Source organism: Acartia tonsa, chromosome 2 (assembly GCF_053477335.1).
Source record: "Acartia tonsa isolate MP-2025a chromosome 2, ASM5347733v1, whole genome shotgun sequence".
Taxonomy (NCBI): domain Eukaryota; kingdom Metazoa; phylum Arthropoda; class Copepoda; order Calanoida; family Acartiidae; genus Acartia; species Acartia tonsa.
In genome coordinates this window covers 41,551,661-41,695,839 of record NC_137261.1, presented here as the reverse complement: position 1 = coordinate 41,695,839, position 144,179 = coordinate 41,551,661, and the positions used below count along the sequence as shown (strand labels likewise).

Sequence of the window (144,179 nt, the reverse complement as noted above, 5' to 3'; positions counted from 1 at the left end):
GCAGCCACAAAATTGTTGCCTACAATTGGCCAAATTGCTAGCTACCGTAAAAAATCCTTTGCTAAATTACAGTCATTTTCTTTTAATCGCACTGATAGACCTGTTGAAATTAAAGCCACAAAGAAATCTTTATCAAGTTTCCAAACAATCTTATTATATTTCTAAAGATTATACATATGAAGCAGTTATAAATGTATACATGCCTAAAATAGGAAATCATGGGACAAGTAAAAAACTTCACCCCACACAACTTTTTGTGTGGCGTCTAGTTTTATCAGTAGAGCCTATGAAATTCATATCAATACAATAGAGAGTTGTTTAAAGCACAGATACTATATAACTGGGTTATGGTATGTACCAATAGTCACTGGTCATTTAGTAAATTGAATGACTTAGACATTTCCTGATCTTATTATTCAATTAGTATTTAATCACTTTAGTAGGGAAGTTACTCTATAATTTTAATTGTCCTTCTGAAACATTTTGAGGGAAATAAGATTTTCTTGGCTCCAATAAAAGATAGACGGCTGAAACTGTCACCCTTGTTAATTTGATATTTTTCAAACGAATAAATCACTTTCGTTGATTTATTGACAATGGTTAGGAAAAGACCCAACGCCTAAAACTTGTATGACCCAATACTAGACCTCCCTGATAATTTTAAAGCGCTCAGTCATGCTGATTACAAAATCGTAATGAACATACACATCCTATTACTTAATTACATTAGATATTTGTGAATCGAAGGGAAAAAAAATTATTTTATAAAAAGAAGGCGATTTCCTTAAAAATGGTCCTACGACAAACGCAGGAGTCCCAAACGTCGGAGTGGACAAACGTCGGAGTGGACACTTAACCTAACCTAATCTTTATAGAAATACTTCATAAAATCAATATTTTAACACTCCTGCGTTTGTCCACTCATACGTTTGGGACTCCTGCGTTTGTCCTGGAACCCTCAAAATACCTAGAGCATAGCCTACTGTCCCCAACCATATTGAAAAAAAGGTAGAGGTAGATTTTCGTGTGACCGGTTAGTTCCTAATGTTTCCATATATACTCAATTAATATGACTTTTATGAGCTTCACTGTTTAACACAGCTATTTATTTCAAGTATAGAAATGTCGTGAAGATATTTTTAATTAATTACATTATCATTTATATTAGAAAGCGTTGATTTAATCATTTATATAAATCTAATGTGTAGGTAGAAAAGGCAGAAATAGGAATGTTAGCAATTTAGAAGATACTTTTTATATTTATTACGGGATGACAAACTTTAGTAAACCATCATAAGGTGCAAAGCTACTCTTTAATTCACTTTGTCTGTCCATTACAAAGACATTTAAGTTAGTAATTTGTTATTATAGTAGAGCTCGTTTATTTCCATCATATATTTTATGATCTTTTAGTATCTTTATAAAAATACTTAACGTAGCAAAATCAGTGGATCCACGAATGTATATTGATGTTGTACATATATGCAAAAAAAAACAGAGATTTAAAGGGATAAGACAGTGACTGGTAAATTAATGTACATCCACCATGATTATGTACAAAATTACCCCTTCTGTAGATTACAATTAGTTGTTGAAACGTTTGAACACTTTACTTATTAAATCAATAAAGTTCCCTAATGTTATTAAACCAAAGAATAAAAAAAAACATTATTGTAAAACTATGGGGACTAGTGTAATAAACAGTTCAATGTCCCCTGCCTCCCTGAAAAGAAAAAAAAACACATAAACATTCATAGTTAGATGGTTGGGGAGATAAGTTGGACGTAACAATACAACCCCTGTCATTCTACAAATTGGTTTCAAACTTCAACCACTCTCACCTTCTCATTTAATCCTCTCTCCTTATATTTTCCTCTTTTATTTGTCTGTCTATCTGTCCTTCATTCTTTATATTTAACCATCTATTTCTCACTTTTCTCATTTCTCTTTATCTGTTCATTAGAGTATAACACTAGAGGGGGAAGGGGTTAAATAACTGTATATCCTAAAGACCTTGTGACTACTCTCAATTGGGTCTTTAAAAATCAACCAATAGTGTCGAGAATATTAACGCAGCCAAGTAGCAGAAAACAATTTGCTAGTAGACGAAAAAGGTTATTAACAGGGGATCTAGGTAGTTGTCTGGTTATACGCCTACACTTTTCCTTTACTTTCTCAGTCTCACTTTGGAGAAAAACTCCTTTATTTAACTTTAATTGCGTGGTATCAAAATTTGTATAATGTTATATAATGTATTTTTTATATATATCTTTATTTTAAATTCTTTTTAATTTATATCTTCTTATTAAACTATCGAGCTAATTCTTTCCATGTTCCTATATCTCATGACTATCTATCTATGTCTTTAACTGCTTAACCTTTTACCCCAAGTTTACAATCAAATTGAATTTCCATTCAAAAGGATAAGTAGATATTAGACTGGTACGTTTTTAGACTATCCCCAAATTATATGTTATCAATTTTGGTAATAGCAAAATCTGGTAAAAAAAATGATATTTTGAATTTTTTCCTTTTGAAAAAACAAAGAGAGGTAACAAATGACTGTAAATAAAACAACAATAAAGGTACTAAGAAAGAGAGGGAATGTCTGATTGAGCCAATAAGAGAATCGCATCGGTACATACATTTAATTTCATTGGTTGAAATTTTGTACACATCTTGTTACGAATGCATGTTTTTTTTCATTTCATACATAGACAAAAGTCAGCTGTAAACAGTATATTTTCTTAGTAGAAAGCTTTGCGGAATCAGAATTAATTGCCTAAAAATTTCGTTTAAATTTGAAAGCTTCGAAACGAGGTGGATTCTTTAAAAAAAAGTTAGGCTGGCTACTCGCTAGTGAGGCAAAATTATTTTTTTTTTGTGAAAAATCCTCCAAAGTCGAATAAAAAATTTACAAAAATTAAATAAAATCTTAAAAGAGTTATTAACATATGATTTTGTTTAATTTTTGGTAGATTTTTAATGTGCTTTTGGATGATTTTTAACAAAAATAATTTTGCCTCACTATCGAGTAGCGAGTCTATCATTTTTTAAGAATCCACATCAGCTTGAGTCGAAAGTAAACAATACTTTTGTCTGCTAGAAATGTTCCTTCTTAGATTTGACGAAAAAAGGGTTCAGAATATGCTTCTATTCTTATATTTCTATTAAAACAAGCTCACTAACATTATAAAATGATTCTACAAAAAAATAATCTCTAAAATAATATTAGGAAAGGTTTTATTTATTAATTTTTTTCAGGAAAATAAATATTGAACAATAAAAAAGGGTTTCATTTTGGGCCAACCTATCGAACAATTGATAGAAGAATTTTGTGGGGAAGAATATAAAAGGGGAATGTGGGAATTGTTTCTAAAATTTGCATTAAAATAGGAACACTAAGGGAACACTATAAAGTGTCAAAAACAACCCCTAGCATCTATCTAAACCCTTTCCATCATTGAAACGTCGCTTAAATTCCTCCCAAAACAATTTGGAACCAATCTAACATAATATTAGTGAAGCTTGCTTGAAAAGCAAAGCCATAAAAACCTACTTGGTGTCGTATTAACCCTTAACAATTTGGCCCCTTTCCAGACCTTTATCTATTGGGTGTGGGGGGAGGGGGTCATTCAATCCGTCCCTGTTACATCACTTCTAGTTTTTAATCTTTAATCATAATGTACATTAGATGCGAATTTTTTGCTATCCTATTCACTAGAGAATGTGTGCTTGCATTTTTTTGCCTTGGAAAGACCAAGCTAAATGTTTCACGATATCAGAGAAGCTTATTAATTGTATTAATGGTATTATCTATAATATAAAGTAGAACGATGTTTGTTTGTCTGTCTGTCTGTCTGTTTGTTTGTAGCGAAGGATCTCGTTAACCGCTGAACCGATCGGGTTCTCCTTTACAGGGTAGCTTCTCATAGGTCCCGGGAAGGTTCATAACTATTTTCTTGGGGGGTGGATCACCCCTAACCCCCCCCCCAAAAAAAAAAAAATGAAAAATCCCCCCCTCCCAATTTTTTTAAAAATTTTCTTTAAAATCTAAACACGAAAAATTAGTTTGATAAAACCTCTTGGGGTAAAGCCCCTAGAGGCTAGGGGCGAAGCCACTAGTACTGTAATATAGAGGAAGGAGCGTCGTGGAGGTTACAGCACATTTATATAAAGAAAAAATCACTCTTTTAAAAAAACGTTAATCTAATAATAATTTTTAACATAACAAAGAAAAGCTCTGTATTAATCGTAAAATAAGTTCGGTTTTGTAATAATTTTCTACTTTGTCTATTAGGTTTTAACCAGCCCCTATGGGCAATGGAAAAATTCTTTTTTATTAAGCTTTCTAGTGAAGTTTATCATTGTGTTTTATACAAAATGTAAGATTATCCATTAAAAATGTTGGTTTAAAACCTCTAAATCTGATGATTGTAAAGTTTTTAGCAACCATCCTTTTCCATTTGTTTGAACATTGTAAAAGTCAATGATGGGAATATTTAATCTAAAAAAAACTTCATGGACAATAAATGCAACAATATTTATTTAGTTGTGAAATAACTCTTTATATCTCAACTTATTGGAAAAACCCAACTTTGTCGGCTGCTATTTATTGTGAAGATTCCTAAGACCAATGAGAATCTACTCAATAAATCACTTTTTGTCTAGCAATAAATCTGAATTTCTAGGTTGTTATTATTTCTAGTTGTCCACCCTGTACTAACAAATATGTATATTCATTTGACCACCCTGATTTAGCAAATGTCTTAGAGGAACACCCTGTATTAGCAAATATTTTTAGTTGTTCACCCTGTACTAGCAATTGTTTTAGTTGTTCACCCTGTATTAGCAATCATATTTCATTTACTTATCCCTATCTGTGATATGGGGCATACAATACATTAATGTACGACCATATTATCCATGTAAAAACTAAATTTACATAAAACAGGCATATTTTAATTGATTCTTTAGCGTTTTAAGCATATTTTGATAAATTACATTTTTACAGCTAATGTTAGAATTTGCGTTTTAGAAATGGTAATGGAAATATGATTTTTTAGCTTCTTTAAAAGATAGACGACTAATCTTATGTAATATGTATTTCAAGCTTCCTATAATTTAAAAAAAATTACTCAATAACTTTTTTTGTCCGTCCATGAAATTATAAAAGAATTAAAATGCAACAATCATAAATGATAAATAAATATAAATTAAATGATTAGAAATAACAATCCTTTTTATATGGTTAGAGGATATTTGTCTCTCTGTACCTAAGGATCTCGCTAACCGCTGATCCGATATGGTTTTCCTTTACAGTATAGCTTGGGAAGGTTTATAGCTATTTGGGGGGGGGGGGGGGGGGGAATTACCCGTAGAGGCGTATCCGCAAGTTTTAAAATAAATTAGCAAATTTTGAACTCTTTTAAACTTTGTCTAGTGTTATAAATGAAATATTTGTTCCTCATGATTTTTGTAGGATGTCTCAAAGTTTTTTAAAAGACGATAAGAAATTATATGAAGCTTGGTTGACAACATTTATAAAAGCAAGCCTTGGAAAATTAAAGAAAACAACATTAAGAGAGAAATAATAAATAATAAGTCGATGTATTTTTTTAAAACTTTTAAAAATTTTGATGTCCCCTATAAAAGTTAAAAGTTGTAATGGGTAGTTCGCTCCAGGATTAATAGCTAAAGGGTTGGGACTGTTTAAAAGGGGGGACAACCCCACCCCATTCCCAATTGTGTAATGAAAAGTTGGTTAGTTTTTGTTTACTTCGAGGGAAAAGAATATTTAGTTTTTTTCTAACTATTAAGTTATTTTAAACAAAGTTATAAAAAAAGATTAACTATTAACAGTGTTGTAGCCGTATCATACGGCCGCTATAGCTTTTTGAATCATTATTTTCATTAGGTATGCAAAATCATTTTTTTCACATTTACTACTGTAAAAGCCACTAAATACCTTAACTATATAAATGTGTGTGATAAGTCCTGTAATAGCAAAACCAGAGAAATTTAGGAGAAGAATAATTACTCTTTCTAAGATTATCTATTAAATAAAACCCCTTATTATAATTGCTTTATATGCCCCTAGTATGTGTAGATTACTTAGAAGGATCGTGACTATAAGACAATGACACCACATTTCACAGGTTCAGAACTTTCGCAGTCTGCAAGGGTGCTCGTTTAAACCAACAAAAATATTATATGATTCAGGAAGGAAGAGAACAATGGGCTGTTTATTACACTAGTCTCCAAAGTTTTATAATGTTATAAATATTTCTTATTTGATGGCTTAACAACTTTGGGCCCTTTTGTTGAATTTTGATTGGTTGGTTCATTAAGTTGAGTATCCAAACTTTTCACCAACTAATTGCATTTTCCTGAAGGGGCAATTTTATGTATCATCATTTGAAATACAATCAATTTATCGGCCATTGTCTTATCCCTTTTGATCCTTGGTATACATACAGGTCAAACATTTAAAAATAAGAAAGTAAATCAATCGAAATGTGGATTATGTAAAGTATATAAAGCTAAAAAACACATTCTAAAAATCTATTAAAATGCAAAAACATTGAAAATAGAGCAACTACCTAGCAGCAAAATCAAAGGTGAGGCACGTGTCAAATTCCTTGGTTGGTTAGTTTTGCTAAATTTAGATTAAAATGATTTATAAATATCACTCTTTTATTTATATTTAATATTCTATCATAAATTCTTTTCTTGCAACTTACAAATGATTTTGCCCTATTTATTTTGTAACTTATTGAGCATTCAAATCTATTTTAGACCTTTTTTGGAATTTGATGATTCAAAGAAATCATCCAACAAGCTCTTTATATGAACTAGTGCACCAACGACAAAAAAACACATTCCTAGAGAAGCTACGCTTATAAAAGAATTTAAGTCCAAATCAATATTGCTGGTATGTAGTTGCACCTTGTAAAAGATGTAGGTAACCATTTTTAAAATGTCACGAAGCAAATACAATAATATTTGGCTGTAACAATCATAATTTACTAATAGGTAATAAGCATTAGAAGCATTGAACAATTGGAGTTATCTCTAATTTAAAAACATAAGACACCAAAAAACTGTTCCTTTAATAAAGGGACGAATGCTCATTTCTCCCAGGGTGAATCCCATAGAGTAATGGGGCGAAGCCACTAGTAATATAAAACAATAAACTTCTTTTATGGCTGAAGCTAAATATCACAAAATAACTGGACCTTTTTGGTTCTGCTATTCAGGGAAGTTATATACCATGAGATCATTTTGGCTGTTATTCTCATACGAGGCTAACGTTGAAGCAACTAGCAGGCATTAAAGTCTATATGTGACAAAACAATAATACGAAATATATTTTTTTATTATCTTAATTGTACCATTTTGCCTTTGGATGAGGTACGAGATATTCTAGCTGTAGATTAATCTAAATTACTAGTATTTGTTGTACGTAATTGTTAAGTTACACTGTGCAAATTTAAAGGAGATAGAAAAGTATAAATGCGCAGCATATCTTTCTATTCTTCCTACATCACGCTAAAGATCAGGGGCAGTCCCAAAGGATATGATACACAAGAATGAAGGTAATGATAGACAGTTGTCTTTGGATAAGAAAATTTTAAAATATTTTCAAATAAAAACAATTTTATAACAATACCGCAGAATCATAAAATATTTTGGATTAAACAGAACAATTAACTAAAATACACCGCGCAATATATATACATATAGATTAGAATGACACAGGGTACATTCATAAATATAATTTGACATATTTGCTCGCCACACAGTGTGAGCGCGCGAGCAAATTTGTTTGCGCAAAAGATGATGAATGATATACTAAAGATCACAGCGTTTTGTGACCAGTTGGTACTTTTTTTAGTTTCGTCTGTGATTGTTTAAAGGCGTTGAACGCCCCTCCCTTCTGACTGATTAAGGTCCGGGATGGAGCCCAATTGTCAAAGGTTAATATATATACTAGAATTTTCCTATCCATTTTAAATCAATACCAGAAAGTCCTGTAACCAATCTAAATAACAAGATGTTTTAGATATTTATACAAAATAAGACAGATGCTCTAAAAAAATTCATTTTTGTTAGTATATCATGAATTTGTTTTAAACAAAAATGGGTCTTTAATTTTTCTATGAAGATTATGAAATCTAGATCAACTTATTAAATATGATTTATGTTTAAAGATTCCATTGCAGTACAAACCAACGTGCATGACAGCATTGCAACCATAACGAATATATTTTTGGACACTCTGTATTCAAATATTTAAATTTATGAAAATGTAACACATTATTTTTACCCCTATCTAATCTGTTCTGTTCATTAAATATTGCACATAAATACAAATAAACACGTATAGTGCAAATTCAGAAAAGTACAGTGCAAAAAAAACAAGAATATATTTGTTAACAGTTAGATTTCAATTATTTGAAGTTACAAATTTCAAATACTTTACTTTGATGTTTTAAGTTAAATCTAAATAACTTACTTCGTTTTTGACACCTTTATGTTTAGAGTATTTCTCTTGATTTTCATTCTTTTTAAGAAACCTGTAAGATTTAACTACCCCAGTTTGAATTGACGAATTATCAAATATACCTTACCATTTTGGCTGTAAATACTTGTGCTTATTTTTACAATTGTTTAAAGTATACAAAAAGACAGTTACTAACTATTGCATAAAACTTGTACAGTATCTTTGCTACAAAAAAGGAATATATGTATGTGCATAAACACATCAAAATTGTGATGCCTGTAAAATTGAAATATTTTCCCCTAAAAACTAAAAATTTATCGCTGAATTACATCGAGATTATGACACGGGGTCAAATTGGCATACAACATCATACATCCAACAAGGACAGTAATATCATCTTTTACTTTTACTTTAATGTCAGTCTGTACCGCTTTGTGAGTAATGTGATTTTTTTAAGATAATCGGCTGGATAGTTTTTGTGTGGATTTCTTTTTAAAGGTTTTGCTATAAATTAAGCATCTACTCTTTTATTTTCTTGGTCTGTCTTTCTGAATCATTTATATTTGATACAAATCTAATAAGTCACTGAAAGAAGAGCTGCAATTATGTAATGTAAGTTCATTTAAAAATGTTCAATATATGCAAAGTTAAAAAGTTTGATAGATTTTGTGCATGAAACATTATTCATGGATATGTACATTGATTTTTAGCATAGAAGCTACTCTTAAAGTCTCATGTTTAGGTAAGTCAGACAAATGTTTTTGGTATTTTTAAAAAAGGACCTCAAAAGTTTGTACAGATTTAAGTTAAGAAGATCTATACAAATTAATTTGACATGCTTTTGACCGTTGCGAACATATTTGATATGTTAAAAATCTATATAAATCTTTTATTAATGACATTTGTAATAACAGAATAAATGGTTTAGATAAATTGTTGTTTTTTTATAAACTTAAATTGTTAGATAATATTTCTTGATTCTTAGCCCTTAGGGCAGCTATGCCCAGGGAGGAAGGGGAAATTTGGCTGTTTATTATTATATTTAGTCCCCAAGGTTTTATATATAACGTTTTCTTATTCGTTGGCTTAACAACAGATCTATAATATACAGACAACTACCTACCTTCCTTTTCCAAAGACCTCTTTCGTCTGCTTCTAAATTAGTTTCTGCTACTTAGCTGTAATATAAGCGACACCATTGGTTGATTTTCAATGACCTAATAGAAAGGGTGCACACACAAGGTAGTGTCGATGGGGAGATACAGTTATTTAACCCTTTCTCCCTCTAGTGGCTTAACACTTTGAGGACTTTTAATGAATTTTGATTGGTTGGTTTATTAAGTTTATTGTTTATTGGAGATGTACATTAATTTATAGGCCATTGTCTTATCCCTTTCGATCCCTGAGCTAAGCCACTATAAGGGACAATCCTAGCCTAATTGTCATAGGCGTCCAAGGGGGGGGGTAATGGGCCATTTGGCACCCCCAAACGATTTTGGGGGTGCCGTAGGCACCCCCAAAGTTTTGTGAACAATACCCCCCCCAAAAAAAAATTACCCCTACCTTGAGGGTGCCGTAGGCACCCCCAACGATTTTGGGGGGGGTATTTACCCCCCCCAAACCATTTTGGGGGGGTAAATACTCCCCCCAAAATAGAAAATCTTTAACAAAAAAAATTTTTGCGCGCTTCGCGCGCATTTTTAATACTAAATTTTTTATAAAATTTGAATTACCCCCCCCAAAAATTTTACCCCGGGGGTAAATTTTGGGGGGGGTAAACAAATTTTACCCCTGCCAACAGATTTCAGGGGGGGTAATTACCCCCCCCAAGCAAATTTTACCCCCGGGGTAAAAATTTTGGGGGGGGTAAAAAAAATTTGCGGCGCGCTTCGCGCGCCATTTTACCCCCCCCAAAACCAAATTACCCCCCCCTTAAAAAAATTTTACCCCCCCCAAAATAAAAAGCTTGGACGCCCCTGCTAATTGTTTTAAAACCTTAATTAGCCTAGCTGAACTATTTGATATTTTGTTTAAAGTAAGTTATCTCGTGTAGGTGGACTTTCAAATTTACCATTACATGGTATACATTAACCATGTTTAGGTATATAAAAATGCACATTGTTATGCACTGCATAGGATCTTTAATTTAGAATATAGTGTATAAAGTGTATGCTTATCTCATTCTAAACTTTGGCAAGTGTAAATTAACTTTGGTCATCCCATGTACAATCTACTTTTATTATATACTCAATAAAATTATCTAAAGTCATGGACAGTTGTTAATTGATAGAAAAATTTTAAAATGAGGTTTAATTGTAATTTATTGGCTCAGAGAGGCCAAATCCTTGGCCAACTAAGAACGATTCATGGTAGATTCGAACCTTATTTCTGCAAAAAAAAATATATATATTTTTAATGCAGCTTTAGCCGCTTGTTGGAGTTTTAGAAGAAGAGTTTCAAGACGGAGCGGTGTGCTCTTAAGAGAAGCCGAAAAAGTCTGGAAGCCTTCTGAATCATCTCTATAAATGAATTATAAGTAGAGTTGATATTGTGTTCTTCCTCTGCTTGTTAGCACTCCCCAAGGACACAAGGCCCAGCTTATAAAGGAAACATTGTTATACATTTAAACAAGATTAGGTATGTCCAATAATAAGATAATTATACTTAAATAAAGCTTCTCTGTAACAAGGATAACTTTAGTTATCAGTTAATATCTTTATTTCTTTCTTTGTATCCTTAGGACTAACCGACCTAAAAATTGGTTTTATTTTCTTTTATAAATAATTCATCAATTTTAGGATAAATTTTGAAACCTTTAGCCTATTCTATCTCAACTTAATGGTAGGAATATGGAGGAGGTAAGTTAAAGTTTATTCCCATAGGAAATGCTAATTTTCTAGTTATATACTTCTTTGTTGTTAACTTACACTGTCAAACTGTTGGCATTCTATAGAAAGACAATTTCCATATTTTGTTGACTATATGGCTTTAATAAAAAGAGGGGACATTGGACTGCAAATTATACATGTACCTAAAGTTGTTAAACATAATTTCTCAGTCACTGGCTTTAAAACTTTGGGTGCTTTAATTAAATCTCGATTGGTTGATTAAAACTAGCTTCAGAACCATCCTAAATAACCATCTATTATTGATATTTAGTTCTCAAAATCTCCATAAATTGATTTTTATCTGCTTTTAGAAAACAAACGCATTGGTTTGTACATTAAAAATATTGAAAGTCTTGCTTTATTGCTCTCCCCGGATGAAATATTAAACACCATTGGTTAAACAAAGAGTGAAAAATTATAACATCCCAATTCGAAGGCACAAAATTATGGAGGTGAATAGCCTAAAAATTAGATCAACTATTTGGAAGAACAAGTTGGATTTACACGAATTTTATCGAAAATAGAAAATATTTTAACATTACTGCCAAAAATTTGTAACACAAAATTTGAAAAAATGCAACATCAAAAAATAATACAGTTTTAGTTTTGTATGATTCATTAAAACATATTTACGATAATTATAAAATGGAATAATCTATAATACAAAGTAGAATGATGTCTGTCTGTCCGTCCGTCCGTCCGTCTGAAGCTTAAGATCTCGGTAACCACTGAACCGATTGGATTCTACTCTTCAGGGTATATACCTATTGGTCCTGTGGTGGTTTTAAGCTATTTTCTCGGGGGGTTGGACACCCCAAACCCCCAAAAAAATGAAAATTTACCCCCCCCAAAAAAAAAAAAAATTTATCTAATTTTAATGTTTTTTATGTTTTTATATATTTTTATAAATTTTTATATTTTCTTATATTTTTTATACTTTTTTTATATTTTCAATTATTTTTCTTCTTTTTAAATTTCTTTTCTTCTTTCAAACTTTGTTTTATCAAATTCAAAAAAATTGTGAAAACTTGCTTCTCCTGTAGGGGCGAAGCCCCAAAAAGGCAAATGGCAAAGAAATTTTAAAAAACAATAAAAAAAGAAAAAATTTTAAGATTTTAAATAATATAAATCAATACAAATTAATATAAAAAGTTCAAAAAAGAGTTATAAAATGTTATAAAATAAAGAAAATACAGTAAACAAAATTTCTAAAATCCTCCCCTGAACCCTCAGAAAAAAGCCCCTAGAGGCTAGGGGCGAAGCCGCTAGTATCTAACAATTCATAGGTATATTCTTTTGATAACTTTCAATTATTTTTTTTAAATAGAGGGGTACTTAAACTAGCTATTAATAGAGTTGAATTTGATGTTACAGTACAAATTTACTTCATGTATTTGGTCATTAATTTTTCAGCTCATAAATGTCCAATACCTTTAGGATCTAATACAAAGTAAAAAATTAGCAGTGCATTATGAGAAGAAGAATCGCTTGATAATCCTAGTTTCCATTTTTATGAAAAGCTTAAGAGCTTTACTTTATACAATATTCAAACACTTTAATTATACAAGTTAATTGAATTTCTTTATTTACTTATCCGTTTCCTCCTGGATAAGATGGTGGCCATGAATTTTAAGAGAAGTTTAAAAGCCTTGAAACAATATTTCCAACCTCTTTTTAAAACACCCCTTTATTCAGATTTTGTAAGGAGGTGAATAAATTCTAAAAGTTTATGTGTAGGTAGGTCTGTCTGTTTAGAAAATAGACAATGATCATGTTAATCTCTCTATGGATAGAATAAGTATTTCTCTTTTATAAACTGTGTATTTTAACGGGGTTATTTTTTGGTATTATCAAATGTCTGGGAAAGTATATAAATAAAAAGTTTTGCCTAACAAATTGGTGTTATCTTACACTATATGTAAACAAGCCTTATCACAAAGTCAAAACTGAGAAAGTGAAAAGAGACAAAATGTCTGCTTTGGATATATTTTATTATTATTAGTTTTTATAATGCTTTAAAATATATTCTAAAATCTAACCAAAGAAGATACAACGTTGCCAAGCTTCAAAAAAATAATGGAAGAAAAATAATTGTCTTATTTTACTTTTCTTTCCTTTTTTTCCTGAGTTAAATGACATTCAAGATTTCCATTTTATGTTTTCTTTGCTTTACAATCTATTTCCGGTCAATGAATCCCCTGGCAATTTTCTTAGTGGGTTATTTCCTACACAAGGAGAAAGGATGGTCAATGAATTCCCTGATAATTTTTTTAGTGGGTTATTTCTTATACAGTGAAAAAGGATGGTCAATGAATTCCCTGATAATATTCTTAGTGGGTTATTTCCTATACAAGGAGAAAGGGTGGTCAATAGATTTAAATGTGATTTTCTTAGTGGGTTTTTGTGGTAACAGGGAAAAGAGACAACCCTTTTTGATTTTTTTAACAGTGAGACAATTTCAAGTTTCGATTTGATAATGATATGTTCATTTATATTATTTGATTTTTGACAGAAATTCTAGCATAGCTAAAAAAATATGTAACAAGGATGACAACATCCATAAGTAGCGAAGCACAAAAAATTGTGGATGGGAATACGTAGAAGTAGATTTAAAGTGTATTTATTAAAATTAAGAATAGATTTATTGGAGAAAATAAACAGGAAACCTTGTTTTATTTTGCATGATGACAACGGTTAAAGTAAATTACATACTAGATGCACAAAACAATGGGAAAAAATACTTTGAAATACTTTAAAATTGAACCAAAGATATGGGGAAATGTGTCAAACACATAAAAATAGCCAAAAACCTGCTAAAAGGCAGTTTGGCCGCCATTGTTTCTTTACTTAAAACGCCAGAAATTTAATTTTAATATCTTTAACTGAAAAATTTTTGAAAATTAGACCATAAACACCAAAGTTATGGGGGAAAATGTGAAAAATATAAAAACAGCCAAAAACCTGCAAAAAGGAAGTTTGACCGTCATTGTTGTTTTCTTCAAATGACAGGAAATTTATTTTGATATCTTTAACTGAAAAAATTTTGAAAATCGGACCACAAACACCCAAGTTATGAGGAAAAGAAGGTGTATCAACTTTTTTTTTATAGCTAGCCGGTTCTTTTAGTAAGTAGTAGATGTAAAATTTTTCATAGAATTCAGATATGCAATCGGTTTTTTTGTAGACCTCTTATTTTTTAAGTAATTTAAGTTTTTAAAAAAAATAATTAAGTCGGTTTTAAGGTACTAAAACGCAACAAAATAAAAGAAGAAAATGGCCAGTAAGAACAAAAATAGTAAGATCTTTAATTTGACACCTTACTTTTAAAATTCTGTTGAGTAATTATTGAAAAAATCTATTTTTTTAACCTCGGTTTAATAAAATCTTTAGACCTAAATATTTTCTCAAACAAACATAAAAAACATGGGTTCATATATACCTTTAGAATCAGAAAAATATTACGAATCCATTGTAAGCAAAATTGATAAAAACTTTAGAATTTAGAATTTGATTTGTCTATAGAATAAAAATCTCTGTCAACGCAGGAATCGTATGCGTAAGGGCCTTTCCTGCTAGTAGCCTTGATTCCTATCTTAAATTTCATGAAATGCAGAAAATGTTTTGAATGATACAACATAAACAACTTCTCTATTTCATTTTACATCTTAGCCAAATCTTTCTTAAATCAACAAAGGGGACATAGAATAAAGTATTCTGAAAAGCAAATTGCAAATTTTGGCATAATTCATTTTGTGATTTACTTTTAATTTAAAGTCATGGAAGTGATAAACATTTTGACATAAGTTTTCATTTTTTGAATCGCATAACCTTTTAACTTAATCGTAGTGTATGATAGATTTGCCTAATTAAGTATCTAAATGTTTATGAGTAGCTACTATACGTCTAAGGCCTGAAAGATGGTACGTCCGGAATTGGGATCCTTGTTACTTTAATAATTTTCTGTGCAGTTCTAATCCAGGGATCTAAAGGGATAAGATTCAAATTCATGTGTATCCACAATGATCATACACAAAATTACACCTTCTGTAGATTAAAATTAGTGGTTGAAACGTCTGAACACCCAACTTAATAAATAAACCAATCAAAATTCACTAAAGTCCCCAGAGTTATCAAATCAACGAATAAGTAAACGTTATCATAAAACTTTGGGGACTAGTGTAATAAACAGACCATTGTCCCCTCTCTCTGTGATTTTTAAAACGAGTTAGCTCAGACAAATTAACGAATTGTTTTGGAATAATAATGTCTATCCATGTAAAACTTATATTGAGTTGAATGTTAAGTAAATAGATAAATTACGTGTTATCATATTCTAAAATCTGAAAATAATCCATAAATAACATTTGTTTAATTCCCGACAACATGTTAATGAACCAAATTACGCAAGATTTTGACCAAATTTCCCCCCATTTGATTTGAATATCCCCGCCCCCATTAACAAGGACCACCCTTATTTGGTTAGGCTAAATTAGTGTTCTTCAGTTTGAGTTGAGATACAATTTTAGTAAAACAAGGATAATAACATCAAAATAAAAGCGAAGCCTGAGAAATCACAGGAGGCCAGAAAAACAAACATCATAAAATTTCAGTATAGTCTTTGCCTTACCGTCTTAATTTATAAGCTTTGCTTTTATAGATGTTGTCATCCTTGTTTAGTTTCTGAATTTATTAGTTCATCGTTAAATTTACAAAAATATTTTAGGTAAATAAAATTTGCTATTTTGTTCATGAAAAATAATAGTAATGTGTAAACACTATATAGACTTAATCTCCCTTGATTAGTGCAAAATCAATGCAACTATCATAAGTGTGTCAACAATTGCGCAAAATATATCAAATTTAAAAATTATCTAACCTGCAAATTATTACTACAGCATAAACAACATCTTCCTCTTCCACTGCCCTTTAAAAGGCACATTTTTTCTATAGTGTTTTTTTCGAAAATGAAACAAGTTGCGGATTTGAAAATATGCGAATGTGATATGCATAACCTATCATCAATTTACAATTGATGGGTTAAGGGTATTCAGAAACAAGGAAAAACATTTCATTGGTCATATGTAGCGCAGCATTAATCATATAACAATATTTAATGAATAACATATACATATTTGAATAATTTTTTTAGGACGGATGCACAAAATTTTTTTGAAAATTGGACCATAAACACTGAAGATATGGAGAAAAATATAAAAATAGCCTAAAACCTGCTAAAAAGGAAGTCTGGCCGTCATGGTTATTTTCTTTAAATGACGGGAAATTTAATTTTGATATTTATAACTGAAAAAATTTTGAAAATCGGACCATAAACACTGAAGATATGGAGAAAAATGTGAAAAATATAAAAATAGCCGAAAACCTGCTAAAAAGGCAGTCTGGCCGTCATGGTTGTTTTCATTAAACGATGGAAAATTTAATTTTGATATCTATATCTGAAAAATTTTTGAAAATTGGACCATAAACACTGAAGATATGGAGAAAAATGTGAAAAATATAAAAATAGCCTAAAACCTGCTTAAAAGCGGTCCGACCGCCATTGATGTTTTATAGTCTATTGTGCTCCTTGATGATAGGAATGTTGTCAAAAAATTTCAGCATTCTATCTTTTTAGGAGCTGAGTAAATCCCATTTCCCCCATAGCGTTACGGACTGACGGACGGACGGACAGACGGACAAAGTGAATTAAAGAGTAGCTTCGCTACTAAAAATATCTAAATATACAATTGAATTAAAATAGAACAAAATAATATCAACAAATATATGTCTAATAGTCTAAATAATTCACTTTAACTTTTAATATATTTTATTGTACAGACAACCACACATTATAGAAATGCCTCGGACTTAGTAATGAAGGGGTTGGGGAGTTTTATCGATTTTGGAACTCATTCCTATTATTGACTATTCTCATGTCTTTCGCGAAAATAATAATATGCATTGTGTACTTAAAGGTAAAGAAATCAAACATCATTATCAAGCACCAATGAAATTTTTCCGTACAAATTAAATAATCTTAAAACCTTACAAAGGAGGGCAATATCCAATGAAGAAATCGCAATTAGGCAATTATGTATGTATATATTTCATATAAAATTTCTGGAAATGATTTTTAAGTTAGAACGCTGTCAAATAGAACCTCATTGTGACAAAAATTATTGTTTAAAATCGAGAAGACGAATATACAATGACTAAATCAACTATACAGTTCTCTGTCGTATAGACTGACTGACGTACAGAAAGGTCCTTAATGTAGATAGGGAGGTATTTAGGTGACATTGGACAGTAAAGTATTTATTAAATCTTAATTGGCAGTGTCAGAATTTTTCAACTATTAATTTAGCCTAAAAACGGGGTCATTCTATTTATGCATCATCCTTGGAGATGTAAATCAAATAATAGTCCAATTCCTTATCCCTCAATAACAAGATCCCTGTAAATTCTAACCTGATGTAAGTTATCCAGGGAATTACCTTGTTGTCTAACTCTACAATGACAAGTAAAGGATTGGAAGGAATCTCAATGTATAAGTTTTCCATTCATCAGTTGCTAATTTTGAGACCGTTATTATGCGAAGCTACTCTATAATTCAATAAAATTCGTCAGGCGATAACGCTATGTTGGAAATGTCCACTATACAACTTACGGTAACGTCGGTCTGTCGGTTATGCTACAAATTACATAAAACCTTAAAGTATCAAGGTTTCGTAATTTTATAATTTGACCGTTCATCATATCGTTTTCTTTTTTTTATGACCGCTGAACAACTGCTTTATAACTTACCTTGTTAGTTTGTCCACTCAGGATTTCTGTGCTTATCTTCTTCTGAGTGTTCTTTACTTATCAAATACTTAATCTTTCCACGAGAAAAGAAAAAAACTATCGAGACCAATGCAAAATTTTCATGAAAATCTAAATGTAAATATAATTTTTCAACATTTATATTCATTATATGATGACAAACTTATAGAATGCATAATAGAATGGCGTAATAAGGAATATATCTGGGAAAAGTTGTGTGGACCTATATATGTCAAATATTGATGGAGGGCTTTGTCTCAACATGTGTAACCGTACATTGTTTGCTCCAAACAGGGATTTATAGTTTCTTCTATGGAAAATAGAAAATACGAAATTAACAAAACAGGAATTTATCATTTAATTTTGCATTTGCCCTTCTGTGATCAATATAATTATTTGATTATTGTTTCATTTTTTCTGCAGCAAATTTACATAAGATATTCTTTTAGTTGAAAATCTTTTGTAAAACAAGGATGATAACATCCATAAAAGAGAAGCTCTAAAAACAAAAGCAAGGACAAACCAACAATAGCTCTTGTAGCATGACAGAACTTAATAAGCAGAACATCAATTTGTAAGTCTAAACAAAATTGTACATAAATTTGTTGCTACATTTCGTAAATACAGGATACAGAAAAAGACATACTATCATTTTTAGGAATTGATAGAGATGCCTTTTTTCTAATTTTGTAATTGGTTGTTCTAGGTATCATTTTTTCAAAAAGCATGTTTTAGATGGACGTCAGGACTCTCTGGTAGCGACTATATAGTTTACTAGCGGCTTCGCCCCTAGCCTCTAGGGGCTTTGCCCCAAGAGGTTTGATCAAACCAATTTTTCGTATTTTAGATTTAAAAGAAAAATTAAAAAAACAATTTTTTTTGGGGGGGGGGAATTTTTTTTTTTTTTGGGGGGGGGGGTAGTTGACCCCACTATTTTAATTTTAGTTTTAAAAAGAATTTTTTTTTTTTTTTGGGGGGGGGGTATTTTTCATTTTTGTGGGGGTTGGGGGTGTCCCACCCCCCAAGAAAATAGCTTAAAACCACCACAGGACCAGTAGGTATAATCACTGAAGAGAAGAGCCCAATCGGTTCAGTGGTTACTGAGATCTTAAGCTTCAGACGGACAGACAGACGGACAGACATCAAGCTACTTTGTATTATAGATATGCTTTCTAAATAGTACATAACCAATAAAGGAATCAACATGTAAAGTTTGAATTCAATAGGAAAATTCTAACACTTCTAAATTAACGGAAGGACGGAACGACACTAATTATGGAAAATCTTCGCTAAAAAAAATATCATAATGCCTTAAAAACGGTATACCACTCAAATGGAAGAAAACTATATTTATCCCTGTTCATTTGGCACCTATTAACATGCACATGACATTAAATATAAAGAGAATTGTTGACGAGAAATCTTTTCTTTAACATTGGAAATGAGATTTTTTGAACAAGGACAGACCCACCTTAAATCTCATTATTTTCTGACTGCCATCAGCACTTTCTTTTTGTCAAATTAAGGATGCTTTCTCGTATTGTTTAGTCAATAAAAGATTGAATTATCTTCCATACAGATCCCATCATTTTGTAGTTTTATAATAAGACTGACATTGAAGAGAAAACTGTTAATATTTGTTTAATTTAGATATCCTACATATATAATATATATTACTGACCAGTACAAAATTAAGTTATGTTTTATATTTAATTTCTCTATCCATACTTCCCAGGTGTTAATGATATGTTATGCATTGTTATATATTTGTTATTCCCTGTTTCCCTGTTGTTCAAGATATGTTATATTACTGACCCATACCAAACTATGTAATTTTTAATAGTTAATTTGTCTTCCCTTGTTTCCCTGTTGTTTATGATATGTTATATTACTGACCCATACCAAACTATGTAATTTTTAATAGTTAATTTGTCTTCCCTTGTTTCCCTGGTGTTTATGATATGTTATATTACTGACCCATACCAAACTATGTAATTTTTAATAGTTAATTTGTCTTCCCTTGTTTCCCTGGTGTTTATGATATGTTATATTACTGACCCATACCAAACTATGTAATTTTTAATAGTTAATTTGTCTTCCCTTGTTTCCCTGGTGTTTATGATATGTTATATTACTGACCAATACCAAAACTGGGAAGGTTTTTATTACTTTATCCGGATTTCCTGTTAGCTGTCTCATTTTTATTATCCTTTATCTGGTATTTCTCTAACTTAAGTTCTTTCACACACACACTCTCTCTCTCTTCCTCTCTCTCTCTCTCTCTCGTCTGTCGCCTCAATCAAATTCAGTATCTATTTTCTATCCAATTCTCTTGCTCTATCTATCCATTTTATATGCTTTTCTATCTGCTCCCATGTTTGTTTGTAAAGATTTACAATGTGATAGAGAACCATATATTCTGGAGTATGCATTCAATACAGAATACAGCAAATTAATGGAAAATGGTATTTTAGTCTATACAAAATATTAAGGATTGTTAATTTATAAGGCTACTTCCTAAATAGGACCTTCTGGAATCTGAACTCCATTTTGTAGGTCAAATAAAATCTGTTTGTAAAATAACCTTTAGTTCATATGTCAATAGCATGAAAGTATTCCGTTGATTTGTGCTGTTTTAAAATATTACTCTTTGTTACATTGTATCCTAACTATACATTATGAGCGAAATAAACTCTGAATTATATTAAAAGTCAGGTCTAGCTCAAAGATAGGACCATGGACGATTCTAATTATATTTAGAATCTTGCCTTTTATTGCTAATTAATGTTGGGGGGAAAAGGGAAAAAAATTAAATCTTCCTACATTGTTTAAGAACTGCAGTTAAAAAGATTTGCCTTACTTATTTTTCAAAATAACCATGTATCTTTCAGGATTGAAAGCTTTAATTGTATATTTGAATTTTAAAAATGCCCGCACCTCTGATCATTTCTTAACAAGAACAAATTGTTATCAGTTGGGCAAAGTTGTAAAATTAAATGTGTTTCTGTATCATAAATGTTCATTAGGGTGTCTCGAATAGGTTGTATCATTTATTGCTACTTGCCTGTGTTAATATTTTCGACACTATTGGTCTTCAAAGATCAAATTGAGAGTCGGAACAAGGTCCTTGGGATGGTGACATACATTTATTTAACCCCTTCCCCCTCTAGTGTTTTTCTCTAATTTGAAAACACACATCAGCGAACATCTCAACATGTTGAAACATCGCCCTAAATTTTGTTAAAAAAATAAAAATAGAGACACCCTAATAGAACATGATATAAAATTCTAAATTGCTTATCTAACAAATCAAGTGATGAAATTTCATTGATTCAAAGACAGATAGACAAAATTTGGAGCTTGATACATTAAATTGATACTTTTGTTTTATGTTGTTTGTAATAAAAAGTACGATTTTACAACTACTATAAAAACAAGGATATATTAATCCATAACAACAGAGGAACATATACAAATAGAAAAAATGATAATATAAAAGACATAGAATTGATAAAACAAATATGACAATATCATCCATAAGAATTATTAACCTTTATCTAAAATACATTTTATATAGAAGAATCAACATAATTTTATTCCAAAATTATCTGTCTAATATAAAAGTAACATTATGTCTGTGACTCTGTCTGTTTGTACCGAAGGATCTCGCTAAATGCATAACAGATATGGCTTTCCTTTACAATGTAGCGTGTCATAGGTCCTGGGAAGGTTTCAAACTATTTTGGTGGAGGGTACTGCCAACCTCCTGAGAAAAATCGTCTCTAAAATATTTTTCTTAGATTTTCTAAGGCTAGGAACGAGATATTTTGAAACGGACAAAGTTTCCTGATTCTACTCCTCAAGGCCTTTCCTGTGATCACTATGAAGCCATAGTTCTGATGCAATGAATTTATGACCTCCATAAGGGGGGCCTCAAAATTTCAAAGTGCTTTTACCGTCTTAATTTTTGCATTACAGAAAAAATATGTTGCATTTGTCATTTTTTTTGCATAAATCAACCATATTTTGAATGTAGCCAAAATTTTAACAAAATTTTTATAATCCGGGAAACTGTAGTGACTACTGACTTTGCTTTACAAAGAAAAACAGTCTCGAGAAAGAGTAAAGACTTTTATGTAATTTATTATGAATAGGATAAAAAGTTAATCCTATATTACAGAATATTATGCTTTTCAGTTTATCAGTAATCATAATATTATTGTCTTTTAGTCTATTTATTTTCCTATTTGGTTATGTAATTCAGATTTGTTTAAACATAATTCTATTTTTAGTTCTTTCGCTTGTGCTTCTAGGGTTTTTAGGGTAATTTTAACAAGGGGAAAAATAAGTGTCAACCAACCATTTAATTTTTTTTTTTAAGTGGGACCAAAAGATGTTCTCAGGGCTTGTATAGTAGCTACATTGTTAAGAAGCATCATAGAACCATTGGTTGGCGAGATCTTACGATACAAACAAAGCACACAAAGATGACCTACCTCCTGTGTCAACTATGTAGATAAAAAGGCTAACAGAATCTAAGAAGAATTGAAATAAAAATAAGACAATAAATATATTTCTTGAAAAAGGTTAATTTACCGCCGGTGCCCTAACCCTGCGGGACTAACAAGTGCCCAATATATTCTCAACTCACCTTACCTTATATAAAAACTAAAACAATTCATCCGCTTTCCCACCTTTATTTTCAATTTATATTAAAAAATGAGGCGTGGTTTATCGGTGGTTTTAAAAAAATATTTATTCATCTTTTGCAGTATCATTATTTAAGATGTGATTGTCCTTGTTAAGATTGACAGACAGGTTAACTGTTAGTGTTTAAACTTTATTTAGCATTGCTGCCATGACTCATAATTATTTTTTACAATGCAATATTCAGAACAAATTCTTTTTTTATAACCCTTAACCTTTCAGCTTTAGCTCGAATACAAGGATATGACAATGAACGAGAAAATTATGCACAACCAATTATATTTGCTGGAAAAGTTTGTAGTTCAACCTTACCTCCAAATGTCTTTGAGCTACCGAATGGCAAAACTAGTTTGCAATCTTTTGGGACAATTTTATTTGGAATTTAAATCCATCATATTTCTTTTTTGTAGCTTTATAATCCAGAGCTTTCTAAAGAAACACGAATCAAAATCAATCTAAATGACTTTCTGAATGAAAATTTGGCCAAAGGACAGTCAACTTTTATTTTAAAGGCCCTGCAGTATTGTTACCCCATTTCTGTTACTGCTAATAATTCACATAATAAATGGGTTAAAAGAAAAAAAAATATTTCGAATCTAATTCTTCTTGGCAATATCTTTTAAAAGTTTATTTACTTTTAAATAAAAAAATAAGCTTAAGATTTGTCAAAAACTACCAATCCAATACCATAGCATTGCTTTTAATTTGCTTGGAACTTAAAGTCTATATTGTAAAATATCGTTTTCTTCGTCTTTAAGTACAAAAACTTTGGATCAACTGCAGTTCACGGTAAAATATTCCTGGTAATGAATATTTCAAAAATCTATGAATTTTAAAGGCTGCTATCTGCCAACCAGCTGAATGTACAGTTCATACCCGCACACCATTTTAAGCGGCATAAGAAGGCCTACAAATAATCTGGAATAGCCAAGATCCAATGATCCACAGGGAAAGCTTCACTGAAGAAAAAACGCGTAAAATAGGTCTTTTTCGCGCATTTCTCTGCACTGCGAGATAATTATGCATTATTGATTTATGTCTATTACAGATTATTTGTAGGCCTTCTTATTTCGCTTAAAACAGTGTGCGGGCATGATCTGTATGTTCAGCCGTTTGGCAGCTAGCAGCCTTTAAAATTAATAGATTTTTTGAAAATATTCGTTACCAGGAATATTTTACCGTGAACTGCAGTAGAACCAAAACTTTAAAATTATGTTTAAATTAGTTTAGAGTGTGTGTTCACTTGATGATAATAATACTACGGCACAAGCTGGACATTGGTATTCCACCAACCTACCATTAACCTTAATGTGAGAAAATTTTAGATTAGATTCGCTGATGTTTTTTCTTTCTGCAAACTGCATGTTGTCAAAGAAGTATGCCTAAATCCCTTAGAATTAACACATAATTTTAATCATGCCATTTGACTCATTGCATTACAGTTATTTATTTAGTCTTACAGTTTATATTTATACAAGGATGACAACATCCTTAAGTAGCAAAGTACAAAATAATATGGATGGACAAACAGACAAAGTAAGTTATAGAGCAGATATAAAGTTGTCATATAAAGAAAGAGAAATAGAGAGAATATTTGAAAAAATCCAGGTTTAAGAGAATTTATTGGACACATATATGCAATATTATTTCCTGTAAAACTTTTAATTAATATTCTTAAGATTTTTCTTCAATTTAGCATGAAAGAGTAGTCCTAATATAAATAAATAGGTGATTTGATAACAAAAATGCATTATCAAAGTATTGCCTTACACTTTATGTTACATCACGATGATAACAAAAAACTTTACTTTTTGTGTACGGTATCAAAATTACACAATTTCTTTGCTATTGTATATATAGAACTAGTTACTTTGCCCCTAGTCTTTAAGGGAACGTAGAGAATGTTGTAAATAGCCACAAACCACCCTAGACATTTATATAGCTTCAAAGAAAAGTAAAAACCAATTCGGTCTAATGAGATTAATGTTTTGGTAGATAACTAATTATGCAGCCAATTATTGACTCACTGGTGAATTTTGCTTAAACGCGCTACTGGCTTGCCAGGAATTTAGACGATTGCAGTTGAATTTTTACTTTTACCTTCAGTGTCTGCATACATTGTCAAATTTTTAGCCTGCATTTCTAGTTATCAAGTTGAATTTTGTGTTTTACAAATTTATAAAGTCTATATAGGATATCCGTTAAAGATTAAAAGTGCAAGTGAGTGTCTACTTCACATGAGTGTAAGTGTGTGTATTTGTGTGTGTATGTATGTGTGTGTGTCTCAGCATAATTCATTAGAATTTAATTCAACTTAACAAGAATAAAGTTGGACTTAGAAACCTATCGATTTTACAAACAAAAGATAACTCCATTCATGCAAACATTAAAGTTAATCCAATTTTAAGACCTTCAAATCTTGCAGGAGACCTGGGTGAATTCTTAAAAAACTTTTGCCCCACAGTTTACCTCACTAAAAATTTTGTTACTCTCCCCCAAAATAGTTATAAACCTTCCCTGGACCTCTGAGAAGCTAAACTATAAAGGAGAGCAGTAGCGAGATCCTTCGCTACAGACAGACAGATACACACACAGGGATTCTGTTACTTTTATATTTTATTATTTCGGAGCTAACAGGAGCTTTAAATATACATTACTGACTTGCTAAGTAACTTTGCGGCTGAAAAAATTCTACATATAATGATGACTTAATTTTTAGCATACTTTGTTTTGTTTATACACATTTGACTTCATTTATTTGCTTTCCATGAGTAAGCACGGAATTCACGCTAATTCCGAGAAATTCTCTATATAAAACATCTTTTTATGCTTCTCTGTAATTCGAAAGGTCTTTTTTGGGCAGGATGCAAGATTGTTTTATAGGAAGATGGTCGAATTTTTAGTGATGTTACCTGTCCTAGGACAAATGCAAGATTGACAAACTTAACCTAACCTAGCCCTTTTTAAAACCATATATAGGTTTTTAAAAAGTCTAATCCGTTGTAGTGGTGGGGCGGGGGGTCTTATTTTTAAATTTTTAGCTTAACCTAACCAAACATATATAGAAATACTTAATAAACTTAACATTTTAGTCATCCTGCGTTTGTCCACTCCAAAGTTTGATGATAACGGTTTCTTATTTGTTGTCAACAACTTTGGGGACTTGAATTTTGATTGGTTGTTCATAAAGCTGAGTTTCCAAACGATTCAACCACTAATTGTAAACAACATAAGGGTTAATTTTGTTAATAATTATTTGGGATGTACGTCAATTTATTGGTCTTTGTCTTTTGCCTCAAGATCTCTGAATTATAGCCGCCACCGACGTAAATATTGTCCAATGAATATTTCCAAAATAGCGCGGACAGACGGACATTTTGAATAATAAACCATCACAAAGCATCCCTAAAAAATTTGGATCTATTTGAGCAGCCTATAATAAATCAATGATTTAACACATATAGCACAATTTTGGTTTTCTGTTAGTGATTGTGACAGACAGACAAATTCACATTGTGGATTAGATTCACTCCAGGAACCTAGAAAATGAATGCAGACAAAGAGCGAAAGGAGCGATGCTTGCTAAAATTATATGTACATTGCACATTGATGTGATTTTGTGTCGTCCGTATTAAACCTCCCTTACACTCATATACAGAATTGGACTTATAAAGAAAGAGAAAGAAAGAGAGAGAGAAAAGGGGTGCAAAGCCTGTTTAGTACTTGGAGCGAAATTCACTAAGAGTGTCAGAATCTTTCTTACACCCCTTGCACGCTCCCTTTTTTATTCTCTTTTCTTTACCATATCTCTTTTCTATTCCCCTTCTCTAGTTATATCACTCTGTGTGTATTCTCCATTCCCCTTTTTAGGGTGTTAAAGGGGAAGATAAAGTATCTCAAGCCGAAAAAGAGGAAGAGAACTTAAAGAGACTTCTCTCAGATTTCCCTATTATCCACTTCCCTTTTCCCCTCCCTCTCTTTTGCCGTATTACTCTAAGACTAAGCAAAGTTTAGTTTTATTTGAGACGGTCGTCAGAGTGAATCCACGTTTGTGAAGTTTTTATATAAACTTTTTATATAGACTATTTTAGTGAACTTTTTTAAAACACAAGTTACGAGTTAAAAGTGATTTTTATCAGTTTAAATACAGGTAGGCTTAAGAATTTATTCCTAATAAAATTTGCCAAGAAAAGTGAAAATGTTAAGTTGCAAAAATATTGAAAGAAAAATTTTAATGTGTGAGTGAAAAATGAGACACATTTTTTTGCACTGTCATAAGAGAAATTATTTGGTCAAAGATGTACTGTAAAAAAGCTCTTTTTATATAACTAAAGCACTTTTTGCAGCCAAATGTTACATAAAAACATATCTTTTATAAAGAACATTGCAATTTGAAATGTATTTAAAAGTTACAATTCTAACATGGTCTAAAAGTACTCTAATTTTTATTTATATATAAAATTAGCTGTTTTTTAGTTTATTTATTTTAGTGTTGTTTATACACTTTTTATAGATTTTCAAGGATTTCTTTAACAATTTATCTCAATTCAATTTAAGATACAAATACTTTTTATCTCTGTAATAAAAAGTCAATTTAGTGTATAGTTCCTTTATAGATTATTTCAATTTAAGACTTAATGAAAACAAAATTGACAAAAATTGTCGCCCGAACGCCTCTTTGCTAAACTTGCCATAAATTGTAAACGTGACGACCCAAAATCCCCCCAAATGTTTATATAGGATAGGACAGGTGGATATTATTATATTATATCCTATATATAAAATGAATACGCTATTGAAATGTATGAAAGAAGGACATAAAAAAGGATTATCAACGCGTTTTAATACGTGCTTTAATACGCTGCTATTAGAGGGAGAGTTGTTTTATATTAGAATATATTAATGTTAAAAGAAATTATAAAAATATCAAAAATTGCCTTTGTCGACTGTAGGGAGAGGGGGAGTAGCGTGCCTGCGGTCAGTTTGGAATGTTAGAGGAGGGGGGATTACCCCATCTTTATAATTGGCTATAGGTTTTAATCCCCCTCTATATATTCACCCCTCCCCCAAAATATGGCTGTTATATTATAAAAGGCATGTGCATTATTCAAATTGTTTAAAATCTCAGAATTTCCATTATTATTATTAAATAGTTTTTATTGATTTTCCACTTAACCTTCCACACACACGCACACGTTCATAAGCTGGATTATAAACACTAGAAAACGGATGTTTAGTTTATTATTTGTCCTTTGAATATATGAATATTTAAAAAGAATAGGATATGGCAGAGTTTTCATGTTATTTTTGTTTTACATGTAATGGGCTTTTATATCAACTCATACCAAGTAAAAGACAAATTTTGGAAATATTTATCAGCATTGCTGCGCTACTTTGTCTTATAAATACATGTATTGTACTTGTTTAAGTTGTTATTTTTATTATTATTCTGTAAGTGTAGTAAGTTGTTGTTTGAAATTGAAGGATAGTTCATTGTATTAGGAGCATTACAGTCAGAGGGATAGGTTAATGAAGGAAAAAATAAAATATAAATTTTTTCCAAGTTTTGTGATGATAATGTTTCCAAACTTATATAGGATAGGTTGTTAAAAATGTAAACCCCTTATTAAACTTTATGACAATTTTGATTTCTAGTTGTATAATAAATTACTTAAAATCTTCGCTTTAATTTTCAATACATTGACCTATCCCTCTATCCAAGTGTAGGGAGGGTTGTTTTTGAAATAGTGAAAACAAACAAATTGATTTGAAGATATTGTATCGTGCTGTCATTGATTTAACAACATATATGAAAGGACAAACATACCCTGTTAAATTTTTTAGTTAATATATCTACCAAAAAAGTCTTTTAAAATTTGGGTTAAAATGCTTCAAAAAGTCAATGAACTCTTTTTTTGTTGCAGAAAACGATGTTTTGTAATTTTATCCTTTTGCCTTTGTTAAAAAGTCACAATTTCATCCCCTTAAAAACTTAAAATTTGTGATTTTTGAAATTTAATTTGTAAGAATAATTCGATAAACAAATTGTTTATATTCTTACTGTAAAAAACCTTAAATTCATGTTTAGAAATAAGTAAAATTTTTACAGTGTTACTTTCGCTTTACTTAATTGTACTCGCAATTTGTGATTTGCAAACAATTAAGCAAAACATGCTTCATAAGTTTAGGCTAATTCACTCGTGGTCTTTCTTGATAGGAGCATTTTAAAATGTTTATATAAGGCAGGGATTGGAAATAGCAAAACAACACACCTAAAGACTTTTTTGAAGAGTCCATAAAGTTAATATAAAAAATCAATTAGACATTTAAGAAATCTTTTTCTTTATGCACAAATTTAATTCTTAGCTTTGTCAGACTTTCCAAAGCCTAAGGGTGTATGCCAAATTAGAACATTGTACGTTAAACCGTTTGTCTATATTCTAATGTTTTACAGCGACGTATCTGCTATGAAACTAATCACGAAAATGTTCAATTCAATACTGTAGTTACCTTATCTTGTAAAATACAGTAGATTTCATACGTTTCACAGCCTAAAACTGGAATGTTATGAATGTATAGATTTAAAGAACCAGGCTAAACAGTCTCAATTATGTAATTACAATTACATGATTACCTTAATTACCCTTCCTCCAATTTGTGTTTGCATACACCACGTCTTATTTACTTTAGGGGTTGCTACAACAAAATAAACCAAATTGTGTAACAATACCAGTCCAATATTTTTTTTTAAAATAACTAAATAATTGGATATGTAAAAAATAAGTTACGAAAGTAACTAGTTCAAAAGCAAATAAGAAACATAATTTCTTGACTATTTTCGAAAATTTTATTTGCAGTCAGAAAAAAACTGGCTGATAAGGACAACAATTTTATAGCTTCTTTCTACAATAAAAAATCAAGTGTTAATCGAATTACAAATGATCAAAATCCAATGAACCATAACTAGAGTTTTTAATAAAGAATGAAGTTTTCTAATGGTTAGATTATGATCATTCTGAAATTTTGATTAAGCTTTCATTAAATGACAGCTTTAATAAGAAAAATGAAACTTAATTTTAAGAGAAATATTTTTGTTTGCAGTTATTAATAAAGAATTGCAAAATATACATAGATGCATAGGCGTAAATAAGGAGTATGTAAATAAACACCCTTCTAATATAGAAATTTGATGGTATCATTGCCTTTTCTCTTATTAACCCCGTCAAAGTTCAATCCCCTCGTTGCTAAACCCTGTGAACACCACTGAAAATAAATCAAGAATGTAGTTGCGGTTTAAGAATTTGTTATGTGAAATTAATTTTGAAATTAACCCCTTTTAATTAGAGATTGTAATCAGTTTTTATTGGTGATATTATGAGGATTTTACAATTATAAAAAGGTTTACTATCTTACCCTTACCAGGGAGGTTGGTTTCATGCAGAATTTACTATTTTTAAATTCAAGCATTAGAATTTGTTTTGTTTTTGTAATTATATATTATTTTTAATTCCAGATTTGCTATAAATCCGATTAATTTCCGCCGGATCAAAACTGGTTCTCAACCATAATGAAAAAAAACAAATATTTTGTACCTTTACATACTTTGATCACAAACAAAGAAAAAACGACTGGATTTAAACCTTTCGTGTTTGTCCGCTTTACAATGTCTCATAGCCAACATAAGTTTTTCCTATCCGTTGACAACTGTCTTTATATCAATATTAAGGAAGCTTCACATAGGACCCAGGATGACTTTAGGCTATTTAAATGTTATATCAAAGCCTTAGGATGGTTTCAGACTATTTTTATTGCTTTCCCAGCCATCTTTATGCAGAGCTCCTAGATGCGAAAAATTTAAATAATAATTAAACTTGAAACTGCGTTATTAATTCAAGGTACAAGACTGATTTATTCATGTTTTGAAAATGTATTAAATTTAGGTACGAGTAAAGTGTTGTATGGACATCTTAGTTGTAAACTAAGATTAACAACATTTTTGACCATTATTTCCTTTAATTTTATGGATTTTAATGTTGTTAAAATCATAAAATGCTGTTTTTAATTAGACAATGCCTTTTATTGTCATAAACTACACGTATTTATTTTAGATTTATTTTAAGTAACGCGACTTATAAAGCTTCATGTCCGTTCATCTGTTGAAGTCAGACTTTTTTGGCGGATTTATATTTAAAAACATAAACATCAAAAATATATTCTTAACGTTTATTACCAAAACCATTTCATTTTTTGCACATAAAATTTGTCAGAAATAAGATAAAATAGATCGATATACCTATCTTTACAGAGTAGTAACATATCCCCAGAAAAATTATTTATTTTACGTTGGTAAACCTAATGTTTGATAGATATACCTAAATATAATTGGACAGAATATCTTTTTAATTTTGAGTAATCACCATGCATTGCTGTCTTTTGATAAGCAACAGTAGGAAATATATAATAGTTCCCAGGCCCCTGCTAAGCCTGAGATACAAGGCATATAACACATTAATGCAGGGGTGTACAGCATCAAATTTTACCAACAAAAACTGTCCATAAGATACGAAGTAAGGACAATGATTCTCTCTGACTTAACGACTTAACAAAAAAACCTGACATATATACAAACAATAATGTATCTTGATAACTATGTACTTATCAAAACCAAAGTATAATTTCAAATAAGAAAAGCTTAAAGTAAAGGCACAGTATTTGTTTTCTTCTTAATGGAAATCAAACACGCCAGACGGACTTACTCAAACATAAATAAGAATATTTTTGCTTTTAACATTTATTTGATTTATATGATTACATATATGGATAAAAGATTGAGATATAAAAAGGATTTATGAATAGGAAGATTTTTGATTACCCTTACTAAATTATACACAAACAAACAAATAAATACACACACACACACACATGTGCAACACACCCTTGATTATTTGCATACATATTATTAGCACATGCATTACATCAATATATTCAACAAGAATTTGGTTCTAATACTCATAAATATATGAAAATAACATCAGAATTTGTACAATATTCTTTGCTGTAATTTACTGTAGCCTAATAGTCCTGGAAATCGCCCAAAAGAATAAAGAAGGAATATATTTATTCACATAGCATCGTTACTCATCTATGGGGATAAGTCTTGAAAATAATTTGTATCTGCTATGAAAATGATAGGTACATGAAGGGGAAGACGCTGAAAGTCACTCAATGTGACGTCATAAAAATGAGGGATTATCCATCTGTTTTTAGGGGCTTTCTTTCCCACTCCTCTTTACTTTAAAACCGAAATTGTGGCATTATGAAAAACTTTTTGGGTCACTTCTACAATAATGAAATCTACTTCGGGTAACTATTCCTCTCAATAAAATTTAATTGATCATGTTCATAAGTGTCTAAAAAATGTGCTTAGAATATGTTTCTCTGTTCTTATTTACACACAAATATACACACAAACAGACATACTTATACACATAAAGTTTTAGTGTATGTACACAGAGAGGCAAGTATGAGTCATCTTGTTTACCTACTTAATGTATTCTATGTCCGTTCTCCGTTAGCGGAGCCAGAGGAAATCCCTCCTCCCCTCCAAATACTATACACACACACAGGTTTCCCCGGCTCTGAAGGAGGATTTATGGCCTCTCGGACGAATTACCCCCGCGGAATTTATTCCTTATTCATGTTATTTTTGCAATTTGTATTACCAAAATAAGTTTTAAAAATAATGTGTTGTGTGAACCAAAAACCAAGAAAAAACCAACAATAGATAGAATAAATATTTTGTGTATCTTATAGTTTTTAAAAATTTTAGCTAACTTTGTCTGTTATACAGACGGTCATAATGCCCTGAAAAATCCTAGTTGTGGAATATCTTCGCTACTAAATAATTTGTGATAAACTGTTGGGAGTATTTCTGGCCGGCATTTATCCCTGCACCCACCCCTAAGTATATATATATTTCATATATATTATACAGCCTCAGACTTTGGGACCTGTTGGGAGGGTTTCCTCGCCAATTTGGGGCGTGGGAGGTTGTGTAATTTTTAGAGGGATGTTACTCAATCATGACTTTTTTTGTCCAGAGAAATACTAGGTGGGTCCATTTGTATTATTATTATTCCTATTTATTCATGAAACCAATTTCTCTCATTGTTGTTTGTCATCTAATCATTAAATACATTATTCAATATATACATACATTATAAATAAGCTTTATAAGAGTAAATAATCATTAAATATTGAGGAGAAAATAGTTGGTCTCTAATGTAGCTTTTATCTTAGCAAAAATACTGCTGGAAAATTGGCAATGAAAGATAGAGAATGATAGAAACACAGGAAAATACAGGGATAAAATGGATGGTGTAAAAAATAATTTTCATCTTTTTTGTCTGCATTTTCATTTCTTATGTTAAGTAGGCCCTGAAACTTCAGGAAAAGAGTCTATTTACATTATTTTAAAGATATAAGCTTAACTTTTGTGCTTATGGGCTATTTTTTTGGTTAAAGTAAAAAAGGACACCTGCCATACTCAGACTAGGGGTAGGTAATGATGAGTATACTTGTATCTTATAGCTATACTAGCGCCTGCGCCCCTAGCATCTAGGGGCTCTATATTTGAAGGGACATGACAGGGCAGATATAGCAAAACCATACCCAGAGTTTTCTAGATAATAAAATAGATTAAAACCATCCCAGGACTCATAAGAAGCTTTACAGTAAAGGAATATGGACCATTTTGGCTCAGCGGTTAGCGAGATTCACCGCTACAGACAAATAAAGCTTTCTTCTTTATATAATAGGACATGAGAAAATTATAATGCCAGGCAACCAAGATTTTGTACAAATACTCTATCCCTTCTATAATTAAAGAAGAAAAGGGGAATGTATTATTTCTATAGCCCCGTTTTACAGTAATATTGCTTTGTATTTCTGGAGGATAAGTAGAATACAAAATGTAAAGATATATATTTTGCCAATAGTAAGATAAAACAATTTTATTGTTTCTGAAGAGCGTTGTAACATTTTCTATGTATACTTTATATCCATTTAGATACATGAAATAAAAAAATTGTGCCATCTGTTATTTTTAAATAAATATGTTAAGCAAAAGTAATCTAATTATAGAGAAGATACGCTGCCAAAAAATCTGGTAAGCACACATGCATTCTTTATTACATAACTCGGGAATAAGACTTACAAATACACTGTTGTCATAAGTATACGCAAATGAAAAATCAGAAAACAGTTTTGACATTGCTTCAAGTATATGAAACTAATAATCTTCACCTTAAAAAATAAATAAATTACTAGGTACCTGCAAAAAGCTTTTTCTGAAAAGTACACACATTTTAGTTATTTTTAAAATTATATTAAGATTTAAATGTACCTATAGAAAACGGTCCTAACTTCTTTTATGATTGGAATTTTAAAACATATGATTCAATAGTTTGTGACTTCAAATATACCTAGACCTAAATATTTTAAATTTTTTTATTGTTTATTTTTATCCCTATCAGTGAAGAACACATATGCAGAAATAGAAGCAACTAATGTTGCAAAATATCTCTTTCTTAAAGAAACTTAATCCAGATTAGCTGACTCTTTATCTGGACTAAACACGGCTTCCCGGGCCATACAATATGTGGAAATAACAGTAAAATACAAGTATTGTTTTTTTTTATACGTAACTGTTATAATATGTATACAAATACAACATAAAAATCACCCTAAACTTTGAAGCATAATAATATACATATGATTCTTTAGAAGTGCAACCTTTTTAAACCGGGAAAAAACGAGGCAAAACATGTGGTTTGTTACATATGTCAACTGATTTTATGCAAAAATGGCGCGAAATAATTAGTCTATTGAAAGTTAAGGTCTATTGGCAAAATTGTTATTTTGTATTGACTGTTATTTAGTTAAAATTCAAGAATGGTTGTTTGAATCATTAGTCTTACTATCAGATTTCATGTTTATTCATATACATTCATTTTTTACTTCTTTTGTATTTTAACAGATCAAAAATTTGCATTTTTTTGCAGTGATAATGTCTTCAAACGTAGAAACATTACTTTCTCCTTAATGAACACCATGGCTTTTCATATTTTTAGAATTTATGCTCCAAATCAAAAGCAAATAAAAAAACTTTGGAAAATAACAGCAAAATTTCTTTGGTCCTCTAAAAGCAATGAAGGCAACAATTCTTATAGATACAAGGTTGCAAAAAATAGAATAGAGATGGATTTTTCTCATGGTGGGCTAAATATGTTGCTACCATCTCAACAATCATTTATTATTTGGTTTAATGCTTTTTTAAATCTACTAAAGCACGCCCATCTTTTTCCAAACTCAAATATTTCAAGACTTTTGTCTCACAAACATGTACCAACAAGTAGTATTTTTGACAACCTTGGATCTGAAATCTTTCATAAATATATTAAAAAGTTTAGAACCTTTTATCCATTAGAAAGTGGACTAATGTTTAGAAAAGCCAAAGGATTTTTAGTACTTTTAGAAAAGCATAGAGAAACCTTTCTTCATTCAAATATTACTTCATCTGTTTGGGCAAAAAATGTCAAATTTAACAATGTTGATATAATGGAACTAAACGAGCATGGACTAAACACCATTGCATCAATTCTTGATTTCATCAAAATACAGCACAAAGTTTTATATCGGCCATTGTTAAATTCTGCCATTAAAGAAAATCTTACTGAGAAACCAGTTCTATTAAAACTACAAAAAGTGGTGGAAAATGTGTGTAGTGGTTTTGAATTTAATAACTTAATTTGTTTAACTGAATCAAAACAAAAGTTTGTTTTGAAGCCTATCATAAAGCTTTTTGAAAACTCTCCCAGAATATATACCTTTCATTTTAAAAAAACAAACAAAGAATTATTGCAAGATCAATTTGTCCCCCCTTCATTTAAAACTAGAAAAATGGATAAAAAATACAATCCAGATTTTGAGGTTTTCAAAAATAGCTTTAATAAAATTCTGTCGCTACCTATTGTTTTATACTATAAAAGTTTCCTGTTTGAACAATTTAATCGTACTCTTATAAGTAGAAACAAATTGTATGAAATGAAATTATTGGATAATAATCTTTGCTTGAAATGTAACGTAAAAGCAGACACTGATCATTCAATTATGGAATGCTACTTCCCTAGTTATTTTACGCATTGTCTCGCATTATTTCTTGATGACTACTACAATGATGGTAAACCAGATTTTATTTTTTTGAAAGAAAACTTTTATCTGTTCAATATACATTTTCCTGTATATCAAAATGATGAATATATTCAAATTAGTATTTTAACACTTATAGCAAAAGACAGATCATTAAAAATAAGCAAGGATGAACAAATATTGAAATTCAATGATTTTAATTGTTTTGCTCAGACAATGTTTATTGCTCAATTTGCTTCTAAAATTCTTAATAACACTGGAATTAATAGTAACTTAACTGATAATTTTATTGATTATTTGATGCTTAGTAAAAATAATGTCCAGTTATTTCGCATTAGCTAGATAGTATAATTTACAATATTGTATTATCATAACATGATAATTATACCATATATTAAATGTGTTTAATTTGTTTCATTGAAATAAATTTTAAAACAACAACAACAGATAAACAAAAACAATCAAGTCCAATAGTAGCAAAACAAATTATTTTAAAAGGCACACTTAGCAGCAAATAAAATTACAATATAAAACATATTCTATACAGAAAAGGGATATTTTGATGGCCTATGAAATAAATGCATTTCCTAAAAGAAAGACAAATATATAAACCAACAGAAAAATCTTGCAGAATAGTCATGCTAAAGAAGATTCCAAAAGTATTTTTGCAAAATTTATTTTAAAAATAAAAAATACCTAAAAGTACAACAATTTTTTTTGGTGTTTTAATTGTAACCCATCCCAACTTACGTGGGAAGTGTAGCTAAAAGGGCACAAATGATTTTTGCAATATAATTTAATTTCTACTCTCTACACCCTTTAAAAGAAACCTATTTTCACCTCCCACTCTAAGTTGGTTGGTTCCTAAAAATAGTTTAACTCAAAATTTTCATGATTGTACTTGATATAAACTTATTGTTATTCTAATGTTTTTAAAACCACAGAAACCACCTCTTAAGGTGACAAATTTGGAAAGCATTTGTTAAAGCTTACAATTACTCAAGGATAAAGAAATAAGGATAGTATACTTAGACGAGAACATATTACTTATCGGTCATCATCTAACAAATAAATATTTTGTATTGTCCTTAAATCCTAAAAAAATGTATAAAATTATTTACGAAGCTAAAATTCAATCCAATAGAATTAAATAGTATTATGGTAAATTGTGCTAAAAGCAAAGTTTGGCTGAAAAGTTATCCTCATTTCAACTTTTCTTTGTAGCAATAACATTTTCAATATATTTATCCTTTTTGGCTGCAATTACTTAAAACATTATCTTCCAATTTTAGGAAAGCTTTGCCATGTTTGGAAAATCATTTTTTTGCTGACAAATTTTGCATTTTTGCTTTAAATGCTTTACATAGGTAACCAACAACAATTGCGAAATTGCTTTAAAGTTTTCATTGTTTTTCGTTAATTATTTCATTCATTTTAATCATTTTATTTTTTAGGTATGTCCAATTATATGCCAGTAATCAGATAACTGGAAGCTTAAACAAACATTTCTTGCTTGAATTGATTAATATAACTAAAAAGGTATTTCCGTCCATCCGGAAATCCGTAGCGCTAGGGGGGAAATGTGATTATCTCATCAGATGTTTAAGATAGACGGCTGAAAATTTCCTTTTACCTGTGCATATATAATTTACTTAACAATTCGCAATTTTGGGAGACTTCGCTACTTATTGATGATGCCATCCTTGTCAATTAAAAAAAACATCTATAGAAGTGAGAGAAACCCTATCTGATATTTAGATTTGAGAAGCCTTACTCAGATGCATAGTTAATATGTGTGAATTTTATGTAAAATGTATTCTTTAAAACAATCAGGGATTTGGAAACACAATTTTTAAAAAAACTTTTTGCTTTTTGTCGGGTTATGTATGCTTATTATCGAAATCTAAATATACATTTGATTTCCAAATATCAAGTTAGCTTTGATACTAAACCCTATATCTACCGTTTAATCTCACTCTACTTATTTCATCACGATTTTCATTGTTGTTGATATAAAAAATGAAAAAATGGAAATAAGTTTGACAGTTGCTTTTTAAAAACTGAAATGGTACTATTATGTTTCATTACTGGTTTTATTATTTCTAAAGAATCTTAATCCAAATTTGTGAGACTGTCTGAGAAAGGCTCTATTAATTTTAGATCTTTAATCTACATCAGTCTAAACTTTAAGATGTAGCAGAATTTGAAAACTACATTTCACTTATTCCAATTTTTAATCTTTCGAAATATTTTTATTCATTCCTAAAAAAGACAAGACAAGAAAACTTATATAAAAATAAAAACTTTGCTCATCCTGTTTAAAGGCACAAACATATAGAAAAATTTGATGTAATGTTATTGAAACAAATGTAGAGTTTATTATGCTAAACTTTTTGTGCCATCGCAAGTGTTGATATATGCTCAAAAGTTTGACACATTTCTAAACATGTATCACAAAGTCTAAACTTATTTTATTATTTTTAAAGTTTTTTTTTTACCTAAGAATTTATCAAGTAAACAATACACCCTTTCTTTTGATTAAAAAACATTGCAAAAAGAACCAGAAAATAATCAGTATAATGCCTTTTTTCTGCTACTTATAATGAATGTATCATTTGAGTAATGGTGCGTAATCCTCTGTCCTAGTTTGGTAAAAAAAGAAATACAGCAATATCCATATTTCAAATATTTCATTAGTTTTTTTTGTGTTTAAACCATCTTTAACTTAATATTGGGTAAATTTCTTTTATTTACGCCCCTCCCCCCTTAATTTTTTTTCTCTCCAAATGTTTAATTAGACCTTTTGGAAACACATACCCCTGTGCGAATATGGTAAAACCAAACTCCCCCTCCCTAGGAAGATATAAACAGATTATAAATACATAGTATATCTGCAAAATATCCTCAAATAAATACAGATAAAAGAGAGAAAAAGTAATTAATGCTTTTATAAATAATGGTAATGGGGTATTAGATGGGTTATAAGGTCAATAAGTTAGTAGGATTACACGCCATTAACAAAGTTCTCTAGATAGAAAAACTTCTGTTACATCAAGTTAAAAAGGATTTATTTATTATTAGTGGTATTATCTGGATTATATTGTTCTCTTGGTACCTACCAATGTTTATATTTATATTTTTATGCCAATTACCAAATTACTTTTCTTGCAAGTTACGGCGCCCCTAACATTTATCCATTCACCTTCAACCTCAACAATTTGTTTTTTATTTAGAGCAAAAAATCATAAGCAAAACATATTATTATTTTGCTTAGAAAATAATTAATGACTCCTAAGCTAGTTTTGTTTTTGGAAAAACAATTTTTTATTTTCTTTTTTTTTGCAAATTGTTTATGTATGTAGATTTGTTTTGTAAGCACAATTAAAGAAAAAAAAAAGAAAATTGTTGTATTTTATGTGTTGGGACAAGTTAAAAGCTAAAAGGTAATTGAAAAAGAACACATAAAGTTAAATATTATTCTTTAAAGTTATCAAAAAATCATACATATTTAATGATACAAAATTTGAATAAAGGGCAAAATTATCAAATAAATAATCTTAATTCTATATGGAGTTACAATCGGACAAACAACAAAGAATAGTATTACCAAACTGAGAGACATACAATTATAGAGTAGTTTTGCTTCTTAATTAATTTTTGTGTTCGTTGGATTGTTGTTTATATCAATGTAAGTCTTTGTCTGTGTGTGTTGTGTAAGTATGTAAAAGAAGAGATGAGCTAAGTAAGCACTTTTTATTTTTCTTGTCTTTAAGATGTTTTAGCAAATTTTGTTATCAAATTTTGAGACATTCTAATATAGGCTTATTTAAAAAAAAAAGCTTTATAGTTTCTATAAATGTCCGATTAAAAATTGTGTTTTCTTACAGTCAGTGCAAACTAAACAGTAGCATTACTTTTTTTAAAATATAAACTGGTGGCAAATCAGCAGACAGTTTACTTACCTGCAGCTGTAGTTTAGCAGACAGCCATATGGATACCCTGTTTTGCTAAATCGGCTGCAGAGTATTTTGACTCCAATTTGTCTTTAAAAATGTTGAACGGATGAGTCTTGCCAAAAAATGGCTTCTTAATGCGGTGGCCATATCCTGAAAAAAACTACTGCATTATGCATAACGATTGTCTTGAAAAACATGAAAAAACTACATTAAAGAGGGCATGTATTTTACATTGTGCGTTTGCCAATAAAAAATATTCTCAAAGAGGGTTAAATATTTTTTTCATTTTCTCCCAATTAGGGTTTCTATTGTGTTCAGTAACATGCATATATATTCATAAAAAAAGAAAAACACAATAATTTTGCTATAATTAAAATTAATACACTAAGGTTATTGATTTAAATCGGTTTGAACTATGAAATGATTGTGTTATGATTGACCTAAATTTTTTTAAAAATTTATTTCTTATTTCTTCTTTGTTTTTCTTAACCATCACACATTAAAAAACTTGAAAATATAAAATGATCAAATACATATACTATCTTTCTCTATCTTTGATTGTCTGTTTGGCTGTACCGCTCTGCCACCGCGATTTCTCCAACTTTCAAAATTATCCTCCTTTTACTTCTTTTTATTCTTTCTATATTAGGGAGAAAAAGGGTTTGGCGTTTTTACAGTTATCCCTTTTTTCTAACAGTTTTAATTAGAAAGCTTTTTTGCTTCTATTAAGTAAAATGACTTTTGTGTTTAAATTAATCTGCTTCCTTTTCTTCCCTCTTATTATGTTTCATTTTTTAGCTAACATTACAATTCGTTCTTTTAATTAAATTTACCCTGCATATACCCCAAATCTTTTTCCTCTTTTTTTGCATTTAGTAAAGAGCAATGTCAATCATTTAAAGTACTTTTTGACAATAAAATTGTAGGACTTTATTGTTCATATGCAAGGATAGGGCTTCTCAAAATTATTTGTAACCAGAATAAATATGTTCATATGATGCGGAGCATCAATGTTAAAAATGTGAATATTCATTGCGTTTAATTGAATGTTCATAATCATTTACTTTATAACGACCTGGCTTTACAAAGAAGCTGCGCTACTAATTATGGACTGGTATATATAATACGGATTGACTCACGGACAAGCCAAGAAATACAGCTACGTTATTTGAAAATTTCATGTATGCTAATTTTTTTGTTGCAAACAAAAACTTTATGCACACAATATTTGTTGTAAAATTCCATGCGAATTTATTTGCAAATCAATGCGAAATGTTTACAATTATTGATTATTGTTTTCTCATGTCTGTATATTTATATAAAACAGGGATAAAAGAATTATGAACAAAGAGTGATATCATAAGTTGATAAGTTTACACAATTAAAAAAGATATGTCATACGTTGACCCCGATGTAAGGTGTCTTATTATCCATTGGCCTATCCTCTTCCAAATCTATTTATAACTATACTCTAAAGAAGAGTAAAAGTTTCTATCGCCAATTTTGATCATTTTACACATCCCTTTAATCTTGAATAATACATGTTTATGTTTATCAGATGTTAACAATCTTTTATTGCATTTCAACAATTTATTCACGAGTACTGTAGATTACACTCAAGGACAGATAGAAGGATATTTTAATCCTCTTGGTTGGGTATTTATTATATTTATTATTAACTTTTAAGCCATAACAAAACTTTGTTGATGGCAGGGTAAATACTAAAATCATCATACAAGAGTTACATAATAAAATAAGATATATATATAAAATGGCTAAATATGAAACACCGTTAACCTTGGCTGTTAAAAAAAAACTTGCTACCTCCTATATGTCTAGTGGCGCAGTTGTCGTTTAGATGTTAAACTAAAATTACAGAAAATCCTTTAATTTAACATTGCGGAAATTTTCCTTTTCCCTTCACATGCTTATTGGAAGTAAACAAATAATGATTTTAAAAGATTTTCTGCCAACAATTTTTCACCAAGTATTGCCATCCGCAATCTACTTTAGCAGCTGAAAAGAATCTATATAACTGAAATTGTCGTATGTAACAAATTTTGGAGCATAGATGCTTAGGGTAAGAAAGATCGATTATAGTTTAAGACTATCACTTATATAGAGTGCTAAGTCTTGATAATATGACTAATCTGAGCTTCTAAAAAAAATTTTGAAAGAGAAATTAAAGACAGTTGGCTACCCCTGTTTGAGGCAGGCCAGTGCACTGATTATTTTGATTATTTGGTGGGAAAATGTGATAAAAAGTTGATGACCGTGCTATAACACAAATATTTAGGGGTTCGCGGTCATTTTTTTGTGGTAACACAGTCAGATATAGGTCTGGTTTATTCAGTTACTTAGCTGTGCTACTGCTGTGACTGACAGTCTTCAGAATCGGTCACAAGTGCCTGCAGCGAACTAGGTGCACGCAGCACCATTGACATGTTTTCTCAGGATAGTTTGTTAGTTACACTGGCCGCCACCAGATGGCTTTGGATAGTTTTTATTGGTTGGCATGCTTAGACTTTACTACTTTTTGTACACTTTTAGGGATTTTGTGTATAAAAATATGGAACTTTCACTTATATTTGCCAGAAACATTTAAGCTTTTAAGGGGGTTAATGAGGAAGACATTAATATTAAATTTTTTATCTCTTGAACGAAGAAGATTTTTACATTTATCTACTTCTGCCTATCTAACGCCCATAGTTGGTTTAGGTATACAAATTTTGAAGTCTGGATTGAATACCTTACCTAACCACCAAACCAAAGTTTTTTGAAATTATCATTTGTAAAAAGCTGTGTATCTGCAAACATCTTCTAAAAAATGTAAGAAATTCAAATATTGTAATTTTAATTTAATTTTTTGTTCAACTTTTTAGGTATGTAATATGCTGAAAGAAAATCTACGAAAAGGATTATTAAGTGTATATGCAGATTCAGTAAAAGCTTTTTAATATTGTACTATAAGTAATGGTTACTAATAGTACAATTGTAATCCTTAGTAAATTAAATGTAAGACAACCATCTAATCCTGAAGTTTTTAAGGAAATATCCTGGAGCCATTTTTCAGATTATTTGATATTTGTTCAAATTAACATAGACACTCACGATACATGCAATTTTAATCAAATAAAGTGTCGGATAATAGATTTGTTAGAGGATATTAGCACGAGCATCATACAAATTTTATAAATTGTTTTTTAAAAATTTAAAAATTTAAATTTGATTGATATAAAATCTTCATAATAAGGAAGTCTTATGATGATATAGAGAATATGGGGAAAAGTTACATTAATTTAATAATGTATTTAATTAACCAAAAGCATAACCCCTAAACAGATATTTTGGAATATTTTGATTTAATGAAGAGAAACCAAACTGTATTTTCGCCCCATAAAAGGCTCAGACAACAAAAACCAGAGTTATCGATGTTTGAAGCCTTTAAAAATACAAATATGGATGTTTTTCATGAATTAAAGATTAAGTTTTTAGGTTTAAAAAAAGATCAATTCGAATAATAGTATTAACAAAATGTAAAGTTGTTTTCTTGCTTAGAAATTTTAAGAACGAAGGGGAGAAAACGAATTTTGTTAAAAAAGTACCCATAAACAATTCAGGCTTAAAATTCGTCGTTTATAAAAACAAATATTTATGTTTTTTGGTGTTATGTTTTACAATAATACAATGAGTTATCAAAAGTAAGCAGGTATAAATACCTATTTTCTAATGAATAAGAAAATGAAAATTATATTTTAACCAATTTACTTATATTAAAATCCCTGTAACTTTTTTATATTCACTTGATGTGTAGTAAATGCCAATTCTAATCGATTTCTTTCTTTCTATTCTTGCTAAAAATAATAGGGTCGCCCATTTTTGGTCTTTGTCGCCGTTTTTAGAATACAATAGGAGAAAAAAAGAATTATAGGCATCAGGAAAAAAAATCAATGGCTCATAAAAGGGAAAATTTTCCCCTTTTAACATTTTATTTTATGCCGTTTTTATGGTACATTGACCTGGGTTTATCTACTGTGTATGTGTGCCATAAGGGAAATTTTAGAGCACTTAGTTAACAATTTGTAGGATAAAATAGGACGATAAAGTTCAACATTTTACTTTATGCCCTATTTTACTTGTTTTATGAAAAGGTCAAGTAAATTGGAACCGTTTAGGCGTTTAGAAAACAAGGATAACTAAGTCCAATAATTACGTTGAAATGATAGACATGATAGACTTAATGATTTGGTACGAAAAATAAACTTAACCTATTCAGAAAATGCTCTCCAAATTAAATTAGTTAAGTTCATATTTTAGCCCTCGAAAATGTGCAGAAAACAATAATGACAACATTCAAGTGTAGTGTAGCTCGATAGCATAAAGATTTTTTAAAAATTACAGACAGCCCGACAGAATATGTGACGTATGGAGTGGATTTTTGTTGGACAGCAAAATATTCTCTATATAATCTGACGTCTATCTTTATAAGCAGTTAAGATAATCAGATTTCCACTAAGAACAGACAGATGGGCTTACAAAGGGAGTTATATATTAGCTTCGCTCCCAAAAAATGGAGAGAGGGAGAAACAGAAAAGTACTTTTGCATGAAATTATAATTTTGCGCCCTGCAAAAGTTTGCAAACAAAAATTTGGATTAAAATGTAAAATATCTTCATTTTAAAGTGTAGACATTTCATGTTAAAGCTTTTGTTTGTATCGCAGCTACTTCATAACTCGCTGTGTTTTTTTCTGCAAAATTTTTTTTGCAGTAATTACATTACATAGGTAAGAATAAAGGCATTACAGGAAAAGCGTTACATGGTTAACTTAAGCTTGTATAAGCAATTCTTGATATTGGTCATAGTATCGAAGCAAATATCAGATTCCAGATTTGACAGTTGAACAAATAATCTGTAGGAGAGCTGCGACAAGATTTTCTTTTTTTGTATAAAGTTTGTTTTGTATTTTTCTACATTTTTTTCTAGATTTATTTGAAATATAAAGTACATTGATTGGAAGAAAAAAACACATTCTTGTTTATAAAAGTTAAAAATAAAAACTGGATTCAGACAAATTATATAATTATATACAAATCTCAAGTTTTCTGTCGTGTTTATATTGAATCTATTTTTGGACCTTGAAAAAGAATTAAATAAAACACATGGGGAATATATTCATTTTTTACGTTGTTAATTTTTAGAAAAGTACATTTAACTAAAAAGGTCTAGGTTGACTGAAAGACGGACAAAGTTACTCTTTAATAGCAGCCGTTTTTCAGAATATAAATGTAGTAAAAAAGCTTACTAAAATCAACTTGAATAAAGCAACAGGAATAAATTTTCTTGTGTAAATATATCCTTTTAAAAACTATTATTTGCCTTAATGCACGTAAATGTCAAAAATTTTCAACGCTTCCACCATTAATCATTATTTTTAGCATATTAGAACATTTTTTACTGCTAGATATCATGTGTATTAAAGTCCATATAAAATTAAGATATCCAAAAAGGGTACAACAAACTTTAAAGCTATAAACGCATACTATAGAAGTGTAGGTAATGCAAATTCATATGTCTCTCTTTCTGTAAAGTTACGTCAGTAAAACTTAAAATGACTAAGCTACTACTTATTGTATTGCGCTATTTTTTCGTGTAAACCATGCTTAACTAAATACCTTCTAGGGCATAAAATAATACCTATTGGTTGTCTGACCGCCAAATCACAACTTTTGGCGGATTTTTGTATGCTTTACTTTTTTATTGTTTGCGTTTGCGATTGGTAAATTTATAATTCAATAAAAGTTTTATACTCAACGATTGCAAAATAGCACATTGAAATGGTATACATTTTTTGTTTTGAACCTTAAAAGATTCCCTTGAAGCACATTTACTTGTAAAAGTTACTCAAGTGTATGTATGGCTATACTATGCTATGCTATGCCTATAGGGATCCAGTTTTTTAATGTTTCGTGATAAGTATGGACTAGAGTTTGGTCGTATTGCAAGAAATGGTCAGCAGTGTTTAGGCGTTGTCACAATTATGTAAAACTTTTTAAAATTTAGGTTCAAATTGAATTTTTTATTTAGAAACTATTTCGTTCATCTTAAGATACAATGTAAAAAAAAACATTAAGCCTTTAACCTTAAAAGGGTTGCAAACTCTTAGATTTTGGCGGTTTTCCGGCAACCCCATTGTTCTACACGAAATTTTGGACTAAATTGTCATAATATGCAGATTTGCTACTAACTCCAGGGGCATGGACACAGTTGCTTAATTCATCAAGATCTCTCTTCCATTCCCTTAAACGCAGCTTTTAGTAGCAAAGCTACTTTATAGATAGATATGTTGGACGGATATCGAAAAGTCTATAATAACATCAATTTTCTATAAATTTTCTGTTGTTAATGTGTATAACATAAATTACTGAAAATCTAAGATATTACATATCTAACAAAAATATTATAATGATATTTTTATTTATTCATTTTGCTGTGTCATCATGTATTTGTCCTTGTTTCAAAGACAATTTTTTAATAGTAAGTGCAGTTAAAATAGCAATTTTAGATGTTTGAAATTAATTAATTTGCAATATATATGGATCTGTCTGAAGCTTATACAAGTATAGTAATACAAGGCAATAATTACAGGGAATAAGGGATTACTTGGACAATATTTGTTTATTTTTTTAACCTGGAGTCATATAATGGCTTACTTAAGTCAATTAATCCAATAGGTTATGACTGATATATTTAAAACATGGATGTTCTTGTTAATGAATTATTTTCAAAGCAAATTTACCTGATATTTATATCGACAAAATGGCCAACTTTCAAAATTACCAATTTAGAATGCTAAATTTGCAATTGAAACAATGGTTATCTAATATTACTATATGTTTTTTTTCCCTGAATCTGTAAGATTGGACTAGGGAGAAAAAACGAAAAGGGAATAAAAATGCAAATACCAAAAACTGATTTTAGGGGCAGATGGAAAAAGTGAATGATCGTCTTTATGATGGCAATTTGTAAAACAAGTAGTTCCAAAATGAAAAGGTTCAACATTAATTTTTGCAATATGGAAAAATTACAAATCTAGGTTAGGGGAAAAGCCACCAGTATTTTTTTCTCTGTTTCTGAACCAATGAATTTTATACAGAGCAGGTTTAATATAATTTTAAAAATCTTATATCCCCCTAGTTGCTAGTTGCGCCGCTGCTGGTGAGTTTTAAAAACTTGAGTGAAAAGTTTTAAAAATTCAAATTGTCAGGGATCACGCATGGAACAGATATGTACAACTTTAAATTTTACTCAATTCTTTTTGTTGTTTAGTTTTTTTGTTGCCTAGGAACATATACTCAGAATATTCCTCGTCATATGAAATTTTTGAGGAGATTTTATAAATGCAATCCCCTTCTCCCCGAGTATATCCTATTTTAAACCAAATCTTCAGCCATCTTGGAGTCAACACTTTTAAGAAGACAGCTTCGCTTTCTTAGACAAATTTCTTTATATGGAATAAATTTAAATTCAAATAGAATAACACTTTCTTCTTGATTAAGAAATCTAATTTAAGTTGCTGGTTAAATTCTTTTGCAGTAGAATCAATATTATTCTTAACCGTGGGGCAGAAACCATTTCGGATATTATATTACAACTCCTCCACGAAAACGTAAATAATTATTCCTTTTTTGCAGACTGTCGATATAAATGTCTTTATTGATTGAGTAAAAATTAATTTATGTTAAAAATATAATATTTTAAAATTGTGGCCCAAACTGGACAAGGAACACGCGATACAACTATTGGGGGATTGATCTTATCAAATCTAGAAGTTTCCATATTAGGGTAGCCACATGAGCAATAGAAAAAGAGGAAGACATATCATAACAAGATTAAAGGAAAAAATAATGGGTTTTTTTTTCGAGTAAAGATTAAAGGAGATTTTTATTTTCAGACAGAAATTGTCAATAAATCCACGTCATTGTTATTAGCAATCTCAGTTAATATTGAATAACATATTTGTTCGGATTTTTAAAATACGCAACTAAACAAATTACTTACAGTAATTTTAGCTAATAAGATAATTTAGACCTCTTTGCTAAACGTATGGAAATATAATAGATTTAAAATATTTTGTCTATCCAACAGTTACTTTAGCAGAATAATAGATTCCAATTGTTCCTCTTATAAATGTTACTCCGTGGCGTAAGGTAAAGAAAGAACAGGGGGGTGTAGATTTTTTATCTGATTATGCCATAAGGTAAACTAGAGACGACAACATTGGAGCAGGGGGGAGTGGGGATTAAGGGTAAATTTTGGAGGGGAAGGCGAAGTCATTATTATTTTTCATATAGTTATTAATGACCAAAAGTCAATAACAAGGATTATTCGCAATAAAGTTACTTATCAAAGATTTAATTGATATAACACGAACAATTAAAATTTATAAAATATGCCAAAATTCGACGGGCCAAAAAAAATTTGGAAAGGCTTGCTAACAGCTTTTTAATTTTGTTATCTGAAATTAAAATTGTGATTGTGATGACTGTTCTTGTTTAAGCAGCAAATTCAAGATAAGGAAATAAAAATAGTTGTAAATGTCATTATAAATTATAGTTTCGCTATAATTAACTTTTTTTATTATCAAATAATCAATCTTTGATCATTTATGCAATCATAAAAATTAGGCTTCACACAAACGTGCAAATAATTTAGTTTTGTGCTTAGCATACAACAGATAACACGATTGACATTTTATTAAAACCAAAGCTATTTCATAAACAACCTTGTCTTCTGAACAGAAAGGAAGGGGAAATTGGACTGTTTATTTCACTAGTCCCCAAAGTTTTATAATTGTGTTTTCTTATTCGTTTGTTTAATAACTTTGAGGACTTGATTGATTGGTTGGTTCATTTAAGTGAGTGTCAAAACTTTACAACAAATAATTATTATCTACTGAAGGGTTAATTTGGTATATAATTGGGGATGTAAATAATTTTTTTGGCCATTGTCTCATCCCTTTAGATCCTTGTTTCCCGAATGACCGTACTTCTATGAGGAAAATATAATAAAGGTATGCTTCACAAATTCCCCGCGAAAATATTTCTCTTACGAATAACCATCTACATACTCTCTAACTCAAATTTTCGATTTTGATTGTTAAATATTAAACATGATAGTATCATCCTTGTTTTGCTTGAACACTCTCCAAAAAATAGGCCAAATGTCGATCGGGGGATGTTTAAGGGTAAAATTGAGGGGTGTGTGTGTTACCGCTTATAAAAAGTAATACAACGCACCTGTTTAAACAAATTATCATGATTAATAGTAATTTTGTGATATTAATCGCTTATATATCAACAAACACTAAAAGATGTTTTTTACTAAAGAATTAAATTATAGTATATAGATATTTGTCCTATAAGATGTTTTATAACTATGTTATATACCAAGCTTCGGACAATCGTAAGAACGTATTTACCTTTGATATAAGGTAGCTGCGCTACTTATAAAACCACAAACCCGCCCCCTACATGACTATGTTATACATTATATAAGAATCATAAATAATAATAATAATAATGTGATAATATCATGTTATTACAGTTAGGGAGTTGAATCCATTTTTATAGAAGCAGAAATATAATCTATGATTATGGTTTGGACCCTCTAAAACTGTAATCTACCCTTCCACTTTCCCCTCTCTTGGTGAAGATATCTTCACCAAGAGAGGCAAAAGTGGAATCTTAAATTTCAAAAATCGTATCGGCGTTGAAGATATCTTCATTAAGAGAGGGGAAAGTGGAATCTTAAATTTCAAAAATCGTATCGGCGTTGAAAAGCTTTTTTAATATCCTCAAACATGCCAACGAATACCCTAATTCAAATTTAGCTATAATTCTAAAACAAAAGCATGTACCTATTTCTTCTATTCTTAAGAACTTTGGCTCTAATATGTTGAAAAAATACAGTAATAAATTTATGTCTTTATACCCACCTCAGGGGAAAACAATGTTTAAAAAATCTAAAATTTTTCTAGAAGAGTTAGAAAAAAATCCAAAGACATTTTTGCAATCGCCCATTACTTCATCCTATTGGTCTAAAGACATTAAATTTAGCAGTAGAGAAAGTATAATCCTTGATAGATGTAATTTAAAGACTATTGCTTCTATATTAAAAAGTATAACAATTCAGCAAAAATATCTTTATATCCCTGTTATTAAAGAAAATTTGATAGAAACTTTAGACAATCACCAGGAAATTTATGCAAAACTAAAAGAGGTGGTTATAAACATTTCAAATGAGTTTGAGTTTAGTTCCTTACAATGTTTATCTTTGCACAAGAATAAAAATGCAGAAAAACCTCTTTTTTATCTTACATATGAGACACCATCAATTTTTTCGCTTTTTTTCAAACAAATGCATAAGAAAAAAATTGCTAGTATTCATCCTTCAATAGAAACTAGAAAGGTAGATAAAAAATGGTTCCCAGATATTGAAAGTTTTCAAAATAGTTTTAAGATTGTTCTTGATCTACCTATAACTTTATATTATAAAGGATTCCTTTTTGAACAATACATACGCACACTGGTAAGTTGTACAAAATTATTCAAATGGAATCTAATAGATAGTGATATTTGTACTAAATGTTATGTAAAAAATGATTCAGATCATGCAATTTTTTTCTGCAAATTTCCGAAATACTTCGCCCATTGTCTTGCTATTTTTCTAGATGAAATTTATTTCCAAGGTTGCCCTGAGTTCATTTTCCTTAAAGAAAATTTCTTTCTTTTTAACATCTATTATGAATGCTTTAAAGGTGACGATTTTGCTCAAATTTCGATGCTCATTTTAGCAGCTAAAGACAGGGCGCTAAAAATTAGTAAAGAACCTTGTCTATCAAGATGGAATGAAAACAATTATTTTTCTCAAACATTGCTTTTAGCTCAATTCTGTTCAAAATTATTAGATAAAGGTGGTATATCAACATATCTCATTGAAAAATTTATTAATTTTGTTTTGAAATATAAAGACAACACAAAATATTTTAGTATTTGATTTTTAAACTGTCTCCAAATATAACTAGATAATTTTTTTACAATATATTATAATATCGCTTGTTATTATCAATTTATGTGCTATTTTATAAACTGTATATATTAATAATCCAAGACTATGTGATTTAATTATGTATAGTTTGTTCTTAAAGGAATAAATTATTAAATAAGAAAGAAGAAGAATCTTCACCAAGAGAAGGGAAAGTAGAATCTTACATTTCAAAAATCGTATCGGCGTTGAAGATATCTTCACCAAGAGAAGGGAAAGTAGAATCTTACATTTCAAAAATCGTATCGGCGTTGAAGATATCTTCACCAAGAGAGGGGAGAGTGGAAAGGTAGATTACAGTTTTAGAGGGTCCAAACCATAATCATAGATTATATTTCTGCTTTTATAAAAATGGATTCAACTCCCTAACTGTATTAGTTGAAATTATAATCAATAATTTGAGTCTGGTAAGGGTGATAATATTACATGCGCCTCAGAATTGAGTTGCTTCCTCCCTGCCTTTAATAATATTGGAATTTCAGGTTTTTTTTTAATAAAGTAGTCAATTGCTAATCATGTAAGAAATAAACTTTAATGCAAATGTATTTAATCCTTATATAAAAGTAACAGGATCTGTGTCTGTCTGTACTATAGGATCATGTTAACCACTCTTCTTTACATGTAGCTTTTCATAGATCCTGGGAAGGTTTATAACTATTTTGGGGGAGAGTACTACCACCCCCCACCCCCCAAGAGAAATTGCCGATAGAAAATAATTATGCCCCACAAAAAAATTCCTTATGAATGTGAACGCGGTTATAAAAATGAAATTACATAGAAAGCCATGTAATAATAAGGAGGGTGAAAATTAATTTATATTATTAAAACTACGAATTTTAATGTTATTATGATAATTATAAGGCTTTTAAAAAGTAATTTTATAAAGCACACAAACAGTTTTTAAATACTAAGTTTGTCTACATAAAGTATCTAGCTCTGAACGTTAAAATAGACATGTTAGAGTCGTCCTATTGATTAAAACATTGATTGATGTCTGCTTTTAACAATGTTGTCATCCTTGTTATTTTACTTATTAAATTCATTTCGATATTAATAAATGAATATAAATCAGAAAATATTTCCCCTAGCTTGATATAAAACTTGATATATTTTCTATTACATGGTCAATATAAATTCATTTTATGCTAAGGTGTTAGAAATTTATTGATAAGCCCTTGGATAGGAATTTGTGTTATGAAAAACATTAAAAAATATATTTGTTGTATGGTTATAATACCTTAAACTGAAGGTAATTGATTATGGAGCAGAAATATGAGAAAATTGGTTGAAAAGTAAAGTCACACACAAACATTAAAATATCTGAAAATCTATCTTTGACACACAGAGCTGAGACAAGTAGTTTGTGTGTGTATGTGTGTATGGGGGTAAAAATATATGTGTTAAATCAGGAATTATTAAAATAAAACTTTTTTTATAAAACTGAAATAAAACTAATTAAAATGTATCTTACATGAAGAAAACTATCTAGTACAAAATTAAACAATGTCCTGTAGTAAATATTTCCTCCAGAAGTTCAATCCCTGAATCCCTGTAAATGTTAAGGGTGGGAGAAAGTAAAAACTTTGTTGCTTACTGTGCAAATATATATCCACATAAAGTGTGGCTCAGAAATGGCTTAATATATTTTCTAACAGTATTAGAGATCAGATTTTCAAATATTTTAACTATTGAATTTGTATAATATTATATAAATAGATGTTTTTAGATATAGGTAATCGAGGCTTAGCTTTTTTTGTAAAGGTATACAGGCTACCTAACCATTTAATTATAATCAAAATAAATACTGCTATTTTTACACCACATCTCTCTATGACCATATAAGTATCCCAAAGTATCTAGAAATTTAAAGTCAAGTACTTTGGTTGATAGTCTAATAATGTTCACCCCCTCTAACTTTATTTTGGTTGCCACACTTCCCTTTTTCCTCCTCCTAAGATACATTTTATATTATTGACATTATTGACTACACAAAACTAAAATTTTGTAAGGATCTAAAGTGATAAGACAATGGACGATAAAGTTATGTACATCCTTAATGATAATACACAAAATAACCATTTATGTTGATTATAATTAGTGGTTGAAACGTTTGGACACTAAACTTAAAGAGCCAACTAATCAAAATTCAATAAAAGTCCCCAATGTTGTTATATCAAAGAATTCGAAAACGGTATTGTAAAACTTTGGGGACTTGTGTAATAAACCGCTCATTGTCCCCTTCCTTACTAAAATTTTGACTGTATTTTTGCTCTACACCTTTCTAATTTGGACTTATGTGGATTTTTGTTTTAAAATCATCTCTATAATGGTCCATGGTTCAAATCCATTGCGATTCTAAAAATATGTCTTCTTCTAAAGTTTGAAAATAGGTAAAGTACGGTTATTAAATTCAAATAATATTTACATTAAATTACCATTAAGGACTACTTAATAAGTAATGAAGCGACAATAATTTCTAATTCATATTTGCTCTCAAACTAATTATAATAAAATTTTTAATGTATTTTATTTTATTATTTTAGGTATGTTTACTTTCGGGAATGGAAGGACGAAGAAAAAGTTATTATGTGTTTAACAAAAATATTTTAACTAAAAGTGACAAAACCGAGTTCGATACTTAAAACAGTTTTTTTATTTTGCATGTGTTAACAGATGTACCTTGTATTGTTAAGAATTTTTTTTAATCAAGAATAACAGCCTAAATATTATATGACTTAATTTTAATGTGTTCATAAAGTAAAAATAAAAGAAACTAATTAGGACTATAAAAGGCTTTTGATGATCGAACCATGTAGTAAAGTTTTTGTTACGTTTTTGTGCCATCTTTTTGTTCTCGTGTCAACGACTTCCTATCCTTTTCCAAGGGGTAGGGTTATATTTTATGAGGGAGGGGAAGTGGTAAAACTTGTTAAAAAGTGTCAAAGGTAATATCTATTAAAGGATTGGGTTGGGATACATTTCAGGCCTTGCAAATTAACACCAAAATTAATTTTAGCTTAAAAACTGTAAAAGACTTTTATTAAGCTTCTCAATTAGTTCAAAGTTCTTGTTTTAACTTTACATTTTAATAGGTGAAAATATGAAAAAATATAAATACCTATTTATTTACTTTTTTGCATACTGCGTGTATGCACCTAAACAATGGCTTGATAAGTAATGTTGACTTTCTAAATACACAAAACATGAGGTACATATTACTATTATGCTAATCTTACTCAGTAAACAAAGGAATAATCAAGGACAGGGCAAACTATAAAGCTAAATATTTGATAGAACAATACTGACAAGCATTTAAGAACAGGTGTCCTGTAGATTGATTACTTTAAAATGGGTTTAAAAGGGTTTTAATGTGATATAAGCTAAAAGCAAGGAACATATTATCTTTACTATTGTTCACTTATTATTTTTCATATTTTTCCATGTCCTATGAAAAATATAGAACTATGAATACTACCTAAGTAATGTAGAACTTTTATTTGCGCGCCATAATATCCCCCAAAATTTTTGTAAATGTTAATTTATAGAAGCTTCCTAAAGTTCAGGACATAGTACCTAGCCGAAGTCACAAATCAGAAACGTTAGGTTAGCTGTTTTTTTAATTGTGAAATTGTTTGAAAATTAAAACTTAAAATCAATGCTTACGAAGTGATCTCTATTGTTATATTTACTTAAAAGTTAGGAAAGGATTTTCACTTGAACTGTAATTTGTGCTATTGCTTAACATTGTTAAGTTAGGGATATATTTCAATATTAAAAATATGTATTGCTTAAGACAGTAAAGATTAAACATTTAAGATTTAACAAAAAGAAAAATATTAAAAATTGCAAAATTGCTAAAAATAAAACAAAAATCGTTTTAAATTAAAATTTTTCAGTTTTACTGCCAAATTTTCGCCTTTTCATTATTATATTTTAAAAACAATTTGCTTAGTAGTTTTTTCTAGTTCAGTTTAACGATCATGTACAAAATAAATTATTTATCTTAAGTTTTACTCTAATTAAGCAAAAAAAGCATCCCTAGCTGTAATTAAAACATTATAACTAGCATCTGAAAAAATGATTAATATGAACCAGGTGGAGAAAAAAGGCCTGTGCTCTATTTTAATGGGAAACTTCCGGCTAATTTTCCTGAATAGCGCGTCTCCCCTACAATTACGCCTTAAACATACATTTGTCTGTTTGTCTTCACGAAAAATACTTTATTTATTTGTTGATTTATGAGAAATGTTTCAATTTACACATTTAAACAAGTTTTAGTCATAATTTGTATCTTTAATTTGTATAAAGTTAAGGATTTATATATGTGGTTGCAGATATTTAGTATTTGAGATCTTAAAGATGAAAAAGGATTTCAAATAAAATGTCTAAAATTAAATACACAGAAAGATTACATAAATAAAATTAATGAAAATATTAACATTCTATCTTTTTCTTTACTAGATATATAAAACAATTGGAGTGTAAACAAAAGCATCATAATTATTGATTTATTTTTGAAAAGGCAGTAAAAATTACCAAAGTTTTCTTTTATACTATAATTATATACTTTATTTTATAGTTTTTGCTTTTGATAGATTATATGGTTAGATTTTAAGTGTCTCTTTTTACCCCTATTAAAATTAGTCAAACAAGGATGACAACATCCATAAAAGCGGAGCTCTAAAACGGTAGAACAAACGAACATTAACACTTGTACTTAACATTTTACTATGATTGAGAGATTATTAGCTTAATTTATTTCAGTATAATTACAAATAACATGAAATAAACTATGAATTATTATATGTTCATTTTTCACATCTATTTTAAACTTTTTTTGCAGACCCCTTACAAACAAAACACAGATGTTTGAAGGGGTGTAATTATTAAGGGTTGAAATATTAGGCAAATGAACTGAAAAAAAACTGTTTTGACCCGTAATGATTGTTAAAAGCGAAGCTTTTCTATAATTAGGGTCGGTCCGTCCGTCCGTCCGTACGTCCGTCCGTCCGTACGTCCGTAACGGATAGCTTTTTTCGTTAATTTTGGCATGTTAGAATTGTCCTATCGATTTTAAATTTTGCATGGTGATTCCTTTAGTAGATAGGTACGATTTAGAAAGCGTAGCAACTCTATAATCATCACCAAAATGTCCGTACGTCCATTTTAAACATGTTGATTTTTTTACTTTTTTAACAACAAATTTTTATGTGATCTAATCATCCGATTGATCTGATTTTTGGTATATTAATTCCTAGGACAACAAAGTATAATTTAATGAGCGAAGCAACTCTATAATCAAGTCCTAAAATGTATAAAGTATGTCCATAAACATTATCCTGAATCAAGCAGTTTTTCAACAAATTTACTTACAATTTTGCTTTGACTCTTATACATTTATATTATGATTATTCAGTTATGACACTATACATGTTTTAATGTCCGTTTGTCCTACCGTTTCAGTGCTTCGCTTTTATGGATGTTGTCATCCTTGTTTTAAATAAAAGATTAAAGTTATAAATTATAATCATTACTTCAACTAGTTTTGATTGTTTCATGGTTCATTCTTTGGATTTATAAAAATGTTCTCAATCGACATAAGCACAAAAAAAATTTATGAAAAATATTTAGCCAACTTACTTATACCTTTCCCCCTGATGATTATGTTGCAAAAGTTTTGGCAAAATTATGACTGTGTGGTTTTGTAATTAGCTTTATATCGTGCAAAAACCATTTCTCCTTTCTGCACTATAACCCACCCTTTGGCGCAATAAAATTTCTACATCCCCCCCCCCCCCTATATTTTTATGTAATTTATATTTTTTTTCCATCGCAATATTTGGTGATTTTAGTTGCAGACACATGCTGGTTTCTCACCTACTAAGTGTCAGATATGGTTACAATTTTGAGATATAAATTTATTTATTATTTTTTAAAACTTTACCATATCTTATTTTATAAAGAAGTAAGTTTTTTTTTGTCTGTGCGTTAGTTTTAGATAACCACTGAACCTATAGAGTTTTCCATTACAGGGAATTTTCACTTAGGTCCCAGTAAGGTTTAGGGGATTTTACTGCTTTTCACCACTCCTTCCAAGAACCACTGGATGCAAGGGGCTCAGCTCCAAGTGTGTACATGAGGCATCTCATAGATTTGAATAGTTCGGTGAGTAGCTGAGTGCTTCTCAATATCTCTGTAATGGATTGAGGTCTTGGAAACATCACTTTGATCACGGGTAGGTTTAAGGCTAATTTCTCGGAAGATTGTTTAGGAAAATAACTAAAAAGCTGTTTGAAAAGTGAAAAGAAAAACAAGGCTGATAATTATATAAGTTGCTTTCAAAGGGCAAATTTAAGTAATAAGATTAAAAAGAAAGACGTATAAAGATATATGTAACAAGGTAACGAGGGGAAAATCCTTTGAAAAAATTAATCTTTATTCCTTTGCCACGCTCCACGTTTTAGCCATTAGAATGGCAACGGTTGCCAAATCAAAATTAATTTAATTGCAAATTAAAATTGTGCATGACATTTCTTATTTGATATTTTAAAACTTTTTTTTCTAATTAGTTACTAAAGTCATAATTCTAAAAATCTAAAAAACTAAATTTATTGATTTTTGTCAACCCTGTGGACGTTCAAGAAAAGAATTTTTAGCAAGGGGAAGTTTTATACATCAACAAGTTATATGTTCTATACTGTATAACATTATATTGGCGTTAGGATAGAAAGTACCCGATATTGGAGATTTTATACATTTGGCTGTTTCTTTTTTTAGAAATACATTCAGGAAAAAAAATGATAACAAAAGCGAAGCCAAGCACAAACAGAAATTAACAATTAAGATGCTTTATATACACTCACAACCTCATTATTAGAGATTTCATTTTATAATTTTATAACATTATTCCTTGTAGTTCCAGAAATCTGCCTTACAAAATCAAGTTAATAGGATAATTATATCATGTAAGAAAAAAAACATAACATTTTAAAACTTTCTGGAGTTTTAAAAACGGGGAAGTTTCATTCCACTATCTAAATTACTTCATGGGGGATTTTTAGCACACTATAGAACAAATAGATTTAAAATATTTAGATAGGCCAAGATTTAGTTTTGAGAGTTAATTTACTTATGTATCAATAGTTATAGATAAACCTGTTCTTTTCAAATCATTAGCTGTTAATGCATATCTATTATATTTCGTAGTTTGATATAGAAAAAATGAGTGGTGTTTAGCCTTCTAAAAAATCTATACTCATTGAAACAAAAAAAATAGAATATATTTTCTTCGCAATTTCAAATTGTAAAGGGATCAAAATTGAATCTACTAAAAGGAACAATTTAAAATCATAAAAGCCATTTTTTTTCTTTTTCTAAAAGTTAGCCCTTTTAAAGGCCTTCTTATTTGTTTTATAATTACTTCACAAAACTTCATGTAAAAATATAAATATCGGCCTCATCAGTAAAATTAAAAATGCTGCTGTAAAATAACGGAAATTCTCTAATATTAATAGGGTTGTGTAAGGGGTTAGATTGGATCTAAATTAATACAGCATGTTATTAATATCAAAACTTGGACACGAATAGGCATTCAGCAATATCATTTTTGTGAGTTTTTCAATTCTAGTGGTTTTTGGTCCTCTAAACTAATCTCCCCTGTTTATAAGCTTTTTGAGGTGAAAAAAATTAACACATTGTTTCTAAAGTACAGAAAAAGATATTTCAAATCTTAGATTATTTATTCCCCTAGCTCTGATGAAAATTAGCTACTAGATAATAATAATATATTGCAATTTTTAGACACACATAAGCAATTTTTGATATTGATACTTGATACGAGAATAAAAAATAGCTAAAGATTATAAAGAGAAAATTATTGACAATTATATCAATTTAAAAAAAGATTGAAGACTACCAACAAAAGGAAATTAATAGTTATTTCTCGCATCGTATTATAAACGGCTTTCTGCGGATATAGAATGTAAAATTATAAGATTAAAACTAGTTTTTTTAGCCCCGAGGTACCTCGTATTCGTAGAAAGCTGTATATCATACGATGCTAGACATAGTTTTTTCGTATGGATGAGAACCGGTTCCTATCCACCGGATTCGAATGAATACGAGAAAATAAAATTATAATCGACGATGGAAAAAAAACTTAAGTTATAGAGTAGTTACTTAAATTGATTTGATTAAATGTAGAATTATATATCTTTCCATGCTTAACATGAATGCTTTATGCACTTAACAAATCATTAAAGTATTTTTTACATACATTAAAAATAATGTTAAAAGTACATGTTTTATTCAGAGAGGAAAGGGATGTTGGAAGTAAAATAACATTGGTATCCATAGTTTTATAGACTTTGGTAACCTGTATTTGGTATTGATTGACTGGTACAAAATAGAAGTGTCTATCCTTTTTAGCCAATAACCTTATTCAAAGGAGGGGGTAATTAAATTTTGTTTATCATTATTGTGGTTATATGGTTGTCGCCCATTGTCTTATCCCTAACGATTAGTGTTATTATTTCTGCTGGCTGAAAGATGTATCCAATTACTGAACAGATGTGCGTTTTTTTCACTAGAATATTTTTGTATTTTGAGTGATGCCTTCAAAATTAGATTAGAACATTCTTAAATTACTATTTTGTACTTTTTAAAGGCTTGCGTACTTTGACTTCTCTTAATAACTTTTTTCCTCTTTATTTCCACCTTCCCTTGGTTTAATCAAAAGACCATTCTCACCCCAGGTTTAGCTAAGCAAAATAAATGTCAAATTGAATTGAATTGCTGAATTCCAAGCCCCAAAAGCCTACTTATGTAGTCTATTTCTAGAAATTTTAAAGTATTTCGTCTGAATACTTTCTTTGCAAAAATTTTTGGTATGACAATACACATATGACTCTAAAAAGCCTTTTTTAGCTGGGTTGTAATTTAATACCCAAGTAAAAGTAAAATTACTAAAAGTTGGAAAAATTTTAAGTTTTATTGATAATATCTGCCAAATAAAAATTGAAGATAGGGTTTCCAGGTAATTTTAGATTAATAAAAGTAATATATGAATACCATAATTATTTAGAACGTAGTTAGATTTATTTCTAAGCCTTTGATCATAATATCCTTGAAAGCGTCGCGTTATGGGCCTCAAAACATCCTTGAAAATGTATTTTTGAATATTTTAATATGAAATATGCGAATAATACCTCCCCTTTTGTCGCTATAGTATTCCAACAATACAGCTAAACTTATCAATATCCTGTATTTACGCAATTTTGTAACAAATTTATGTACAATTTTGTTTAGACTTACAAAATAATGTTTTGATACTATAAAAGAGTTATTGTGTCTTTGTCCGCTCTTTTGATTTTAAAGCTTCGCTTTTATGGATGTTGTCATCCTTGTTCTTAAAAAAAAAACTATATACTGGGAAGAACAAAAAGAAAAATATGTCCAATTTATTTAATGAAATTTAACTTTGATTAATTTTTTTAGAAAAAAGTTTTGCAGTTTGAAAAAAATACTCCAAAGTCTAAATAAAAGTCAGTGAGCATAGATTCAAGTTTTTCATCATAAAAATTGATGAAATTTCGTGCCGTCTTGTCAGCCAAATATGTCAACAATTAGGCTTAATTTGGAATTAATTCTCTGTGTGTTGCCTTCCAAGGACATGATGCAGTTTTCCTTGAAAAAATCTACTAGAATGGATAAATAGTGATATAGCCGATGTTCTATAGACATTTCATGAAGTTATTCATGGAAATTAATGCTTTTAATCAGTGGCTTGCACAGTAAATCACCAGGGACGTGCTTAACTATGGGGGGAGGTAGGCCTTTTACAGCACACTACTGTCTTTGATAGTTTAGAAACTGTTGGTGTAATTAAATTGAATTTTTGCTTAAGCACATTTTGACACTATTCATTTTACTTTTTATTTCAGATTTTTTCTATGCTCCTTAATTCTTTGAGCAACTTGGACACTAAATTAATTCTGTGTTTAATCTTTTAAAATTATAATTAGAAACTGTATCCCTGTTAATGTGTGTGTGTATGCGTGTGTTGTCGCGTCTGTCGTCAAAAGTTACTCTGCCAAAAAATCTTTTTAAGGAGATCAATATAATGTCTACTTACTTTTTGGGATACAAGGATATATAAATGGTAGAAAGTTTTATATATAATCCAGTTAAAATGTAAATATTCAGTACATAAGATGATTTATAAAATTGAAAGAATAATTGGATGTAAATTAATCTTTAATTTACCTTTCAATATATCACTGGCTTTTTTATTGCAGACAATTGAATTCATCTAAGTTTGTTTAATTTAAATCTAACATTGATCTATAATTTATGAAAAAGATAAGTTTAAGGATTATATATTTATTATCTAAAAAATAAAAAATAAATATACAACTTACAAGATCTATTGATTAGATGTACTTATTTATCACATAATATAAAATTGTGTAATTTTACCGTAAATTTTGTTTACAAAAGCTTTAAATAATTTGTTATTGCATTAATTAATAGAAAACGCGGTATTGCTATGAAACCTAAGATGATTAAACACCCTTGAAAGTAAGAATGTTATTGCGCGCAACCTTTACAGGCAAATCTTATCAATATTAACATTCCCTATGGCAATATTGCTCATTAAATTAGGATCTCTCAAAATTTCAAAATTCTCACTGTATTTTTATTAAAGAACTCCTAAATTTAAAATTACTAATTTTGTTTATACAATAACAATATGACAGAGTGATTGATATTTCCTTTAAGGGAAGCAAAGTCTTTCTAGGTCTATGGGTGAACTAACATGCATATCTAGTTATAGAGTAGTTGTGCTGCATTATAAAAAGTATTCATATTTTTAAGGGAAAAAATCTTAATATTTTTGAGATTTCTAATTTTGAAATATCTATGATTAAAAATTTTACACTAAATTCCCCAATATTATGAAACGCCATCTCCACATGCACCCCCCCCCCCCCCCCCCCCTCCAACATGCATATAAACGCAGTATGACCCATCCTACACATGATTCATACTGCTATCTAATTAAATGTACTTTATGTTTTTCGAATCAATTTGCAAAAATACCTAGTTTAAATAGACAAAGAGAGACAATAGGCAAAAATGTTCAAATCAAAATTATCGATGTTAAGTTTAAAAAGTTATAAGACATTATAACAAAAATACACCTATAATCCAAATAATGACATTGTTTATTATATGTTTTGATTTTATAACAGCATAAAAAATCACAGGGTAAAAAAAAACTTTTAGTATTCATGATGAAAGTGTTCGAATGATGAAATAAAATGTTCTTAAATATTATCTCCGACTTTTGATCATCTTCCTGCATATATGTTAACTGCTTTAATTATAAATACTTACCACGTGTGGATGTTGTATGTTGAGACAAATTAACAAAATATTTTTTTTTAGATTTTGTTCATAAAACACATTATATGTAATTAGTATTTCATAGCTTAATTATCTTTAAGCAATTTTGTATTTTATTGTAATCCGCCAATAAACAAGTAACCATTTTTACTGGAAAATTCATACTGCTAATACCTAGTGTAATATTTTGTTATGAATGTACGCACACTTTACTTAGTGTGCGTGTGCTCTTAAGGCTCATTAATTATTGTAGCCATCCCAACCAACCTCATTGTAACCCCGCAGGGCTAATACCTAACTTGCGATAATATAGAAATGGGTCAATGGTAGACAAATTAGACACTAAAATTGGTTAATTGTAGCCTAGAAATTTTATCAATCATTCACCCTCTAAATAAGCCTACTAAATATAGTTCCTAATGAGTAATTTGTACAATATTCATTTAAATCTTGTAAGGTTATTGTAATAACCATATTAAGATTATAACCTTGTTAGGCTTGAAGCTAATCTCTGACTGACTATGATATTCCTAGATAATTTTTATTCATAATTTACTTTTTCTGTATTGCAATATACTGTTGTTTATGAAAATAATATTATTAGTTTGTTGTGTGTTGGCTACTTTTGCAGATAATTGTCTTTGTTAGAACTATTATGAGTAAATTTATTATAGGAAGGCCATATTGCAGTAACCAAATATAATAAGACAACATCTTATGCATATAAAATTTGTTAGATGTCATCCAATGTTGTTAAGTGCTATGAGGAGATGGCAACGTTGAGCATAATTATGTGTACTATGTGTTTTCAAAAAGTCTTAAAGTAAAATGTTTTATTTAATTTGTTTTAGAACTATTTGAAAGTAAAAATAAAATACTTTTAACACATGTCATCACCGAATTTGAACGATTAAAATCATTCAACACTTGTACGGTGTTCAAGAGTACACTGTACTTTCTGTACAAATACTGGAAATGATCATGTAGATATTCTAAGCATATTGTGTATAAATTACCCATTTTGATAATGCAAATTGGTATATCTAAGAATATTCATTGGCTGCAGGGAGGTACGTCCATACACTATTTTATTTGTACAGTGGCATAAATTACATATTATTCTAGAAAAAGTGAATGAAAAACCTCTCTTAATTTATACTAGTGGCTGAAGAAGCTTATAGTGTCTATAAAAAATGATGCCACACAATACTAATGACCAATAATAAGCCAATATAGAATTTTAATTGACCAATGGTAAAATGTATACTAGCCTATCATTGGTCATTTGTATTGTTGACGTCTCGTTATATTTTCTCAATATACTATAGTCTACTCCTATAGATTTGCGAGAACTTAAGCTTCAGACGGACAGATAAACATAAACTTTGTAGTATGAATAAATTTCCCCTGTTCCCGTAAATCTTAGAGAATAACATTAACCATGACCACTTACATTTGACATACTACAAATATTGTTTCAAAGGAAATTATTATTATGGTGTCACAGTAAATATAGACCCACTAGTATACTGTAATACTTCTGGGACTAATTGAAATTAGAAATGTACTTATTTACCAATAATACATTGCCAACCATTCAAGAGACGTTGCTAATCATTTGTGACAGTTGTATTCACCTAAAATTAATGCAATAGACAATTTGTCAATGTCAATGTTAACATTAATTGAATTGTCTTTAATTTGTTTCATATTAATTTGGATGCTTTAATATGATAATTAAATCAAAAGACAAGACATAATATATTTTAATATAGAATTCTAATATTAAGCATGTTAGCAATTGGTGGATTAAATAAAATCTATTGTACTAAAATTTCTGATTTCTAACCAGAAATAAAACACTTTTTTTAAATTATATTATTTTCTTCAGGTATGTTTTAGAAGATTTTTGAGAATTCATAAAAAAATCAGATATGATTATATATTTTGGACCTTTGGTAGGTATCTTATTTCTTTTAAAAAATTTAAGCAATTATTTTTCGATACCTTGTGGTTTTTGGTTTGTCTTGGGGCAAATAACATTTGAATATTTAAAGGTTTTCATACACTTTTCGGTTTTTAATCATGTTATGAAAGAAAGCATTTTAAAAATTAAACTTTTTTGAGAGGTTCATCTTAAACAACTCTTTTGCTGATATTCTATCAATATAAGTATAAAGTCAAACTAGCATCATACTAATTTTGTTAAATGGTAGAAAGTTGCATAGAGGGATGGGGGGGGGGATAAGCTGTTTTTTACACCTGTCCCCAAATTTTTATAATAACGTTTTCTTATTCGTTGGCTTAACAACTTTGAGGACTTTGAATTTTGATTGGTAGGTTTATTTAATTGAGTGTTGATTCTTTTTAACAACTAATCATAATCTACAGGTGGGGTAATTTTTTGAGGAGTACATCAATTAGTCGGCTATAGTCTTATCCCTTTAGATAAACATTGAAACTTATATGTAGTTGATGCAATGCTATCGGGTTTGACAGGGGCAGTTGTTAGAAATTGTGATGCTTGCCGTTTCAATGTTATCTTAATAAATGTCTCTAAAATGACCACACATTTCTATCTGATGACCAATATCAAATATTAATAATTAGTATATTTTTGTTGTACTTAAACAACCTTTTTCTACAGTATTATCAATCTTTTTATTTGTATAACATTATATTTAATAGTGTAATAAAGACCTTTTTTACGGATTTTAAACAATGTATTTGGACAAGCACAAAAAGTACTGAACTTTACTGTCTTCTTTTGGTAATATTGTATCTCCTAGCCTTGAATGAGAAGTGCAAATTTCAAAGAGGATTTAATCAGGAACAAAGGGTGAGATTATTTGGAAGCCTTAGTAAAACTACCCTCTAATATGATCCGTATTCGCACTATGAAAAGCGCTTTCAAATAACATACATATCAATGCTACCTTTAAAATACGAGAGTAAATTTAAATTTAAAGTGATATTAAAAGGAGCGTCAAGTCTTTTAAATTCTGCTTGACTTGAATAATAATAAAAAAAATTTGCAACAATGACCAAAAAAAACCAATTTTTATCATATTTTTTTGTCCTCTCTACCTATCCCTATATCCCATTATGAATTAAATCCATTGATATTATAAACAGTTTCATTTATTATGCTGACCAGGTTTCAACTTTGCATTCTGTTCCATAGATTATTATAGACAAAAAGTAGCTAGTTAGATTTTGTCAAAAACTCTAATTTATCAATTATAGATATTTAATATCAAACCAACCGATTTTCAATAAAACCTGAAAGTGTTAAGCATACATGCATTAGTTGGGTTCTTGGAACCCAACTGGAACCCAACTTTTTTCCTCCTTATGAAGGGCCACCCTAGTAAAAGGAGGGGCCAACCTCCTCACAAGGAGGGGCCAACCCAAAAAAGGAGGGGCCACCCCCCTAAAAAGGAGGGGCCACACCTCTAAAAAGGAGGGGCCATCCCTGAAAAAGGAGGGGCCACCCCTCTAAAATGAGGGGCGAACCTCCTAAAATGAGGGGCCAACCTCTTAAAAAGAGAAGCAATATATTTAATTTTAGTTCTTTATCCTATGATTCTTTATAAACTATCAAAATTATGTTCTCTTTTGTGGAGGGACAAACCTCTTATTTTAGTTCTTTTTCCTATGATTCTTTATAATACAATAACATTATGTTCTCTTTCATTGTGTTACCTTCCTAAAAAGGAGGGGCCACACCCTAAAAGAAAGAGGTCATCACTATAAAGGAGGGGCCAACCTCTAAAAAAGAGGAGTAACCTCTTTAATTTTAGTTCTTTATACTATGAATAAGTCTTTATTTACTTTACAGTTCCTTAATACCGTTAGGTGGCTCCAACTAGGGTTGACAATCCGGAATCCGTCTAATTTTTGGACAATTTTTAAATCCAAATCCGCAATCCGTTATTTTAAAAGCGGAATGTTAGGAGGGGGGGAAGTTTTGACACATTTACGTAAACAGTGAGTATAGGCTTTATCTTTGGACTGAGAGGATAGGTTATTAGGGTTAAAAATTAAAATCATTCTTATTTGATAAATTTTCCCAAGTTTTAAGATTTTTTGGATAGGCCTCCAGGTTTAGGAGCTGCAGGCCTTTAGGTTCAGGAGCTCCAGGCCTCCATTTGCTCTATACTGGTAAAAATCAAAACCCAAATTTTTAAATTTTTTTTATGAGTTAGAAGACATTTTATAAAACAAAATATGTATATTTTTAAATGTTATTTATATATTATAAGAAAAAAGATGCATATTTTGTTGAATAAATTGACCTCTATCTCTTAAAAACAAAAAATATTTTTTTATTTTTTCCGGTCCAGAGACAGACCACCTGGAGGCCTGCAGCTACTGAACCTGGAGGCCTATCTAAAAAATCTTATAACTTGGGAAAATTAATCACATAAGAATAAAATGGCCATTGTAGGGTCTAGAAATAGGAGAAAAGCTACTGTAAAAATATGAAAAAACTCAGCTTTAGATTCTTCCCAGCACCCTATAAAATTTGATCCCTTAATCTATTTTTAAAAAGGCCCTTGAAAATATTGCTATAATACAAAATCCGGAATTGGACCCTAGACATAACATTCGAATTTTTAAACTTTTTGCAATGTAATTTGATGGAAAACTATTGATAGTACTACAGGTGAAAATTTAATTTTTTAACTAACTTCTTTGTGGGAATGAAATAAGGGCACTTCATACAAAATGTAACAAAGTTAATTTAAGCATGTTAAAATTTTCCTTTATATTTCAAACTTTGCATGATGATTCTTATAACAGTCAGGTACAATTTATACAGCGTAGAAATCGTTAACAGAAAGTCCATACGTCTATTTAAAATATTCAGATTTTTTACCTTTTTAAAAGCAAAGCTTTTATATAATTAGGGCCAGTCCGTCCGTCCGTAACGGATAGCTTATTTTTGTTAATTTAGGCAAGTTAGAATTGTCCTATAGATTTCAAATTTTGCATGGTGATTCCTTTTGTAGTTGGGTACGCTTTAGAAAGCGTAGCAACTCTATAATCATTACTAAAATTTCCGTACGTCCATTTTAAACATATTGATTTTTTAAAACTTTTTTTAACAACAAATTTGTATGTGTTCCAATCATCAGATTGATCTGATTTTTGGTATATTGATTCCTGGGACAAATAAAGTATAATGTTATAAGCGTAGCAACTCTATAATCAAGTCCTAAATATGTAAGTATGTCCTTAACATTATCCTGTATAAAGCAGTTTTTCAACAAATTTACATACAATTTTGCTTCGACTCTTATACATTTATATTCTGATAATTCAGTTCTGACACTATATAAGTGTTAATGTCCGTTTTTCCTAGCGTTTTAGTGCTTCGCTTTTATGGATGTTGTCATCCTTGTTTAACAACATTTTTTGTATAATATAATTATTCAAATAGACATGTTAGAATTTTCATATCGATTTCAAACTTTGCATGATAATTCCTATAATAGTTGGGCACAATTTTGAAAGCATAGGAACTATATAATCATAATACATTTCTTGTATGATAAGATAAGGTATCCTATTCATATGATTTTTTGAACAATGATTCTTAGGACAACAAGGTAAAGTAGTATAAGCCAGGCAACTATATAATCAAATCCTTTTACTGTATCCTATAATTACACAATTTTGCAACAAATTTATTTACAATTTCGCTTAGACTTAAACTTCGAGTTCTTTAACTTATTGTTCGTTTGTCCTTTCTTCTGATTTGAGAGCTTCGCTTTTATGGAAGTTGTCATCCTTGTTTTTATTGTGATATTTTATTAAAAGCGGAGCTTTTCTATAATTATGGTCGGTCCGTCCGTCCGAGATAGATAGCTTTTATTCGTTAATTTAGGCATATTAGAATTGTCCTATCGATTTCAAACTTTTCATGATGGTTCCTGTAGTATTTAGGTACGATTTAGAAAGCTTAGTAACTCTATAATCAAGAATGTCCGTAGTCCATTTTAAACATGTTGATTTTTCTACTACTGATTTTTCAAGCAGTTTTTCAACAAATTTACTTACAATTTTGCTTCGACTCTTATACTTTTATATTCTTGATTATTCAGTTCAGACACTATACAAGTGTTAATGTCCGTTTGTCCTACCGTTTAGGTGCTTCGCTTTCATGGACGTTGTCATCCTTGTTATTGTAATAACTCTCTTTGAAATAGCTATAATAGCATAAAATTTGAATCAGTGCAAATTCTTGATGCCATAATAGAAACTAAGGGGGGAGTTTGTACACTTATAGAAAATGAAATTCAGGCACCCCCAAAATATTTTTCATTTTACCCTACACCGCCCTCATTTAAAATTTACCCCTACCCTGAAGGTGCCGTAGGCACCCCCAACTATGTAGGAGGGGGTTTTTACTTTTTCTTTGAAAAAATTTATATTTTTTTGTAGAAAAAATTGAACGATCTTCATAATTGGGGCATGCTGTAATTAAATCAATATCTCATAGGTTTTTGGAAGCTTGAAAATCGACCACCGACTATGCCTCGAGCGGGGCGAAGTCGGTATAAGTTTTTAGGTCCAATTTAGACTTACTTCCCAAAGTCCTAGGATAATGTTCTTTTAGGATCTTACATGTTCTTTTACATTATTAAATTACCTTTGCCAACAGATTTTAGGGGGGGGGGGGGTAATTTAACCCAAGCAAATTAAACCCCTGGGGTAAAAATTTTTTGGGGGGGTAAAAAAATTGGTGCGCGCTTCGCGCGCCATTTACCCCTCCAAAAACAACTTAACCCCCTTAAAAAATCCCCCCCCCCCAATCAAAAAGCTTGGACGCCCCTACCTTTATGGTTGGGCTTTTTTTTATACTTATCAACCTAATTATTTTTGTAAATTTTCTTATATGATTGGATCTACCTGTAAAACTTTAAAAAATTTAATTTTGGAACTTTCCTTCTAGAGGCTAGTGGGGCAAAAGACCCACCAAAACACTAAAATTATAAGTTCTGAGCTTATTTTTAAGAATACGAAGCTGATTTTTTATTGAAAACTTTTTTCACACAACTGAACTAAGTAACCATTACGGTTTTCTTTTTGAGACTTTCCTTCAAGGGGCTAGTGCTGCAAAAGACCCCACAAAACACTAAAAATATGAGTTCTGAGCTCTTTTTTAAAGATATCAAAATCATTTATTAAATGAAATCTTTTTTCACATTACTGAACAAAGTAACCATTACATATTTCATTTTGGGACTTTTCTTCTAGGGGCTAGTGAGGCAAAAGACTCCCCAAAAAAACATAAAATATGAGTTCTAAGTTTATTTTAAAATTATTAAGCTGATTTGTATAATGAGTACATGTTTCACATCAGGGAAAAGGGAATGTGATTATGACAAACAATTCTAAGTGAAAATTTCCCCTTAATCACATTCCCTTTTTTATTGCCTTTTATCCACTTAAACAAGCTTAACTCAAACGTTACTCCAACAAAATATTTAATTTTCGGCAATTTCAAATGGAATTAATTGGCTGAATAGCAGCCCCTGATTTCACTTAACTGAACTAAGTAACCATTACAGATTTCATAATGACACTTTCCTTGTAGGGGCCTGTGTGGTAAAACAATCCCCCTAAAACTAAAAATATTAGTTCTGAGCTTGATTTTAACAATATCAAGGTGGTTTTTTTAATGTGAACTATTTTACATAATTGATCTAAGTAACCATTTCAGATTTTGATTTGGCACTTTCCATTTATGAGCCAGTGGGGTACCCCCCCCCCTGCAAAAAAACCCCCTAAAAATATGAGTTCTGAGCTAATTTTTAAGGATATAACACCAGGAAAATGTTTTACCTCAGTAGTTCCTTAATATTTGGTGTCCAAATTAGTTTTCTAAGGTTTACACAAGGGATTTTACAAAGGCCCCTAGAAGGAATATGTCAAATTGAAATCTGTAATGATTACTTCGTTCAGTTTACATTACAAAAATAAGCTTGTTATCTTTAGAAAATAGGCTAAGAACTCATATTTTTAGTTTTGGGGGGAGGGTTGTTTTACCCCACAAGCCCCTAGAAGGAAAGTGCTATAATTAAATCTGTATTGGTTACTTAGTTCAGTTATGTGAAAAAGTTTTTATTAAAAAAATCAGCTTGATATCTTTGAAAATAAGATCAGAACTCATAATTTTAGTGTTTTGGGTGGTATTTTGCCCCACTAGCCCCTAGAAGGAAATAACCAAAATACAATTTTTAAATGTAGATCTAATCATATAAAAGAGTTAACAAAAAAAATTGGGTTGATAACTATAAAAACAAGCCCAAAATTTCATTTCCTATAAGTGTACAAACTCCTCCCCCCCCCCCTCCTTAATCTTAATGAAATATCAAGATTTCAATTCTTTATCGAGTATCTAAGTCCAGTTTTTCATTTGTGTCTTTGTACAAAAATCTGCCATATATCTTTAAAAGTTTAATATATTTACATTATTTTTCAACTTATATACAGGGTGGAGCAAATAAAACCGGACAATTATAAAAAAAACCATAGCACCAAATCTTCTTTACCAATCAGGACGTTTGACCCCACTACACTGCATGATAGACTCGAAATAAAGTATTACCAAACTTTACCAATAAACTGTAAACAAATATGATAAATATACAAGCAAAATAACAAGTTAATGTTGAATTTCAAATCCTTCTCGTCCCTTCTTAAGCATAAAATGAATTTGAAAATTTTGAAAATAGATTTTAATTTCCTTATAAGGATGTTGTTTTTATATGTCGTCTTTATGACAGGTAAATATTTTATAAATATATTTCTTAAATTATATATAAAAGAAAATATTATACAATAATATCAAATTAAATTAAAAGTATTTCAACTTGTTTTATTTTTTTTGGTACTAAACTCATCCCTGACTTGAATGAGAGAAAATTTTTGTTTTGAATCAGATTGCAGAAAGAACATAATAATAAAATACACAACAGTCTCTTTGTGAGTTTAAATTTATAACATTATTTTTTGTTAATGAATTAATGAAAATTATTTTGTTTAAAATTTGACTAAATGACATCTCGTATAATATACTTTACATTCCATCTTAAAAATAAATCTGTAAGGTGTATATATATGTTTAGATATCTGTAAACCACCAATTTATGACTATTGATTTTTGATCAGCTGTAGGTTTCAATACTAGATGTTTTTTTAAGTAGCGCAGCTACTCTAAATCTAGAGAATAAATCTAATTTTGCTTAGAATTTACTTTTAGGTGTTTTAAACATTGTAAATTAAGGATTTTATTTTAATAATTAATATTTTACAACAATATCTTCTAAAAACTGTGAGGAAGTTTGATAAAATTACGTTTATTTTGCAAGCTTGTTTAAAAATATTTCATTATTTTTATAATTCTGACAAAATAGATTTTCCGTTTAAATAAATAACATAGCCACAAAAAGGTTTAAGTAGTTATTGAAATATGCTATTACTATTCTTGCTAATTAAATATTCGTTAACTATGTTTAATTTGCATTTTTAAAATAGACAAGAAAAATATCCTACTTAAATGCTAATTTTATGAAGTTATCTTAAACCTTTTCCAAAAGTTTGTTTTATAAAACTTTTTTATTTTTCATTGATTTTATTAATTATATAGGTTAAAAATATCAAAAGTATTTTTCAAAGGCTATAGATAAATTTTGATTAATTTCGATTTTTGATTTTTTAAATTTTTTTTAAAATCTGCAAGAATATGCATGTCTATTCAAAGAATAGATTATATAAAAAACAAAATTAAACATATTCAGGCTATCAAAAAGAAAAAAATATTCTTTTTTACCATTAAATCGCAAATATTTAAAATCATTAGATTTTAAGCTTATTTTGCATGGAAACACAGTTTTTCAGTTATTTTTTCTCAACAATGGATCTTAAATGATTATTACTGAAAACTTTTATGAAAATGTTATTATCCAAAACTTCAAATAAAGGAAATAATTGCCGTTTGCAAAAATGTGTGCAAAAAGTTGCCAATATCTTGTTAGAAGGGACTTAATTGATTTGAATTCTTACTGCTTATGAGTTAGTGGACTATAAACTATTAGAAAAGTATCACTTTAAGGTGAAATTTTGAGGGTCAACTTTTTTTCTTTTAAAATTCGCAGTGACTATAAAAAGCTTAAGTAATGACCTTTTTGCTCTTAAAAATTAGGATGTTATATTATTTTGCATAATATTAGTTTACAGGCTTTGAATCTAAGTTAAATTGGCACTTAGCTGCCCCAAAAGGTTTTCTTTTGATATTATGATGTCTGAAGTACCCCAAAAATTGTTGTCAGTGGTTTTATGGCATAAAGCCGCCACAAATTTTTTAAAGTCAATAATATGCGCAAAGGGGAAAAAATTGTGAGTTTTCAATTGGTGCGAAGCGCCCATAAAGTTTATTTTTTTTTAATGGCGCGTAGCGCCAAAATTTTTTTTGCAACACCTAAGTTCAGACCTATAAGAGGATATATGCCTATAAGGAGGAGAGGGGCCACCTAGTGGAACTGAGGAGCAAAAAAGTACTGCATGTATGGTGTTAAGAAGACATATAAATAATTTCATTGTTTTTTAGTCGACATAATCCCATCTAATGATTTGCACGACATTAAAGAGCCCATTGTCTGATATTTACGTGAACTTATGCACAAAACTTTATCTTCTTATAAAGTCTATTTGTTTAGTTTCTATGGGCTTCTTACATAACACTTTATTTTACGTTCAATTTGTATGCAGTTTAAATGAAACCCAAATTTTAGTAATAAATTTAAAGACATGGAAGGTTATATCGACAAAATAATTATACTATTTTTTCAAAACAAATATCTTCTGCCAGACTGCCCTAGTTATAATACTTGAAAACATTGAAAGGAGGGTGGGGTGGTTAGTCGACACACCTATTTAAGTTTTAAAATACATAAAACGCTTCCCTATAATACGGAACTATGACAGGCCAGCGGTTACCGAGATCATTCAGTACAACCATAGACAGAAACACCAACACACTGTCTCTTTTAAATACTGATAAGAATTAAGATAATGTAACATATTGAAACGAAAAATTAGATGGGTTAAAGCTAAAATCGTCTAACATTTATTCCAGTCCCTACTTAAAGTGCCTTGAAGTATACATATAAGCAGCAGGTAGTACTAAGGTGTTATATCATACATTACAAAGGGATAAATAGATGAGGAAGTTAATTGAAGATAAACATTATTTTCCAAATTTTACAAAAAAAAATAAACAATTTAAAAAAATTATATATGGTAACTATAAATTTTTTACATTGTAGAAGTTAAGTTTATCTTGTATTCACCTATCACCCTATCCCTGTCTGAGAAGAACTTAAATCTCAAGGACTGAATAAGAATAACTTCTTTTACCATATATGGATATTAGGTTACTTGTTGTATAGTATCAGGGGGGGGGGGGAGTAATAACTTGTTATAGTCAATGTTATTCAGCACCTTCAGCACATTAGGAATCTATGTTATTGCCATTTTTAGTAGCGCAACTAGTGTATAATTAAATGAATAACCTTGTTCCGTATTTTTAGGGATTTGTAAAATTGTTATCATGGAAAATTTTATATTTTTGTAACAACTTTTGAGGAGTAAAAAATACTTTTTTTTAACTAAGAAAAAGAGTTTTAAAAATTGTTTAGTTAGATTAAAATACATAAAATATTGAAATTTAGATATTCAAATGTTTTTTTTTTGGAGTTACAGTTATTTTATATAGAGCATTATTTGAAATACCATAAACTACAAATATACGAAAAGAAATAATTCTATTCAAAACCCAAAAAGGCATGTTTCTCACAGGATAAGTAAAAAATGTTCAACAAGGAAATTATTGTACGTAGCGCAGCCTAACTGAAAAAAAGATAAGTAAATAAATTAGACAATAGCTCCACAGGTGGGAAATGAAAGCATACCAGACATGGGGAGTGAGTTAGGATGTACAGTACACTGTACAGAGAACGATATACTTATTAAACAAAGACAGTAAAGAATAAGAGACCTAGGTCGACAAACATTTTAGACAGACGTACAGACATGCCCAGTAAATTGTAGAGTAGCTGCGCTATATAAATTTAGGGCGGGTATTGTAATGATTTTACTGTATTTGAGAGCTGCAGGCACCAATGTTTGCCCCCATATTCCTTCTATCTTGATAAACCAATTCAGTAATGTTAGGAAACCATCATCTGAAGAAAAAAAATTCCTTCTCCAGAAACTTGTTTTTTGTGTAAGGGGTAGTTTCACGAAATGCATTTGAACTTAATTTAGTGAACCGCATATTTTTCCTAGTTAATGGGTTAAACTACATTTATATAGCATATATTTGAAATAAATTCAATTTTCTACCACGTAGTTTTTAAAATATCAAGACTTGAAAATTGTCTTTTGTGATATATGCAATTTAAACAGACGATTTTCAAGTCTTGATATTTTAAAAACTACGTGGTAGAAAATTGAAATTCTTTCAAATATATGCCATATAATATAGTTTAACCATTTAACCAGGATAAAATATGCGGTTCACTAAATTAAGTTCAAATGCATTTCGTGAAACTACCCCTTTAAATTAAATCAAATTATATCTAAAGTTAAAAGAAATGAATATTTTTTTTGCATTTATTAAAGCAAAATAGAATTTTATAAAAATTATTTTAACTTTTGGAATATAATTATAGGGTTTTTTATATTGGATTTTATAATGCTAAAATTATACATCTTTTGTTTTAATTCACACGGGTAATTTCATCATTTTAGAATAGACTATATACCTATATATTAGGCAAGCAGTTATAGAACTGCTTTTTTGAAAGATTCAAAATATCTTTAATTCTGGTACCATATAGTAAGTTTCCAAAAATGGCAACTAAATATAAAACAATTGAAGCTTTATATGTAGCACCAATATGGAATTCGGGTTATAACACAATAACTTTCCCAGAACATTTTAAAGTTTAGATTTACTGCTTGTAATCGTTCTTGATACCACATATTACCGTCAAAATATTTCATTTTCATACTATAAGAAAAAAGATTTAATATCTACTGTAGTAAAGTTTGCTTATCTATTTATCTATTAAATTAGCTTGCTATTGCTACACTGATAACGAATTTTGTAGTCTTGTAATGTAGTTTAATGGTAAGTGCAGTAAGTCTATAACAAGTTTTCTAAAGTGTGTATTATATTCAAATTTAATAGTGTCATTACATTTAAAGTGTAGCAACTCTATAGTTGGCATAAAGTGGATCAAAACCAAAGATATCATAAGCAGCGCTACCATGGGCAAGTGGCGATTATAGAAAGATTAAGAATGCTATGGCCTAAAACAGGTGCAACTTACTTACGTGCACTTTTAGGCAAAATCGTCTAAACTAAAGGTTGTTAATCTTTGCGTAATATTCAAATTTTTTTGTACGTTACGACTTCTTAAAGTTACCATGTGACCACTATCATATGGATGGCCTGAAAGATATGTTCTGAATTCTCAATTGTTAAACCATCATACCAAAAACTGGATCAGTTTTATTATCCAGCACTAAGACAGATATTAGGAAACAAAATGTTGGCTTTGAATAGACAAAAAATTGATGTTTTGTGTCGACTATTTTGCATTTAAAAAGTAGTCAAGTATAACTTATCTATGAAATGTCGTTTTAAGTGCCTATTATGCTAAAATTACTAATTAAATCCTATATTCATATTGGATAAATAACGACAAAACATCTATAAACTCTCAAATTAAATTCTGAAATAAAGTTAACTTTTTCCAACACCTTTCAATTAATAATTTGTTTTTAAGTATATTTATCCCCTTGCTGAGGTTATTTTACAGTTCATATAGTGATAGTTTAAATCTTTATATATTTTCTTATCATGTGTATTGTTTTAGAAATCAGTGCTGCACTGTAAAAATGTTACACCTTATGAGCTGAATTAGTTATATGTTTGCGTGTGTGTTCATGTATGTCTAGTAGAATGTAGGTAACCACTGGATTAATCATATACACTTTATATTTACCCAGGTTATGTTTAATGCTATTTTACGATTGGTAAGTTGAAACACCCTCTTTTCCCCCTGTAACTAGCTTAAAGAAAAACCACTTTCAATAATATTCTTTCTTTATTTCAGGTATTTTTAAAAAGCTGCTATACAGACAAACGCATTCCTTCTTGTTAAACAATGGTAGTAAAGATAAATACAAAACACCAATAACTAAATATTATTGCACTGCACCCGCGCTTCAGCATCGAACAAGCTGCCAATTTAAGACCTTTTAAATGCTTAAAAACAGATGGATTGCGATTGAATTGAAGAACAGGTTTAAATTTCGACTTACCTGTGGTTTACAGCAGCTGCCGAGCCCTGCTAATTATATTCCCAAAATATTATAGTTATTCCTTGATCAATCATAAAACTTTTTTCTATAATTGTAGAGTTTTGGTAAATAATAAATTATTTTTTGTATTTGGCTTGTTGCTATAACTTTTTGTAATTTAAGTTCAAATAAAATCATATGAATTAAGGTCTTATTAATAGCATTGATTTTGTACAAAATCCTGTTAATTTTCTTTTTTGATCATGGATGTTTTTTTTTGGTTGACATTAATAGTGACTGTAACCATATACAGCACTAACTTGATACAAAAACTACACAAATGTTTGACAGTGGTACTTGTTATTTTGCTCAAATTATAGCACCCCACTCCCATTCTAATTAACTGGGCGCAACATATTGTCCAAAATCCTTATTTGTATCATTAACATTCTAATCAATTTTATTAGTACAGCTACTCTTTTAGTTTTAATAGGGTCTATTGGTACGTTTTCCGTCTCCGTCACTGTATATATAAGTTTAATACATACACATGCTCAGACTGGTACATGCATTTGCTAAACGTAGTTCAAATTTCAATTTTTGTTATTGAAATTATATAAATTTTAATTTATTGAATACCTATGCTATAGAAATATTAGAATCTGTTCTGTATTGGACATTAATGTTCTTTTTTTAATTTAATTCTGTCAGCTTATTCTAACTGCGCTACGTTTGGACAAAATAATCATTGATGTTAAACAAACTAATTATAATACACATTAACTCAATTTGAGAACAAATAAGTAACATTTAGACATACTATACTGTCTTATGTTTGGCTAAATTAGTAAATCTAAGGTCGAGAAATAAGAGGTCATAAAGAGTTAAATGACCCATTTGTCATTTATATTTAATTTACTACCTTTAAATAATTGTAAAAATGAATAAGTATTACTACTCACAATAATTTTAAGGTGTGATATTCTACTTTAGGTAGCTTACAAATATTGGGGACAGAAAGAAATTCTATTATTTTTTTCATTTAATAAAAAATCTTTTTTTGTCCTTCCTTTGATGTATATATTTCTTGAAATAGTGTACGTGTGTTTGTGTTTTTCAAGTGTGGTGTCTTATATTGCTACATAAATGTCCCTGTTTTCAGACTTTATTTTGAGAGGGGGGGGGGCACTTGTCCAAATATCCCCCACCTCCTCATCCCTCCTTGCTAAATGTCCTGACATTCCCCCTTGTTACCTTGAACCTCCCCCCACCCCCATGCCATAGAAAGATTGATTACTGTTAATCTTATATTTCCCCCCAGAGGGATTAAGGCTTTCCCTGTAGAGCTCAGCCAATTCTACTGATAATAGTGTCTTTACATTACAACAAAATATGTATTTTATAAGGAAAATAGCTTAAAGTTTACCAAAAGGCAACTCTGAGCTTTAAATGCAGAATTACAAACATGCACACCAATATCAACTTCCTTTGTATTCTGTCTAAATACACATTAAAATATATTATGAAAGTAACGCAGCTATAGCCAATCATCTTACTATTTTTGCTATACATGTCGATAAGAGGAAATTCAACAAATACCTCGCCACTAAATCATAATTTTTTATTTCTTTTTTTTGAAAAGCAAATAAGTCCTGTCCACATTTGTTTGTTGAACTGCAAGGACACTAAAGTAAGACTGCTTGTCTTATATTTTCCTTAGATTTCTACTAGAGCAGAATAAGAGGGGATACACAACTAATCTTTCAAAGGAATTTATAAACCTTGTAGTAGAACAGGATAGACAAAGAGTTAAGTATTAAGCAGGCATAATTTGATGATTGTATAATAAAATTATAAGAATGTAAGACTTCTATCTAGTTATATTCTTGTTTTTTTTGGCATAACTTACCTTTGAACACCATGTTACTAAAATATCATGAACATTAATTTATTGATAACATCTATAAATTTAAACTTATTGTTGCTATTCATACAAAGTCAGTTTGCTTTGTTGTATACCTAAGAGTTTTGGATATAAGTGTTCTTGTATTATGGTACTTCTGTGTCTTATAGGTCTTTATATTTCACTTTTCACTGCAGGCAGAACTAAACTTATCAACAGCTACACTAGTTGTATTTTTATCATTTTTTAATGGGGTGACAGAATTTAATATCCACGATTTTGTGTGAAATGTGTCAGGGTATCCCCTAATATATTACTACTGTAGTTCAATATCCACATATTTTCAAGTTTCCAAGAAAACCAAAAAATAACTTAAGTTTTAAATAATTTGAAAATATGTTTAATTCGCCTTTCTACAATTATTTCCTAGATTGAATTTAATATTTATTTAAGAAATTTAAGAATTGATTTTTTAGATAAGGAATGAGCCAAAATGAAAACATAATATCTTTATAAGCGTTTAAGGAATTACAGGGAGTGTGTAACTTAAGATTCAAGAAACGGCTGAATTTTTGTTTAGTAAAGTTTAATTTTGGTCATAAAAGAAGGTACAGGGTAACCTCCTTTATTAAACTTTTTATATCAATATACAACTGTTATGACATATTACCATTAGAATAACATTAATAGTTAATGCTGGTCAAAATATCTACGTCAATCGGCATTTCAAATTCAGATAAAACAAGATCTTGTTAACCACTGAACCGATTGAGTTCTCCATTTTATTCATAAGAAGCTAGGGGCTGATTAACTAGGAAGCTACACAAACCATTGAAATTACAAGTGGCCTTACTAATGCTTATATAGAGGCTAAAAAGTAAATAACAACCTTAAAAAATGATTTTTTAAATGTATTGATAATCTTTATATCCCTGAAACACAATTCATATATCCCATCTCTCATCCCTTGTAAATCCTATAAAATATCCTGAAATCTGACAGTTGTACAATATCTTAGCTACCTGGGGATAGAACAATAAAAATGAAATTTGAACAAATATTTCCTCTTTTCCTTATATTCACTTACTTAAAATTCGTCATTTTTTTTATACCGAAAAATCTTTGTATTTAAAACATTAACAATTTGATGCAAGTAATTTATCTTCAAACATATATCCCTTTATTCCTGTATGCAATACTTCTATATTCTATTCTACCCTTCTGAAAACATGCCATCTTTATCTCTTAATAAGTCAGAATTGCCTTTTATACTCTTTTCAATTGATTTCAAGGCTTATTTTTGGATGTTTATTTTTTTTCTTAAATTTTATAAAATCTAGTTTATATCAAGCGTTGTCAATAATAACTTAATCACAATTTTCTTACAAGCTAGTAATAAAGGTTCGAATCCTATAATATAATTGGTTTTCATTCATTGAAAATCTTCTAAATGTGCGTGCGCGCATATGAAATAAATGAATATGCACTGCTGTACATATGTGTGTATATATTTAAGGCGCTTACAAAAACATTGTTCAAATTTTTGGGATCACGTATATATACAAAGACAGATGGATGGATGGATGTATATTTCTTAGATAGCTACCTTTAATTTCTAAAGTTTGTACACACAGATGAAAGTACTCTGTGGTTTATTGTCTATTAAGGCAGTATCAATGATGATTTTTAAAATTATTTTTGATTGTTATCTTTGAGCCATATATTTTTAAGTTTATCATAATGTTATTATCTGGTTGATGCACTGCTAAAACGATAACATATGAATATTGAAAGTTGACCACTTTTTAAAAAAATCTTGAAAACGACTTGTATCTTTAAAAATGTCGTCGACACGATGATTTAGGTTTGTCTTATAAAGGATGTTCTAATTCAGCAGATTGTACAAAAATTAAAAATAAATATCGTCGATAATTTCTTGATAGATTAAAATATTTATATTTTGATGAAATGATACATTGTTATTTATCTTAGAACATCTTAACACATGTTACAACATTTTAATTAGAATAATAAGAACATGCGATATTTCAAAACTAAAGCATTTTTGTATTTCATAAAAAAAATCTTTGTCTAAATGTTTCCTTTCAATCTTATTTAAACTAAATAAAGAACCGTTTATCAATAGATATAATAATGTATACTATATAGCCAATGCAAAAAAGTTTTCCATGAAAAAAAATGCAATAACAGAAATTGAACTACTGAAAAAAAAGTGTCAGAAATGATTTTTTATGACAATTTTTTTAATTGTTTATTAATTTTAAATTTAGTTTTTGTAAAAATAGGTTATTCAGCACGTCGTACAAACGGCCAAATTGTCTAAGTAGTCATGGCTGACAATATTGATATGCCTTTAAATGTCATTTTATAAATGTTCATAGCTGGCATATTATCGATGCGATGTGGCGTCATTTATGCTTCAAATACGCTGAAAATTGGCATTATCATTTTTGGTTTATCAAAATTTTGAGTTTATTATCCAGCTTATTTTGTTGAGAACTCAGTTCCCAATCCATTTAGGTTGTGAAACTAGAATTTATAGAATGTAAAAAGGTTTTCCATGTTCAATGTTGATTCATTGACAGTTAGTGGTAAAGGATTTATTGATGCAAACTAACCTGTGCAAAAAAAATCTGCAAGAAATTGTTTTGCAAAAAAATTGGACGGGGTTATTTCAAGAATTGTTTCACAAAAGTTAGAGTTAAATCTTTCAAAAAAAAAAGTTTTATTAATACTTCTTTTTAATGCTACTTTGAAGACATAAAAATGTTATTTTGAATACGACGTAAAGATGAAATGAAAACTACGAATACTTTTATTAAAGGACATATAATCAACAAGCGGTTTCGTCTCTAAAGGCATCTAGAGGCACTTTAGGGCTTTAGGAAGGTGAGGGGGGTGGGGGTTGGTGTATGATTTCGACAACCGATTTTTGTATTTTAGAATTTCAAAAAAAGTATAACATAAACACTTTATCTAATATTTTTGACATCAAATCACAAGCTTTAATTAATCTATTTAAATCACTAAAAATTGTATTACTATCTAATTCTCTAACTTTTAGTAAACTATTCGTTGGTAAAAGAAGGGGGATAAAAAATGTGTAGGGGTGACAGAGAAAAATAAAAAAAGAATGAGATATTTAAGATGCATTGTTGTGTTGAAAAGTAACCCTTTCCAGGGATAAGAGACATGTATTGAAAGTTTACAGTTTTATTTTACAGGTAAGTTAGGATGGCTAAAGACCTATAAATATAATTCCCATCATCATTGCATTACAAGACGTCCAAAGTAGACATACATTTAAAAAATCTACCAAAAGGCATCCTTTATCCCTGCGTATTAACGTGAAATATATCTGTAGTGACAAACTGAATGCAAATTGTTCCTAATTGCTTTCTTACGTTGAAAGCTGGCAAATTAAAAATGCCAGGGCTTGGCAGATGCTTATTTTTGGGTTTTCGGATGTCGGAGATTTGGGGGCAAGTGACTTGGCAGCGGATTAAAAAAATTATGCCTCAAAATTAAAATTTTTGATGTTTACTACCTCGTGAGCTTCAGTGCATATTTGTTTGCAGTTGCAGCTGCCGAGCCAAGAAAAATACAATTATTATTTTTTTAAAACAATTACTTTGATATTTTGATGATAGCTGGAAGGAGGTTAAAGCAATATGTTAAATTAAAGTATTTAGAATAATTAGTTAACACATGCAATGTTAAATAGTTGCTGCTTTGTAAGGCACGTGACTTAAAATGTCTATGCATTGTGTTTTCCCAATTGTGAAAGACTTACACAAATAAAGCAAAGCTAAAACGTTATCAACATTAATTTGCTTGTTATCAAATAGAACAATTAGATCCATAATGAGCACAGCATTTATAAATAGTCATTTCTAAATCTTTGATAACATGAAATGTCGAATTTAAATTCCATTTGAACGTTAACGCACGGACGTATATTATCTATCATAGAACAGTTGCGCTCAAAAAAAAGTGAATTTATTGACCAAGCGACGCAAATCTATTTATTTGCCAGTGTTTGCATGACGCAATTTTCGCGTCTACGCGACGCTTGACCTTGTGTTTGACGCATAGAAAAATATATAAATGGTGCCTATTCTCGCCAGAATTGGTTTAATTATTCGGAGAATGTACCATGGCATTAATAAAAGTATTCTTAATAGACATACAGTTTATTTTTATTTTTTTTTCTTAAATTCAATGTCCCAAAGGTTCTATAAAAAGGACTGAGTTCTAAAGGTGTACTTTTAAAACTCAAATATTAAAATTGAAAAACTCCTTTAAAAGTAAAAGGTCTGCTAAAATTAGAAGTTTTTCTATAATTTGTATTAGCATTCATAAAAACGACAAATACTGTTATAAAATAGAAATCTATACTAGCACGTCTATTAGTTTAACCAACAACATAAAGCCCTCAGGTGAAAAGGGTTCCTTAATTTTAATATCGCTTGAATAGTCGTTTGTGTGTATGTGTACTTATGTCCAGGAAGGAAGGGGGCATTGGGCTGTTATTACACTAGTCCCCAAAGTTATATAATAACGTTTTCTTATTCGTTGGCTTAACAACTTTGGGGAATTTAATTGAATTTTCGGTTGAAAAATTAAGTTGAGGTAATTTTGTTTATCTTCATTGGGAATGACATGAATTTATCGGACATTGTCTTATCCCTTTAGATCCCTGACTTATGTCGGCTTGTATAAATCATACCAATATGCTTTGGAATTTATTTAAATGCTGTAAATATAGTATCTCACCTCTAGATTTTAGGGGTTTTTGCCTTTATAATGACCCTTCTACACAACTCATAGGTAGCATTAAACCTTGAAAAATACCTTTGCTTGCAAAAATCATAGAATTTATTAAAATAGTAAACAAAACGATAAAATATTTTATAGACGATACTATGCAGACTTATATTTTTAAGTTGCTATTAAAGCTAAAAATTGAGATTAATAGAATTTTTAACAAGGATATTAACATTTATAACACCAAATCTAAAATTAGGATTTGAACACTCATATCATAACATCATATTTTTGCTTTTTTGTGATGTATTGACAAAATCATTTTAAGAATTATTAGCGAATATTTTGTTTTTTAAAAAGTCAAATGATGTCCATACAAGAAAAATGCACCTTTGACAGACGGACATGATTTTATGAAAAGCCTCTCCTGTAAAATGCATTGTAAATTGCAGCCGGAAAAAGCCTCCAATTATCTAATCGTCCCTAAATTGATAATAAACTCCCCGCATTTATAGAGTAGCACAGTATTTCTTCAATTAGGATATTTTCAGTTTAATTCAGCTCAATTAGAAGTTCCTCATTAATTAAAACATTGCGTGAAGTTTTCTTCAAAAAAAGGTAAATATAATCTAGAGAGAGTGTAATTTAGGCTTTAGCCATTTCCAGAAAGTATAAACGTGCATTTTAAATATGTTGATTTTTAAAGCTTTTTTGACAATAATCTATTCTTTAATTTTAGTTTGGAATGGTGATTCCTAAAATGAGTGGGAACAAGGTTATTATAGAAACTTCTCTATAATAAAGAATATGAAAAAAATAATGGTATGTTAGCTTTATGTAATTTTTAGAGATGTCTAGATAGAACTTTTACACAAACTACTATATGATATTCTAGTACTTGTTAATTTTCGTTTGTTTTGTTGAGCTTTGCTTTCATAAAAAATTGTTATCCTTGTTTTTCTCCTAAATTGATGCATAAAAATAATCTATCATGTTTATATCAGTTGACACTTGTGAAGGTTATAATAACATTTTTATAACTAGGGTAATAATATTAAGTAAACTGTTAGATGATAACTTTTTGTCCTATTTAAAAAACCTAACTGTACTTAAATATTAAGGATGTTTTGGTTAAATGCTTCATACAAAGTCATAGTTAAAATACTGTTGGTCTTTTGTTGCTATTTGAAGTTTAAAAGGAATCAAAGTTAAAAACATTTAAATGGCTGCTGCTAGCTTTAAGGTATTTGATTTAAGAATCATAGATTATATTTTGTCTTATACTGTTTTGAATGTTTTTTTTCCAATATCTAAAATAAAAACAGCATAATGGTATAACTCAAGAAAAAGGATATTTTATTTAATATACAGCCCCAATTAAAATGTCACAAAACAATCATAATTTAAGGTTAGTTTTTTTTACTTTTTGTGACTTTAAAGTGTGTAAAAACGCTCCTTATTGTAAAAAGACTTGTTGTTATTAAATTGTTATTTAACTCTTCCTCATTAACTAGACAAAGAAATAATTTCCTTTCCCTTTCTTGGATGGAATAAACTATTCTGAATTTTTTTTGGTACAGACGAAAATCAAAGTAAATATTTTAGAAAACTTTTGGTGAAGATATCTATGTCCAAAAGCAGTAGAATAAGGAAGTTTGAGATTAACAAGGATAACATAGAATATTTTCTTTATATTTTGTAAGTTTATATACTCGCCACTGCGCTACAAAAGGAACATTATCTGATATAATTCTATTCTTTTTATATTATATTTATCCCTATTCGTGGCAACTGCTAAAATGACAATGTACATCACTTAAATACTGTGTGGTTTCTACAACAATACCAGCTAAATTGAATAGCAGAGGCTATTTTAAACAGAGTTTAATTAGGGTAGACCAATCATCAACTTAAGAATTTTTTTTAATTATTCATAAGCTTTTCTGATTTTCTGTTTTTATTTCAATTACTAATTCTGTTACACAATTTGAAATTATCAATAAGTCTATTATATTGTCTTTCATATTGTCTATTGTCTTTCTTTTATATTTCCCCTCTTACATAAAATATAAATAAGTATACCCTTCTCCTTTTAACACTTTTTTTCATACAAGGTCAATTAAGTAAGGTTTAGTTTTAATTCATAATTTGTTTCTGCTCGTATATTGTTTATCCCAAAATCTCATAATTTAAGCATTTAAAAAAATGAATTACTTTATAGATCACTAGCGGCTACGCCCCCTAGAAGCCTCTAGGGGCACTTAAGGTAGGAGAGGGAAAAGTCGACCTCATCCCATTATAAATTTGAGTTTCAAAAGAGTAAAAAAGATATTTTTTGGGGAGGAAGGGGGTGAAGACACCCTCCCCAAAAATAGTTTAAAACCTTCCTAGGACCTATAAGAAGCTTTACTGTATAAGAGAACATTATCTGTTCAGTGGTTAGCGAGATCCTTTGGGACAGACAAAAAACGCTTACTACTTTATATATTAGGATTTATTTATTCACGTTTATTTTGAAGTAAATAATGAGAAAAACCTAACTTTTTAAATAAAAAGCTCTGACTTTACGGTTATTAAAGGCAAAACATATTTTGCTACATGATAGCTAAACCTTGTTTTAAAACCTTGTATTATTGCATATGTTTCATACCTATTGTAAAGATGTCAGGACAAGGGTTTCCCAGGGATAAAGACGTAAGTAAATAATTAGGAAATTATTATTTTATCCTGCTAAAGGTTTACTTTAAAATCATTTCTGCCAAATTTCTATTTTACTTTCTCGCTGACTCAAACACTTGCGGCAGAAGTTATCTTGTGCTACTCATAGACAATCTTTATAGCTTGTTTTATCAAAACGAAAAATTTTTAGATTATATTTTATTAAACACTTTTTTCTCTATTGGCATATCCCTTTATTTCTAGAAGTTTTGGTTGTGGTATATTATTCAATATGTTCTATTGAATAACCTAACCATGACCCTATAATTCTGTATACTATATGAATTTAACCTATTTTTGGTGGAGGGGGGCCACGGGGTGGCTGGATCGTTATCAACCTATTTATTATTATTTAGCTTATATTAACGATCGTATTTTTTTATCGAATTAAATTAATAAATTTTTGGTAATTATTGCTAAAAAAAATCTTCAAAAAAGATATTTAAAATCCTAAAAATGAAGTAACAAATTTTAAGGAAGTTTGACAGATAGATTTTAGCCCGAAATTTGTTATATATGCATATCTGCATATTTAGGAAAGGTATATGCATTATGAAAACAATTTGGTAGATTTGATAGAATCCGTAGTGGAGTGCATTTAATACCTTACAATGAGAGAATGTGTTTATTAAACTTTGGGGACCAATATAGATTACAGCCCAATGTCTCCTTACTTCATGGATTTTGGTATATCTTGAATTTTTAACCTAATATCCATAGAGTATCACATCCCATTACAGACGGATGATGCACTAAATTCTCTTGATGTTCACTTAAATATTAAAGGAGAATCCCGCACCTACGTGGTATTGAGAATGTTCTATGAAATTGGCACATTTTTGGATGTAAAAAAAAATAAAAAAGATAATGTGGTTCAGTGATGAATAAGTTACAAAATTATCATGACAGTTTTGTTATAGCAACCAATTTTCATAAAATATATTCCTTTCCCTGAACCTATTGGCCTAGAATTCAGAATATTCATGCGAAGAGATATTTCATCAAATTTAAATATTTCAATTAAAAAATCATCAAATTTTCATATGTGTCATTTTGCGGTTCTTTTTTTAATGAAATTATTTTTTTAAGGACAAATTTCTATCGACTGGATGAATGATTTTTTATTCATTTGAATTATTATTAGTTTTAATGATAGTATATTTCTTTATATTACATTTTTTCTTTTGTTTTTTTAATAATTTCGCAAAACAATTTTTTTTTTGCAAACAGATAAACAAATAAGTCACGACCAACAGACAGAAACTTAATAACTGAAGATAAGCTGTGCTTTTAAAATGAATTTTGAATGTTATTTTTGCAATGGTGGTTAGATTAAGCGTGACAATTTAATTAGGGCACAATGATTACCATCTGATTAAATTTAGTTTCTAAAGTCTAACATAACAGAATATTTTAAACTTGAATAAGCATGATATATGCTGTGATTATAATTGCAAAATAATCTTAGAAATCGTCTCATGTTCGACATGTAATAAGAAATTTAATTGATGGTTCTAATTATAATTATTTGATTCTAGGTATGTTTCATTCAGTAATTGATTGATTGGTGCAAACTTGTCTGGGGAAGCAAAAAAACTTAATCCTAATGATAGAAGCAGAGCTCCTATAGAAGTCATAATTGAGTACCCTTCTTTCTCCCCCTCTCCTTGATGCGGCTGTAGATTGTTGAAATAAAGACGACATGGTTTGGGATATTTTGCCAAAAAAAATTGTTGGGTATCTCGACAGACAAGTCCCGATATTTCAAATGTTATTATTCCGAATTGTGTATCGCCCATTGTTTTAAAGAAAATGTTTTTTTTTCTTCAAGTGGTCTAACCCTAGTAATATTTTACTCTTTACCTCGTAAAAAACGGAACAAGGTTCATAAAAAGTAAAGCCAGAAAGGATTAGATCTCCTTAAGCACAATTTTACAGCTAATTTCATATTCCATAAAGAAATAAGAACAACATTTTTACAATTGTGTAATACATGACTTTATGGTATATCTGTAAATTGCCAGCATATGTTTATTTCTTCTTTGTAGCGAAGCTACTTTTTAATAAGGGTATGTCCAAATTTTCCTTATTTTTGGACCAACTAACATTTGCTCAACAATAATGCCAACAATAAATAAGCATTCAATAGCAACATTTCATAGATTTTATTTTCATTATTTCATAGTTTTCACCTCATTATCTGAAAATGTTACAAATTTAACGAAAATGTAATTTCTGTTCATGTGGCTATTTACAATACCTGTCAGAATTAAAATTACCTTTAATTGCAAAAAAACAACATTTATGCAAAATTATTGACTTTTCTGTAATAATTTTTTGTTAGACTTCCAAGTTCAATATATTAAGTAAGAAGGGCAAAAACGAGAATTAATAATTTGATATTTATTAGATGAGAGCTAATCTATTTTATCATTATACAATCTTTATAATTTAAAGTCATATGCGCGATTCAAATTGTTATATTTCTAAAAAATTCTTTATACTCCATCATGTAGTTTTTACAAAATGAATATTGATAATATTTATTATTGGTGTATTTTTAAAAAGAATTATATACTTATTATAAATTCATTTCTATTTTTTTTTAAAGGCAACTTTCATAATCAGTAAAAATCATTTTCTGGTTTTTAGATTGTAATTAATGTAGAATAAAATAATGGAAAAAATGTGCCAAGAGCCAAAAGCTCTGCACTGTCTAGCCCTAGCATAACTCATGCCACAAAAGTAATTTTCATGGCTAAATGTGAAGCTATTAAAGTTTGGCATTAAATTCAATTTATAAGTCGGACGCTTTTAGGTTCTTATTTGGGTACCTCCTTTCAACAATAATCTTATATGTATAATAAAGAACTGTTATAACTTTTAATTGATTGAATAAAAATGTTTTAGTTTTGTTCAATGTCCAAAAAGATGTAATCAACACCTAAAAGCACGAAAAAATGTTTTAAAAATGTAATCAAATTCCCATCACTCGCCCAAGAAATTCTTTATCGCATCATAAAGATTATGAAAGTATATAATTTTATCTAGATACATTTTACAGGATTGATATGAATTAATAATAACCTATAAAACACACTCCCACCCCCCCCCTTCCCCTAGCTCAATCTTATTTTAGCATCTAGATTTGAATTTAGATCTCATAAAAGTGTATATTATGAAATTTAAGGCAGACTGAAATTCAAGGGATCGGGGTTAAAAAAATTATTGATAGTTTAGTTTTACGTGCTAATTTCACGTGGCATTATTGAATTATTCTTGACTTAAAAAATTATGTAAACAACGACTAATTAAAAAAATGACATTATTTTGTTGATATAATAATAGCACTACAGTCTATTATGGATCCCTTATCTCTGATTATATCGCAGGCAGGGGGTTGAAACTGCGCCGATTAAGCTGTTTAAAGCCATTTAGCTTGATATAGGGACCTAGAAATTGCTTTAGAATAGGGAAGCAGAAAAAAAAGTTATATTTTTATTCGTAGGGTAAAAATGGGGCAATCTTTGTTTTGCTGGAATATGAAACTTTATACATATAAAATGTAATAATATCCTAGATATATTATAAATATTTTTTGTAATTATATATTTTGATTTTGATAAAAATCATCGAAATGCTTTTTAGTAAATCTAACAAAATAATAAATAAAAGCATATACAATAAGAATTGAATTTAAGACACTTTGAAAAATACATGATGAAAAAAGATGATCAAACTAGCAATCTGTTTTTTATATAATGTATAACAACGATTAAAGAAAAATACGTAATCGCCCATCGACTAAAATACCCCATTCTACCACATAAAAGCGAGGGTTGAAATTTTTCAAAGTAGGCAGCGAGCAGCAGTTTATATTATATCATAGCACACAACGAGAGAAATAATCCAGGGAAAGGGATACGTATTCTAAGCATAATAGAGACTTTCTAAAAATTAATTTGGTGTAAAAATGATCATTGGATGGAGAGATAACAATTGTAGATAACTCAATCTACACCCAAATCTTTCCTTAAATATTTGCAAGCTCTTTTTGATTTTTTAAAGCATGGGGTGAATTTGATAGTATTAAATCTTTTTTATTGAATTATTTGTAAAAGTAAATTTATCTTTGACTGCACTGAAAATTCTTTTCCATGACATTTTTCCCCTATCCTGGGGAAAATAAGGGAAACACCCTCCATTTTGTCCTGAGGCGTGCTTTGAGGGATTAAAGGGAGGAAAAATAAATAGGAATTTAAATTTTAAAGGGTCCATCATGATATCTTTATTAAAGATTAGAAAGGAAAGGGGTTGGATACAGCTTTTTAATCTGTGTAATTTATAACTAGAAAGTTTAGATAGATAGATAAATAAACAGATAGAAAACGAGAGATATCAAGATAGATAGAAAAGTAAAGAAAAGTGTAATTTTAAAAAGTTGTACTGAAAGAAAAAAAACAAGAGTTAGGACAGAGAAGTAAAAGTAGATAGTTAGATACTTTTAAATGATATGGGTAGAAAGTAAATTTCCCCCCCTAAAATTCCCTATTTGCTAATTTTTAAATTTCTAGAGCAGGGATATATTTAGCTAAACAGGTGTTTGCCCAAGGAAAGGGATTAGCACTTGAAGAAAAAATAACAAAGACAATTATACCAAAACCAGCATAATATTTTACTCTATGATCAATTCATAATGAAAAATAATCACAAGAATTTTTTAGTCATCTCATGTAGTTGCTAAGAAATTCTCATTCAATTATAAACGTACAGGAAATTGACTAAGTGAGTTGTAGAGTATAGGTTAATTTATTTGGGGACTCTTCTGAATTTTCAGATGCCTATCTTAGCCTAAATATCATTCTGATCCCACTTATAGTTTAAAGTATCCACTCTAGTAATCCTCATAAGATTTATGACATAGAAGGTTACATATAGAGGAGCTTCACTGTTGTATTAAGATATTGAAATTGACTTTTCAAATTGACTAAAGAATTTATTTCAGAATCCATATGCCCTTCAGTGCTTAAATGTGCAAAGTAAATAATAAAATATTAATTTTATTTTGTTTAGAAATCTTAATATTATGATCACTTTGGGACCTATTTAATCTTTTACTTCCGCACTTTAAACAGAATTAAATATTTTTACTTTTTACTGCGAAGCTATTTGACAAGCCAACAGTGTCTGTCTTCTGTAGAGGGGTGGATACACTCTCGTATATGTCCACCCCCTACAATCCTCTACACCTCTCTTGACAAGGGTCTACAACCCCCTGATACAAAGGGGGTGTCAAGAATAAAAATCCAGACACCCTTAAATATATGAAGGGGTGTATCCAACCCCATGACACTAAAAATACACCCCTCTTGTTGTCTCTAATACACACCTCTAAAGCTCAAAACCCCTACAACCAACTCGCTTTGGGTTTAAGGAGGGAGTCACAAAGCGAATGGAGGGCTGACAAAATCCTCTGCACACCACGGATTGGACCTAATCGTTCTTGTCATAATATTTTATTTTTCTAAAATTATAACAAATTATGATTTCGTGGTGAAATAAATAACACGAATATGATAGATTTATTGGCAAATATTTATTTTAAAGATAACATTTTACAACATAGAATCATAATGCAAAAGTTCTCATAAATAACTATAAGAAAAAATAAGTAACTGCATCTTTTTTTGTACATAGGAAGATTACTGTTAAAGCGTAGCTATTCAATAATTAAGACTCCAATCTGTACCAGTAATGTATTAAAAGAGAACATACAGTGGAACTTTCAAATCCTAATTGTAGAGTAGCTTCCTTCACCCCAAAAAAACACTTAGTTTTGCTACACAGCTACATGTATGTTATTAATGTGATAGCAAAGAAAAAAATGTCATTAACAAATCTGAAGCTAACTATCACTGTCATATCTTACTTAATAGTAGCCAGAAAAAGGGACAGCTTTTTTCATAACATTTTTTGAATAATATTTTCTTTTTCTATGCTAGCAGTTATAGCCATTCTTTCAGAATAGGTTAGGTTAAGTCAAGTTAAGTCGGTTAAGAGAAGTCCCATGGGGTTATTAATCAATGTAAAGTTAGGCAAAAATACATACATTTAAAAAATATGAAGAACTATTTTTTTATATTTTCTCATAATAAGATAAGTAAAAAAAACTGACTGTCCCTTGCTTAATTTCTACTCAAGCGTAAAATATTTATCACTTTTTTCATATAATTCATATAATAAAAATGAATGTTGTTTTTTACCATTATTACCAAATCACACAATGGTTTTGTAAAAGGTTTTTTTTTATTAAAAAGTGTAATAAGTTTAACCCTGTTTCATTATTTTTTGAACCCGATAAGTTAGTTTACGGCTTATCTTTGGTGATTAAAAATTAAATAATTTACTAACATATGTATATTTCGTTTATTCTTTTAACTTTAACCATTCTATATATATGTATAGCGTTTAAAGATTTTTATGTTTATGCTATTTATTTCCTAAAAATATTGTTTTCTGTAATTGGTATAGTATTGCTGAGCTTCTTATGCACTTGATTATTATATTTTCCATAATAAATTAACAAAATCATCGTGTATCCATCCTTATCTTAAAAACGCAAAAAATAGAACTATAAACTTTTGTTGAAGTCAGTAAAATTTTTACCATGTTTGGATAATAGAAGCCTGTACTTCTCATATATATGTTACAGAAAAAGTTAACAAAAGTTAACAAGAACAACAATGATCATAAGAAGAGAAATAATAAGTTTTTCAACATTGATTGTGAATAAATCATAGGATATAATATAATTTTCTATTTTAAGCACTTTTTAAATTCCTTAACGATTTTAATTCATAGAATGTCAGACAGATAGACGTACGGACAAACCCTAGTTATAGATTAACATTTCTACTCGAAAGTGCTTGCATACCTTATTAATTTAGATTTTTATAATCACGTTTCATATTGTTCAGATTTTAGACCTTTCCTAAACACCAAAAAAATATATATCATTTTTTTCAGATTGAAGTTTAAATATTGAAAATGAATAAATTTAAAATATCATTATAAATACTTGGAGCACGAAGAGTAATTCTAGCCTATATTACATACATATATTAACATATAAAATATATGAATACCTGTAAAAAACAATACCTTCAAAAAGAACAAAAGGTAATTTTACTATAATTTCTTAAATTAGTTTTCATTTTAGCTATGAAATTGCTTTTGTATGAATTTTATGGCAAGGATCAGGGAAGGATATACTGAAAAGAAATAGGATAGCAAAAGATTTTTTAAAGACAAACTAATTTGCCCCTTACATTTCCGCCATTAAAAAAGTAATTTCTATTGTTGTTAACATATACAGCAAATTCTGAAATCATTGGATCCATATTTTGTCTTGTGGAAAAGTTGATGATTTTTTAATTTAACTTTTTTTTTAGAAAATTTATCTTTTTCGTGTTATTACGCAGGTCTAATTAATAATCATGAGCTCTGCATATTACCTATTTAATATGCTTTTATGTAGAGTAATAAAGAAAATTATTATGTGAAATGACAATAGCCATAAGTTTTCATTTTTTATCCCGTTACTTTCTTTTAGTTCAAGTTCTGGCCATAATAAATAACTTTCATACCGAAGACAAACGAATATTTCGAATGTATACTAATATAGTGACTGCAATCAACAAGCTTACATTTTAAGTCTTAATATTGTGCTTAATCCTCTTAAGAATAAAAAATCAAGTCACTTATATCACAGCTGCCTTAAATGTAGAAATATTTTTTTAAAGTTAATAAATAAAGATTATCATTAATTTCCAGCAACACATACGAAAAATAATAAATCTTGTAGCCTACCTATTTAAATATTTAAGCAATGTAAAATTCACAACATGTAATTAACGTTCGACCTTAGTAGGTAAAAAATGAGTGTTAGCGTGGTAACGAGTACCATGTTTTTGCGGACCATTTCAATATGAGTAAAAGGACAATATTAATATAAATTATATTATATGTTAGATACTTCAGTTTTTTGGCCTAGAGTTGTACATATTGTTTAAAAGGCATTGTTACATTTTATTGCTTAATTTTCAAGTGTCTGATAAAGCAAAACCTATTTCAATGGATGTATGCTTTGATCTACCTTGCTGTTATTTGTCAAACCTACCAAGTTATCCTTTTAATTAAGTAACAGGATTTTTATCTTTTTGTCTGTCTGTACCGAAGAAACTCGCTAACCGCTTAACCAATATGGTTCTCCTTTACAGGGTAACACCACCCTCCCAAGAGAAATCGCACCTAAAAAAATTCCCCCTTCCCCCCCAAAAAATTTTAAAACTAAAATAAAAAATGCCCCCTAATTATTAGGTTATCCAATTCTACTCCCACCTACTCAAGTGCTCCTAGAGGCCACTATGGGCGTAGCCGTTAGTACATAATATCACAACCAAGTTATTGGCTGGATTAAAATGAAAAGCTAGGACTGTCCCTTTGTTTTAAAGTGGTGTGACCACTGGTATTTGTTTTAATACTGCCCTACAATTATATCCTGCTTAACAAAAAGAATTATGATGGTATATAAACACACACTCAAACAGAAGGTTTTAAAAAATAGCGAAGAGAAAAAGATTCTATAAAAAATAATTATAAAATAATCTTCATGTTTTCATAACATCAATTAAATAACGTCATGTCGATAATAAAACAGAAATGTCTACTTTTTTTATCCAATAAACCGTCTTCATTATCAAAGTTATTTTAAAAAACAGTAAGTCGATAACATGTCTGCCCCGTCCATTTTTTTCATGATGCAAAATATTTTAATACATGTCGAAGTTATTTCAATTTGAAAATGAATTTTTTTTTTTAAATCTTAATTCCTATCCTTAGGTAAGGCCTACTAACTACCATTAATTCTATTGAAAGTTCTGAGCTATCATTTAACTTACTTATTAGAGCAAGTTTTTACTAATAAGTTTAATTTTTAATCAACATTACTCAAAAAGCGTTAAAATTTCTTTGGATCTAGTCGTTTCAGGGATCATAGGCAACACAATCAACAAAACATAAATTTCTTTAGGTTATAGCTAAAACATTATAAAGACAACATTCATTTTTTAGAATACAAACTAACAATAAATTTTGAATTTTAGGTATGTAAAAAACAAAACCCACTATGGATGCACAGCTCCTTGTTTTGTTGCTCCCAATAATTACAGGTTTCAACTGTTAAAGCAACAAAAAAGAATAGCACGCTGTAAAAAAAATTTTTTGCGTGATTTTTTGCATTCAATCATGTAAAGTATAAGAAAGGTTTTGTTTGTTTGTGCGTTAAAATCTCACAAACCGATTAAGTTTAACTTTGTATGGTTTAAAACTACTATTTGTCTCCTTCCTTCCCCCTCAGAATACATAGTCCCTAGTTCCAAAGGTCTAGATGCTAGTCTATTTGATATCAAAGATTCTTATTTATCATCAAGAAGGAACGTTTTTTTTACAGTACACAAAATTAATGTGTATAAAATGCACTTAAAATGTTTTATAACCCTAGAAACGAATATGGAAAAATTTTCTTAAAAGTAATGGACAAATTTTCACTAAAGTATTTAGAAATTAATGGCTTAAGGAGGAAATTAATATAAACACCAAAAGGAAATTAATATTGTCTTTCTTGTTTCTTAAAACCTTTTAAAGTACCTTTATCCCTTTTCTAGGCAGCGGGGTGCGAATTTTAAAACAGTAATTTATGAGTTTGTTAAATGTCTGGGGAAATACTTTAAGAATACTTACTAAAAGAAAGAAATTAAACATTAATACAATTCCTACTAAATTAATTAGTAATTGATTAGTTTTTTTTTATTTTAAACCTTAAAAGTATTATGCTTTTATCGCAAATCAATTGTGGTTTATTAACTTTGTTTCAACTTTTCTATTTCTGTGGTTTGTTTTACTTAACTCTTTTGAAAAAATATAATAAATTATTTTATAACATAGAAAATGATCATAAAAACCTTGATTTTTAATTTATTGTGCCTTTATTCAATTAATTAATACCTAACTAATATTGCCATTTGCCTTAATTGATTGCAGAAAAAAAAACATCATTAATTGTTTAGTGATTTTAATTAATTTGAATCATGTTTTTTTATACTTCATGATATCGAGACATGGTATCCTGTAAATTATTTTAATTTTAAAAGTCATATTGCTGAATAAAATTATTTAAGGTTATTTTTGATTAATGAGATATTTATGTGAAACTAAGCACCCTTTTATAAGAACTAGTTATTTGTTACCCATAAAAAATGCGCTTAGCGCTGATTGCAGTATTAAAAATGCTTTATAAAATGATTAGAATCGCCTCGTTTACACCTATTATATCCCATTTTACGGAGTGGTAAGCAAAACGTCTCATTTTTAAAACAAAATTCGACTCGTATCTTATTATTTTAAGCTTATTTATCTTAATTTCAATTAACTACGCGCCTAAAGACCTATTGTATAATTGAAAAAAAGTTAGAATAATATTTTTTGGTAAAAAATTCTGTAAAACTAAATTGTTATTATTGAAAAAGACTAAAAAGCCAAAATAAATTTGACCAAACACATTACCACTCCAATTTGTTCTTGTTTGAAAACATCAATCTTGATTTAACATGTCCAGTTTGGACCGAATCACTCATTTTTCATAACCTAGAGCTTTTTCACGCAGCTCGTATTTTTTAGTTTTAGGTTCCCATGCTCTCATCTTATTAGCATTAAAATATGACCATTTCGAAAAATTCAATAATGAATTAAAACCTAGAAATTTACCTAAAATTTTAATTCAATTCTGATTAATATCAAAACCTAATAATATAATAAAACAATGATTTTATTCATGCAATTTATAAAACAAAACTTTTATTAAACGAATGCCAAATTTACCCTTTAAAAACCTAAAGAATAGCTCAAACATTTTCTTTTTAAAGATATGGATCTACATATCCTTGTTTTGTTTAAGTAAGGGTGTTTGGGGTTTGATTATTTAGCTTGTTAAGGAAGAAAGAAAGAGAGAGATGATTATGGGTTCCTCAAATCTCAAGACCAATTTTAGGATATTGATACCCTTGGTAAATATATGGGCTTTACTCACCTTTTTTGTTTTAAATAATTACCAACTCAAACATTTTTTGGGGGGATAGATTTACATGATAAATGTTAGCTCTATACCGTTATTCTTTATTATTCATAAGAATTTCCAGAAATTTGGAAAAAATACACAAAAATGTAATAACTATAAATCAGATATCCGTAGCCGCATTTTTTGTTTGGCTTGTCGATGAAAGTGGATGCGCATAGCAGCTGTTTATCTTGTACCTATTTTTATACTGAAAAGATCATAAAATGCAGCAGCCTCGGCTGTCGAGCCCTGCTAAAAATCTAGTTATTTTTACAGACAAAAGTCATTTAATTGCAAATAGCGTAGTTGGCAGTTTGTGTATGTATTACAAGTATAATATAAATCAAGGCCCAAGGGCCTACTATCATACTTAGACAGTTACGGACACGTAGTTTTATTTCAGTTGAAAATTGACAATCGAAGTCCTATTTTGTCAAGTATGCCTCTAGAAAAAAATGTTTTGTTTATCATTACATTTAATTTATCATACATTTTAAATAAATAAGTGAGTGCTATTATTTGATTCTCGCAACGTTAGCCTAAAATATTAGCAAGAATTTATAAGCTTTCAAAAATATGCGGTAAATTTCTAGTCCCCAACTGTATAATAACTTTAAAAGCAAAATTGTTGAGTGACCATTTCTTTACTTTTCAAACCTCCTTTCATCCCCTCACCCCACTTCATAATAAGGGGCGACGACATAAATGATTAAAAGTACTTTTGTGTGTTAGAGCGATGTTCTTCATAAACAAGGAAAGTATATTAAAATCAGGACAAAAATGTATTAAATAGACATTTGTAGATTTTCTGACAAAACTTTTGGAAGATTTTCTTGTCATAATATCTACCCCTGCCCTTGACCATCATCCTTATTTTAGTAATAACAGAGTAGAGATGTGGCCTAATAATAGGCTTGAAAACACACACTTTTTACTGTAATTTTCAGACAACAGGATTTTTAGGGACAGGGTAGAATCAAAAACATATTATTTTTATTTCAAAGCTGCTAGTTCTAAATAAATAGCAGCTGGCTCAATTAACTACTAGGAACAATCATGTTTATATTTTTTTTATTCTTAAATTTTTGTCCCTGTCATTTTTAATGTTGTATTAACAGGAAATATTTTCTGGTTATCTATCCCCCTCTCCCTCCCATTATTTTAACAAGATAACTAAATGGGACATTTTGGTATTTCTGGACTTTAGGGTGGAATTCCAAATACATTTTTAGTAGCGCAGTCTCGCTTTGGACCAACTGACCGTTCGTCTGTATTTTAGGATTTGAATATTAAAATCTGAAGTGCTAGGGTTTATGATAATGCTACCTAAACTTCTGTACAATACTTTTTGATGTGAACAATTTTTTATGTGATATACGCTAGTTTGGAACTTAATTGTCCGAGTAAATTCTTGTTTTATAAATGTCATATAAGTTCTTTTTTTAATGTGTATGTTTAAGACACTTTTCACCTAAGGTTAAAAATAGATAGTCATCTGTTTTTGAAAAAAAATAAGTTTTTTTCTATCAAACAAAACAAATATACTTTTAAGGTCATTTATTTCTTACGCAAGATCATATTTTTTTTAGCAAAGAAAGTTATTTATTAACCAGGGCTCATCAGTTGACTTACAGGCATCTGACGTACGGCTGCCGAGCCGGAATATACTTTTTAATTTTAAGTCAAAAAAGTTTGCTTGGTAATATTTCATAAAAACAAGGAGTAAAAAACAATTGACTCATTAAAAAACAACCTTTTAACCCAGACATCGTAAAAAATTTGAACAGGGAATTATGGATGTATAAATGAAAAATATATATATGATTAATGATTATTCCAATAATATTTAATTTTTTTGTTTTAAAATTGAAATTTGGGAGGAACATCAGCTTATCTTTCATTGACTCATCCCTGTATCACTGGAGGACTGTAAATGGCAGAAATAGAGTTGATAAATGTGGTAAAAATACAAAGACAGAATGACAGGACAATTCCGCCCATGATTTAGCAATATTACTTATTCTTTAATAACAATAGATGTCATATATTAAGTATTGTGGCTTTTACTTGATTCTTACATTTTAGTCAATAATATGTTATCTAAAACATTCTTTAATAACAAAGTAAATAAAAGATTATAATAGTCAGCAGCAGGAAGTCGCAACCGCTTCAAGTTAACAATTCTGAGCTGCAGTAGAGCTGTACTAACAAAAACAACCAGCCTCAAACATTGCGACTGAATACCGAAAGTTCAGCGCGTTCGATTCGCCCTTTGTAACACTTTTCAATAATCCACAGGTCTAACAAATGCCTTTAATTTATATACGCCTGCCTAAGTTTGTTGTTTAGTAAATATCTATAGCTTTTAATTTGTCTATTCCTTACAAGTTAAGAAAAGCTGGGAAAAAACGTCTTTTCATTAGTTGAGACAATTAATGTCCCCATCAAAACTGATTAAAATCTAGATGTATAACAAAAAGTCCCTCACTTTTTTTATAAAATAAAAAGAAATTAAAGTTTAAATCACCTCACATTATACCCCATTTTACGGCCATTGAATGTAAATTAAAGTTCGTCCTTTTGTCCAATGAATGGTAGGGTCAAGGGAAATGAGGATAATTTATTTCGCCAAAAGATATTTTTTCAAAAGAGTAATTTGAAGTGATAGAAGCAATTGTTGTTATATCTGTATTTAGGTTAAATGCCACAAAGGAATCAAAACGTACAATAGTCTATTATTTTGTAGGTATTTATGCCAGGGTTTTGACAATTTTTGTCTAACGGATTATTTCTTTTTCCCTAGATTGTTTTAAGACATCTATTTGTGTGTGTAAGAGTCGCCATTAAACAATTTAACAGCAAATTTATCTCCCATTTAATCATTGTTTAAATTTCAAGGGGTCGAATATCAAATGTAAATTTAAGATGGTTTCTATCCATGTTAATTTTTATTGCTGTTATTTTATCAACAGAAAATTGTAGCGTCACGTATTTAATTGTTTAGAATTGGCATTTCGATACTTTGTAATTAATGGCCACTTTCTATAATGTCATAAATGGCAATAAGTTTTACATATGTAAGGTAATTTCATTGGTTTTAAAACAGCCATATTGCACATTTATATCCCTTTTTGTTACAATTTTCCAAAAAAAAGTGGATTGTTCGTGTTTTTGCTGCTGTAAAATCTACAAAAAGTGTTGAAAACTTGAGAAATCTTCCCATGAAACTAAAAAATGGTCAAATTTAATTTTAGTATGTGGTACATTTTACACTTTTATAGCCAATATTAATTTGTTAACGTGTTTAAAAAGGTACATTTATTTTGTCTTGTAAAAATTCATGTGTTTTGACAATTATTGTATTATCTAAATGTCATTTTCATGATCTAGAATCATATAGTTTGAAGCAAAATAAAATTGTGGTTAATCTTTTTGTCTGGTTGTTTTTTCTGTCTGTCTGTCTGCTAAGAACAGACACAAATATTAATATTTATTTTAATCAGTACTATTATGATTTTTACATAGCCCTAGTTAATAAAAAATTAAATTTACCCTCCTCAATTTTTTTTGAAAATCTGTTGAAAATAACTTTAGATAGATTTTTTTTTAAATTCAGAATGATTTCTGTGTGTCATGCTTTAAAAATTTAAGGGTTATTAATTTGTTAATGTTAGATATATTACCCCCATGTAGTTATAATAGCCTTTTTACATATATTTACAGATCAAAACTGAGTTTCTAAAACCTAAATCTACAAAAATGGTATTATGATTAAAATGAAAGGCCATATACCAGATACCTGTCCCTATATCTGAATTTACTCGTCTTGGTAAGAAACTAATTTAAGATTGGGAAAATTCTGTGGTTACGATGGGAAAAAAGTATTCATGCTCACCTTTTTATTCATTTACCTGCACCATTTTTTTATTCTCTCCTTACTTACCCTTACCCTCTCTTTTCTTTGTAGTAGCGTTGCTATTCTGTAAGTTGGTTTCTCTCTGTCTGTACGTCCTTATAAATTTTAGTCATCCTTTTTATTGGTTGATTGTTTTTTTTTATTATTTAAAAAAAAGTTATTGCTATTGCTACGCTAATCATTATCATAAATGTCCTTGATTTTTGTATAAAAAGCAAAATAGCTGGAAGTAAAGGAGTATGTATAAAAAGCCTAAACAAAAACTTATTCATTTGTATCATATTAAACAAATTGGATTGGTGTATTACAGTTTTTATTTGAGTTTCTTCTAGATTTTTTTTACACTAAACACTGATGGATTAGGAATTATAAGAAAATATATGAGAAATAGCGCATCTTCTCTATATATAAAGTTATGTTTGCACGTCACTACGTCGCTTAAACATAGTAAGTAAGTGTGTGCTCATTTTGGACATAATTTTCCTTGTAATTTAAATATTTAAACAGCATTTTGTTATGTTTTTTGCTTAAGAAGCTTCCAAATAAAGCAACCGTTATTATTTAAAAAGGATGTTTTATAATGATATCACAATGATGTTTCATTTTTATTGAAAGAAAATATTTAAATTTTTGGGCTATTTAATTTAAAGGATTTTTAAAGATCTAGTGGTTGGATGTTATATGGCACTTGATTCAAGAAAATATCCAAACCCTTCCCTAATTAGTCTATCTCATGTATGATGTATCAGACTAAAACCTTTCTAAATATTATAGGGTAGATATGACAAAACCTAAAAAGTATAATTAATTTTCCCTCATTTTTTAGCAAGGACAAAGTCGTTACTATAAAGATAATTAAGTAAAGTAGCTTGGGTTAAGATTAGTTTAGATTAAAAAAGGGTTCAATTAAGCCAGGGCATTGATAAGAATATGTAAATGGTAGCACAAAATAGAAAAATTTGATACTTTAAATTATCTTAGGTATTGATTAATCTACTATTGATATATCCCTGATGCTAGCTACCGTAATTTTCTAAAATTTGCTGATCACAATAAATGCGCTCTCAACCTTAGCTTTACGCGAACAACCACACTCATTTTATTTCTATTTTTAATGAGCTCTAACTGTTCGGGGCCTTATCCCTACAGCGAACTATCCTTATAAAGCTTGCCCAAATTAACCTAACTTAAAAGAAGCATCATAATATATTTTTTATGTGGTCCACTTGCAGTATAAGGGAAATTGCCCAAATAGATTCAAAAGTTTATTCAGGCGATTGAAACCCAGGAATATGGTGATAGAATTTTTTAAAACAAATAATTCGTGTAGGTTTATGGCTTTGTAGTATGGTAGCCAAAGTTTGTTTAATAGTTAAAATTCCTTGTAGATTAATTTTCTCACCTTATATCTTTTCCTTTAAAATAGAAAATTGATGAATTCATCCTCAATTTACCTATCGTCTTTTCTCTTTGTATAAACACATAAACGTCATTGAATTTAAAGGATTTTAGCCAGAAAAAGAATGAAAAAGGAAAAACATAGAAATAGAAAATGTTTAAAAAGTTTGAAAATTGTGTTTATTTTTGTAAATTTTGTCAAGATTCATGAAATCTTACACCTGATGTTTTCTACACTTTGACATTTTCATTCAAGATGTGTAGCAACTCTATGGGTATAAACTACTTTTGTTCATTGTTTTGTTTTTAAGCTACTATTGACTTAAAGATTAAATTTATCCATTATGTTCCAAGATAACTAATAACCTATGACGCAATGCATTGTTCTATAGGCTTAAAATTTAAAAAAGCTTCGCTTTTAAAAGACAACGTTTCGATATATTGATCAATTTTCTGTAAAAATTGCATACATCAATGCTCTTTTTCATTCTAACTGAATTTTTTCGTCCTTGTTTTGAAAAAAATCATCGAGACTGAATGATAGGAAATATCGTTTTAACCTTTTCGTGTGCATGATATGTTAAGCTTACACGGTAAAAATTTTATTTTCAAATCAAGAACTTTTTTAAAAATTTTATTTCAAAAGAAACAAAAGCACCTTTGTGTATTTAGATTTTTTAATTGTATTTAATCTTTTCCATAAAAACACTCTGAAAATATGTAGAAAAATGGTCCAAATATTTTTGCACTTTAAGATCTTATTAACGGCTCACAATACAACGGTTTGTGAACATGAAATGTAAATATACAACTATAAAAAAAAGGATTAAAAAGCCTATTTAAAACTGTTATGCGAACCATATAAGCGTACGAATGTTCACTTTATAATAATAAACCACCCTTTTTTTCTTTCTAAGATATTAAGAACAGTAAAAAAGCTAAAAGAATAGTAAACGAGCTTTATCAATTTTTAAAAAGGTGTACAATCACTATAACTTTAACTTTTCTTGTAATTTTTGACAAAAAATACTTTATTAAAGAGAGATTTCATAACCATTCATCCCCGAATCCAACAGATTTTTATCGTTCATGAATCGCATATTCATGTACCTATATGCTCTATATTTTGATTGATATTTTAAAGGTATGATTTTATGCTATTAGTAAAGGGGGTGAAGGGGTTGGGGGCTCCATATTCTTATTCATAACAATTTTTGCGAATCATGATTCTTGAAAAGAACTCTTTTTCATTTATGCTAAAATTTGTTTTAACACTTAATTTTACTTATAAGTGCACCATCCATAATGATTATACGCTAACAATAAATAGTGTAGGATCAAACAAAAAGAACAGTAGACTGTAAAACAGTGAATTTTAAAAAGAATATTAGTTTAAATGACAACAGTCACCGTGAGCATAACTGCTGTAAGCATATGTGTAAATATGTGCTTTTTACTGTATAATTTTGTTTGTGCAATTTTCTTATGACGTATTAATTATTAAATTTATTGTGTATCCATCTATAATTCAATAGAACAGTTTTTTTTTGTATAATTAATCTACGCTTATTTCAGTCTGGTTAAAAAATACGGGATTTAGGGATATGGCATGTGCACGGGAATAAATTGCACCAGCAAGAGCTAAACTGAATATCTAAGAAAATAGTTTATTTGTTTAACATTGCTCTATCCCTGTGTTGTTAATTTTAATGGTAATATTGAAAATTCCTGTTTTGTTTACTTATTGGGTCTGTTATGGTTAAATCTAATAATGAATATTTGTTGCATTATTTTATGAATAAAGACGCAGTCAAAACATTAGAAATAATAAATTATTAAGGGTAGGCTTGCCAAAATCATGGGACATGCAAAGGAATAATAATTTTAATTTAATGATTTATGTAGAGATAGAGGCTTGGGTTACGTTTATGCAAGGAAGTAGGGTTAGGTATATGGAGATTAATTTGTTATAGTGCACCTTCCATATAAAAGGGGGTATATTCAATATATTCGCCTTATTTGTGTATTGGCTGATTTTAAAGTAGAAAAACGAAAAAATTTCAAAATAACTAAGAATTCAAACAAATATAATTATGTATGATTTTATAGACAGTGTTTTATTTACCATATTTAATAATTATTAGCAAGTTCGCAAATCCTATATTATTACGAAATTGCCTATATTTTTCTCTTTGTTTTACTAAATACTTTCACATTTTTCTTTTATCAAAAGTTTTTTTTTCACTTTACATCATTTTAAAATTCATCTTTGCTTAATTTTTCAACCATTTTACAAATACAATTATCCCTTAATAAAATGAAATATGATAAATGTGGGGGATAATGGTATAAATGCCTATGTACAAAGCAATGATAAAGAACTTGGTGAGGAAGATGGGATATTAAATGATTTGTGTTGATAGCTCGCCCCGGACTTTGCCTTATACGTTTTTGATTTGTGTTAGGGATAGAGCGAATATTTTATTACTAACTTTATATTTAAAAATTTATTATTTTTGCAGGTATGTTTCTACTTTCAGTATCATTACTTAGATAAGAGCGATTACTGAAAAAGGTAAAATACATTTTTAATATGTCTTAGAATTTATTTCTTAAAAGTATTAGATTTAAAACAAAAAAACGGTCATAAGTTTTAATAGATATTTTTTTTCTAAAGAAGCCTAACTATTCCTTTGACTTTAAGCAATTCTTTTAATTTAACTCCCATTTCTACCCAACCCTTTCTACGAAAATTAGCTTGACATTCCTAAAAAGTAAGTGTGTGTATGTGTATATGTGCGTGTAGGGGGGGGGGGGGAGTGAAGGGGTTGTAGGCCCATTCAATAAATTGTCCTTAAACTTACACAGCTCACAGGTGGATACAGAGATTTAGGAATTGGTAATGACAAAAAAAACATGGAAGTATAGGCCTGAAAGATTCTTGAATTGAAAAGAAAATTTACTTGTCGACTAAATGATATTAAACGAAAATTGTAATGACATGCAAGTCCCTCATCATTGACATGTCATTTTAGTCTTAATAAGAACACTTTTATAAGAATTTAAGACTATTTATCATGTCTATGTGTTGATTTAAATTGGCCAGTACGATACCTCATTCTTTGAAGTTTGTTTGTATGTCTATGTACACAAACATAGGGGAGGAATGATTATAGGGCTTGTCACACCAAATATCTCTTATAAACTTTCAACATACTAGTAATAGTAATAGTTGGTACATGGTATATTTTTCTCATTTTTGTTCTATGCATACATGTTTAGATAATTTCAATGTTTAGTAGAATTTCAATTAAAAATTATCAATAGATTTGTACTCAAATATAATAAGCATACATAAAAGTAGAGTATTAATGTGTTTATCTTCACAAATCTCAGAAGACAATTTATATCTTTTGATTTTTAAAACATTCATTTCTACATACCAAAATATACGAAAATAATACTTAAGGGTTATTTTTTTCGAGTAAAATATCTGTATAGATTTCATAATTTGACCTTTTCTAGAGTTTTAAGCAAGGCATTTTAGCTGACGTAATTCATAAGTTTTGGGACTTTAATTGGAGCCCATATTTGCATTTGTTGTGGTCAATTAGCATTTTAATGCATTATTGTTTGTTTATTTATATGAGTTGTTGCAATAGAGTATTGCTTTAGAACCTTAAACACTCTCACGTTGTATTGCCCCTATAGTTAATTTTTTTCATGTTTTTTTTCTAATTCATTAAGTAATATACCTTTAAATCTCCCTTTTGTATGATACAAAGTGTCTTACAAATTATCTATATATGAATATAGGACTTTAAATCGGGTCATTAGACTTGAGCAAATATTAGCTATCTATGTTTTTAATATTATTATGTTTTTGACAAATCATACATACAGGATTTCAGACAATGCATTTTTCATATTTTAACAATTTTATCATTGTCTGTGGTTAGGAAAATTTTTAACATGATTTATGAAATCACATTTCTCTATTTTTTTGTTGAAATAAAATTTAGCAAAGCATACCTAGATTGTCATACTTTGTGCACTTTTTGTCAAAATATTGTCTTGCTCAATTTAAAAGAAAATGACTCATTAAATATTTTTATTCATTTTTATAAAAGCATAAACTATGTAGAAAAATCTATCAAAACCAGAGCCTTTTTCTTTAGGGCAATAAAATTATTTTTTTTCGAGGATTTTTTTAGATTTAAATATAAAAAAAATGCTTTGCTTACAGAAGTTTACATTTTTTATATTCTTTTTCTAGCCATTTAAAAACCTGTATAGCATTTATTAGTGTTTTTAGGTAATGAAATTATACAGGTGTTGTCATTAAATAAATACCTCTCCAAATTTACTCATGTTATTGGTATTTCCACCTAAGGATAATACGATGCACACGTATACGTTCAAGTGATTATTGCAATCATCGCAAAGAAAAATGGCGTAACGGCCTTTTGCGCATTTTTGCGGCATTAGGCCAAATTCCTAAGAAACCTGCGTGGATTGAATTACAATGTGCTTTTAAGTTTAGGAGGAGTGGTTGCTTTTTAAGGGGGAGATTTAAGTTACATATACGATAATACATATACTGGCCTATAATGGGTAGATAGAAAGAGAGAGGGAGAAAGGGGGAATTTGGGCTGTTGGATGGTTTTTTAGTATTGACATAGCACGGTCACAACCTCATTTTTTTGCTGTTGTTTTAGAAAACAGTCTGTGATTGAATGCCATGGGGTTTGAGTCAAAATGTACATAAATGTGTGGAAACTAACCAATATATTTCAAACTGTTTAGATAGTCATGAAAAGTTTCCTTGAAACTACAAAATAGTTTTGTTTTTCAAGTGCTGTATCTCTATCGTCCGTGTGTAGTTATATGTGATATCAATAGTGATTAAAATACATAAATATGGCTTAGTGATAAGAATTATGAAAACTATGTGGGTTAGTGCAGCCGTTCTATAATTTCTTTAGGCCAATATGGAACTATTTTATCAGTCACAATATATGAATGGACGCGTAGCTGAATGAATATAGAAAGTTATATTTACAGAACTTAAGATTATCTCTATCTAAATATTAATATATTTTTGTTATCTATTATATCTATTTTATGTAGTATATTACTGTTTTTTTATTCTGATCTTATTGTAGCTGCGTTACTTCTGGACATAATTGTCCTAGTGTATTAAATATACATAAATAATATAATTTGTATCATCCATCACTCATTTTTACCCATAGAGATAATCAGATTGTCTCAAAAGACTTTACTAAAATTTAGGCGCGCCTAAGGTCTGTTAGCTCTCTACAGTTTTTTTTGCAAATCATAAGACGACGGTATAGTTTTAATTTTACAATAGAATTCATTGTTTAAAATTGATAAAAATGCTTGATTAGATGGTTTAAAGCTTCTTGATATTTTTTGTACACGTTAAACAATAAACATAATGATATAGTGTACATGTAGCCACCACCAGTAATTAAACTAGCTAAATATTTATCATAAATTTAATTACAAAGTTCATTCGCCTGATTAATATCATTATTTTATAACTTTAAAATCACGCTTTCTATGGGTGAAATATTTTTTCAAAATTATCTCGAATACCTACTCATAATATTTTGAAAAACCATGCCTTAAATATGTAATTTTTACAATACTAGGATTTATTTTATTTTTTAAATGCTCTTTGTAAAATTAGGTACTTTTATCATACTAAAAAGATTTTTAGAAAAAAATCTGCGAGCTATGTTTAAAAATACAAAAAAAGTACTTTTATCAAATGATGTACTAAAAAATGAAGTTAGTAACAAGTGACATAAAAATCATTCTTTGTCTTTTAGTAGCGGAGCTACTGTACAATTTTTAGGTAAATTTAAACATGTAATATGTTTCAATATAATCTTACTCTTTTTCTGATATTTCTGATTAAATAAAATAAGATTATTGCTACGCTGGTAATGAATTTGAATATTCCTTTGTTTTTGTTGTTGTCAATTTTATACATACACTATACAATTGTAGAAGAAGAAAAAACTAAATAAAAAAGATCGTGTCATCATTTAATTGAAAATCTCAAGTTACAAGAGCAACAGTTAAGGGATGGATTGATAGGCTAATGAAGATTATATTCAGTTCAGTTATACATAACATCTTTTGGGTAATGTAGACCAAATGGCATGAAACAAAAGTAGTCCTGGCTGTCATATGATGGAAATAAGCGAAACAGACTGATAAATACTTTAACATTATAACCAACATTAATATGTACTAAATTATTAATGGCATTTAAAAAGTTGTTGAAATTTGTAAAAATATATCCCTGTATAACTGATAAAAGACAAACAAACATAAACATACTCAATGCCTATCTATATGCCTAAAAACTCACATGTTATAACTAAGTAGGCTCAAATATACAACAAACGCCCAATTGATCAAAAACTGACAGATTTAGGCCGTTTTAAGTCTTTGTTTTCATTTTTAATACATATACTTATTATTTCTACAAAAAATTTTTAAAGATTTAAGACTTATTAACTTTTAATCAGAACTCTTTGCTGTGTTATTCTTGAGTCAATAAGCAAGACATATATTACATATTAACATAAATATTAAGCAAATATTACATAAAGCCCTGACAATCGTATGTCAGCTATGACTACATAGGTCTCTAAAATATAATAACAAAATAAATGTTAAAAATTCTAACATTAACATTTTTATGCAATATATTATTGATAAGATCTAAAAGGGGTTATAAATAAGGTATAAACTGTAACCCCTCGGTAATAGATTCAACCATCAATTATAAAAGCTCATAAAACCAACCGATATTTGATTAGGCTTGCGCTTTTTTGCCTCATTTTTTGTTTCAATTATAATAAGATATAAAACAATAGAAATGTATTTCTTTTATCGCAGGTTAAATAGAATCAAGCAGTATATGTATTACACGAATATAGGAATCAAGTAAAACGAATTTATTAATTCTTTGGCTAAAATGCCGTTTTATAACCTTCACTCTGGGTGCCATATGTAATGTGTATGAATTACGTTGAATCAAACATAGCTTTATGCTATAAGTCTACCCAGTTTAAATTTTTTACAAGCTCTTTAATTTCGTGTCTATTTATCTATTGGTCTTTAATTATTCGAGATTTTCTAAAGCAATTTGATTGGGCTAACCTTTTTCCCTTTGTTCCTAATGATTTACTCAAACTTACTAGCTTTCTCGGTCTGTTTGATTACCCATACCTTTCTCCCTGAGTTCCTACTGAGTTACCCAAGTTTACAAGCTTTCCCAACAGAAATTAATTGGTTCCTCCCTCAATTTGCTACAAACATTTCACGCTAACCGAAAATTTCTAAGGGCTTCGACGGATTTTAGGACATGTAAAGATATCCTAAGAAGCAGATGGCAGAGTATTTGTGGATCGACCAACTTTTACTGCTTTTTATGTCACTATGATGATATTTCCAGTATTGCTTCGAAGCCGATTAATATTCTTAAGGAACCGGTTCTCAGCCTTACTGAAATATAATGTATAGCATCCTATCAGACAATTTTCCACGAATGATAAAATAAAAACCATAAAATTAACACCTCCGGTGCTAACAAAACTGGTCCAAATCTTATGATTTTTTATTTTATATCCGCGGAAAGCTGTCTATAATACGATGCGATAAATAACTATAATATCAACTTAAGCACCAAACAGTTACAACAGTGACCATAGACCACTTTTACAGTCAATATAAACCATTGCAAATAAATGCCAGGAATTTAGAAAGGCGAAATTAAGTGGAAATAAAATAAAATTTATTTGTATCTTATTTTACGATTTTTCTTAAATATATTTTTCCCTTCCCCTGACTTCTACGAATTAGGTTTATCCAAGAATTAGCTTATTGGCAACAATTTTATATTCAAAGCCTCGTTTAAATGCTAAATAAATTGTTACATTAGTTTCTTAAATTAAATCTAACCTGATTTTCATTAAACAAGAAGATTACTAAAAGGAATAACAATATGAAATAATGGAAAAAATATAATTATTCAATGATATATTTCTTTTTTATAGTCTTATTCTTGTAAAATGCAAAGAAATTTAATTTTAAAACCACCCTATAAAGTCTAGAAGTTTAGTATTGACTACTAGAATCATTAGTAGTTTAAATTTGTCTCTAACATCATTTTAGATAAGGTGTAACAACATAAAATTAAGCTCAAGAGGTAGAAAATTTACGGTGATTTTCATAAGTGGATTGACTTAAGTTTGGTGATGCTAAGATAACTTGTCATAGATTAATCAACTGATTTTTATCATTTCCCAGATTTCTCATTAAAATTTTAACTGTTTTTATTCTTAATTGGGTTATTTCGAATTTAAAAAGTACCAAAATACATATATATTAGTTGACTGTGAATGAGCTAATTAAATATTCCTTTTTGTGTGCTGTTCCTTTACTTTGAAAAAAAAATTACATGAGAACCATTTTTACTTTTACTAAAAGTAAAAATAAACAAATTATTACATTTTTTTTCATTTAAAATTGTAGATCTATACAATAATTACCTATGTTTAAATGTGACATAGACAATTAATTTAGTTTGGCAGAATAAAACGATGGTTCCAATTGGGATTGGGTAATGTGAGATCTCGGTAAGGATTACCTGTTTTAGCCTCAAAATGTTGTGTAATACCTATGATAATGATTGATTTAAGGAACCATTTTGAATAAGGTTCATCCAATTTGGCAGATAATCATTACTAATTCTATAAGAATGGGAAAAATTCTTGGAGGGACAAGGCAATGTTGCTCAAAGTCCCCCTCGTACCCCAGATAATAAACTCCATTGGGGTCAAGGAAGAGGTAAATAAATTTTATCGCCAATTATTCAATCTCTGTATCCTGAGACTTTTGTACACATTAAAAATGCATGCATATAATAAATTCTAAAAACTATAAAACAATTTTAAAATCTTGACCTTAAAATTCTTAAAATATTAAGCCATTACTTTAACATTATAACCTATATTATGTTTTTAATTCAAAGAAAACGGAACGCCTTAATTGAAAGTTGAAATATTGTAAACGTATTTCATATCATGTATTAGAATCTAGACATGCTTATTTTATTCAATATACATACATATATAATATGCATATTTGTACCGTGTGACAGGTATACAGGGATCGCCAATGGATTATAAAAAAACCTCCTCTATTTTAAAATATGTCATTGTATCGCTGAAAAACAGCTTGGAATCAGTAATCTTTTTTTAAAACCGTTTTTATGAAGCTTGATCGAAAAATTTTCCACAAATAAACTTACTTTTAAACTAAAAAAAGTTAGTGATTGGAAGTTTTTCTACTTCATAAAAGTTGCTAAAAGTTTTAGTTTCTAATCATTGAAGGTCATATTTGGTTTAGATTTTAGGAAGAAAGATTATTTTTCAAGTTTCAAAACTTTTTTTTATTTAATAGCAATTATTTTGATATAATACTTTTGAAAAAGTGTGCTTTATTATGTTTTTAAATTTATTTTTTCACACCCTTCTTGTGAAATGAAATCTATGTAGCATGAAAAGTAGAAAACAAAATAGTATAAATACATTAAGGAATAGAGACAATAGTTCATAATTTTTTTATAAATATTTTTCATCAATGATAATTAGATTAAAGGAGGAAAGTTTAACCTGTCCCTTAAAATTCCTTAGTTCAAAATTCTGACAATGGTAGCTCATATTGTTAAAGGAAGAGGGGGGGGTGGGGGGCTGGGATACGTAGATCTTCTCTATCCTTTGATACACATTTTTTGAAATGATATAAATATTTGAGAGAGATATCATGCAATATATCAATCTTTAGTATGTTTGTTTTCAACCCGAACTTATAAAGTTATCAATCTATTATCTGTATAAAACTTTTGCTTTTTAGCTGCTTAGCTATTTTAGGGCATGTCCATCTGTACGACCTTTCTTTTGACAGTCATCTAAAAATGAGTGAACATTTTTCTGTCTACTTACGTACTTGCTTGTTGACTAATTCGCAAACACCCTTACATTTTTTTTAAAATAATGTACATAGAATACTTGAATGTTGTGACATGGGGGATTTTGTAGTCATTTTAGGTTGCTACAATTGTCTGCTCGTTTTTCCAGTGGGAGGGGAGGAGATGGGGTATAATTATATTAGCCAGCTAGGATTATCATGTTATCAGTATATGCAAGAATCTATTACTTTACCCACGTATTCTATATACATTACCTTAATATAATGCAATTATGTGTTTTAAATGCTTTGCTGTAAGTGACTAATTGTAATTATAATTGAGTCTCTTTGATTTTAAAACAGTAAAAAGATAGTTTTATGAACATATTACCCCAGTTGCTAGAATAAAATTATGAAATCAGAAAGAAATTGAATATTGTTTTTATACAACTTGATATTACTCTAAAGAAACTTTACTAGATTGTACATTTTCTGTTTTTGGGAGCACACTTTCAATTAGTAAAGTGCTTTGAATTAATATATTTTTTTTAAGGAATTAACTAAATCTTACTAAAACAATATAATAAAACTGTACATGTTATTTTAGTAAAATTATTGCATATTCACCAACTTTGCATTTATGCATTTATTTCACTTTTGTCTCTCTTTATGTTGATAAATTCTAAGAAACTTGGAAATGGTTTATCAGGGAGAGAAAGGACATTAGGGGTTATATCAATCTACAACTCTTTCTTACCCTTAATATTTAACAATTTCCAAAAGCAGATCATCATTCTGATAAGAATCTTCTATATAATTTCCATTTTGTTATACATGCATCCCTGTGTTTTAATATCCAAGTTTTCAACATTTTTATGTAAATAGCTTTGAAACAAAGCACTTCCTATTCTTACTTCTAGAACAAAAAGAGTTAATATTCTTTTTAATTAAATAAATTTTGTCATGTTCTTTTTAGGTTTTTTTTATATTATATTTGAAATTATTTTACAGTTTGTTTTTAGAAGAAAAAAAACAAAGAAAATATCATAGGTAGATTTTGTTTCGAAGAAATATTTGAAAAATTAATAAAAATCGTCCATCGACAAACATAAAAATGCGGTAAGAAAAATGACCTCATAAAGGATGATGTTTTACTTACAGGCATTTTAATTGTATTTTCAAAAAGGAATTTAAGTGATATTTTGTCCATAACTTTATATGAATTCCTTGCACGTTATAGGTCATTTTCGTGGCTGGCTTGGCAGAGGAAATAGAAAAGGGTAAAAAACCTAGGCAGACAAGCCATATCTGTCAGGCCAATTTGACATATGCTCCTATAGCACACAAGTAATGGCCAGTGCTTTAGCCCTGAAAAATATTTTTAGCTAAATCTAACATAGAAATCCTATTATATAAAGTAGTAAGCGTTTTTTGTCTGTCCCGAAGGATCTCGCTATTGTTCTCCTTTACAGTAACACTTCTTATAGGTCCTGGGAAGGTTTTAAATCATTTTTGGGGAGGATGTCTTCACCCCCCTCCCCCCAAAAAAATATTTTTTTTACTCTTTTGAAACTCAAATAAAATTGAGACGAGGTCGACTTTTCCCCCTCCTACCTTAAGTGCCCCAAGAGGCTGCTATAGGGTGTAGCCGCTAGTATATAATATAGCAGCTTCTTTATGTGACAGAGCGTTAGTGTTAATATAGGTAAAACATTTTTTTTTATATAAAAAGACATACAAAGGAAATTTCAATTATTTAGCTGTATTAGATTTGCCAAAATAAACCCACACTCCTATCTCATTACACGCAACCCAATCAAATTTTTACTTGTTAGATTCCTGTTGAATAAAACCTTTATTTAGGGTCATTATAAGGTTTTATCTAAAACATTCCTTAACAAAATGTCTTGTTATTTTTGAAGAATTTATTTTTTACTTTTTATGACTGTCCATATTATTTTGTTCATTTTATCCAGAACAAATTTCAGTCCTAGATTTTATTTCAAATATTAGTCATATGTTTATTTTAATTTTGAAGGCGCCACTTAAATTATATTTCTGTCTTAATGTTTTCAATCAAATATGAGTAATATTGCATTTTTGGGTTGATATTAGTGGAACTGGGGATTAGTTTGAGGATAAAAAGTTCGTGTGATAGGGATTATTGCTTCAATTTTATAAGGCAAGTCTGTCGAAAGTATAATTGATTTTTTAAATTTTACAATACTCGATAGAATTATATATTTCTATTATTTTTTATTTACTTTTGTTAAACATATTTAATAAAAATATCCTTCTTCTTCTGACTATTCTTAGTCCAAAAATATGTAAATTTGCTTTTCTAGCGTAGGCGCCAATCAATGGGCGTGTGTAGTGTGTACCTTTTTATGTTTTCTCAGAAATTTATGATTTATAAATCAATCTTTTTAAAATTCAATTGTTAATTGACATTCCTTTAAAAAATGAGTGATGGTTTTATTGTATGTATATTATAACAAGGATTTTTATATCCATATGTAGCTCAGCATTAACAAACTAACAAATGATTACAGATTAATTGCGCTACAAAATATATCTATGATAACATAAAACATGCTTTTAGTTCATTCCTTAATATAAAAATCTATCAATTTAGAAATGATTTAAAATGTTATATGGTATCTATAAGACATTATAGGTACTTTTTATAAACATATCAAATATAAAAAATGTGAACAATGATGGGTTGGTTACGAGATAAAGTTTTAGAGTTACAGCACATTCACTGGGTGGTGACTAACCATTCGCATAGGTTCTTTTTCCATCTTAAAAGGTAATGTTTGATACATTTTTAGGGAAGGTTTCTAAGTTATAAAATTTAAATTATTGTCTATATTTAGTTTAAAAGAAACCTTTATTAAATATTTTTAAACCATAGACATAACAGGCTCTTCTGCTTTCTGGCTGTCCTTCTTACAGATTTAATTGTCCTTGTAATTTTTAGATTACAATTCCGTTATATATTGGATCAAGCTGAGCAATGGAATGAAAATACATGTATTGAAATATTACATATATGGTATTTTAATCATATTATTCAAAGTGTTATATGGTCAAAATATTATGGGAGCTTTAAATAGGAAAGTTTTAACATAATTTTCAGAAATTATATAATTGTATATGCTATCAGTAACATTACTTAATATAGAATATTATATTATTGTTAAAACATAGTTAATTATTGACAATTTCTCAAAAAAAATATTTTCAGTAGATCTCCAGTTAATGTCAGTTTAGTTTTGTTTTGCAGATTTGTATCCCAATTTTGATCAGAGATAACTGTTAATACATTGAATTTAATAACAAATTATAATACAGTGCTGACTTTGAAAATAATAATATTTTCTAATTTCATGTCAGAGAGCCGTTAAAATACTCATTTAATCCCATTTAACATGTGTGTGAGTGTGCCTGTTTGCAAAAATAACAAGTACAACAAATAGCATAAAAGCGTGGCTTTTTTGAAACTCTAATGTTTATTTGAAACATCTATTAGAATGTCATAATGAAATAAAATTACAAACTATATAAGGAAGGGTAATTTTTTGTGATGATCTAAAGGAATAAGACAATAGACGATAAATTAACTCACATTCCCAATAGTGTTAAACAAAATTCCCCTTCCGTAGATTAAAATAAATTATTGGCTGAAAAGTTTGGACAATACTAGTTTGAAACCAACCAATCAAAATTTAAAATTGGCAAGCATTGCTTCTGAGCCAAGTAATAAGATAACGTGGTAATTAAACTTTGGGTACTAGTGTAATTTAGTGTCCGATGTCCCCTACCTCCAAGAAAGTTTGCAAATGACCATTAAGATATTTGTTTTGTCCTACCAAAAATATTTTAACAGGCACCCTTATTATTAAGTAGCTTTGCCTCAAAAAATGCGCTAGACCGCAAATTTAATACTTGAGCTTTGCAAATTTACAAATCATAAGTAGTTAAAATAAATACTCAAATAGTTTAACATTTTAAAGGTATAAAGCATCTGAAGAAAAAATCAGTCAAAATTTGAGTATATTATGATAACATTCTTGTAGGGTTGGTGGATTTATTTGGCCCTAATACAGGTGTATCGTAGTTTCAATACAAAGTTGTACAATCAAATAATTAGTTGTCTGTAATTGTCGGCCTTTATATGAACAAATTCATATGATCTACTAAATTAACCTTGCCACGAGTTGAGTTATTTCAGGACTAAACTTTTGGAGAAAAAAATATTTTTTTTATGAGATATCCCTTGTTTATCCCTGGGTTTTCAAGTTTGTGCTGATCAATGTTCTGATTAGATAGGAATCTGTTTTCCAGGGCAGGGTTGTTGTGCCAGATCTAAATTTTAAGTTAACATATAGCAACGCTTTCTTACTTCTAATGATTCTAAGCTATCAAATGCAGAATGTGCAAATTGTGTGCATGATTAATTTATCATTACAGCTATGTATTTTTTTTGATTGAAAGTGGTTAAAGTTTTTTATTAATTGTTTTTGGAAAATTTAAAGTCATCTTTGTCTTTATGATTTACCAAAAATTAACCCATCTTTAATTAACCCTCTCTTTTTTATTCTTTAGATTGTTATTTAGTTTTTTATTGTTTTTTAAGAAAGGCTTTTATCTTCTCTGCAGCTTCCTATGAAAAATACTTACGGCAACCCAACCCTGCTTCCTGGGAAAAGTTTTGTTTTGCCACTTAGGTAAACATGGCCACTATTCGCGATTTTGCAAAACACTGCAGAAAAATCATGCAAAATTCACAAACACTAGGGTAGATAGAGTTTTGTGTATGTGTCTTTGTGTTTGCCAGTGCATGTGAAAAGGCTTATAGATTTTAGGAAAGCTTTATGTTGGTAAGGTTTTAGACTATATTCCTAGGGAGTACAATAGGAGTAAAAATGGATATATCATTCAACCGCCCTACCCCTCCCCCCTCAATCAAAATTGAAACGCAATGTAACTGAATGAAATGAAAATGAGATTTATTTATGTGAAATTTGATATATAGGTTAAATTGAACGGATTTCAGACTGAGAACATTTGTGTTACACAGTTTAATTATTATTTTCTATTCATACATATCTTTATGTACTTAATTTCAATGGCAGCTAGAACAATGTCATATTTTAAGTATGTTTTTTTACCGAAAAATATAGAAGATACATTCTTTTGATTATGTTTAAGGCCAGTTTTTTTAAAGGTATAACTTTTAAGATAGCTGCAAAATTACGTTATTGACTTTTTTTTAAAACGAATCTATTCTAATCTTGTTAGAATGTTGTTGCTTTGCTTCTAAAATATATGATTGTCCTTGTTTACTAAGCTAAAATAAATCCTAATGATATATTATCTTATTTTCAAAATCTTTGTCTATGTTCCAGATTACAAAATTTTAATATTCCTAAGTTTGCTAAAAATATAATATATTTGACATTTGCTCCAGAAAAAGTCCATAAAAGTTGGATGAAAATATTTTTATTTACTGTTACTGTCGCTACCCCTGAATTATAATGGAAACTCATATAAACAACAAGGATAAGAGTCGTGCAATAAAAGGACAGCATACCGAAAAAAATATTTAATCATTTGCAACACTACAAAAATGTTCAAAAGATTAATATAACGATGAACGAAAACATATCATACAAAAGTTTAAATGAAAGACGTACAAAATTAAAAGAAAAAATACACAGACAGACAAAATAAGTAAAAGAGTCGCTTTTAAAACTAATAGTAGCTTTACCACTTTGATTATATGACTCCTTTTTCCCTTTCCACCCATTGAAAGGGCGTCATGTTATAAAAAAAACTATTCTATTATAAAAAAAATTCACTATTAATGGATTAGATTAGCAATATCATATGCTAAATTCTAAATTAATAGAAACAATCTTTGAAAAGATTCAAGATAGAAACATTTTTTACAATTTTTTTCCACAACCCACTGCCCCATCCTATGGCCTACACAAAATTGGATTGGCCTTAAAAGAGGTACGTGATGAAAATTATAATTCCCATATATAACCTCACTTGTAATAACCAGGCTTAAAGGAATAGTTAAAATAGCTAATAGATATCCCTTTGTTTACTTGTTTACAGTGTTTTCTCCTGTATACGAGTGAAATGCAAAAGTTTATATCTCACGAATTATCTTTTCTTTGTCCTTAGAAAATTATGTATTATCCAGCTTTCTTACCACCTAACATTTGCCTCCTTATAGCAGATGTCACACTTTAAGCAACCTTAAACAATTAAACTTATTAACAGTAGGCCGTAGGAAGTTTTGAAATATTGACATTTTCAAAGATTGCTTAAACCAAACACCGACTGAGCTGTTAGGGTTGTTTACTCACACGTTTTATCCCTGATAACATTTGAACAGAAAGACAGCGCGAAAACAGTCAAAAATCTGCACTCAAAAGACATGAAGGGCATTTTAGTTGGGCGATTAAGGGATGAATATCTACAGTAAATTTTAAGATTTTAATTTTTTTATATGAAAAAAATATTAATAATATTACTGTATTTTAGGTATGTCTAAATAATGAAGTTTTTTGGCAAGTATATCCAACCCGGGTGTGCAAAAAAATGAGCTTCCCCCATTGAACATGTATAGCATATGCAAATTAGTTGAATACGCAAAACTTTGACATTCTAAATGTTTAACTGGCATGGGAACGTATCAAAAATATGCGAATTTCTGGTTAGATGAGGAATTTTCAAAATTTGATGCAATTTTAAATTCGCACTTTGTAAGTAGGTCAGGTTTTAATAAAATTGGCAAAAGCATAAAAAGTAAGCCTTTGATTTGCCGCTCATATTTCTGACAATTACTGTGTTAATATTGAATTGAATTGGGGAAAGTTAAAAAAAATACAGCCATTAAAGTATTTTTTTGATAGTAATTTTCAGATTAGTTTTGCAACTAAGAAGGATGTAATTTCTCGTTTAATCTGGAATTTGATTTTTAATAATTACTGAAAATTTCACTTTTAAACTAAGTATTATAATCTAGCAATTCAAATAGTTAATAGAAAATCAAGACACAATATGACAATAATATGGACAATATGACCAAATAAGATATAGAAATTCAATAAAGGTATTCCTTTAGAAATTTAGAATTTGGTCTTAAGTCAACAATATAATGGGTGTTACTTAACACAGTGGCCTTGCTTCAATCAATACACACACACACACATACATTTACACATACACACAATTACACACATAAAGACACACACTCACAAATGCACTTATCTGAGCACACTTTCCTGTAGATTAAATTTGTAACAATTACATACAAAGAATTATAATTTTCAAAAGCACAGCTATTCTATATTCTATAGTCTATCATACGTCAATTTGTATTTATTATTACAGTTTACTGTCTCTTTGCTATGCTAATTTTAGACATAATTGTTCTTGGTAATATTTAAATCATTTGATTTTACAATTTTCAAAGTTTTTCATTAATAGTAAATTTTTAATTAAGATTAAAGTAATGATAAAATTTACTATAATATTTACAACAGATATCATACACAAATTAGTTTTATGTATAAAATTTTGTGTACATCTAACTTAAATAGGCCGGGCTAATAAAACTAAAAATGATGAACTAGAATATGACATATAAAATTCTGTCAATCTTATTAACCTTCCATTTACTTATCCCTGTTGTAGCCAATTAGAATCACATACCTAGTATGGGCGTTACAGTTAAAAGGTTTAACATTACATAAATGGATAATTTGATGCTGCAATTCATCATACCCGTTCTTGTTAACCATACAAAATAACATACATATTAAATTTTTAGCAAAAATTAATATTGCAGTACCATTAAAATTTCGGAATATCCTTCTTATTCATTGAACATGCTTGTTGATAAAATTAGTTTTCAATATCAAAAAGTTTTTGGCTACATTTTGTAAACGCCTAATTGATCAAGTATTAGGTGTATATGATACAAATTTATGAAATTGAGAATACATGCAAGTTATAAAAGTAATAGCAAATGTAGCACTTTTGGCTCAACGCATGGTTTTTCATTCTTTTTAAGTTATTTAAATTGTTCGATAAAGAAACAAAAACTGTGAAATACATAGGCTTAATTTTAACCTCTTGAAAAAAAATATTTGAAAATGTGTTTGAACCATGCTTTTAAATATTGAAATAGGGCGGGACTAATATTTAGTTAAAATATGGTCAAAATGGGTAATATTAATAATTTATAGATATTAAATAACTTTGCCTATGTATCATAAGCCTTGGAATTTCCAAGAATTATATAACAGCGCAGCTACTTATGTAAAACATGATTTTATCAAACATCTTTTAATCTTGGATGACACTTAAGTCATGTCCCTTGTAAGTTGATGGATTTAGAAAAATTTAAAACATAAATCCCTGCTTAAATTGTTTTTAATTGATGAGGTTATAAATAAAGTGTATTTTATTGATTATACCTGCTAAAACTGATATATATTTACCATATGAATATAATACTTCTTAAAAGGAAAATCTTATGACATTTAATTTTGTTCTTGCGCTACTCAAATTTCACATGATTAATAAATTTTGTATGATATTACTTTTTCCGTCCATTTGTAAAATAAATAATTTCAAAATTGTTTAGTCTTTGCTAAAATTTTGCAAATGGCTAAATTTATAAACAAAACTAACCTAAATTTTTAAAGCTAAAACTCAACATTTTACGAGTTTTATGAATCAATGTTTACTTTGGATTTTAGATAAAAAGCATAAATATTCTTGCTTTTAATTCATCGCTCCTAACCACTTAATAGCATAAAACCTGCCAAGGACCATTTGAAAAATGTTGAAATATCTGTTTCAACCGTTCACGAGATCTTACTTGACTTTAACACATAAAAACACACACATCCTGTTACATTAGTAAATAGGATATTCATATTTCATATTGGCCCTGAAAAACGTCAAATAGATCAAAACATACAATTTCTCTTTCAATCAAAATTTCTTCCCACACCCTGATTTTTGGTAGCGAAGCTATTCTATTTTATGTGTTGATCTGTTTGTATGTAGTCATACCTGTCAGTAAAAGCATTGGAATATGTTCATGGTGTCCGTCTGTGTGTGAGTATGATATTAAAAACAAACACAAACATGTGAGTGAAGAAAGTTGTTTAAAAAATCAGCATATGACGTTATAAAAATGAGGGATTATCCATCTCTCCGATCTCCTCATCCCTCATTTTTATGAAGTCAGAATATTTTTTTGGGCGACTTTCTTCACTCACCACAAACATGGGAAAAATGGTTTAATGTGTAAAATAAAAAAAATATCGTTGAAATAAACAACCCCTCCTCTTACAATATGTACATGATTTCCATTGTTAAATCAGTCAATAGGCAGATTCTATAGTCTACAAATTACAATAAAGTAACTGTTCATTGCTTATCTAAAACTAGGAAAAAATAAGCTGTAATTGTATGGCCTTAGCAATTTTAGAAAATGTAGGAATGAATACAATTTAATCACAATGTGTCTGGCCCTAGTTTTCCCCCCTCAAAACCTTTCTACATAGGACTGTCTGATTTTTTTAATTTTTAAGGAAATTTACCTATAAAATCTTTATACGTATGGTAGATATACAGAGCAAATTTAAAAATATGGTATATCTTTATAAAAAAAATAATTGGATCATGGAAAGAATACAAAGTAGCAGGTTTCGTCGTATTTTCACAGTAGATTTTTCTCTTTTTCTAGCCAATGCGGGGGGCTCTAACCCTGCAGGGATTATTTCCTAAACATGCATGGCAATCATTAACATTTATCTAACCTAAAATAATCTAATCAAACTCTACTGTGAAAAAAAAACGACGAAACCCACTACTTCGTTTATTTTCCATGACCCAAAGAATGATTACAAATAAACAAAAAAGAATGAGTATACTTTTATTCTTAATTCATTTTAATGAAGGAGCATGCATGACAAATTTGAGTAGGTGGCGGTAAGTTAGTTATCACAAAAAAACTTTACTGATCTAGTAAAATGTTTGTAATCATGTACCTGCGTATTAAAGACTGTTTTCCATTAAGAGCGCAATTCCCCTTCCCTCAATTCATAAAAAAAGTTTTAAAAGAGGAAAAAATAGTTGCTATTTCTTTTTGTAAGAGATGACCACTCCATAAAATATCACAGTGTTCATGTCTAACAAATATAGAAAGTCATTGTGTTATGACCAAGAAAATTAGAAAGCATTCATCAACTAATTTTAAACAATTTCACACAAAGAAAAAGAACAAGAAAAAATTGGGCAAATATTTGAAATGGAATTTCCTCAAAAATGTCAAATTGTCGCTGGTGTCTCAACAACTTCACAAATATGTATGTAGAAAAAAGCAATATATACCATTAATTAAATAAGTTATTAGATTTGGCTTCTAAACCCTTTAGTTTTCTAACAATAGTTTTGGCATATTTCTGAATTTTAAGCAACAAAAGCAATTATTTTAATTTTTTTATAGATTTTATCGTACTTTAAAGCACACTAGTTTATTTAGATGAAATTTATTTAAATGACTTGGCTGTCCAATCAATGGTATATTGAAGTTTCATCCTGATTTTCGATAACCATCGCTAGTTACAAATATTCTCTAAATTTCAAGAAAGTGTTCGTTCAAAACGGCATAACAATTTGTAGCGACGTTTACTCTATACTCTATGTGGGCCTTTATGTCTTTTTATTGGTCCATAATAATCTTGAATTTGAATATAACAACATATCAAACTACTTGCGAAATTATTGAAATATAAAAAACATAAAAATGTGATATTTAGAAATATGTGATTATAGAGAAACATCCCCATATTCTATATTTAGATAGATTGTAGATAGATGCCATTCCAATACTTGAGCCTAATAAGGTCATTTCTTGTCCAATACATGGGGCCTTTACATGCCAGCAAAAACCTTTTAGGCTTCATGTTCATAAATAAGAATTCTTAAACATTTGTTTTGAATGTTATCATGTATTGTTTGTGTTTTTTTGTTGGTTTTACCACTCATTTCCTTTTTTTCTGAATAACTATATTATTAAACTTATAATTTGTTTTATTTTAAGACCTGTGGTATCAAATTTGATCTTTCTATATGCTATGGCATTCCTTTTTTTTACAAGACTTATCAGTTTTTTTTAAAATTATATTTGTATGAAATGTTTTTAATGATATCATTAAACTCTTTTCCATTTAGTTAGGGTCCATGATTTATGGGTATCCATTTGGTCCAATTTAAAGATGGATTTTTTATTATCAGTTTTTATGATAGACCTTTTTTTAGAAGCCTAGGACTTTTACAAGTTGACAGGGATATATTGATAGGGCAATTGAATCTAAATCATCCCATTACCTTAAAAAAAAGGTTAGTCTTATTTTTTATTGTAGGATTCTACCCAATGCTTTGAACCAAGCCTTTGACAAATTTTTGTTCTTCGAATGTCTTACAGTATTACAAAATAAAGCACACTTCAAAGAGATTAGAGTTTGTATATTGAATTATAGCCATGGCCTATTCATAACTTTAAGAGGATTAGAGACCTCAAAATTGATTCTTTTCAAAGACGCTAAGAAAACAAACAATCTTATAAAATCAACCCATAAATAATTTACTAAAAATTAATTTTGTAATTAATGGAGAGTACAACAAATTATTATTGCCATCTACTAAAGGCATAATTTACACATTATTATCAGGAAGACAATCCAAGGCTACTACTATATAGTTCAATTAATAGTAGATATTTGTAAATTGTATTTTTGTCTACTTTTTATGATAATGGAAAATTGGGCTTTTATGATGAAAGTATGCATAGATTAAATATATAATATGTGTTATAAAAACATAATTTGATACATTTTTAGTAGCGGAGCTACTGTATCATCACTATATTCTAAATTATGACTTTTAAGATAATTTATCCATTCACTAAGGTTTAATCAGGATGTCTGTTTGTCTTGTTTACTAACCTAACTGCTTCTCCTTTACAGTGAATCTTCTCAAATGTTTAGGGAAGGATTATTATAACTATTTAGGGGGGGGGGGGCTTACTTCCACCCTGCTAAAGGGAAACACCCTGGAAAAAATTCCCACCCCCTCCCCCCCACTAGAAAAAAATGTATGCTAAAATTAACAGTGGAGAATCTCATCCCCCTCTCACTTGAGGAGCCTCCAGAAGCATTGCCGCTAAAATTGTTTTAAAAAAAGATGATTTAACTAAATTACTAGCTTTACTACCTTTTGAAATAGCCGTCCTTGTTTTAGCGTATTTACATTGTCCAGACGAGATGTATAATAGAGGCTGGACTCAGAATATTACTGTATTTTAGAACCCATGTTTATAGAGAAAGGTATTTTATCAGAAAAAAAATAATTATACTCTAAGAAATGGTCTTGTAAAATTAGCTCTAGAAAACATAATAAAAATCGATCTTACTGACTTTTTTTTACGTATCCCCAAAAAACTATCTACATACTAAAATTGATATCATTAAACTCTTCGACTTCAATTCGTTTAATCCGTGAAAATAATCCAGTTTATGCAATAATGAACTTGATTGCAGTCTGAGTTTTATCAAGGTTGGGTTTTTAGGTTTATTATTAACAGTTTAATCACAACTTGATAGCTTATTGTTCTCTGCATACAAGTCTTATGTGAATCTAAATAATTAATCACTTTAAAATTCAGCCTGAGAGATTATAGTAAATACCATTCATAGTAGTAAAATGGTAGCTCAAAAACTATTTTCGATGATACTGGTATGTTATAAAAATATGAATAAGAAGAGAAGGCGAGGTATTTAAGATATACCTTTTAAGACTTCTTTTGCCTTATGTATAGGTATGCCTTGCCTATTAATCTACCACATATTTATACCTAAATAAACTTAAACACATTTAATTTTATGAAATTTATGACTTAAAAAAGGATGACTGACATAAGTAGCAGATGTTCAGCGTTCATAAAAAATAAAAGTAAATTATATGATAAAAAAGATATGTTGTACTATAGCCGACAGACTTACATGAAAGTAAGTTATATACTAGGATGCTCTTTGGGATGGGGTATCATCACACAAAAAATGCACTTTCTGCAATATCAGCCGAGACAATCATCCATAGCGGTAAGAATGTAGTGACGGATAGACGACAAAGTGAATTATAGAGTCGCTTCGCTACTTTAAAAAGCTATTGTGAAATAAACCTAAAAAGATATAATTTATTTTAAAAAACAAGTAGTAGTGTATCAGTTCCTGTTCTAAAATCTAGGATAATTTATCTTTAGCTACAGAATTTGACGATATCTACAGTCTACATTGGGTTTATAGTTATTTTATACTATTGTTATCTACTTAAAACAGACTGCTAACATGCCTTGATACAAATGTGATTATTTAACTTTAGAAATGGGTCTTAGTTCAGAAAAATGATCTCGTTTTTATCTTTCTACCAAATTTAAACATTTTAAACCAAGAATATAATCCCAATGCATATACGCTTTTGGCTTCGCCCCTTGTCGTTTTTATATTCAGTTCAATTCTTTAGCCGTATAACAGATCTAAGTGGACTAACAAACAAAAAGATGATCAGACAAAACTTTTCATTTTCTTAATAGAACAATAGGCTACAGATATTTTGGTCTATAAGAATTTGATCAAAATGTTAATATACCACAAGACAAATATTTTGAATATAAATATTCATATTTTATTCAGACAGTTTCTATTTTTGACTAAAAACAAAAACAAAAAAGTCATTACATTAAAAATATAAATATCGAAAAATCCCTCCCACTTCGACGAATATTATGATGAACATTAGTAGACATAATTTTTGGTATTTTTTTCTACTTCTTACTTATAGTTGTACAATACAAAGGCTTGTTATACTGTATTTTTAACCCTAAAAACATTTTACCCACGTCTTATCTGTCTTTTTAGAAAATGAAAAAAAATGTATTGAAAATGAAATGATTTATTAAATTAAAGCCGTTTGCCTTTTCATGTGGCAAAGAGACAAAATGTACAAAAAATTTATACACAGATTGATCATCAGATATTCAATACTTTAATGTCAATCAGAAAAATTTGTTTACAATCGTTGTAAAGACAGAATAGGTCTTATCCCACCCCCCCCTCACCCCCTTCTTATTTCCCTTATTGGAACAAAAATCCACCCCCTAGGGATTTGATTCGGTTGCTGGGTCCTTCTGTCTGTTGTCGTTGGCAGTTAACACTAGGGGATGAGTCATTTACAAAATCAAGAACAAGGAAAAAGATATCTAATAGTTTCAAAGCACAACATTTAGAATATAAGTAGAAATATTTGGGCGTCAAATAAAAGGTCGTTAATTCTCCCAAGACAAAACCCGAAATCACAAAAACAAATATTTTTAAAATTAATTTAGTTATTGGTTGGTCCCGCCTCGCCTGCTAATGCAAAGTTGAAAAAAACAGACTGACGCAGTCAATTAATAGAGAAGTCTTGCTTCTAAAAAATAAGTTTCTCTATTATGCTTTAAATATAATCACACCACTTATCAATTTAGAATAGAGACTGAAATTGTACTGTTCAGTTATTTCAGAAATTGATTTTGGATCTTCGAAATTTTTGGTGAGAAGTGAGACTAATTGGAAAACAATAATACCCTCCCTCACCCCTTAACATTTCCCCATTATCAATTCCCCATCTTTGATTAGCTGGGATAGACATAAATACATCAAAAAAGAATTGTATTGGCATTTTGAACAAAATATTCTGCAAACTTTTTGACCGACGAAAAATACACGAAAAAAATCTTTCAGGATGTAAAGTATACATGTATTGCGAAAAGCATGGATAGACTAATGGATAATAAAAGAAAAGGCGGAACATATTTGTTCTCGGATAAATAATTTTAATTTGATTAATCATTCTTCCTGTTTGTGTGTGTGATTAGTTTCTGCCCTTATATACACATCAAATATACAAATACCCTAAAATCTTTGATCAAATAAAGATATATTTTATCCCAGGGATGTAAAATATACTTTTGTTCTACTTTTTTTTAAATAGTGGAGCTACATTATAATTTATATATCTTCTTAAATTCATACGTATTGTGTATACTCGTATACATGTTGTGACATATTTTCGCCAAAGCAAACTACAATAGACTTAAGAGGGCGACAAAATTAAATTCCAGTAAATTTAAAATCTCTTAATTGTTACCTATTTAAAGTTCAATTATTGACTATGCATGCCAAAGTTTAATTAGCATTTCTTTTTTCACTAAGCGTTGATCCTTATGGAGATGATTTATTTAAATAGTTTTTGTACCATAGACAATTTTATGAATTAACGTTAGCGCATTTTTAACATACCGCATCCCTCTTTTTTTATCTGAAAGCTGTCTATAAAATAGCAACATATCCTGTAGAAATTATATTGACATCCAGCGCTTTACAATATCCCTAAAACGGTTATTCTTACTAAGGGGTATGTGGGTATGTGTGTGTGTGTGGACAAAAAGTTGGAAAATAATGTGAAAAAATAATTCTTGCTATAAATTAAGTTTAATAAAACAAAAGATTATTAGCAGTCAGTTTTATTTATGCATTTCATAGTTTACATTGATTAAAATGAAAATTCCTCAGTTGCTATGTAAGAAAGATGTTAGATTTTGAAAGATATTTGTTATTATAATGGGACGAAATCGTATTTTAAACTTTTATGTAAAATATTCTTTATGGTTCCTTTGGTTCAAAGAGAATAGGGGAAAAGTATCATGTTACATTCTGGTACATTATGATTACTTTATTGTCACACTATACCCTTCTTTCAACACATTTTATGGGGAAATCATATTTTTTGCAAAAAAATATGATTTATAATCAATATTTCTTAACATATTTAATGGATATTTTTATTCATAAGCAGCCCAGAAACTATAGACTAATATATGTCAAATGCATTAAAAGCAGTGATTTCAAACAGATGTCAAAAACATTCTGTATGAATTTAATATATGATATATACAAAATATAAAAATCAATACTAAAAATGTCCCAGAAAAATACCCTTAATATATAATCCTTTGTTGTTTTTTCAGGCGGTTAGTTCCGGCAGTTTCCGGCTTCCTGGTGCATCCAACTTCCGGTTCCCACCACCAGTATGAACGAGTGGACAGTGTCAGCCAGCCAAACATTTTCAAACTTGTCGCAGAGCAGATAAACGGAGGACTCGAACCATTCCCCAACGGATCGTTAGCGCCTAATAATAAGGATCAGTGTGTTATAGACAGTGATTATGATAACATTAATGTTATAGATAACTCAGAAAGTTATAATTATCCAACTGTAACTAAAGTGACTTCTTGTGACAAGCATCTCAAATCTAAGGTATGTTATTAAATTTTAATTCTAAAATAATCCAAATATGATAAATTTAGCACATTTTCTTTTTTTCCCTAGAGGCCTCAAAGTGCATTTCAGGGTGGTGGAAAAATTGATTTCGGTAATCAAATTTGTATTTTAGATTTAAAAAGAAAAAGTAAAAAAAATGGGGGGTCGATTACACACAGACAGACCGATAGACATCCTGTTACTTTTGCAATAGCATAAAATGTATTGAAAATCGTTCAGGTGATAGACATGGACCCTTTGATGGAGGCAGATTCAGACAATGAAGATGATCCAACTAAGCTACTTAATCAATGGCTTGGAGAGCTTAATTCACTAAAAAAGGTAAAGAAATTTTCTTAGTTTAAAAATCCAAAACAAAATAAATGTTAGAGTAGCTTCAAAAACTTTTAACTTAAAATTCAAAAATCCTTTTTTAAAAACTAGAAAATTTAATAGCCTAGTCTATCTTAACTAAATAGGTAGTAAATACTTAATAGACAATATACAAAAACATAAATCTCAAAGTACACCCTTATAAAACCCCTGGCTCATAAAAAAGAAACACCTTACTTGGTATCTCTTTTAAAACCTAATCCGCTCTGGGTATATGTACTTACATTAAGTAAATAATTTAAGTGATTTACCAATAATGATTAGCGCAGCAATAACATACGGCCCGCCAGGGCAAACAAAAAAGAAAACAAACCTGTGATTTTTATTTATGTATCTGCGGACTTCTGTTTATAGAGCCACGTAAGAAATATATTTAATACTCAGATTTTCTACTTTTTACATATTACCTTTCCCCGTCTCTTTTTGGGTGTTTAATTTGAAGCCAAGACAGAAGGAAAATTGGTTTAGACAGTCGTCCATAGATTAAACTATTAAAGAGTTCTAATTGAAACTATTTTCTAGACACACTTATGCATCCATTTATACTTTTCACAGTGGGAAAAAATTGGTCAATCTTTTCTCAAGTTTTTTCCTGCATAACCTTCTTTTATTTTTTGCTTAAAATTCTATATTCTCTTAAGATTGTCTTAAAAGAGTTATTTTCATTTCAGTTTTAAACTCAGAATAACCCATTTGACCTTTAAGATACCTTATTTTTCTTATAGTCTAAATTCTAGCAATATATCACTGTGTTTGACTCTAGAGAATCTGATCAAATGTTTTTATTGAAACTCCAAGATTAATGGGTCGGCCTAGATATCTACTATTTGCATTTTTTATCAATGAAGCTTCTCGACAAGTTGCAGTTGTCCGTTTGTCCAATAAAAGCAAAAAAATAACATTGTATACCTTGTTTATGTCTTATTTTAAGAATTAATTTTTATCAATTTAACGTTTAATTTAATTCATGCGCTGCTCATGGTCATTATTGTTGCTGTTACAACTATAGCCTGGTATTTTAGTTTCTTAATTAGACATTCGATCACGTTAGATTAATTTGATTTGATGCAAAGTATCTCAGAGATAGGAACAACTTTTAGATTTTTCTCTTGACTGATTTTGGTTGTTGAAAAAATATAAAAGATAACTATTCATTTTATGCATTAATTAATTGGCAGACATAGAGACTATACAATAAATGTCCTCTACTAAGAAAATTTAAAATTTGATGTACAGATTTAACCACTTTTTAATTATTTTATATAAAACTTATTTGAACTTCAATGAAAACTTTTGTAAAAAATAAAATAAATTTTTTCCATGTTGCTGAGTATATTATGTGCCTAAAATTAGGTTTAATTTAAAAAAACAATATGAAATTACTAAAATTAATTTACTTTTTGTCCATTCTATTTCAGTTTTGTTTCCCAAAAACCATATTCTCTTATCTTATTAAAGTAATTCATTTTTTATCTCTCAAGGTTTATTCCTAAAGGTTAGAAAATAAAGAAAATAAGGGAGTAAAATCAGTAGAAACTAAAAAGCCCTAGGGTTGGGTTATTATTAAAGGTTGCATGAGGTGCTAAAGACGTCGTATTATGATCCCAATTTGGCTAGCTATTAGGTTACAATTACTTAACAGAAGCTGTTAAGTTGGTAGGTTATTAAATGCTGAAGAAAAACCATATCCCAGAATATAGGACAAAAATAATATTCTTTTTATAGTAATATTTCTGTATTGATAAATTTTTCTGCCATTTTCATCGCCCTGTCTTTGAATACCTCAAATGCTTCCCATTTAGATTATTAACCTTTGAAAAGTAAACCTTGGCCCATCTCACCTTATTTGGACAATTGTGACCTGGTTTTCATTAGCTTTTACATTTATTTTCTTTATCATGCCGCGCATATTTATTTATTTTTTGTTGGTTCGAATCCCCTGAGAAATGAAACACAAATTTATTTTACCAAGGGTATAATTTGAGTGGACGTTATCACCAACCCTTTGCTTTATACATTTTAGAGTTGAATAAATTTGTGTGTGCGTTATTATATACAAGCCGTGCTTTTAGCGTACTGAATTGTATTTTTGGTCATTGTGTTGAATTTTATAGGAATGTTCAACCTTAAAAATCAAGATTTCATATTATCTATGTCTTTAAATGTTATTAAAGACAGACTGACTCACACACACCGAAGAAAAGTAGTTGAGCTCCAAGCATTATGTTTTATTCTAAGCACGATTTGACAGAATTTACTTAAGACTTTCAGAATTCATAATTAACATTTTTAACACTTCATTTTAAATTCTATTATTTTCTCTAGAGAAAGTTATTTACAAGGAATAATTTTTCAAAGTGTGCATGGCTAAAATCAGAAAATAATATCATAGGTGTCCATAATATTGAAAAAATGAAAGAAACAATAATGCTCTGTCTATATATATCAAATTGACACAGCCCCAGCAAATAAGCTGTATTGTAAGATTATAGTTTTATTTAAAATTGTAACTTTTAGGAATAAATCTATTTTAGAGTAGCTTTGCTATTAAAATGAAAAAAAGAATTTTTACTTTTGATTAAAATGCGAAATATGTCTGCACTTTCCCTTTTTTTGAACTTGTGGTACAAAGATAGGTCAATAAAAGTTAATCCTTATCCTAATTCAAATTACTTTTAGAGTAAAGTATTAGTAATATTACTTTATTTTACACTAGCTGCAACGCACCTAGAGGCCTCTATTTATCTTGTTAGGGTGTTGTTTCCTCCCCCCCCCCCCCCAACAAAATAATTATAAACCTTCCTAGGACCTCAAAAACCACATTGTAAAGGAGAACCATATCGGTTCAGCGGTTAGCGAGATCCTTTGCTACAGAAAAAAAAAAACCTTACTGCTATATCATAAGATTTACTTATCTCTGTGGTAAAAACCTTATTATAACATCCAAAGAAAAGATGTTTTTATTGTAATAAAATCACTTATTTCTTCAGAATTAAAGTAAACAATCCTTGACCCTGACATAGCTTTTAATAAGTCGCATTAAAAATATGTTTATTTTTGTTGCTATCTGATTTTTTTATTACATATTCAATTTTAGTCAGGATAGCTTTTAATACTCTAGGCCTGGTAATATATTTTTTCCATTGACTCATACTTTTTTTTCAAGCAAAAAAAGATTAATAATTGACATCTACTTAAATATTAATAAAAGAAAACAAAGATTTTTTTTCTAAGTTTAAAACCCGCAAACTATGCAACACTGTTACAAATAATCAATGAATAAGAAAATAAGTTTGAAAGTAAAAATGTACATGATTATTGTGTATGTATGAGTCAGTCAGTCCCAAACATTTCTCTGATTCATACAATCTTTACATCATACACATAATTTGTGTTATACTCAACAGTAGAACATAATCTGTCAGACAAGACACAGCTTATTAGTGATGTGAACAAATAAAAGCATTTAAATGATACTTCAAGAATTACTGTTTGAAATAGAGGTGTGATATAAATTATTATAGTGTTTTATTTGTTTATATAGTGAAATACCGATATTTTACGTGATTTCAATGAGAAAAATTAAATATATTATTATAATTAATTTAGAAAAAAAAGAAATTATCCAACACAGCTCTAAATCCTATTTGTTTCCGCTGGATAAAACCGGTTCTGAACCGGGCTAAAAAATGTGGATCGCATGATTTTTTAATCATTGTCCACAAAAAAAATTATTGAAAATCTTCTTTTTAATAAATCACAAGTCATCCCCCTAAACAACACATAAATCCTTACTAGCAGCTACCTAAATCTAGAACTGAAATAGAGTAAAACCATCCTGGGACCTTTGTGAAGCTCCCATAAAAAGGATAACAAAATCAGTTTAGTAGTTATTGAGATCTTAAGCTTCAGACAAAAAAAAACCTACTACTTTCTATCATAGGATAGGATACTGTGAAGCAAATATTAAAAATGTCTTTTATTCGGGCTTTTTCATGTTGTTTTCTATGAGTTTCAGTTGCATTTACTTTATTATATTTCTTTGTAGGGTCTGGACAAGAATGTGGAGGGTAGCGGGTCCTCCATGAGACAAGAGTACCAGGAACTTGACCTGGCAGAGAAGAAAAAGAAATACAGATGCTCCCTCATCAACTTGGATACCTCGCAGGTCAGTCTTTACTTAGATTACAAGTTAAGAGGGCAGTTAGTTAATATTTGAAAACTACATCGTAGAAGTTATTATTATTTATTTCATTATATTTAAAAATTTCGATGTAAAGCAAATTAGACAGTTGGAAAAAAATTACAAAGTGAAATAAACTACCAAAAGATTGGATGATTGATATTAACAAACTTATATTGTAAGTCACTGTTATAGAGATACTTTGCACATAACAATATGCCAATCGACTACGAATAATCGTTTCAAAAAATCATCAATAAGATAAAAGTTGACGTTAAAATACTAAAATATTAACAATAACTTAACTCTTATAAGATTTTTCATGCAAAGTTAAAATCAAATTACTATGTTGACTTCTGTAGATATCCGTTGCGCTAAAATTAAAAATGTAGAAAAGTTTAACTTTTAATAATAAAATTTAGAAACTTTGCAACTTTTTATTTGGGAGATTTTTCATGCAATATTTTTAATTTCCTAAGAATTTGCTTAAAACAAGAAATGAATAAAAAAACTTATGAGAAAAATTTGCTTATCTTGTTATCTAAACAATGAGTCCTTTATCTTAAACTTTGCATGTTGGAAAAAATTTAATGAATGAAAATAATTTTTAATTTTAATTTTGCATTTTTACTTATGCAAAAACCTTGAAATTTCCTCTTCTCATTTACAAAATTTTAATGGTAACAAAAGGAATTTATTAATATGTAAGATAAAATGAATTGTTAAAATGAAATTGGTATAATCAATTTATTTAGCCATGATTGATCATTTTACAACCCCTAATTTTTAATTTTATGAAATTAAGGATAGATTAGGTTAAAATAAGCCCTTTCAAGCCCTATGAGGTAGCATTTTCAAAAAGAGTCATATTATGCCCAGTTTTTATTATCATTGAAAAACTTGATTATTGCTGCTTGTTGAAAAAATGGATGAAATGTAAAAATGTTCATAAATAAAATTTTTCGCGTACAATCTTTATATTAAAGTAAAATCTTTTGTGTTATACTTTAAATTTATTTCTGGAACATTTTAATTGCTCTTATTCATTGACATTATATGAAGCGAAGACTTTCACTATTTTTTTCGTTTGCTTCTCCGTCCATCCGTCCAAAATATAGCAAAGCCATTTTAAACAACGTTAGAGATTTTAAGGTCTTCATAGACTGCGTTGATACTGTAGTAGTTCCTGGAATATATAATATAGAGTTTAGTCTTGATGCATAGAAATACAATGATCTTTTAGTGACGGACCATCACATTTACAAGCAAAGTGAATTATATAAAAGCTTTGTTATTTGAAAAATAATTAGATAAAAAAATTTTGTTTTCAGGATGAAGAATTAGATGCCATACTTGGAGAGTTGACAGTTCTTGAATCACAATTCGATCAGGTAACAATTTTTTTAAACTTGTCCTTTTCTTTATAGAACAATGAATATTTTTAACCCTCTAAGTTCCTGTTGAGCATTGAACCCCCCACAACTTATTTTTGAAACAAATTGAAAATATGGGCGGGGAGTTTCGAGTAGTTTTTTGTTTGTTTGTTACATTTTGATAGGTTAGGTTATATTGGTTAGGATTTCACTGATATGGACCTCTTAGGTTTTTTTTAGGGGTACCATACTCCTGGAACCTGCGCTTTCCTCTCATTCTTAAAGTATTGGGATTTTGATTTGTGATCTATTTGTTCGCCCATAATATGAAAATAGATTTCTTAATGGCTATAAGTTCGAATAAATAATGATTACTTTTATAACCTATTGAACTTAATATCAACCATTAAAAACGTTCATGATAATACTAGCATTGTAAAAATTTTATTTATTTATTTTTTGCAAAAAGTTAAGAGAGAGAAAGATAGATAGTGTTATCTAATTATTGAGTAACTTAAATAACAAACAGAAAAAGGGACATTAGATATAAAAACTAAAAAAAAAAGAACAGAATAAGCATTGTATTTGTTTGGAATCTGCATATTTCATCCCGTTTGGGTGCTTAAAAATAATACATCTTGTTTTTAAAGTTGTAGAACCTGGACTTCCTAGCTGCTTACAGGTTGCAACTGCCGAGACCTGCATAACCAAAACTAAAATTTATTTTGCTTCTTTTCTTTTCTGAAATCTGTGTTCCCTTCCTTGGAAAAGCATGAAGAGCACAATTAAACAACAACTTATGCAACTAGATCTATTTTGTACTTAGAAATACTTAACAAGAATAAAATTTGCAACGGTAGGAGAGAAAAATAGTACATAACTCAAAAATACTTTAAAATTAAGATATAAAAAAGTAGTCTTTTTTTCTAATTTAAGTAGCTTTAAAAATACAAACCTTAACCTTAAAGTGTCTCAAGCAAATTTTCACTGAAAATTGCGCAAAAAAACGCAGACTTTGCCCTGCTGAAGATGTTTATTCATATGTGAGCAAAAATACATGATTTTACATTTTTTGTGTGCATGTATGTCAGTTTGTCTTTAGTGTTGATATAATACAAGGGTTAAATAAGTGTGGTATTTCAAAAAAATCCTTATATGTATATTTTTCGTATTTCTTTATTTTTCTCTTCCTTTACTTAATTTCTTACATCTTTTTTGACAAAATGAATTAAGTTCATATTCTGTTTCTCTTGGTAAGTAATAGTTATTTCTCGTATCGTATTATAAACGGCTTTCCGCGGATATAGAGTGTACAATTATAAGATTAAAACTAGTTTTTTAGCCCCGAGATGCCGGAGGCACCGGCTAAAAAAACTGGTTTTAATCTTATGATTGTACATTTCTATATTCGTAGAAAGCTGGATATTATACGATGCTAGACATGGTTTTTTCGTATGGATGAGAACCGGTTCCTATCCACCGGATTCGAATGAATACGAGAAAGAAAATTATAATTTTTTTTATTTACTATGCCTTTATTCTTGAGAATATTGTAAAAAAACAAGCATTTCAAATGTGAGGTTTTATAACTCATGAGGCAAAACGTAATAACATACAAAATTTTCCTTGTTGATAAAGGGAAAAAAATATTTCTGAAACAGATGCTTAAGCATATAAATTAAAGAGAAAACAACATTTCTGATACTGTACTTAAATTATGGATTGATCTGTCTGCCTTTTTTTAGACTATTTGTTTTGTTTCCTAAAATTGTTACTGTTTTGTAATCATTCATTGGTCTTAAAGTATGCACTTCTTTTTACTAGACAAAGACAATATTCTTATTTTTATTGCAGGAATTGGTGTTGGACCAAGAAAAGCGTTCATCCGCCGCAGCCATAGCTCAAAATGGTGGTGTCAACGGTTCCAGTAACGCCAACGGTGGGGGTGGCAAAACTTCGGCGGAAAGGAGTCCCGTTTCTCCCGCCGAATCTGACCGGTCTAGCAGCAATATCACGGATCTGGGCATTCACAGTAACACACACTCGAGGTATGTCTTCACATATTTGCTTTAGCAGCAAAAAGAATGACAATAGCCTAAAACCATAAAAAGACTTAAATTTAAAACTAGAATAGCATAAACCCAGATCAGGACCTATTGGATGCTTTTCTAAAATGGAGTAGTTTTCTAAATTATAGCTACAAACAAAAGATTGCCACTTTATATACTTTGATATATTTAGTGATTTTTTCTGGAATCGACATTATAACTGTAGTGTTATGCTGATATAATAATAACATAAAAGATTAACAGGGAATAATAAACAAGTGAGCAAACCAATAAGTTTCATTATTTTAAAACCATTTAGGTATAAAGAACAGTTTTATGAGTTTGGTTAAAAGCACGTATCTAAGTACTGGTATAATATTTGAATTATGTATGACAAGCTACAATAAACAATCACACACTAAAAAACTTTACAACCCATTTCCATGCCATAGCTTGTGTTTTAAGAACTTTTTTAACTCCTTTTGTTTATTGCATGGAATCTTAAAGCGAAGACAATAATTTCAAGTAAAAAATGTCTAATAGAAGTAAATATTAACTTTATAAAAAAAAACTTTAGATAGTTGATTTAGAGTGTTAAAAATATAGGTTAAATAACTTTTAAAGTTTAATTTTAAATGCTATTTTGTTCAATACTCTATAAATGTCAATTAATTTCAGTTACAAAGCAAAGCTTGCACGAACAAATTTTTGGGTTTTTGCTACTACGCTTTGTGTAAAATTTGTCGTAAAAATAGCTTCTATTTAAATGTAAGAAAGGGCTCAATTTTCCAATTTACGTATTTAGGTCAAATAAACGGGAAAAATACCATTAAATTTTGCTGTATTTATATGGTAGAAAATACTTTTAAATTGTACAATTTAAGACAACTTTTACTAATGGACTTATTTAACAGATACATTATTTAAAAAGTATAATTACATTTACTAGAGGCGAAATTTTTAATTTACATCTAACTTTTTTATAGATCAAGTTCTGGATCAGATGAGATGAAACACACGGGTCAGCTGATCAGACGAGGCGGTGGTGAGGCGGGAACTGGCGGGGGCAGGACAGAGAGCCCAGATACAGACTCCGCCTTCTGTGACAACCTGTCCGTGCTGTCCAGCTGTAGTGCTGCCAGCAGCTCCAAGACTGGCCAATCTTTAGGTAACAAAATTGTTTTTATTTTTCGAATTTATATGATTTTTTCCCAGCACTTTTGTGTATAGTGAAATATTTTTTTCTATTTGTCTATCCATACATCTATACATTTAATATACATCATTGTTATCAAAAGGGGCCTGAACATTAGGGTACCCTAATCTATACATTCAGCTAACCTAAAGATCTATAATAAACCTCAACTAACCTAACCTTATTTTTCCTTAGACTATTATGTTAAAAAATTTCAATCACAATTCACTAAAATTTATTAATTTATTATTGTATGATTAAATAAATATGCATATTTGTAGGAGTTCCGAGTTCTGTACATTGTCTGACTAAAGAGGAACAAGAAGCAAAGATCAAAGCTGAAAAGATTAAACTTGCCATTGAAAAGATCAAAGAGGCATCGGTCAAAAAACTTTTTATCAAGGTAAGAATTTTTTGTTGTGAAATGGTTGTTTTTGTATAAAAGCAGGTGTCCCTTTGAACAAAATTTTTATAAAGCTATGGTTTTAGAGTATAGTTTTGAAATTTTGAATTTAGATAAGCTTTTCATATTATTATTTAAAATACTATGCTTAGTAGGTTGATTTAGGTAACAATTAGTTAAAGATTTAATTTAATGAAATAGGAAGTGTTTTAGATTAGAAAATTAATTTAAATCTTGAAAAAATATGATTCCTTTTGTCTTCAAATATTATAGAAAGACTCTTAATTGGATCATTTTCCTTTCTTTGAATAATACAGACATTCATAAATGAAATAAGATATTTTTATTTTTTAAATCATATATTTTTTTAATTTAAGGTTTTTACAAGCGATGGATCCGCCAAGAGTCTGTTGGTGGACGAGAAGATGTCCGTGGGTCACGTGACCAGGATCCTGGCAGAGAAGAACCACGTGCAGCTGGACCCCAAGTGGGCCCTGGTAGAGCTCGTGCCCGACCTCTACATGGAGAGAGTGTACGAGGATCACGAGCAGCTAGTGGACAATTGTCTCCTATGGAAGGTGGACTCCAAGAATACACTGTGGTTCATTGAGCGACCAGAAAAGTTTGACCTGTTCCTACGGCCAGAAGTTTACCTGCTTGGGACTTCGTCCTCGCAAAAGGATGACCAAATGGAGGAGCACTCAAGACAGGAATTGTTGGAGGAATATTTTTCAAGCAGTGGAGTAGGAGCTCCACAGTTAGAAGGCAATATCTACCTAAAGGCTGACAGCAAGAAGTCCTGGAAGAAATTTTATTTTGTCCTAAGGTCCTCAGGGATGTACTACGCGCCCAAAGGCAAGAAGAGCTCGAAAGATCTAGTCTGTTTAACCACTTTCGACGTGAATCAAGTCTATTATGGTGTTGGATGGAAAAATAAATATAAAGCTCCGACAGATTATTGCTTTGGCATTAAGCATCCTCAAATCCAGGCCAAGAATCCAAAATACATAAAATATTTGTGCGTGGAAACGCAGCGAGAGCTTCATCAGTGGGTCACAGGCATACGTATAGCCAAGAACGGCAAGAGTCTGTACGAAAACTATCGCGGCATTGTCGAAGAAATCACGCATGCAGACATTGATATTCTAACATCAAAACGGTTCTCGGTTAATTCCTCCAATGGTTTGCATATTACAAATGCCAATGGGGTGAACGGCCCCGAAAAACAAGAAAACGGCATTCAAAGCCCGGCTAGAACTCCATCCTCTGAGAATAAGAGTTTGGCCAGTGCTCTGTCCAGCGGGTTCGAGTCCGACCTGTCCAATGGTAGCTCTAAGCAGGATGTGTCCAAGCTCAACCAGTCCCTGGAAACAGATGAAGGTTGTAGTGGCGTTGGCAGTGGATCAAACGGCGGTAATGATTCATCAGAAAAGATTTCAGCTGGTCTGACACCAGTGGGGACTTTGGAGCGCAGTTTCAAGCTGCGCCGTTCTTTCAGCCGCTCATCCCGGTCATCCTCTGGTAGCGGCTGTATGAGTGACAAATCCGGCGCTGAACTTGGCTTTGAAAGTGATTTTCCATTGGGAGGTACAATTAAAAAACGTCCAACGACCACACCGCGCCTGCCATTGACCAACACAACCTGGGGACTTGTCAAGGAGTCAGACGAAAATGATGATGAAGACCTTGGTGGCGCTGGAGGAGTTGTTGGCGTTGGAGCAGGTGGTACTTTACTCAGACGAGCCGTCAGAAACAGTCTGCCACGGAAACCAAAAGAAAATGGAGGCGATGTTGTTGATTTTGCTCCTGCCCCTCAACAAGTCATATCTCCACCTACAAGACTTACAGAAGCCCCTATGGCTGATCTTAACTCAGTTGACGATCCTTTAAGCTCAGCATTTGAGAGAAGTTTGTCAAGTATGTCTGAAGATGAAAATCTACCGCTACCCCCTCCCCCAAGGATGGACAGCATACAAAGTTTGGACCAGATTGACCAGCTGCCTCCGCCCCCAGCTGACATTTACAACACAACCAACGAAATTTTGGGAAACAGTAGTCATCAAGAATCTAACCACTACCATGTGTCACCAGTTTCGAGCCCCATGCATGCTGCAAAATTGACAAGTCTGCCACCCTCAGGTCCCAGCGGGCCTATGGGTAGGTTTCCCGGTTCACCTAAACCAGCAACAGCTGTCGGCAAAAAGCCCACAGCCCCAATTCAGAAATCTAGTCGAAGAATATCTTTTGATGACAATGTGCAAATGATCGAGGCCCCAAGCTCTCCAACCTCGCCAAAATATTCAACCATGCAAAATTTAAAGGAAAAGGCCATAGCTAAATTTACCCCTACCCCTCCTTACAGAGGCAACCCAGGTAAACTGATGTTTAACGGAGATGAATCCACCAACACAAACAGTTTGCCCCGCAGTTTCCTCAGTGATCTCCAGAAGGTAATGAACAAGAAGTGGCAAGTGGCGGAAAAATGCCGAGCCGACACTGAAACCACTCCACACGAAGTCTTGGGATTCCGGGACGAGCCGGTCAAAAATATGGACAAACAGGGTTTGTACAGTCAAAAAAGTGCCATAGGAGCCTGGGTTTTGGAATCACAACAGTATACTCCAGAAGAGCTAGAAGTACCAGAGTATTCAGGTCCACAACAGGTCCCTTACCAGGATCCATATTCAGGAAACAAAACTTACACACAGCAGCATGAAAGAAGCTATGTAATGGCTGGTGGCCGTCAGCCTGAGGCATCACCAAGTCATGTCATGATGCACAGGCAACAACAAGATCCCCAACTTCATAGTGTTAGCAGAAAAGAGTCGCCTAGTCAGTTCCACAGACAGCAGCAGGAGTCGCCTGGCAGTCCTTATCACCACCAGCAGCTACGCCACCTTCAGGAGTCACCCTCACCAGGTGCAGGTGGACATTATGGCCATCATCAACAACAATATCCTCAGCATAGACAAGAGTCTCCCTACGCAGGATATCCTCACCCACATCACCCCCACCCACCCCATCATATGATGCCAGGTCATAGTCCCCAGTCTCCCCAGCACCATCTAGTGCACCACCATGTGCATCATGCTGCTTCTCCAGTCCATCATGGATCTCCTCTACACCATGGTGCTTCACCCGTGCACCATGGAGCCGCAAGTCCATTGCATCATTTCCATCATGGTGCCGGCCTACCGCCACCCCACTCACCCCAACACAACGGCAACCATAGTCCGGCCAGCAGTTCTAGCGGCGGCGCCAGTAGCACCAGCATAGGGCATACTCATCAGCCGGTTGTCCTTATTGAACCGGAGCCAAATTATGTTGACCCAGGACGGATGAGAGCCAATAAGGGCAACAAACGGCCGCCCCCGCCGCCAAGACGGAATGACAACACTCAACTAACCGCCTCTGGCTACTAGAATATTATATATATTATAGCTTTTGTGAATAAATGAACTGATATAAAAATAAATCAGCCAAACCTGTGAAAGTTTATGATTCCCCTCTTTATATTTTTATTATGCTATTGGCAAAATTATATTTCTATTGTATAATATTTGCTCTACATTTACATAAAAACAAGGACAGAAAAACCTTGAAAATATTTATATAGCCACAATTGTTTTTAGCTAAACAATCATCGATTAAACTTTTTCATTGTATTGCAATTTAGAATTATTATTGTCAATGCTTTTGCAAAACTAAATTTACAAGTTTCTAGAATTTAAGATATTGATAATATTTGCTATCTATCTAGTATCTATGTAATTATACATTTATCAAAAATGGACCATTAAAATTTTTAAATATTTGATTTTCAGCAAATTATCAAAAATATCTATATAAAGAATATAGCTTAATTTTAAAATGCTTTTTTGTCAATTTTGTAGCAAAAAGGGCTATTTTCTCTTTTTTAACTTGTAAAGAAAAAACAATTATTAGAAAAATGAAGTAAGTCAAAATATGTAATAGTTAAGAATTATTTTAAGTTAGAGGTTCATTTTACTTGTTGTATTTTATTAATATTACTATTAATTGTAATTATTATTATTATTATTATTATTATTAGGTATATTTGTGATATGTTGCTACGTACCTGTTTATTGTTATTAATCATGTAGCCATTATAAATTCTTAATTGTATCAATAAAATATTTCAAATCTAAATCTGTATATTTTTAGTAGCGCAGATACTCTATAAAGATATTTTCCAAGCAAAGCAAAACGTAGCAATCTAAAGAGCAGCTAATCTACTCCCCCCCCCCCCCTTTTATCTCTCACTGAAACACGTAAGTAAGAACGTTTAACAATTTTAAAAGCTATCAGGGAAATCATTTCATTATACCTTAAATTTCACATGGATGTCTAAACCTGTTTCTAAACAGACAATCGATATTTTTACACACAAGCAGGTTTAAATTTGAGTCTTATCTGCGGCTGCCGAGCCCTATTGAAGAGTTTTTATTTAACTATTTACCACAAGTAGATGCCTCATTGTCGTCTAGGGGCGTAATAGAAATTCCCCAAAATCATCCCGGGACCTATGTGAAGCATAAGTTTAAGCTATATCTTAAATATCATATCATATTCAATAATTAACTAGGTTTAAATTATCTCTTGGTAACAAGAGCATACTACATACAATAAGCACCATTATCAGAATTTGAATATTTCTAGATGATTTAATGGAGTTAAAACCGCAGCTGCCAAAGTGCACTCTTACACAAGAGCAATAAACTTTCAATCAAGATTGATATACACAGATTTTACAATTAGGATACGTTCAACAGATGTTGATCTGTTTTAATTATAGCATATACTCACACAATAGAAACATAAAAGGAGAAAGGAAAAATATTTTTAGACTACAAGACATACATCAATGAAAAATAGACCATTTCTGAGTGATAAAAAACTTACTACTCTGTTCTTTCTGATGTTTGTGTGTTAAGCTTTTAATTTTAATGTTCTTGAGGGGTTGCTTTTATGTTTTTTTTTCAAGTTTTACAAAAAAGGATCAAAACATTCTCGTATACTTGTATACCGGTCGTCAACCTATATATCATGCGATTTTAAACTGTTAATAGTAAAGTGTAGGTGTAGCGACTTCAATCAATGGGAAATCTGAATTTATTTAGAAGAGGTTCTTTACCAGGGAAGTAAAGACAGGGATCTAAAGGGATAAGACAATCGCTGATAATTGATGAACATCCCAATTGATACAGAA

At 29.7% G+C, this 144,179-nt stretch overlaps 1 protein-coding gene across 3 annotated transcripts; it reads left to right on the top strand.

Annotated features, from left to right (window-relative positions):
• Nucleotides 1-26,928: 26,928 nt before the first annotated feature.
• LOC145311884 (uncharacterized) lies at nucleotides 26,929-143,119 on the top strand. Of its 3 annotated transcripts, none has more exons than XM_080150907.1 (9): nucleotides 26,929-27,070; nucleotides 129,063-129,351; nucleotides 129,595-129,696; nucleotides 133,796-133,915; nucleotides 135,262-135,321; nucleotides 137,158-137,351; nucleotides 138,338-138,519; nucleotides 138,828-138,949; nucleotides 139,327-143,119. In XM_080150907.1, the coding sequence occupies exons 3-9, from the start codon at nucleotides 129,604-129,606 to the stop codon at nucleotides 142,369-142,371; spliced, it is 3,816 nt and encodes a 1,271-aa protein (XP_080007033.1). In that variant the 5' UTR covers nucleotides 26,929-27,070; nucleotides 129,063-129,351; nucleotides 129,595-129,603; the 3' UTR covers nucleotides 142,372-143,119. The 3 variants fall into 3 exon arrangements, with proteins under 3 accessions (XP_080007033.1, XP_080007032.1, XP_080007034.1); XM_080150906.1 differs by lacking the exon at nucleotides 26,929-27,070 and adding an exon at nucleotides 115,594-115,703; XM_080150908.1 differs by lacking the exons at nucleotides 26,929-27,070; nucleotides 129,063-129,351; nucleotides 129,595-129,696 and adding an exon at nucleotides 133,083-133,250.
• The last annotated feature ends 1,060 nt before the right edge of the window (nucleotides 143,120-144,179 follow it).

Excerpts from the sequence above, each read along its gene's own strand:
- LOC145311884 (XM_080150906.1), top strand. The coding sequence starts at position 115,609 with ATGATGGGTTGGTTACGAGATAAAGTTTTAGAGTTACAGCACATTCAC. Across the intron at positions 115,704-129,062 it reads TTCTTTTTCCATCTTAAAAG|GCGGTTAGTTCCGGCAGTTT; the intron begins GTAATGTTTGAT and ends TTGTTTTTTCAG. Across the intron at positions 138,950-139,326 it reads TCAAAAAACTTTTTATCAAG|GTTTTTACAAGCGATGGATC; the intron begins GTAAGAATTTTT and ends TTTTAATTTAAG.